This window comes from Aedes albopictus, chromosome 2 (genome assembly GCF_035046485.1).
Source record: "Aedes albopictus strain Foshan chromosome 2, AalbF5, whole genome shotgun sequence".
NCBI classification, from domain to species: domain Eukaryota; kingdom Metazoa; phylum Arthropoda; class Insecta; order Diptera; family Culicidae; genus Aedes; species Aedes albopictus.
In genome coordinates, this window is record NC_085137.1 from 317,013,876 (window position 1) to 317,135,771 (window position 121,896).

The window sequence follows — 121,896 nt, forward strand, 5'->3', positions numbered from 1 at the left end:
CATCGTCCATACCGCGAAAATCGGGAGGCTACGGTGGGCGGGTCACGTCATCTGGATGTCGGATAGCAACCCGACTAAAATGGTTCCGACCGGTACAAGAAGACGTGGAGCGCAGCGAGCTAGGTGGGTCGACCAAGTGGAGGACGATCTGCGGACCCTACGCAGAGTGCGGAACTGGAGACAAACAGCCATGGACCGAGTGGAATGGAGGCGGCTACTATGTACAGCAGAGGCCACCCCGGCCTTAGCCTGACCGGTAAGGTAAGTAACGACCTCTTCCACCAAACACTTGCAGGCGGCGCCCTTGTGGGGTTTGTCGCGCCTGAGCTTGAGGATAACGATCCGTAAGCCTGGCATCGATTCTAATCACCTTCGGCGGGTTTAGTAGGGTCCAAGGGTCCAAGCGAAGTCTATAGGGGTTGGTTTCAATATGTTTTGAGAGGTTTATGGGTGTTTCATAGGGTTTCAGTCAGTGGCGTAGCAAGGGGGGTGCGATGGGTGCGGTCCGCACCGGGCCCCCGAATTCAGGAGGCCTCCAAATCAAGTAAGGTTTCTAACACTAGTTTGGATTAAATTCTTTAAATAGCCAAAATTTCCTATAAGTATAAGTTCAACACTTTGCAGAACTGGTGATAGGTATGTGGGGGCCCCTTCGTGATTATCATGGGGCACATGGATGTCCCCAAAATTACAGGAAAAATGTGTTAGAAATCAAAATTGAATTTTTGCGAAATTAATTACCTATATGGAGGTAAAATTTATGAGCATTGTGAATACGTCCCTGATATCCTGATGACAGGACCAAATATAGTTGTTGACTCAGCTTAAAGTAGCAGCTAAAATTCAGGGGCCGCATTTATAAAAGTTATGATCTAAGCACATGCCAAGTCAAAACCGTAACAACAGTATTTTGTCGTTTTTTTTTGCTTTCGTATAAAAAAAGTGCAATCAACGTATTCTAACAATTTCATCAAGTATTTCTTTCCAAGTATTCCTTGAAGGGTTTCTACGAGAATTCCTTCGGGCAAGGTAAATACTTACATACCTTTCCTTCGGGAATATGTATTACGATTTATCTAGCAGTTACTGCAAAGACTTCTACAAAAAATCCTCTAAGCTTTACTTTAGAACTTTTTCAATGGATTGCTTTAGAAATTCTTCCAAGATTGGTTTTGGAATACTTGAATTGATTCCTCCAGGAACACCACTATGAATTTCTTCAGGATTTTTTTTTTCAAAATGTATCAAGGAATCTTTCAAAAATTCATTCAAGGATTATTTTACCTTACAAATTCTTTCAAGCATTCCTTCAGGAATACCTCTCCGGATCCCTTCATAAAGTCCTTCAAGGATTATGTCATGAAATCCTTCAACGAATCCTTCAGATGAACCTTAAGGAATTTCTCTAAGGATCCTTTTAGAGACTTCTCAAAGAAATAATGTTGCAGTAGTTCGTCATGGAAAATATCTTTGATGAATTTCTGAGATCATGCTTGATCACGTATGGCTCTTCAATGGATCCTTGTGAGATTTTTGAAGGAATTTCGGAGGAATTCCTGAAAGAATTCTTGTAGAAATGCTTGCAGGAATTTTTGGAGGAAATTTTAAAGGAATCCTCGAAGAATCTTCTAGATCAATTCTATGTTTTATGAGGAATTATGTGAAGGATTCCTGGAGAAATTTTGAAAGCGAAGGGAGCTATGGAAGAATCAATTATGAAATACCTAGATTATTTTTCAAAGATATCAATGGCATGAATCCCAAAGAATTCCTCTCAAGTTCGTTGATGCAAATCAAAAAAACAATTTCCGAAAGAATCCCCACAGATTTCAGTAGAAAAATTTCTGCTGGAAGCCTTGGGGTAATTTCTTTAAGACCCCCTAAGGGAATTTGTGCAGGAATCCTTTGGAGATGAATGTACCCTTGTAGGATTATAAGAAAAACTTTGAGAAATCCCTGAAAGAGTCTTTGTAACATAGCTTGAAAAAATTCTTGGAAAAAAGATTAAATATTTATTGGATTTTCTCAAAGGACTCATGACCGAATCGTGAAAGAGGAATTTAAAAAATTGCGTAATCTTTGGACGATTTCATACTGTAATTATTGGATGAATTTCTGAAGAAATCTTTGAATTTCTTGAACAATGCTTCGTAAGAAATACTTGAAAGGACTTGACTTTAAGAAAACCACTTGAGGCATTGCAAAAAGAACTCTTGCAGAAATTTCTAAAAACAAATCTTGTAGGAATTTCTAAAAAAAATCTTGAAGGAATTTGTTAAGAAGTCTTTGAAGTAATTCCTAATAATCGATTAGCACCAAATTAAATATGGGTCATACCACAAGATTCCTAAATAATGGACGCAGTGGTTAAAAGGCTCTACAGATGAGGAAAAAGAAAAAAAAGTAATTCCTTGATAAATCGTAAAACAATCTCTTGGAGTTCCTCGTTTGGAACAAATGCTTGATGGAATCGTTAAATCTCTTGGAGTTCCTCGTTTGGAACAAATGCTTGATGGAATCGTTAAAAAAAATTCCTAAAAGCTTCGTTAAGGAAATCCGGACGAAATTGGTGTTATCGCTAAGTAAATCTTTAATAGTATCAATAGATGGAAACCTTGGAAGAATACCTAAAGAATTCATTGAAAGAATTCCAATAAAATTTCTAGGAGGAATTTCTGTGAGAATTCTTGAAAGAATTCTTACAATTTTTATTAGAATTTTCCTTCGGAAATTTCTTTTGAATCTTTTTCAGTAATTGCTTTGGAAATCCGTGCAGCAATTCGTTAAAGAATACCTTTGAAAATTCATTTGGAAATTTCTTGCGCAGTTATTCTGAAAATTTCCTTCCGAAATTGGTTTAGGAATTCCTTAAGTAATTTTTTTCAGAATTCATTCTTCATTATTTTTAAATAAATTCTTTGGAAATTCTTTTGAAAAATGTCTCAGCTATTGTGTTCGTAATTCTGAGTTTTTTTTTGAAAAACCTTTGGAAGCCCTTTAAGCATTTTTTTAATTCCTATATGACTATTTTTGGGCGGGCCCATATAGCCGAGGCGGTAAACGCACGGGTATTCAGCATGACCATGCTGAGGGTGACGGGTTCGATTCCCGGTCGGTCCAGGATCTTTTCGTAAAAGGAAATTTCCTTGACTTCCTTGGGCATAGAGTATCTTCGTGCCTGCCACACGATATACGCATGCAAAATGGTCATTGGCAGAGGAAGCTCTCAGTTAATAACTGTGGAAGTGCTCATAGAACACTAAGCTGAGAGGCAGGCTTTGTCCCAATGAGGACGTTACGCCAAGAAGAAGAAGAAGAAGATGACTATTTTTGGGATTTTCTTGCACATTTTCTTTTTGAAAACTATTTCGGCAATTTCTTCGAAATTTGGTTTGGTAACTCATTCGGAAATTTCTGGGCAATAATATTCGAAATTGATGTAGGTTTTTATTAAAGAATGTATCTACGGCATTACTTTTCGAAATACTTTGGGCAACAGCTTCAGAAATTTATCAGGCAACCCTTGCAGGATTGCCCTCAGCAACTTCTATGAAAGTTTCACCGGCAGTCCCTTTGCTAATATACCTGACAATTATTTTTGTAATTCATTCAATAGTTCCTTTCAAAATTCATTCGGCAGGTAATCTGAAACTTCTGCAGTCAATTCGTTTGTAAATTGGCTTCTTTAGCGGTGTTGAGATAATTACATATTCTGAATCTGCATGCGAAACTGAGCCGAAATCCAAATTTTCATGAATTTTGGTGCCCGGGAACCTATTTAAAAATCAATTTGAAGTTTGTATGGGAGTGATTTGTCGAATCACCCCTCGTCGCATTTTGTACTGAGTGGAGCTGTCAAACGGTTACCCAGCTGTCAAAAGGTGATTTCAAACAATCTCTTTGAAATTGATTTTAGGTACCAAAATAAAGTTCTAAAAATCTGAAAAAAATCATAGTGGCTCAGAAAAAGGTGCTCTTTCGTATAAAATAAAAAAATCGATACATTTTTCTTAATTTAAAAACCCAATTGTAGCGGTAATTTTAGAAAATGTTTCCGGTAATTCTCAAAAAATTTGAGGTTCTATGAGATACACTTTTGCGAATTAAAAAAAAAACAAGAATTTACAATGGAACGGCTGAAGATTTTTTTCATATAACTTTATTACCGAAAGCCGTAAGCCGAAGAAAATCTCAAAAGAATTATCTAAGAAAAATGTTTGAAGGAATACCAGTAGAATTTCTTTGGGGAACTTCTGTGATAATTGAAAGTGTTTTTACATTTTTTTAAAATTTGAATCTTAGGAGAAATGGCAAGAGAATTTATTGGATGAACTATCAAAGAAACCTTTGCAATAAGTTCTGAAGGAAGTTTGGGAAATTTGAAGAAATATTTAAGAAATCCTTGGGAAAATCCCGTAGGAATTCTTGAAGCGATTCCAGAAGAATTCTCGATGGAAATCCTAAATGAAATCTTACACTTCCATTAATCACTTAAAAGAGGCTTCAAGACCTGAAGAAAGTGGCAACACAGTAATCCTTGGAGAAACTTCTGAAGAAATTATTCGATTTTATCTTATCAAATCAGGTACCTGTTTCTTTATTATTTTCATTCTACTGAAAACAAAGGAATGAAGCGCTTTTTTATTTTTGTTAGAAGTAGGTACGAATGATTACGAAAATTACGTAATCAATCGGTGCGGTAATCGCTTTGTTTTAGAATATTATGATTTTGGGATTGTATGATTACTAAGGCACGTTGGCCCTACTAGGAATCCTTAGATATTGTTTTAAACGAATTTTCGGAAGAATTTCTGGAGGAATCATAAATCTTGAAGAAATTCCTGACTGAGATGCTCGATAGAAACTTAGAATGATTTTTCAAAAGGTTTTGCGAAAGAATTTTTAAGGAGTCTTATCAAAAGTCGCAATAGATATTTTTAGAAGATATCCTAGAGGAACTTGTAATTAGAAGAGGAATTCTAGCGAAAATTCCTGAAGAAATCCTTCGGGAAACTCCTAGAGTAGATGGATATTAAAGAACTCGTTTGCCCGTGTAGCTGCCTGCTTAGAATAGCACTACGGACCACCTGTTCCGAGGGTAAAAGTCCACCGAACAGGTAATCCCAATCCAAGGTGTCAGGCGACCCGTGCTGAGGAATGAATGATTGTGGGGGATTAAAATATGCTCGATCTTGAACGGAGCCCGTAGCGTGGGTAGATCGCCTTTTTGGGTTGCGTTGCGGTGAAAGATCTACTAAACCGAAATCTTGTGTCATCCTATTTTTCAATTTTGGAATATGTGCTCTGGCAATTGAAGGCATTATAGTATTTAGTCCTTGCTACTGAGGTTGTGATGACTTCCAGTCTTTGAATAAAACTAAGTTTACCAACTTTACTTTGCATATAGTTAATAACCTCACCATCTGAGACTAAACTCAATGCAAAGGAAATCAAATTGGGTTAGGGATCCATGTATGTACTAACTCTTCGAAAACTGGAAAGTGCGTACTAGGAACATAATAGAATCCTTATTACTGAACACATGTTCCATTATTGGAATGGTATTGCTGTTAATTATTTAAACTGGCTTTCTCAGTCTGGGGAAATTCAAAACGACTAGTTTTGTATTGCCCTGACGTTTCGGCCTTGTGTATTTGGCCTTTTTCAAGGGTAAACTAAAATAGAGTATACAATTTTGTTGTTATAACATAGAACAGAGAACATAACATAAAACTTTGCCCAGACTGAGAAAGCCAGTTTAAATAATCAACAAATTTCCAATCGAAACTCACATCACATTGCTGTTAACCTTCATCCAGCCAACGTACATTTTCCACCTTCGGAAAAGCACAAAAATGGTCATAACTTTTTTGTTTTTCGATGGATTTTGATGAAATTTTCACAACTTCCCGAAAAACTCTTCTTGTTTATTATGCCGGGGACATGGGTGCCTGGTCCACATGGTTCCGGAGTTATTCCGGATTGTCTTGGGGTACCAAAATTGGCCACATACTTTGCGCAACATATATCTCAAGATTCCGATGAGATAGAAGTATAGTGTCTTCGGCGAATTTGTTCAGCAGGTAAAGAACTAACTGGCAACGGCGACTTTGGTTCGCGATTCGGCCGCTAGGCGGCGCCAGTGGCAAAAATGTTCAAACCCTCATATCTCAGAAACCTGATAAGATAGAATGATGCTGTCTTCGGCAAAAATCTTCAGCAAGCTCCGAACTATCTGATAGTGAAGTCTTTGGTTTGGGATTTATCCGCTAGGTGGCGCATTGTGTCTGAAAAATTCAAACACGTTTATCTCGATACCCTAATGAGGTACAACCATGCCGTTTTCAGCAAAATTGTTCAGCAGGCTAAGAACTATCTGGAAATGGCGTCTTTGGTTCGAAAATCGTCTGCAAGGTGGCGCCAGGGTAAAAAATCGTCAAACTTTTATATCTCAGAATCTTGATAAGATAGAATGATGCCGTCTTCAACAAAGCTCTTCAGTAAACTAAAAACTATCTGATAGTTGAGTCTTTGATTCGTGATTTATTCGCTAGGTTATTCGCTACACCGTCTTTGACACCCTGCAGACACATTTTGTCACCCCACAATATTGCTCCGTTTTTACTTCCGGAAATGCCTCCGGGAATTTCTACAGGAACTCTTACGGGAGTTTTTCCAGGAATTTCTGCGGGAATTTCTCTAGAAATTTCTCTGGAAATGTCCTAGGGAATTCCTTCGGATTTTTTTCCAAGGTTTCCTCTAGGACCCACATCAGGAACTTCTGCGGAGATCCCTTCTGGATTTTCTTAGGTAATTTCCCCAGGAATTCTTTTGGGAATTTATCCAGGAATTCTTTCAAGAATTTCTCCAGGCTGAATTTCTCCAAGATTTTTTTTTTTAAGAGTTCCTCCAGGAATGTCTCCGGGAATTCCCTCGGGAATTTCTTCAGGAAATCCGCCAGGAATTGCTTCGAAAATTTCTTCAAGAAATTGCCCGGGAAATCCTCCAGAAATTCTTCCAGGAATTCCTCCGGGAATTCCCCCAAAAATTCCTCCGGAAATTTCTTCAGGAATATTTCCGGTTTATTTTTTCATAAAAGTCCACCGGGAATTACTCCAGGAAGTCTTCCGTGACTTTTTTTTTTCAGAAAACCCTCTGAGAATTTCTCCAGGAATTCCTCTGGGAATTTCTCTAAGTATTCCTCCATTGTTTTCTCCATGAATTCCGTCGGGAATGTCTCTGGAAATTCTCCCTGGAATTTCTCCAGAAATTCCACTAAAAATTTCTGCAGGAAATCCTTCCAAATTTTTTCCTGGAATTCCACTAGGAATTTTTTTACGATTCTCTCCAGGAATTTCTTCGGGAATTCTTCTATAAAACTCCCTCCGGTTATTCCTTCAGTAATTTCTCCAGGAATTTTTCCGGGATTATCTCCAGGAATTCTTTCGGGTATTTCTCCAGGAATTCTGCCGGGGATTCCCTCTGGAATTCCCTCAGGGGTTTCCTGCAGTGATTCTTCCAGAAATTCTCTTCGGGGAATCCCCCAGGAAGGAGGATTTCCTGAAGAATTTACCAGAGGGATTGCTGGAGAAATTATCGAAGGAATTCCTAGAGACATTTCCTGAGGAATTCCTGGATGAAATCCTCGAGGGTTTCGCAGAGGAATACATGATGAAATTCCCAGAGAATTTCTTGAGCAAATCCTGTAGATTTCCTTTAAAAATTCCCGGAGGAATTCCTGATAGAATTCCTGGAGGATTTTTTGGAAGATTTCCAAAAGAAATTCCCAAAATTACTCCTGGAGCTGAATATTAGTATGGTGAGAAGGACAATTCTCCGTTTCTGCAGGGAAATGGTGCAAAAAGCGTGGGTATTATGATTCCTTGCCTAATTTGATGCTGTTTGAGCAAAACTTTGGGCAACAGTGCAGTGTTGTTGTTTTCTCTATTTATTGCAACATAAACAACATAGTTATCCGAAGCTTTGCCCAAACAGCATCAAATAAGGCAAGAAATCATAATACCAACGCTTTTTGTACCATTTAATTGTAGAAACAGAGAACTGACCTTCTCTCCATACTAAAATTCAGTTCAATACTACAAATTTAGTACTACACCGAACGTGCCCCATTCCGGGAGAAATTCTCGAGGGTTTTGTGAGAAAAAATAAATCACGGAAGACTTCCTGAAGAGATTCCTGGAGAAATTACCTGAGGATTTTCTTGAAAAAAAAACCGACAGTTTTCCTTAGAAAATTCCCGGATATGTTCCTGGATAAACTCCTGGAAAAATTCCCGGAGAAATTCCTAGAGAAATTCTTGGAGAAATTCATATAGAACATCCCGGAAGAATTCCTGAAGAAATTTTCAGAGGAGTTCCCGGAGGCACTCATGGACGAATTCCTGGGAAAATTTCCAGTGAAATTCCCGAAGAAAATCTTGGAAAAAAAAAGATCGGAGGAATTTCTGGAAAAAATCCCAGAAGAATTTCCGCAGAAATTGCCGAAGGAATTCCTGAAGGAGTTCCTGATGGGAGTCCTAGAAGAAATCCTGTGGGAATTTCCGGAGAAATCCCCGGAGGAATTCCTGGAGTATTTCCTAGAGGATTTCCCGGAGGAACTTCTGAAGGATTCACGGCAGATTTCCTGAAGAAATTCCTGAAGGAAATTCTTGAGGAATTCCCAGTAGAATTCTTGGATAAATTCCCGGTGGAACTCCCGGAGAAATTCCTGGGAAATTTCCCGGAAGAGTTCCTGTAGAAATTTCCGGAGACATACCCGGAAGACAAAACAGAGTAAAAGAAGCAATATTGTAGGGCGACAAAATTTGTCTGCAGGGTGTCAAAGACGGTGTTAAAGTATTGCCTCTTGTACCACCGTACTCGACAGTCTACTATCCTGCCAAATGGCTCTTAGCTTGCTGGACAATTATGCTGAAAATGGAATACTTTTTGGTAATTAGGGTGTTCACACAAATATTTTCTTAATACTAGACGGAACCTATCGAATAATATCAGAACCAAGGACACCAGATACGTCTTACTTCCTTTTAACTTTTGGAAAAGTTTGCTGGACGTTTTCCGATTTTTGAGATAAAGAGTTTTTAGCTTGCTGAAGAACTTTGTTGAAGACGGCATCATTCTATCTTATCAGGATTTTGAAATATATAAGTTTGAAGATTTTTGACCATGGCGGCACCTAGCGGACGATTCTCGAACCAAAGACGCCATTGCCAGATAGTTCTTAGCCTGCTGAACAACTTTGCTGAAAACGGCATGCTTGTACCTCATTAGGGTATCGAGATAAACGTGTTTGAATTTTTCAGACACAATGCGCCACCTAGCGGATAAATCCCAAACCAAAGACTTCACTATCAGATAGTTCGGAGCTTGCTGAAGATTTTCGCCGAAGACAGCATCATTCTATCTTATCAGGTTTCTGAGATATGAGGGTTTGAACATTTTTGCCACTGGCGCCGCCTAGCGGCCGAATCGCGAACCAAAGTCGCCGTTGCCAGTTAGTTCTTAACCTGCTGAACAAATTCGCCGAAGACACTATACTTCTATCTCATCGGAATCTTGAGATATATGTTGCGCAAAGTATGTGGCCAATTTTGGTACCCCAAGGCAATCCGGAATAACTCCGGAACCATGTGGACCAGGCACCCATGTCCCCGGCATAATAAACTAGAAGAGTTTTTCGGGAAGTTGTGAAAATTTCATCAAAATCCATCGAAAAACAAAAAAGTTATGACCATTTGTGTGCTTTTCCGAAGGTGGAAAATGTACGTTGGCTGGATGAAGGTTAATGTTAAAACCCGGGTCTTCTTACTGGGGAGAATTCAGCGGTAAACAAGGGTGATGCTAGGTTTCCGATGCATGGCCAATTATCAGTGCTCTTGTTTTATTTCTATAAGAAAGACATTTCTAAGAAAACAAAACAAGAACTGTATAAAAATCGATACTTTATTGCTCTTCAATGGCAATTGAGTAATGCGACATGCACTGATAGACCCGAACAGGAATAAAAAAAGCAACTCGTTGGAAGAAATCCAGAAGGATTTCTGGAATGAATTTCTACCAAACTTCCTCTAAGAATTTTCTTAGAGGAACTTCCGTAGGGATCCTTGAAAGATTTTTTTAAAATTATTATCCAATGACTTCTTTTTTTTTGGAAAAAGCGTTGCAGTAATTATTGGAGGAATTCTTGGAGGAATTTCTACAGGAATCCTTGGAAGAAATTCTTAAGAAATCTTCAAAGGAACACCAAGATGAGTAATGAATGCTTGAGGAAATGCCAAGATAAATTCTTGGATGTATCTATGGAGAATGCTTGACTTCCGTGGAACAATCATTTAAGGGATATTTGGAGGATCTCCTGAAAGAAACCAAGGAGAAATGTTTGAAGAAATTTTAGAAGGACTTCTCTTCCTCTGACGGAATTTCGATGTAATTTCTTGGAAAAATATCTGGTTCCAAAAAAATCATTGGAAAACTTTTATAGTGGTTAAGAATTCTTTGATCTTATAGATGAATCCTCAGAGATATTATTAAATCCCTGATGGACTTCCTGAACAAATGTTTCGAGAAATACTTGATAAAGCCTTTGCATGAATCTTTCAAAGCACTCTAAAGTACTTTTGAAAACATACTCGGAGACAACACTGTAAGAATACCTGATGGAGTGTTTAGCGAAATACTGAATCACTCACGCGCGTTAACCACTTGAAAGATTCTGGAAGCCAAATTATTATTCAGAAAAGTTTATTTTTTTTAAGAAAATGGTAAAGCAATCTTTGAAGGACTTCATAAGGGATTACTTGATGAAATTCCTCAAAAATTCGACATTATTCTTACAAAATAATCTAATGCTCATTGATGGAACTCCGGGATGTATCCTTGCAGAAATCCCCGAAGGAATTCATAAAAGAATATAGAAAATAACTTTTAACCGTTCGTCAGTCAGTTGGCCACCACCGCCAGCATCACGCTAATGCTGAGTTCGAAAGTCGAGATTTTTTTCAACGTTTTGTACAAAATACAAAATACGGCGTGATCATTTGAGGATCATTAGAAGGATAGACTTATCATTGTAAAATATGTACATCTGTAATTTTTATGGGAGCCCACAAATTTGGTTCCGCACCGGGCCCCCAAATTCCTAGCTACGCCACTGTTCAGTGGTGTTTTATGGAGTTTGCGGGAGTTAAAGGCATTTCAATGAATTTCAGGGGGTTTTACGGGGTTTCAATGCCTTTCAGGGGATTTCAGTAGAGTTTAACTAGCCGGATGTTCAATATGCCCTTAACGCCCTCCAACTTTCTCTTTCGTCTCGTCCCCATAAACCATTCTTGTTTAAACGTGAGGTTTGAGTTCCCCAACTGCTCTGAATACATCGATTTTCCATTTAGGTAATGTAGCCTCAATGGAGGTACGAAAATATAATTTTCCTATTTATATTTATTCTACCGAGATGTATAGTGTAGAATTAGTATAAGTTAAAATACACAGTAAAAATTAAAAAAATCTACCGAGATGAAAGTTCCAGTGTAATGATAACATAATGTTATTGATAGAACAATCAAATATTATATATTTCCCATGCCATCAGTTATCTCAACTTATCATCCTGACCTCTGTGTATGTAGGTACAGTACTCCAGAGGAGATAATCAACCACATAGCTCGCATCAGTACACTCAGGCAAATAATCGTGAAAAAAAAATAAAATCGCATTATGAAATTTAGCCTTAACTTAAGCCATAACTTAACACGTGGAAACGGATCAGTTTCAGTGGCCAGCATTCCTAAAACTACATTATGGATCATAAACTAGCACATATGATTTCGTTGATTCACGTTAGGAAACTCAAAATGTACTCTTTTGATCTCAAATGAAACCTTATGAAACGAAACCGTAATATGAATAATTGAAATATTCAGAGCTAGATTATGATTTCATAATGTAGTTTTATGATTTCTTTCTAGAAATTTGTAGAGCTAGACATGAAATTAGATTCTGGCTGAAATGCTGTAATGTACTTGTCATTTGGCCCAGAGCGAATGCCTTCAATAGGTCGGCTCCAGAGGCACGTTCTCCTCCATTTGGGAAATTTGTGCCATTTGTGAAATTTGGGTAGTACGCAGATCGCAAGAAACTTCTTGGCCTATCTCGATGCGTGGGAAATTCAGGCAAGGAATTGCCAAGGACTTGGCAAGAAATGAGAAAACGTTGCTTTATTCCGGATCCTAGTACGGAGCTGAAACGAAACGTCAAATCAAATGGGGCTTGTTGTGTTAAATTTCTTGATCATTCCGGTCACGGAAAAATAATGCACTGAACGAAAATTATTTGAGCGATTCCGTTTGAAGTGCATACTTCGCAATAAACATTAACAAGACACATTCCACACACTTCTACACCGCGATTTTTGAACTTTTGAACAAATGCAGACAATTATTTATAATGTTTTAATACTATCCGAAACTGTATCGAGAAAGTAGCAAATTTCTTGGCGATCAGCCAAAATTTGTTACTTTCGCAATGGTGTCTCGTTACGATGTATTTGTTGATTTCTTTCAAAGTAAAAAAAAAACTATTCTCAATTTGAGAGCATAAATTAAATCTTCCATTCAAATCTGATCGTTTGATATGCTGGTTAGCATGTATTTAATAACATTCGCGCAAAACGTAACGCGTGGAATGTGTCTAAAGAACGTTTGAGGGGATGCAGATGCAAAAGGGGTGTAAGAGACCTTTTTGTCGAATTTGAGATGAGTATACCAAAAAGCTTTTCAGAATCGTTTTGAGATTTTTTTATCTTGTTTAGGAAAACAATAATAAAGCGGAGAATATTGGGTTGATTTTGAAACTCCATACACTTTTTATGGGATGAAAATTTGGTGGGAAAGTTTGAGCCTCATTTACTGAAAAGCGGGTTTTTGTCACTTACACCCCTTTGCTTCCAACTCCCTCATTCATAATTAATAAGACATGAATTAATTCGATCAGATTTATGATAATTTACACAATTATAACGATTTTTCTCGTCGTTTCATAATGTTTACCTTTTGAAATTAGCATGTTCAGTAGTCTGAGTGTAGCATTAAAAATGTGCATTTAATTCTATTATTTAATGCAAGTATGCACGGCGGCGCATTGTTTAAACTGTTCGCCCCTATCGCGTTGCAGCTCAGTTCAAATCATCTTTTGCTCCCAACCAGTCGACAATTAACACGCGCCCATCCGAAATGGCTGATCTACTTCAGGGTCAAAGTGCTGTGATTACCGGTGGTGCTAGAGGAATTGGCTTTGGCATAGCCGAGGAACTGCTCAGAAGTGGAGTTTCGGTTCGGAGAATGAATGGTTTTTAATCGAGGGAATAGTGTGGTTTGAAATATGATTATTTTCCGTAGAAAGTTCTTATTTTGGATCTTGGCGAACATCTGGAAGAGACGAAGAAAATGGATCTGATGACTTTCAATCCGAAAGCGAGAGTATTCTACAGTCAGTGCGATATTACCGACAAGCAACAGCTGGAGAAGGTCCTTCGAAAGGATGCTGTTCAGTGGCTGGGATCGATCGATATTGTTGTGAATTGTGCGGGAGTTATCGATGAGTGTAATCCAGAAAGATGTATTGGAACAAATTTGGTATGACATTTGATCGATTGCACTAGTTTACAAAATAAAATGCGACTCGTGAATTTCTATCAACGATCAAAAATTGGCTCCTGATTTCGGAATCTTTCTCTATTTTTTTTTATAGTGTAACATTTTTTGAGATATTACTGAAAATTAACCCTCTAATACCCAACCCCGCCTCTAGACGGGGTATAGTTTGAGCATTTTTGTAATTTTTGTTTCGTGGAAGATCAATTTTTTTATATTTTTGGCTGAAATTTAGGACTGTTTTGTATATCTCAAAATGGTTTTTGACGTATTTAAAATCGTATTTACATTTTTTAAAAATTATTGAAAAAATTATGTTTTAGTCACCTTTTAGAAGTCATTGTTTATTCAATATAAAAATCGCTACAATTAACATATTTTAATTTTTTCCCAAATCATTCTATCCTAGTTTAATAGTTTAAGGGAATCGAACACACTCTAAAATTATTTTCCTTAAAATTACACGGAAAATAAAATTTAAAAAAAAAATAAAAATAAAATAAAAATATTTCAACAATAATCTTAAAATCTCAAAATGTTTTCATCTCAAAAAATCCGTAGCCCAAATAGGCTACCGCATTACCCCGCTAATATGACACCGACTGTTGTCGAATAACCGGGGTAAACTTTTAATTCGACAAACTGGTCTCCCTACACCACCTTGCTCATTGAAATTTGGCAACTCTATTTTTGTTTTTGTTTTGATTTCCGGATTTGTTATGAAACATAATTTCAACCGATATTGCGGTGGAGCGAATGAAAAGCTCGTTCTCTCTACGATTATTGTCATCCTCAGTTCGTTCCGGTTGGTCTCCAGCAGGTTTGGGTGTCGAATAGCACCAAATCAGAGCTTCCGGAATTACCGGCTGCAAAAGGAGCTGCTGCGGATGCGAGTATAAGCGCAATATAAAACTGTTTTACATTTACAGTGTACATCGCTGTGACATTTGAACACTTTTTATTTGGACAAATGTCGAATAAGCGGGGTACGAATTAAAAAGTGTCGTATTAAAACGTGTCGAACCAGCGGGGTAAGACGGTACCAGGAAAAATATAAAAGTGTGGGGATTTTCAAAAATAAAAAAGATAAAAATCAAAAACTGGAATTCACGAAATCGAGAATTAAAAAGAATCATCTTCCAAAACATGTTAAAATCGATTTTAGATGACGAAAAATGATATTTAGATCAAAATCAAAAATTTGGGTATTAGAGGGTTAATTTTTACACGGTTTTACAAATTTGAACTTCACTAAAATTCAAATATTTTGAGTTGTAATGAACCAATTTTAAATCATTCTGAATTGAAAGCTGACAACACAGCTTTCGATCACATGAATGCAGGTTTTGTATCAGATTGATGAAATTTGTGTTATTGGTGAGCTCATGGCACAATTATCTAAAATTTTAGCAAAATCATCAACATTTCAAAAGGGAGTCACTGCTTTTTCAAACAAAACCTACTTCCACAGCTGCGGAACGCATTTTATTGCTTCCACGCAATCAACCGCCACGATGAGATATTAGTATTAGAGATCAGTATTAGAATCTAAGTAGTGGGAAATATAAAATACATAATGTTGCATATGTTTGAAAGAAGTTGATGTAGAGCATTTCCAGCTCAACGCACGAATCGCGTAGCCTCGACCTTATTCAATTCAAATAAAATTCAAAATTTAAATTAAATAAAATTCAAATAATTTCTGTTAGGTCAAATGTGTTGAAAATTATAAAAAAAAACAAACTAAGTTATCTACAGTAAAGATTTATAGTTACCTGGCAGCTTATTATTTTTTAAATCATTGAAAATTATTACAAAGTTTTCATGTTATAGGGGGATTAGGGGCATAATGCACACCCTAAGCAAATGAGTACGTTAGGCCTGTATAACAGAGAAAAACTTAACATATTATAAGTTGGCTTACAACTTTAACTTGTTTCCTACGTAATTCAATCATTTATAGCTTGTAGAATGTCTTTATTGTGTCGAAATAATGAATTGTAGACCGTGTGTTTTTTAGGGCTGGCAGAAAAGGTACGGGGCGAAACGGACGCCCATCGGGGCATAATGGACACCCCTGTGTATTTTATGCTTATTCTTTGATTACATCGACCAGTTAAGTAATTGGGTTTTTAAATTAACAAAAAATCAATGATTTTCTATTTTTAAACAAAAGAGCACCTTTTTCTGAGCCGCTATGATTTTTTTCAGATTTTTAGAACTTTATTTTGGTATCTAAAATCAATTTCAAAGAGATTTTTTGAAATCACCTTTTGACAGCTGGGCAACTGCTTGACAGCTCCGCTCAGTACAAAATGCAACGAGGGGTGATTCGACAAATCGCTCCCATACAAATTTCAAATTGATTTTTAAATAGGTTCCCGGGTATCAAAATTGATGAAAATTTGGATTTCGGCTCAGTTTGGCATGCAGATTCAGAATATTGAATTATCTCAACACCACTAAAGAAGCCAATTTGCCAATGGAGATCAATACCACAGGTATAATCCAGTAACAAATTTTGAAAACGACGTATAATCAATTGTGTAACATTGATTATACGTCGTTTTCAAAATTTGTTACTGAATCCATCTTAGACGAGTTTACATAACATCAAAGATAATCATAATTTTTAATCGGATTGAATTTTTCCAAACTCTCTTAAACACCTAACAGTATGCAATGGACGTACATCCATTCGTAATTGCCAGTGTTCATTTCGCCCCGAATCGACTACAACATTAAAATTGCTATTTTGAGTAAATTCTGATCAAAAATAAAATACTTCTTCCATTGCTAAATCTGCACATACATGTAGATAGGGTAACAATTCATTTGTTTTTAGGGTGGACACACTCAAACACTCGTAATACCTTATTTGCTGCTCCTTCGAAATTATAAGAATTTCACCATATGAAAAACATTTTTCAATTTCAATGATATTTTGGTTATTTTGAAGGACTATAAGTGAAACTTACGCAAAATAGCACATCTACTTGTTCCTTTACACTTATGCATTCGAAGTTTAACAAAAAAGTCAACGGTTTCGGCAAAAACAGGGATATCCATTACGCCCCGGGTGTCCATTATGCCCCTAATCCCCCTAACTAAAAGATGATGTTACTGTACATTGTTACATATATCAAATGATATAGACAAATATGTTTATAATACATTGCATTCAATATTATGTCTTCATCATCGACTTTTTTCCGAAGCACTCTGCGGGCCACATTCACCAGCTCTGAGGGCCGCATGCGACCCGCGGGCCGCAGTTTGAGCAGCACTGGCCTAGAACATCTTGGATAATTACTTCTCTACAGAACTGTGGTCCATGAAACTGTAGGATGTTACATCGTATTAGTAGTGAAACAAAATCTATTGATTGCGCTTGTAGGGCTTGAGACCTTTACTCGCGGAAGGTCTTGGATGACCTAGAACATCTTTGGAATACAGTGATGTAAACAACAGTTGATTGATTGCGCTTGTAGATTTGAAGACGCTTACTCACGAAAGTGCTTGTATAACCTAAGTTATTGGGCAACCTAGAACTATTTTAAATTAGTTTTTGACAGAACTATACTCTAGGAACCATATTCAGGAAAACCCCATTTAATGACTTTTAGCCCCCATGTTCTACCAAGTGTCAGGCCATTCGGCCGAAGGTCATTAGGCCGAAGGCCATTCGGCCGAAAGACATTAGGCCGAATGGTCATTGGGTCTTATTTTTACGTTTTTACGTTTTACGTATTGTGATGTTCTCATAACCTTTCGTAGAATAACGCAGCAATAACAATTTTAGGTATTAGAGCACATGTTGTTCTTCGCATGGTATTTGTAAGGTATGCCCTTCTGCTCGGGTACACTTCCCCGTAAATTTCCTTTCATTTTTAGGAAGAGTTCCCTTCTGAACACTTAGTGCAAGAGAAAGTTGAAAACCCGTGTGAATTCGCGAATTTGTGTAAAAAAAAAGACCTTAATGCATCTCTTAATCAGTCACATAATTTAGTACTTAAGTCCGTTATGCATTGCACTAAAATGTTGTAGCTTTCACTTGGTGCTAAGAGAACCCAAATCGCTTGACAAACGTTCAGAAATTTATTATGATACAGTTTGTCAAGAAGCTTTCAAAAAGTTGTATTACTCACAATCAGCTGTTTTTCGAAAAAGGGGGTTCTAGGGTTTTGGCACTAGTGTGTTACACCGGTTTTGGGTATGGCTCACTGATAAAACTATTGATCAAGTAGTATGAGTGTTAGAGAGAGAATCTGAAATGTTCATTATTGTATTCTCATCAGCTCACGGTGTGCAAATCACTCACAGAGTATACTCTGTGAGTGATTTGCACACCGTGAGAATTTCTCTGTTTACAGTTTTTTGATGGAAGAGAGAAGGTAACTGTATGCCGTACTCAATCCATCAGTGTCGGTAGCGTCGGTACGCTGGTTTACAGTATACAGTATATATTCCACGTATATGGCACATCTCCATCAGTGTGGGAAAAGATTGGTTTCTAGATGAACATTTGAAAAGGGCCTATCTGCTTTTTGTAAACAAACATGTTTCTGTCTCTGTAGGACCCATCTGCATCCACCCACGCACATCAACACCCTTAACATATAGCTTGAAGAACACTCTTTCTGATAAGGGTGTTGATGTGCGTGGGTGGATGCAGATGGGTCCTACAGATACAGAAACATGTTTGTTTACGCAAAGCAGATATGCCCTTTTAAATGTTCGTCGAGATTTTTGTAGGAGATGTCGACGATCTTCGGGTTGTTGATATCGAACCAGTGTTGGTGGGATATACAATGATCCATAAGGGCAGTTTTCTCTTTTTTCTGTTCGGGTGAGCCACTGCGACCAGTATTTAGATCTTTTATGGCATTACCTTAGTATTTAGTGCATGTCGTACTACTCCATTGTCATTGTGAGGCAATGAAGCATCGATTTCTGTACAGTTCCTGTTTTGTTATCCCAGTGGTGCAAGCAATCGATTGCGATGAAAAGATCCCGTTATCATAGAGATTTAAATCCCAGTGAAAGAGCGCCCCTAATCAAACACAATCTATTTGAATTCTGAGAAAAACAGAACGGGGGTACTGATATTTATCCATGCATCGGAACTCTAGTTCCATCCTTGTCTTGCTTCTAGTTTAGTCCCAGGACAACAAAGAAAAACCCGGGACTTTAGGCTAGTTGCAAAACTCTGTCAAATTAGATAATGTGTTCTACAATAAGAATGCACGTGCGTCCTTGAATTACCAGAACTTAACAATCCTTGATGGTACGTAGTTAGACACGTAAAGCATGTTTGTTTTCCTAACATCAAGTGTAGTCTCGGGTGGGCAAAGTCCGATTCTTTAACTATCAGCAAGGCAGAATAAATGCAATTTTAGAAACTGTGACCAGTAACAAGGACTTTGTACCATGAATCCTTATTACAAAACACATTACCCCAACTTGACAAACCGGATGTCACTAGGGTTCGTAACCGTAACCGTAACACAACACATAAAGGCGATCTATCTACGTTACGGGCTCCGTTAAAGATCGAGCATATTTTAAACCCCCTCAACCATTCATCCATCAGCACGGGTCGCCTGACACCTTGGATTGGGGTTCCCTGTTTAGTGGACTTTTACCCCCGGAACAGGTGGTCCGTAGTGTTATTCTTAGCCAATTGAGACAACCGCTACCGACACTACACAGCTATCTAGGCTGATCGGGAAAAGAAGTCAACATTGATGGTTAACTTCTAAATGAGCCCGTTCAGCCACCAGTTTTCTCTTTTAACTGCTGTATGCTGAGATGCTAAGAAGTGATGTGACTAATGTCCCGAGCAGAAGAAAATAACAAGTGAATAACATATCAAGGTATTTATCTTAAGGACAGACTTGTTAGAATCCCAAAATGGCCGCCACAATGGCCGACTTTGGTACCTAATCACGATTTCGAGGGCACAAATCTCTGCGTAAACAAAACCAGCGCACCTGATCTTCTTATTTTAAGCGTATTACGAGTGAGCAAGAATAGAATAATGAAATGCACTGTTGTGTGAATCTTGTTTCTTGAGATTTGTGCGTTTGAAATTCTGATGCACTGTTGAAGCGGGATTTCAAGACGTTTGTCTTAAAATAATACCATACCTTGATATGCCCTTCATTAGGTGGTAATAAGAGGCAAAATAACAAAGACGAATACCAAAATTTGGTATAAATAACACCTAGAAAATAACAAGTCTTGTTATTTCAATAATAAATACATACCTAAAATTTCAATTGCTGTATTTGTTATTCCAAAGTTTTGAAATAACAAACTCACAACATTTCTTGTTATTAAATATTTCATATCTTCGATGACTTCTACATCAGCAAATCTTGTTCTTCGCTTATTTTCACTGCTAAACTAGCAAATACTACATCAATACCAAACTCTGCTCAAATGGCTCAAATACCTCCAACTGTTATTGCAGCGTACAATAACGCTGCAATAACAATTTTAGGTATTAGAGCACATGTTGCTCTTCGCATGGTATTTGGAAGGTATGCCCTTCTGCTCGGGGTATCTCCCATTTAGCGATGCCCGTTGTGAACAGAGATCAACCCTTTAGCTACCGACTTTTTATATTTTGTAAAAATATAATATCGTCTTAATATCGAGTAAGTTTATGATTTACACAAAAACCAAAATTTTGTAAATTAATTATATAAATTTTAGGCTCTGAAGAAGGCCCGGGTCGAAACGTAGGCGAAAGTAAAAAAGTAGTCGACGCAAAATTTATGACTGAGAAGCCGAAACCCACGTGATTTAAATATTTTAAAATTCGGTTTTTTGCTACCATTACCATTCTTCTACAAGATATCATTCCTAAGTGGAGAATTAACTTAGTGTTAAAATACACTAAATAAAAATAACAAAAAAGAGTCACTATACAGGTCAGGTCTTTTTTTACTCGTTTTTTTTTACGCGGCCGCGTAAATGAAAACTTCATACAAGGGGAAGCGGACCTGGTGTGGCGGTTAGAACACGTGACCACCACGCCGAGAACCTGGGATCGAATCCCACTCCCGACATACTCGCAAAATGTGAGTTCTACCTTCGGAAGGGAAGTAAAAATGTAAGTCCCGAGATAAACTAGGGCTTAAAATCTCGTTAATACAGATAAAAAAAACTTCATACAAAAGAAATTTTCATCGTCTTATTTTTGCATGATTCGTCGAGAAATGGCGAGACTTTTTTACGCGGTTTTTGAAATTTGAACAGAGTTTTTTTTACGCGGTACGGGTACGTATCCCTCGCGTAAAAAACCTAACTGTATATACAGATTTACTAACATTAGTACAGATTGCGTTTTATATGAAATACAGTTTTTTCTTCATTTTCATTTCATTTTGCAGCAGTTGGTGGGGCAATAAGAGCGCAAGTCAATCCAATGCCAAAGATCAAGGAGGGGTAATGGCCGTAATAGTCCGTGCGGACCACATGAACACCATCGGAAGGGTAATGGTATAGGTTGGGGAAAGGTATTGGACTAGACTTGAGACGCAATAATGCAAATACGATAGAAAGTGTGAAATTGGTTTCTGTAGTAAGGTTCATGTTGTATGTTAGGTCCTTGTCAGTTTGTCAGTTAGTTGCCTTAGATTCCCAAACTTAAGTAGCGTTACTGTTCTGCCCCATATCAAATATGTAGTCTCTACTCTATTGAAGTGTTATATTAAGTTGTTATGTTCATTATGTCAGTAATTGCTGGACATAATGTTTTTGCGTCATTTATTGCAGAATATTATTTAAGATAAGTAGTAATTTTCGTCCAAAATGTCCAGACTAATTGGTCTCATTGATAACGCATTAATCATTTACACCTAACAGGATTCACTCCTAGATCCTGGCAATATACGGCTAAATCTTCGAATTGTTCTGTCAGTCCTACTAGTTTTTATTGTAGAAAACATGCACTCCCTCACTTTTCATATAATACCAACATTTAAAAACGTTAAATTATCTTCCTTGTCATATATAAGTAATGTTGTCCAGCTTAGTCAAAGAAGTAGGTAATTAGTTTTCGTCGAGTCGAGACGCATTGACGTCAACAAAGCATTTTAAGTTATTGATCACGCGTTAGCTTCGGAACTAAAGCAAAATTAAGTGTTGCAACTCGCGCCGGGAGTTAGTATGGACTTGAAAATATCAATGCTATTCGGCTGCAAAAATCGACGAGATAAAAAAGTTCCACAAATTTGCAAAAAAAGAGAATTAGAGCTTTTGAAAAGAAGAAAACTACTTGAAAACTAGTTATTCGTTCGTAACGTTAGTTATTCGCGTAACGTTAGTTAAATTTTCATTTACAATGCGAAAAACCGAAGTACAATTTCCCATCCACTTAGTTTTCTGATAAATTCTTGTTTCCCGCCGTATGTTAGTTATTTACCTTTGCACGCTTAGAATTCAGGTTCCATGGAGAGTATTTTACATTTGTTTACTTACATATGTCGATGATACTTCCCCCATAAATTCTGGAGCAACATTTGAAAAGGGCCCAAGAGGTCTTGTGTCTTTTTTCTAAAACGCTCCGTAGGGCATAACAGCAGCCCGCCCACGCAAATGAACACCGTTATCCGAAAGATCGATGTTTGCTCTATCTGATAACGGTCTTAGTTTTTGTAAATAAGCTGAGGGGGGCTCAGGAGCGACGTGTGAAGTCATTGTTTACCAATGCTTGTATGCCCTTTTCAAATGTTGCTCCAGAATTGTGTTTGTTAGCTTCTGGTTGTCTTTCGAAGATCATCCATATGTTAATCTGAAAAAGCTTGTGCTCATGCACCGTTCATGTTCCGCAAGGATCCGAACCATGCAACAAAGAAGAAAAAATTGATTAGTGATTTTTATGTGTATAGTGTTTGTGTTACGATGGAAGGTGATTCACACAAGAACGCTTATCGGATGGCACTTTATCCGATGAAGTCAATCGAAGTATGATTCCCCTTCCTTTGCTTAAATCCGCCACCCAAAGCACGCACCTAGTCGGCCATTGAGGAAGCCGTTGGCTATTAGATCGAATTATCCAGGGACATAAGTGGCTTTGATGGGCACTCCTGTCGCACCCATTAATCTAATGTTGTTATATCAGAAAAAAAATACAATAAAGTAATATATAAATATGTTCTAACAACACTAGCAACAATTGAAACAAGAGGGCCCTCAGAAGACACTCTTCCCTAGACAATATTGATCCCAAGCCCATATATATATATCTGTGTGCTACGTTAGTCAAGGACGAAGTAGTCAGTTTTTGTCGATTTCGTCAAGTATGCGTCTTAAGTCTTAAGTCTTGAGTCTTGATCACCCGTTGGCTTCGAATCTATAAGCAAGCACTATTAAATGCTGCACGTTCGCACTATTGGTTTCGGTTTCTTAGTTATTTCAGATTGATATGGCAAGAAAACATTATTAATCATTCATTAGACATTCAAAAATTATTAGGGTAACTCACAAAACAACTATCACATATAAAAATATTGATATTGAACATTTAGATGAATATTAATCACAAGTAAATACAATGTCAGCACTGTGAATGAGCAATTTGAATACACGAGATACTACTATTTGTTGCATATTTGAATTGATTGTTAAAATTAACCGAATAGTGGAAAGCCCAGACAACAATTCCAAGTCTGCTGACTCCAGAAAGATCCCACGATTCGTCACAAAGCACAAATGTTTTCATTATGATTCACAACGACTCTAGCAAATCTTCCCGACTCAACCGACTGGAATTGTTTTCTGAGTATAGAAACTACTGAGCCCTAGCAGGTCCCTCCTGTTTATCGAGCATTTCTGATAAATCAGCCGTACTCCATCTGTAGCAGCCGGTTCGCAATGAACCGTTGGAGGCGCATTAAAGTGTTAAAGGTGATATTTTCATTACAAGAATTATAATTAACGTCCTTCACTTTAATACCGTCAAACCCTGTGATCTTGGCTAGGGTATATGAAATACAGTTTTTTCTTGCGGATTTTGTGTAAGGTAAATATTTTCAGAAAGAGCCATGCATATTTTTCAAAAAATCATCAGACATCCCTGTTTTTTTTTTACTTTTTTTGCGAGCACAATTTCAAAATCAGCGCATGATTATGTATGATTTTTTTTCGATCGTTATTGATAGAGCTTGATAGAAATTCATAACTTCCGTTCTACTTTGTAAACTTGTGTTATAGTTTCCATAGAGCGTTAAATTTTCCTTAACAAATTGTTTTTTCTACTGTTCCAGACGGCTCTGATAAATTGCTCCATGATAGCACTGGATCTAATGACTAAGGAAAAGCAAGGTCGTGGAGGAACCATCGTAAACATATCGTCGGTGGCCGGTTTACAAGGCGTGCCGTGCTTGGCAGTTTACTGCGCTTCTAAAAGCGGTGTAATCGGATTCACACGCTCTGTCGGGGTAAGTTGGAAGCATCAGGGGTCGTTCCAGTCCGTTGTTGAAATAACTTGTCGCTATTTTAGGTAGAGCCGGTGTTCCAGCTGACAGGAGTCAAAATGGTGGCAATATGTCCGGGGGCCACCGAAACGGGCATGTATCATGATTCGACGGAAATAGAATGCTCTTTCCCCACTCTGAAAACGATCATTGACCAAATGGTACAAACAATGCCTCTTCAAAAGTAGGTATCGATCTAAACTTGCTAATGCTATACAAACTGACAAATGGTCTTTCTCTTCATTTTTTTTTCAGGCCAACGGCCGTAGGGAAAGCCGTAGTTAAAACAATAACCGAAGGAAAAACGGGATCAGTTTGGATTTCAGCGAACGATTTTGTTACCGAAGTGGAACTTGACTCTAATAAATATCTTTGAATGGTGTTATTTTATATTTGAGGCCGTTTGTGTTAACCAAAACAATCTAATTTGTTGTCGACGATTTCCCAGAAAAAGCATAAAATATAATTAAATTATCATTTTAACATTTTTTGAATAAATTTTTTGGTTTAACGTATAACAAATATTCATAGCATGTAATCAAGTACACTCATTGCACAATTATGGGTCACTCAAGGAACAATCATTTCATAATATGAATCGTTTTTCATACAAAAATAACACTTTCATTATTTTTATTTTATATTCTCTTCATGGAAACTCCTTTTTATTGTTTTATATACAAATCTGCTTGTACAATTAACTTTAGGCGGTGAAAATTGCTGAAATGTTGGTGAATAATGAAAACCACAATTATGGGTCAAAATTGGCTGTGTAACAATTATGGGTCAATTTGTTGCCTACGCTCAGCGAAAAAAACTAGCGAAATTCATCGAAATACCTTATGAAAATTTGCTATAACTAATTCTTATGGATGACATAAGAATACCTTATGAAAATTGATCGTGCTTACTATGACAAATTTCATAAGATAGACTTATGAAAAGAACAAGAACATCTTAAAATGATGCAGACTGGATTCGATCCATGAACGTCGGGATCACCGAGCCCGTGTTTTATCCACACGGCTACCGACGCTTGAGAATACCATGTTGCTAAACATGAATAAAAGCCAAGCTGTGAGACGTTTTTATGTCATAGACAGACCTTATGAAATTCATCCGAATCATTATGAATTATTTAAAGGCCATTTCATAAGTTGGGCCTTATGGCCATCTTAAGGTTATTTGGCTGAGTGTATTATGGGTCACTCAAGAGGAATCGGCTCAACAATAATGTTTTGTCGATTTTTTTCACTGATTGATCAGTTATTCTCGATAGATCAACTATAGTAGAATCTAAAACTGGTCTCAAACCTCTTAACGAAGCGTGTTTTCACAATTTGGAATCAATTTTTCAAAATTGGGACAAAATCTCTAACACAACCATTGATAAACGCCTAAAAGTATGCAATGCCCATGTACGCAGAACTGTCAATATTATGCTGCACAAAAAGTGACCCATAATTGTGTGATTTTCGGTGTTCCTTGGCACAATAATGAGTCACTTAAATTTTGCCTGAAATAAGCTTTGATTAGCTGCAGTCGCATGAATTTCTACATTTAGAACGTAAATTATACCTTTGTTCTGGTGATGATAACATTTCGCTCTTGAAAATCACTAAAGCTCGCCTTTACAGAGCTTACGAAAGCAGCGCACGCACTTTCTGATGTTCACAATCGAAGCGTTACTTTGACAGGTGGTTTTACGCCGAGCAAAAAATTACTGAAAATATGTATGTTTTGACGTATAAGCCCGTGTGCGATACGTATAGTGACACAAAACAAATCAACTCATGCACGAAAAACGATAATGGCTACCAAAAGCTTGCAATTAATTAGTATTTATCTATTAAAGTGGAAAGTGACTAATAATTGCGTGTGACCCATAATTGTGCAATGAGTGTATAGCTGATAGCAAGAAATAAAAGAAGAAGTAAGTTTGTAATTAAGTATACAGTCAAGTCTCCTATTAGACGATGCCATCCATTTTACGCCCACCGCAAATTTGCAGCTGTTTTTATCCAATTCGGCTGATTTTTTCAGAGCAGTTAGTGCTTACTAGACTCATCACATATGTACAAAAACTGAACTAATTTGGTTAGAAGACCGTCTGGAAAACGCGGTGAGCGTAAAGTGGGCGGCAGCGTCTAACAGGAGACCCGACTGTACTTATGTGTGGAGTGGACCTGGTGTAATGGTTAAAGCACGTGACTAGCACGCCGAGGACTTGGGATAAAATCCAATTTCCTGCAAATTCACAAAAGGTAAGTAAGTAAGTAAGTAAGTAAGTAAGTAAGTAAGTAAGTAAGTAAGTAAGTAAGTAAGTAAGTAAGTAAGTAAGTAAGTAAGTAAGTAAGTAAGTAAGTAAGTAAGTAAGTAAGTAAGTAAGTAAGTAAGTAAGTAAGTAAGTAAGTAAGTAAGTAAGTAAGTAAGTAAGTAAGTAAGTAAGTAAGTAAGTAAGTAAGTAAGTAAGTAAGTAAGTAAGTAAGTAAGTAAGTAAGTAAGTAAGTAAGTAAGTAAGTAAGTAAGTAAGTAAGTAAGTAAGTAAGTAAGTAAGTAAGTAAGTAAGTAAGTAAGTAAGTAAGTAAGTAAGTAAGTAAGTAAGTAAGTAAGTAAGTAAGTAAGTAAGTAAGTAAGTAAGTAAGTAAGTAAGTAAGTAAGTAAGTAAGTAAGTAAGTAAGTAAGTAAGTAAGTAAGTAAGTAAGTAAGTAAGTAAGTAAGTAAGTAAGTAAGTAAGTAAGTAAGTAAGTAAGTAAGTAAGTAAGTAAGTAAGTAAGTAAGTAAGTAAGTAAGTAAGTAAGTAAGTAAGTAAGTAAGTAAGTAAGTAAGTAAGTAAGTAAGTAAGTAAGTAAGTAAGTAAGTAAGTAAGTAAGTAAGTAAGTAAGTAAGTAAGTAAGTAAGTAAGTAAGTAAGTAAGTAAGTAAGTAAGTAAGTAAGTAAGTAAGTAAGTAAGTAAGTAAGTAAGTAAGTAAGTAAGTAAGTAAGTAAGTAAGTAAGTAAGTAAGTAAGTAAGTAAGTAAGTAAGTAAGTAAGTAAGTAAGTAAGTAAGTAAGTAAGTAAGTAAGTAAGTAAGTAAGTAAGTAAGTAAGTAAGTAAGTAAGTAAGTAAGTAAGTAAGTAAGTAAGTAAGTAAGTAAGTAAGTAAGTAAGTAAGTAAGTAAGTAAGTAAGTAAGTAAGTAAGTAAGTAAGTAAGTAAGTAAGTAAGTAAGTAAGTAAGTAAGTAAGTAAGTAAGTAAGTAAGTAAGTAAGTAAGTAAGTAAGTAAGTAAGTAAGTAAGTAAGTAAGTAAGTAAGTAAGTAAGTAAGTAAGTAAGTAAGTAAGTAAGTAAGTAAGTAAGTAAGTAAGTAAGTAAGTAAGTAAGTAAGTAAGTAAGTAAGTAAGTAAGTAAGTAAGTAAGTAAGTAAGTAAGTAAGTAAGTAAGTAAGTAAGTAAGTAAGTAAGTAAGTAAGTAAGTAAGTAAGTAAGTAAGTAAGTAAGTAAGTAAGTAAGTAAGTAAGTAAGTAAGTAAGTAAGTAAGTAAGTAAGTAAGTAAGTAAGTAAGTAAGTAAGTAAGTAAGTAAGTAAGTAAGTAAGTAAGTAAGTAAGTAAGTAAGTAAGTAAGTAAGTAAGTAAGTAAGTAAGTAAGTAAGTAAGTAAGTAAGTAAGTAAGTAAGTAAGTAAGTAAGTAAGTAAGTAAGTAAGTAAGTAAGTAAGTAAGTAAGTAAGTAAGTAAGTAAGTAAGTAAGTAAGTAAGTAAGTAAGTAAGTAAGTAAGTAAGTAAGTAAGTAAGTAAGTAAGTAAGTAAGTAAGTAAGTAAGTAAGTAAGTAAGTAAGTAAGTAAGTAAGTAAGTAAGTAAGTAAGTAAGTAAGTAAGTAAGTAAGTAAGTAAGTAAGTAAGTAAGTAAGTAAGTAAGTAAGTAAGTAAGTAAGTAAGTAAGTAAGTAAGTAAGTAAGTAAGTAAGTAAGTAAGTAAGTAAGTAAGTAAGTAAGTAAGTAAGTAAGTAAGTAAGTAAGTAAGTAAGTAAGTAAGTAAGTAAGTAAGTAAGTAAGTAAGTAAGTAAGTAAGTAAGTAAGTAAGTAAGTAAGTAAGTAAGTAAGTAAGTAAGTAAGTAAGTAAGTAAGTAAGTAAGTAAGTAAGTAAGTAAGTAAGTAAGTAAGTAAGTAAGTAAGTAAGTAAGTAAGTAAGTAAGTAAGTAAGTAAGTAAGTAAGTAAGTAAAAGTAAGTAAGTAAGTAAGTAAGTAAGTAAGTAAGTAAGTAAGTAAGTAAGTAAGTAAGTAAGTAAGTAAGTAAGTAAGTAAGTAAGTAAGTAAGTAAGTAAGTAAGTAAGTAAGTAAGTAAGTAAGTAAGTAAGTAAGTAAGTAAGTAAGTAAGTAAGTAAGTAAGTAAGTAAGTAAGTAAGTAAGTAAGTAAGTAAGTAAGTAAGTAAGTAAGTAAGTAAGTAAGTAAGTAAGTAAGTAAGTAAGTAAGTAAGTAAGTAAGTAAGTAAGTAAGTAAGTAAGTAAGTAAGTAAGTAAGTAAGTAAGTAAGTAAGTAAGTAAGTAAGTAAGTAAGTAAGTAAGTAAGTAAGTAAGTAAGTAAGTAAGTAAGTAAGTAAGTAAGTAAGTAAGTAAGTAAGTAAGTAAGTAAGTAAGTAAGTAAGTAAGTAAGTAAGTAAGTAAGTAAGTAAGTAAGTAAGTAAGTAAGTAAGTAAGTAAGTAAGTAAGTAAGTAAGTAAGTAAGTAAGTAAGTAAGTAAGTAAGTAAGTAAGTAAGTAAGTAAGTAAGTAAGTAAGTAAGTAAGTAAGTAAGTAAGTAAGTAAGTAAGTAAGTAAGTAAGTAAGTAAGTAAGTAAGTAAGTAAGTAAGTAAGTAAGTAAGTAAGTAAGTAAGTAAGTAAGTAAGTAAGTAAGTAAGTAAGTAAGTAAGTAAGTAAGTAAGTAAGTAAGTAAGTAAGTAAGTAAGTAAGTAAGTAAGTAAGTAAGTAAGTAAGTAAGTAAGTAAGTAAGTAAGTAAGTAAGTAAGTAAGTAAGTAAGTAAGTAAGTAAGTAAGTAAGTAAGTAAGTAAGTAAGTAAGTAAGTAAGTAAGTAAGTAAGTAAGTAAGTAAGTAAGTAAGTAAGTAAGTAAGTAAGTAAGTAAGTAAGTAAGTAAGTAAGTAAGTAAGTAAGTAAGTAAGTAAGTAAGTAAGTAAGTAAGTAAGTAAGTAAGTAAGTAAGTAAGTAAGTAAGTAAGTAAGTAAGTAAGTAAGTAAGTAAGTAAGTAAGTAAGTAAGTAAGTAAGTAAGTAAGTAAGTAAGTAAGTAAGTAAGTAAGTAAGTAAGTAAGTAAGTAAGTAAGTAAGTAAGTAAGTAAGTAAGTAAGTAAGTAAGTAAGTAAGTAAGTAAGTAAGTAAGTAAGTAAGTAAGTAAGTAAGTAAGTAAGTAAGTAAGTAAGTAAGTAAGTAAGTAAGTAAGTAAGTAAGTAAGTAAGTAAGTAAGTAAGTAAGTAAGTAAGTAAGTAAGTAAGTAAGTAAGTAAGTAAGTAAGTAAGTAAGTAAGTAAGTAAGTAAGTAAGTAAGTAAGTAAGTAAGTAAGTAAGTAAGTAAGTAAGTAAGTAAGTAAGTAAGTAAGTAAGTAAGTAAGTAAGTAAGTAAGTAAGTAAGTAAGTAAGTAAGTAAGTAAGTAAGTAAGTAAGTAAGTAAGTAAGTAAGTAAGTAAGTAAGTAAGTAAGTAAGTAAGTAAGTAAGTAAGTAAGTAAGTAAGTAAGTAAGTAAGTAAGTAAGTAAGTAAGTAAGTAAGTAAGTAAGTAAGTAAGTAAGTAAGTAAGTAAGTAAGTAAGTAAGTAAGTAAGTAAGTAAGTAAGTAAGTAAGTAAGTAAGTAAGTAAGTAAGTAAGTAAGTAAGTAAGTAAGTAAGTAAGTAAGTAAGTAAGTAAGTAAGTAAGTAAGTAAGTAAGTAAGTAAGTAAGTAAGTAAGTAAGTAAGTAAGTAAGTAAGTAAGTAAGTAAGTAAGTAAGTAAGTAAGTAAGTAAGTAAGTAAGTAAGTAAGTAAGTAAGTAAGTAAGTAAGTAAGTAAGTAAGTAAGTAAGTAAGTAAGTAAGTAAGTAAGTAAGTAAGTAAGTAAGTAAGTAAGTAAGTAAGTAAGTAAGTAAGTAAGTAAGTAAGTAAGTAAGTAAGTAAGTAAGTAAGTAAGTAAGTAAGTAAGTAAGTAAGTAAGTAAGTAAGTAAGTAAGTAAGTAAGTAAGTAAGTAAGTAAGTAAGTAAGTAAGTAAGTAAGTAAGTAAGTAAGTAAGTAAGTAAGTAAGTAAGTAAGTAAGTAAGTAAGTAAGTAAGTAAGTAATTAATCAATTCAAAATTGCCTCTTTCACTCAAGTTATACCTTTTGAACACGAATAACGTATCAAAACTCTTACAACTTGTGAAATCGGGTGGTAAAAAGCTAAATTATCTTTTGAAATTGACACATTAACGCCTGAAAGTAGGCAATTCCCTATTAAATAAGCGAGTTCAGCCACATAACATTACATTTTAAACAAAATCTAACAGTTTGTCAACTGATTCTTGTCTGGAATAGTTACATTACATCACAATAAAGGTTTAATAAAAATATTACCACATAAACTTCACATTACCAATAGTAATCGATTGTTTAGTACCAACGGTTTAATCTAAGTAAGAAACACATTGAAAAACCTTAAAAAAAGTAATGTGAGACTAACTTTGTCTAAAACCCGAAAAGTCCCCACTTATATCTAGGCATCCATGAATTGAATGAGATAAGAACTTTATGATCATAACGACTTCTAGAAGTTGCTAGAATGGAATTCCAATCTAGTCTCCAACTGATCAATTTCACTAGCTGATCAATTTGACCCCGGTTTACGGTACTGGAGAATTATGATTCTATGGGTGGCAGCTCATCTTCCTCAGCATCCGTCTATAGTTGTTTGCCAGACAATCATGACATTCCATCAACATGTTCGACATCACTGAGAATATTGTAAGGCAATCTCGCTTCTCGTTACATGGCCGTTGGCCTATATTTTGAAGGCATTCTAGGTACAACTTTGTGTATCTCGTTATAGCAGTCCCACGTTTGGCGTCGTACAACAGCTCAGATACAGAGTTAATAATAATAAAAATCACACTCCATTGAAGTCAAGCAAACCGCCATCTCACCTTTAGTGTTAGATCGCCAGTCAAGAGGAAAACAACACTTGCTGTATCATATCAGTAGATACAAACATGACTCTCGAAGGCAAGGCGGCCGTTGTAATTGGTGGTGCCGGTGGAATTGGTATAGAAATTTGTAAAAAAATACTTTCGAGTGGACTTGCTGTAAGTAGATCTACCTATTTGTGTAAGTTTTTTTTTTCAAATTCACAAATATATTTGATCAATTTTCAGAAACTAGCTATTCTGGATGTAAAAGAACTTCCAATTGAAACCATCAGGGATCAAATTGCAGCTTGCAATACAACGGCGCAGATTGTATCGATGAAGTGTGACATCACAAATAAATCGAACCTGGACGATGCGATCCGTGGCCGAGTGCTGGCACAGTTTGGTTACATTGATTTGCTCGTCAATTCGGCCGGTACAGTGGACGAGCGCGATCCGGAAAGGTTGCTTGCGATCAATGTGGTAAGTCGTGAAATATTGATTTAATTATTGTTAACCTTCCGTCAGTCGCGCTGGTGCTGTGTATAACAATCGAGCTTTTTAAAACTGTTGTACAACATACAACAGTGCGACTATATTTCATCGTTAAATGTGGATCTCAAGTTTTGAAAAATGATGAAAAGAAAGGATTGTTTCAGACAGGTGTTGTAAATAGCTCATTGATGGCATTGGAGCTGATGTCTAAGGAATACCCCGGTGGTAGAGGTGGTACGATAGTGAACATATCTTCCATTGCCGGGTTGGAACCAACGCCGTTCCTGTGCGTATACTCGGCTTCCAAGTTTGCCGTGACCGGTTTCACTAGAAGCATATCTGTAAGTAAGTTATCCCATGTAAATGTGATTTGTAGTGTTAAAACACTTTGTTTTACTTTAGAACGATCTGATCTATAATCGAACGGGTGTGAAGTGCATAACCATTTGTCCAGGAATAACGGATACCACTCTGCTATCAAAGTTCTTCGCAGGACAAGATTTACTGTTTCCTTGGATGAGCAGCGTGGCCAGTTCTGTTAAGAATAACTATCCATCACAGAGGTTAGGAAATGCGGTGGATAATAAATACAAAAAATATGTATATTATTTTATTTATATATTCTTCGCAGCCCAAGCGATGTTGGTGATTGTATCGCAAAAGCCGTTTTGGATGGAGAAAATGGATCCGTGTGGATTGTCAATGGGGGCTCGAGCTACAAAATGGAGATTCCGGCAAATCAATTTGTCAAGCAAAGTTCAACCAATTGATCGGAATGTTTTTTTTTTATTTATTCCCTTCGTTTTTCTTCGTATTCACTTAAAATGAGATGATCTTCTCAAGGTGCCGTTATTAGAAATACATTTAAAGTTTAAAAATTAATAAATTTTACCGATATTCCTATCCAACGAAGGAAACCTTTTATTATTCGAGTTTGTAAGGGCTCTCAAACCAACCGTAACTGCGGCTACTACTTGAGCAAACTTTCCAGCGCTATGATTTTGACTTAGCCATCTTTCCCACACCGGTATGATGGATTTAGCACTAAATTGGTGTCGAAAATAACTTCATTTACTTCCGCTGGCTTTTCTTTGTGTTAAACTTTACGTCGGAAGTAGTGGACTGAATTTCAGTGGTCAATTAACGAATGAATAGATTTATTAGCTTCTCCTGATTTATATTACAGATTATACTGACGTCAGCTCTAGGATACTTAATAGCCTACTTGATGTAACATCGCCAGGGTCGCCTACTTGATTAATCTTCTACAATCGTCCTCGATGGAAGCGATAGAAGAATCTCAGCAGCTTGTTGGAAACGTGAAAGCTTGATGAATGGATCACTAAAATACAGTGGTTTTTCGATTTTGTCACGGTTCTATTTAATCACGCTCCATTATATCACACTCGATTTTAGCACGCTATTTTTTTCGATTATATCACGCTATGATAATCGATACAAATATCGCACAGCACATATTCCAAACTATATAGAATACATGAATCGTCATAAGTAAGATATTTTGCACATTAGTATACGATATGGTGCCATTGGTGACAGACCGGACACAGGATTCGATTATCTAGAGTTACATTCCCATGCTTTGCTCTGCATCGAGTACGGTCTGTATGCGTCAATTCCACGCGTTACATTTTCCATCAGGGATCTCCAGTTAGCCTTTGTGAATAAGGTTATCGATCGCCAATTCAGAGACGGCGGGATTGATTCCCATTCCGGTCGGGAGCTTTTCTAGACTTTCCTATGCATAGTGTATAATTGTACTTGCCCCACAATATACAAATTCATACAATGGCAGGTAAAGAAAGCCCTTCAATTGGTAACTGTGGTAGTACTCAAAGAACACTAAGCTGAAGAGAGGCAGCCCTAGTTCCATTGGGAACGTAGAGTCACAAAGAAGAAGTAGATGAAAAAAGCGTTTTCCGTTAGAAACTTACTTTGATTTTTTTTTTGTATTTTAATTATTATTAACGAGCTTTTCAATCCGGGGCTCGTTCATGTCATGCCGAAGACACCAACTCCCTAAGTAATCAGGATCCTGAGATATATGAGATTGAAATTTCGTTAGTGTCACATCTATTGGTCTGTGATTTATGTGATATCTTTAACCACAGACAAACAGACGTAACACTTCGAACATTTTTCGATTCAAATCATAGTCACGGAAATGTATTCGCCCAATGCTAAAATGACTAAGTTTGGCCGACCATCAACTAGGTGGCGGTAGTGAGCAAACGTCAAACTCGAACAAAAACGATGTGAGCGCCACAGGTGGGTAGTTGGCCAACTATTAAATTTTGAAAAAGATCGTTAAATCGAAGTACGATGGGAATTATCAGAGTGTTACGTCTGTTTGTCTGTGCTTTAACCTTCATCCAGCCAACGTACATTTTCCACCTTCGGAAAAGCACAAAAATGGTCATAACTTTTTTGTTTTTCGATGGATTTCGATGAAATTTTCACAACTTCCCGAAAAACTCTTCTAGTTTTTGATGCCGGGGACATGGGTGCCTGGTCCACATGGTTCCGGATTTATTCCGGATTGTTTTGGGGTACCAAAATTGGCCACATACTTTGCGCAAAGTATATCTCAAGATCCCGATGAGATAGAAGTATAGTGTCTTCGGCGAATTTGTTCAGCAGGTTAAGAACTAACTAGCAACGGCGACTTTGGTTCGTAATTCGGCCGCTAGGCGGCGCCAGTGTCAAAAATGTTCAAACCCTCATATCTCAGAAACCTGATAAGATAGAATGATGCTGTCTTCGGCAAAATTCTTCAGCAAGCTCAGAACTATCTGATAGTAAACTCTTTGATTTGGGATTTATCAGCTAGGTGGCGCCTTGTGTCTGAAAAATTCAAACACGTATATCTCGATACCCTAATGAGGTACAAGCATGCCGTTTTCAGCAAAGTTGATCAGCAGGCTAAGAACTATCTGGCAATGACGTCTTTGGTTCGAGAATCGTCCGCTAGGTGGTGCCAGGGTAAAAAATGTTCAAACTTCTATATCTCAGAATCCTGATAAGATATAATGATGCCATCTTCAACAAAGTTCTTCAGCAAGCTAAAAACTGTCTGATAGTTGAGTCTTTGATTTATGATTTATTCGTTAGGTGGCACCGTGTGTATAATATTTAAACACGTGTTTCTCGTTACTGTTATATGCTAAAAACATGGCGTATTCTGTAAAATTGTTCGGCAGGTTGAGAACTGTCCGAGAATGGTGATGCTAGGGGACACTAGCAATCAAAACATTCAAACAATTTTATCTCAAAGATCGGAAAACGTCCAGCAAATTGTTCCGAAAGTTAAGAGGAAGAAAGACGTATCTGGCGTCCTTGGTTCTGATATCATTCGATAGGTTCCGTCTAAAATTAAAAAAATACTTGTATGAACACCCTAATGAACAAGAAATATTCCATTTCCTGCATACTTGCTCAGCAAGCTAAGAACCATTTGGCAGGATAGTAGACGGTCGAGCACGGTGGTACAAGAGGCAATACTCTAACACCGTCTTTGACCCCCTGCAGACAAGTTTTGTCACCCTACAATATTGCTTCTTTTGCTCCGTTTTTTCTTTCGGGAATGTCTCCGGGAATTTCTACAGGAACTCATCCGGGAATTTCTACAGGAACTCATCCGGGAATTTTTCCAGGAATTTCTCCGGGAATTCCTCCAGGAATTCCACTGGGAATTCTCCCAAGAACTTCCTCCAGCAATTTCTTCTGGAAATCTTTCGGGAATTCCTCTAGGACATCCTCCAGAAGTTCCTCCGGAAAATCCTCTAGGAAATCCCCCAGGAATTCCTCCGGGGATTCCTCCGGAAATTTCGCCAGGATTTCCTCTAGGACTCCCATCAGGAGTAGGCAATTTCTGCAGGAATTCTCCGGAGAACTTTTCCAGGAATTCCTCCGGATTTTTTTCCAAGATTTTCTCCGGAAATTTCGCTGAGAATTTCCCCAAGAATTCGTCCATAAGTGCCTCCGGGAATTCCTCCACGAACTCCTCCGGGAATTTTTTTAGGAATTTCTCCAGGATGTTATTTAGGAATTTCTCCAAGAATTTCTCTAGGAATTTTTCCAGGAATATATCCGGGAATTTTCTAAGGAAAACTTTCGGTTTTTTTTTCAAGAAAATTCTTTGGGAATTTCTCCAGGAATCTCTTCCGAAAGTCTTCCGTGATTTCATTTCTCACAAATCCCTCTGAGAATTTCTCCCAGAATTCCTCTAGGACTTCCTTTACAAATACCTCCGGGAAATCATCCTGTAATTCCTCCGGCAATTTCTCCAGCAAATCCTCCAGGAATTCTTTGGGGAATTTCTTCTGCAAATCTTCCCGAAAATCCTCCAGGAATTCCTTCGGGGACTCTTCTGAAATACCTCCGGGAATTTTTAAATAAAATCTTCGGGATTTTCTCAGGAAATCCTCTGGGAATTTCTCAAAGTATTCCACAGAGAATGCATCCAGGATTTCATCCAAGAATTGTTCAGGAAATTTCTCAAGGAATTCCTCCGGTAATTTCTTAAGCAATTCCTCTGGAAAACTCTTCAGGGAATATTCCTTCCTGGTGGATTCCCCGACGGAAATTCCTGGACGAATCTCTGGAGGAATCCCAGGGAGAAATCATGGAGAAATATCCAAAAGAATTCCTGGAAATATTCCCGGAAAGGTCCTTGGGAATCACCGGAGAAATTCGTAGAGGGAGTCGTAAAGAAATTCCTAGTGGAATTCCAGGAAAAATTTTGAAGTATTTTCTGAAGAAATTCCTAGTGGAATTTCTGGAGAAATTCCAGGGAAAATTTCTAGAGACATCCGCGGAGGAATTTCCAGAGAAATTCCCGGCGGAATTCCTGGAGAAAACAGAGAAGGAATTCCTGGAGAAATTCCCAGAGGAATTCCTGGAGAAGTTCTCAGAGCGTTTTCTGAAAAAAGTCACGGAAGACTTCCTGAAGAAAGACTTCCTGGAGAAATTTTCAACGGATTTAAAAAAAAACGGAAGTGTTCCTGAAGAAATTCCCGAAGGAATTTCTGGAAGAATTTTAGGAGGATTTCCCGGACAATTTCTTGAAGAAATTTCCGAAGCAATTCCCGGAAACATTCTCGGAGATATTCCTAGAGGAACTCCTAGAAAAATTCTCGGAGAAATCCAGTCTGGGGAAATTCTTTAAGGAATTTCTGAGGAAAATCCCGAATTCATGGAGTAATTTCCGGAGGAACTAATCGAGGTATTGCTGTGGAAAATCTCGGAGGAAATCCGAAGGAATTCCTGAAAACTCCTGGAGAAATTCCCAGAAGGAGTTCCTGGTGTGGGTTCTAGAGGACATCCTGGAAAATTTTCCAGAAGAATTCTCGGAGAAATTTCCAGAGGAATTCCTAGAGAAATTCCCGGAGAAATTCTTGGAAAAAATCCGGAAGAGTTCTTGTAGAAATTCCCGGAGACATACCCGGAACTAAACGGAGCAATATTGTGGGGTGACAAAATTTGTCTACAGGGGGTCAAAGATGGTGTAGCGAATAACCTAACGAATAAATCACGAATCAAAGACTCAACTACCAGACAGTTTTTAGCTTGCTGAAGAACTTTGTTGAAGACGGCATCATTCTATCTTATCAGGATTCTGAGATATAGAAGTTTGAACATTTTTTACCCTGGCGCCACCTAGCGGACGATTCTCGAACCAAAGACACCATTGCCAGATAGTTCTTAGCATGCTGATCAACTTTGCTGAAAACGGCATGCTTGTACCTCATTAGGGTATCGAGATATACGTGTTTGAATTTTTCAGACACAAGGCGCCACCTAGCGGATAAATCCCAAACCAAAGAGTTTACTATCAGATAGTTCTGAGCTTGCTGAAGAATTTTGCCGAAGACAGCATCATTCTATCTTATCAGGTTTCTGAGATATGAGGGTTTGAACATTTTTGACACTGGCGCCGCCTAGCGGCCGAATTACGAACCAAAGTCGCCGTTGCTAGTTAGTTCTTAACCTGCTGAACAAATTCGCCGAAGACACTATACTTCTATCTCATCGGGATCTTGAGATATACTTTGCGCAAAGTATGTGGCCAATTTTGGTACCCCAAGACAATCCGGAATAACTCCGGAACCATGTGGACCAGGCACCCATGTCCCCGGCATCAAAAACTAGAAGAGTTTTTCGGGAAGTTGTGAAAATTTCATCAAAATCAATCGAAAAACAAAAAAGTTATGACCATTTTTGTGCTTTTCCGAAGGTGGAAAATGTACGTTGGCTGGATGAAGGTTAACAAGCAGATGATGCTGGGAAAATTTTTGACATTTGCATGGATGGCTACTGCGATCAACTCAATAGCTACTTAAGATGAGTCACGTTTTATAGTCCACAAACAACATGTGGATAGCCCAAAAACACCGGGGGATAGTCATGGACGAAATTAGAGCGCTTTGGGCACTTCCAGTCCCAAAGACGAGCGTGCTGGGTGTATTGCGTAACAAGCGCGCTCAGTTTCACAGCTGAAGGTGCATAATACACCAACACCATTACTTCCGAAGCATAAACTCACGCTTCCTGAGTAAGTTGGCAAAGCATTTTGCAGGTTCTTAACGTGGACGATATAGATTCAATTATGACACTGTTGGTCAAATGCCGGCGCACAAGTTCCTAAAAAAAAATCTTGCTGGTGAGTAATGAAAAAAAATCTTGTCAAACACAAATAATAATCTACCCAAAAATTGAAAAAAAAAAAACCAGGGGGCCAGCGAAAGGCAAAATCCCCGTAGCTCACAACAAAAACACGTTCAAAATTGTTTGTGCTGAAAATTCATGCATAACACAATTTCTTACTGATTTATTTGCTATCTTGGCGTTGTCGTGTAATTTCGAACGATTGCACGCTAAAATTTTGATAATCCTTTGCTAGTTTTACACGTTTTACTTAAGTAAAAATTTATGATTATGACTAATTCGCAAATGTCGTGCACATACCAGATCTGTAAGAGTGCCCAAAAGTGTCAATTTCCCAAACATGTCAAATTCATGTGGACTACGGCTCATCTATTCGTGGTTGACGTCCGTGCTGCCCCGCTGAAAAAAAAACCACAAATGTCACACAGATCACAAAGCATATCACATCCAATTAGCGCAAAAATTAACGGCATTCGTTGACGTTAATTTAACGCATTCCGTTGACGTTAACGTTAACTGGTTAGAAAATTAACGCAACGCCGTTGACGTTGATTCGGACGAAAATTAACGTTAACGGCGTTAATCGTTGATTAACGTTAACAACCCTGGTCAGGACCTACGGTTTCACTTGACTTCCGAAGGGATAACTAATATTTTGTAAATTTATCGGATTTTTTAAGTTGATATGCTGTTCAATTAATGCCAACCAGCATATCGAACGATCAGAAATTAAAGACAGAACCTTTAAACTTCGAGACAATTGTACAACAAAGCGTAACGCGACAACATCGCAAAAATGTCAAATTTAGATTTTTCAACCAGAAATTCCCAACCTTCTGGAAACACTTTTGAAAATGTTAAGTACTCGACGATAAATTTAAACAATTACACTAGTTTACAGCATTTTTGAACTCGATAAGCTGATGATCATTTTTGGTGTAGAATCATGCCCTGAGTTCGAAAACGCGAAAAAAAAATACAGTAGAGCGGAAATTTTTTCGACCTTCCATACAAGGTTGATGATTTGAAATCGATTTTTTTTCTATTTTTAAGCAAAGTCGCTCACTTCAAACATCTCATTCTCCGTAATCAATGCTCCGATTGAGCTGAAATTTTTACTGTAACTCGCCTTCATAAGATATGTCAAATAAACGTCGAGAAAGAATTTTTAAGTTGCGTTTTTCTTATTGAAAAAAAAAAAAATACATTTCTTCAAAATTTTTTGGGAATTTTGCTAAAATTTAAGAAGATTGTCCCTAAAATTCGCCATATCTTGAATTTTATCAATCTGACGCAAAACCTATATTCAGATGATCGAATGGTATTGTATTCAGCTTTTAATTTATGGAAAAAGATTTAAAATTGGTTGAACAAAACGTAATATAATTGAATTTTAGTAAATTACATATTTTGAAAAGTTGCAAAACTCGATATCGAGCTAAACCTCAAAAACTGTTCTACTTAAAATTTTTTGAAGGTCGGTTTCGAAATCAGCACCAAATTGTGCTTCAAAAATTTTGGTCGTTGACAGAAGTTCACGACTTTCGTTTTATTTTGTAAACTTGTGTTATCTTTATGTGTATGAAAATCGACAACCTATGGAAGCATGAAGTTCAAAAACTATGGTGTAGAAGTGCAAATAATACCTCCATAATTTGATTTTATTTTCAGAGACACTAAAAACTAATTACATACATACAAGAATATTAGACTTCCATTACCGGGTTTGATATTTTGTTCGTTTTTTTGTTTGATTTTTTTGTGTGCAAGTGTATTTTGATTAATAAACGCCTTCGGAAAAAGATGTTTCAATTATATCACGCTCCATTATATCACACGAAAATTTTTTTCATTCGTGATATAATCGAAAAAGTACTGTAACTAAAACGGCCGCTATGAAATGAACAGATAGCGCCACCGTAGCCTGGTGTGTTTGACGTAACTCGACTGCTGTCACTGTGTTACCGTCCATATACGGTGGCACTTTTGTTTCGATGCGGTGAGTAGCGGAAAAGTCGGCTTCAATGATCCATTGCAAAGCTTGCAATGGTTTGGTCTTCATATCAGCTACACAAAAAAATAAAAATAATTGTTTCCACCGATTCCATGGTAAAATTAAGAAATTCACCAAATATTTTCATCCGAATGCAAAATTCTGTTAATTGTACTAAAATGCTGCGTGCAGTACCGTTGACTGAAAAAATCTTGTTGCTATTTAAATATTGTTTTGGCATTGTTATTTCGACCATGTCGACTCAGCTCTGTTGCGCGTCATACACAGATCAAAAAAAGAGTGTAAATTTCTGTGACATATGATGCACATGATTGGAGCGTGGGATATCACAGAAGTTTACATGACATATCTGTAAAAGTAATAAAATATCATGTAAACTTCCATAATATGTCATGTAATTCAGCATGGCTCAGTGTGTTTACATGACATATAACCAGCGCTGTTATTGGTCATGAACTTCCCATGACGGTGAACAAGTAGCGCGCCGTCCACAAATTACGTAACGCTCTAGAGGGAGGGGGGGGGAGTATGGCCGAGCGTTTCGGCCCATACAAATATTTCGGGTTTTCATACAAAAAAAAAATCGTTACGGTGGGGGTAGGGGGGTCAAAAAATGTCGATTTTAGCGTTACGTAATAAATGGATGTCGCCTAGGCGCTTTCATCGTCACAAAACAAAACGAGCATTCGCGCTCTTCGTCATGTCATTTTGTAATGATCAAACGTCATGACGGAAACTTTCATATTGTTTTGAAATTAAAATTTTCACCTGGTCCAGGCAAATAAAGGCTAGCCGTTGTATTTATTAATTAGAGAGGACATATATTCACAATTTAAAGGATTCAAACAACAACAAAATCCATCGATGTGCTAGTGATTGCTTTGTTTACAACCATGTCACGCTCCGTCATGACCGAAAAATGATCGAATATTGTTAGACTCTCTTGGTCATTGTCTTCCGATTCGATGACATTGAGAGAGGCACTTCTGTAAAATTCGCGTGACGACCCGTTTTGACGCTGACACTTTCCAAGCCTGCATATATCATGTAAACCATAAGGGCATCTCCAGGAGCGTTATAAAATGTATGGGAGTTATAAAATGCATCTAGAACTGCATCTCGGTCATCTTCAGCAGGCGTTTCAAATTTATAAATTCGAACAGTTTTGTTACAAAATTTGAAACTGGCATACGACCCCGTTCTATTTTTGCACAAATTTGAAACAAGATTTTGACGCGTTCTATTTATGTTGTTGCCATGTCAAATCATATGTATGCCCTCTGGGAACATCATTCTACCGAGTCCAATGGGGTTTATGATTTATTAGGTCGTTGACAATTAAATTTACCGATTTCCGTGAGAAATCTGCAGGATTTAGAACTGCTGCTGAAGACGCCCATGTTTGAGTTCTATTTTTGACAGTTACAAATTTTGTAACCGTTTTAAAAATATAACTAGAACTGAAACGCTCCTGGAGATGCCCTAATAACACTAAGTTTGCGTGACTAAACTGAAGTTCACATGACATGTAAATCTCATTATTTTTATCTGTTTAGATAAACATGGTCAAAAATACAATAACTACAAGCTGTGTGTGTGTGTGTGTGTGTGTGTGTGTGTGTGTGTGTGTGTGTGTGTGTGTGTGTGTGTGTGTGTGTGTGTGTGTGTGTGTGTGTGTGTGTGTGTGTGTGTGTGTGTGTGTGTGTGTGTGTGTGTGTGTGTGTGTGTGTGTGTGTGTGTGTGTGTGTGTGTGTGTGTGTGTGTGTGTGTGTGTGTGTGTGTGTGTTCATAAAAACAAACATCGAGCGAAAGTTTTGATCAAGGTTTTAATGCATTTCCTCTAAGAGTTGCGTCTGTTTATCTATGCGACAGGTATTGGGGTTCTGTTATGCCTTCTTACTTTAATTGCCTTACAATGTGGTGCTTGGTTCCAACGTGTTTTGACTTACGATTGACGCTTGCTGCACCGATTTGCTTAATGCATCGCAATCCATCATGGCTGACAGTATCCAGCGCGGTTTTACCAGTAGGTGGCAATGTGTTCATTAAAAAGACATCAGGCAAAACTTTTATTGAATTTCCTCTTAGAGTTACGCTTCTTTGTCTGCGAATTTGAAATAATTTGTAAAATTATCCTTTACCTAGAGATTGTTATAAAACCTAGATTTTTTTAATGAAACTATGTGTACTGGCATTCAAAATGTTTATCACGATTAGATAACATCACGGTAACTCGTTGCTGATGTATCTTACTTAACCCGTTGCAACTTATCCCGGTGTATCCTTTTGGCAATTAAAAGTGGAGGTTAATGCTCTAGCAGTCGCATCTTTAACTACCTGCAACGGTGCCACGCTCACGCTGTGTACCACAAGCGTGTATTTCCACGGTGCGTGTACTCAGTACATGACGTGACCGCTTCTGGGTTAAGGCGAAACTGGAAGCATTTTCTCATATTTTTGGTTTTTGATTTTTTATAAAATAACGAAGCAATATTTGTGTGAAAAATTACCATTAAGTTAAAATTCACAAAAAAAAGAAGCAATATTTTCAAAATCGGTTTTCGTGCACATGTAGAGTATGGATCTAGGTATCTTCTGATTTTTTTTTGTGGTGGAAAAAGTTTTCTATTTTTGCAGAAACCATTTTTTGATGAAATTTTATTCAAAAATGGTTTTTGCGAAAACGAAAAACATTTTCCACCACGAAATAAAATCAGGAGATACCTTGATCCATACTCTACATGTGTACGAAAAGCAATTTTGAAAATTATGCTTCGTTATTTTATATAATAAAAAAAAACCAAAAAGTGAGGAACTTTTAAACGAGAATGGTGCCTGCTGGCTAAGGTTGCTGCCTGTAGAAGGTCATGGGGACGTCGAAGTGTTGGTGTGGGATATGTTTATTTTTGGTACATGGTTCACGCATTGCTGCATGGATGCCATGCGTCAAGTGATAGTAATTTTACTGTGAAGCGCCACAGTTCGCTTGGTTGCATAACTTGTAGGCGTTATATGATAAATTGACACTGAATTGTGATGTGGTGAAAATTGGGAGGAAGAGAAACGACTTTTTCAATCCGTTTCTGGTTCTAGAGATGGCTACGAACATACGAATGTACATGAGATGTATACACTCAGTTGCAAAAAAAAGCCGAGCTGAATTTTTCTTCCAAAATCCGTCATGTTCAATCTGCTGCAACTTTGTCAATTATCAATACTTTTGGCTGAAAATTTTACCACATCATCATCAATATATTGATAATGTATGGACAAAATTTCAAATTGATACAAATGATACATTTTGGGTTATAATAACTTATATGAAAAAATCCATTTTTGGACATACCTTTTTCAAAAATCCGTATTTCAGTCAAAAATTTAAGAAGCTTCATAAAAATTTCACTGCAGCGTCAGTAAATATAGGAAATGTTGTGGTCAAAATTTGAAATGTTTTCATCAAGCGGTTTGGGCCACAGAAATCGTCAAAGTTGAAGTACCACTGTAGGTGCCTACAGTTTTCACTCCATATTAACCACGCTGAAACACCGGTGCAGAAAAAAAGCCGAGGTCAATCCGTTCCATTAATGTTTATATCTAAGTTGTAATAAACAATCCATATTATATGACAAATTTTTATAAATTTTCGTGTGGTTTGCTAGTTGTTTATGACATTCTACACGTAACACATAGTGCGTTACGCGTTACACGTAATGCGTTACAAACATACATATGTTAGTGAACATATACAAGTAGTTTGTATAATTTACAAATTTTGGCAACTGTAAAAAACAATTATAAGTAAACAAGTTGTGGGGTACAATTTAGAACCACAAAGTATGATATAGAAAGGCATGTAACATCACTTGTTTGCTTATGTTAAGGTTTTAACAATAGCCAAAATTTGTAAATTATACAAACTACTTGTATATGTTCACTAACATATGTATGTTTGTAACGCATTACGTGTAACGCGTAACGCACTATGTGTTACGTGTAGAATGTCATAAACAACTAGCAAACCACACGAAAATTTATGAAAATATGTAATATGGATAATATGGATTGTTTATTGAAACTTAGATCTAAACATTAATGGAACGGATTGACCTCGGCTTTTTTTCTGCACCGGTGTTTCAGCGTGGTCAATATGGAGTGAAAATTGTAGACACCCACAGTGGTACTTCAACTTTGACGATTTCTGTGGCCCAAACCGCTTGATGAAAACATTTCAAATTTTGACCACAACATTTCCTATATTTACTGACGCTGCAGTGAAATTTTTATGAAGCTACTTAAAATTTCCACTGAAATACGGATTTTTGTAAAAGGTATGTCCAAAAATGGATTTTTTCATATAAGTTGTTATAACTCAAAATATAAAATTTGTATTAATTTGAAATTTTGTCCATACATTATCAATATATTGACGATGAAGTGGTAAAATTTTCAGCCAAAAATATTGATAATTGCCAAAGTTGCAGCAGATTGAACATGACGCATTTTAGGAGAAAAAATCAGCTCGGCTTTTTTTTTGCTACTGAGTGTACACTAGCTGCCATAAATATGGAGTCGCTTCATCTAGTATTACAATACCCCAATTGAATATTGCAGCACCACCAAAAAGGTTTGCATCACCTGAAAATCGCACCATTCAAGACACTATATCTGGAAATGTATAGCTTCTACCAAGTTGCGGTTTTCGGTAGTATTGCTCGGATAACTTGTAGTATTTAGTAGAGTAAACAGAGCCTTTCCACATGTTTTATCTCATGATCCAGGCCATCTAGAAAGTGAGTGCCTTCAGCAAAGTTGATTGGAGGAGTCATGGCTCGTAAATGTTAAAATGTTTAGTACGCAATTCCGCAACGTGGCGCTAGTGTGTGCATTTGAAGTAGAGCATTTACACATGTTTTATCTCATGATCCAGACCACCTAGAAAGTTCCTGTCTTCAGTACAGTTATGTAGAATACTTATAGCTACATGGTGCTGAACATTTCACTATTTAAGAGTCATGACTCCACTGCACAACTTTTCTGGTCTGGATTATGAGATAAATATGTGAAAATGCTCTATTATAAATGACACTAGTTCCACGTTGCGGTAGAATTGCGTACTAAACAAATCACTTTTTAAGGGTCATGAGTATTCTGAACAACTTTGCTGTTCAACCTGTTTATTTTGTATTAAGTGATTTTTTACGAAACGAGCTCTGGCACATCACGAATCTTTTCGTTGCAGAAAACAACGAATGGCATTTGCAAACACGACTAGCGATTTAGATACAAAGTAGAAGGAAAGGGACGATCCAGGGATTGAACCCAGGCCCTTCTGCATATGAATCAGAAGCGGCAGCCAATAGACCACCAAGTCCGTCTTCTTATTTTTGCTAGCGATTTGATATGATACTATTTCGACTTTTCATTTTAATTTACTAGCTGACCCGGCAAACCTTGTATTGCCCATTTTAATTGTTGCTCTTGTACAGTTTTTCTAATGTTTTTGTTAATTTTCTTAACTTGTTCTACTTGTAAACATAGCCACTCACCATGAGGACAAATTGAACCGTTGAAAAATCTTGTTGATCATTTCATTAATAATTAGTTGTATGGCTCCAAAAAGTATGTAAACTCATTTGTATAAACCTCGGCAGCCCGGCTCCAGAGCCACGTTATCTTCCATTTAGTACATTTGTCTCAGATAAAGAATACTGGTTGGTGGTTTGGTTTTTTTTTTTTTTTTTTTAACAAACAAACATTTATTATTTCTTTTTTTAACATTAATACATTATTCATTGATAATTTAAACGTAACTTCTTTTCCGTAAACATCCTCCACAACCATTGCTTAAACTGTCCTGATATCATCTGAAGTCCTCATGTATTGCGCGGTGCTATGATGTGATTACCACCTTGGATTTCCAGTTTTATAGAGTTGTAGTGACTTTTGTGGGCGCATCAATCAACGGTGCTAAGAGGACGTCAAAGGAATAGAAATCGAAAAACGAAAAAAATACAATTATAAGAAAGTAATTAGTTTTGATTGATGATATCCCTAGTGAGGACTTTTCCTCTTTTAAAGGGATATTGGACGGTTAAGTTACTAACAATACTAGATTTATGATTAATTTACAAAATAAATTGTCGAACATCGGCTTTAACATGACTTTTAACAAGTTGTTTAAACTTCTGGAAGTTCAATTGGTTTTTTATGCTAGGTGGTAATAAGTTATAGCGAGTTTTTCCGTAGTAGTTAAAAGATTTTTTCCCAGTTTCGGTTCTACATCGAGATACAAACAGTTGATCTCTATTACGAGTGTAATGTGGATGATCACGTTGCGACAATACAATGTTATGGTGTGCTTGTTGATTGTGCAAAAGATTATGCATATTGCAGACTGTTTGAATCTCCTTTAAGGCCATAATAGGGAGAATTGAAAGATCAGCTTCTGTATATAACGTTTCTGTTGAAAACAATCTGTCCTTATTGTATACAGCCTTAATGCAGCGATTCTGTATAGATTGAAGTGGTTTCAACTTGTTTTTCGCAGCAGAACCCCAAATAGAGACCATATATTGAAGCTTCGATTGTATAAAAGCGTGGTACATGCTGATGAGCTGTTTCCGAGGAACGAATTTGCATAATTTCCATAGAATACCGCAAAATGAACCTAATTCACTAGAAAGCTTCTCGATATGTGTGTTCCATTTCAGAAAAGGATCAAATATCAGCCCGAGGTATTTAAAGGCGTCTACTTTTTCGATTTTGGTTGAGTTAACAATGAGTTCATCATGATGCTCTGCACTTGATCGTTGAAGTTGGAAAACCATATAGGGTATATGGATCATTCCTTGGCCTAATTTGCAAACCGCCTTGACAATTTTGACCATAACTCATGAATTAATAGCACTAGAAATAATATGTTGACCCTATTACGCACTCTAGGCAATGCATGTTTCACCAATTGGAAGTAAACTAACGTAAATATTCAAGAATTTACTTAACAAAGTTGAAAAGATTCGATGTGATGGTATGCAACGTTGGTCTATGGTACAAAAGTGGGCCTATTAGTGGATACAACGTTGGCCTATTGCTTTCCATGCACTAGAACCACTTATTATCTCATTTTTTCAATATTTCTGCTGAGGCATTATCTCTGTTTGTTCACCAATCATACTTTCAAATTACATTTTCGGAGCCAAATTTTCAAAAAACTATAAATAAATCACTCAAACTAAAGTTCTTTATTTTTAGTAACAAAAACAATGCAACCCGATTATTGTGTTATATTTTTACAGTCACCGCACACAAAATCTATTTTTCTGTTCGTTCTTTCTGGTTCTTACGCAAGCAATGTTGTTGGCGTCACTTTATCGGTGTTTTTGACGTCACTTTACTGATGGGCCAAGATTTGGGTACATAGTGAAAAAAATGTCCTCAATATTCGGCCCACATGTAAATTGTAAAATAGTTATTATTCGTTAAAAACAAACATACAAATTCAAACTAGCATCTTTGACCGTCGCATCAAATGTTCAGTTATTGAAAAGGCAATTCGAAATATTCCAGAATCATTCCATTTATGATCATGTGTATAGACTACCCACTTAGCCGAAGAATCATGGCGTCTACAGAAGCTAAACAAAGTGACATTTTCATACAGTTTTAATACTCCAAAGTGCTAAAATTGAAACGAAATGTTACAGTTGTTTGGCGCAAAGCTTTTCCGATATCCAGTTCGGCATGTTTGTTTGAGTTTTTGGTTAACGTTAAGATAGGCCGAACGAGGGGACTATGCCAACGAAGCATCCCGATACCCTATTTGGTTTTGGTGAGATTAAGTGATAGTAAGTTTTCATCAAAATATTCCTGAAGCAGGCACACATCAGCAGTCATCCAAGCAATCATCTGATCAGGGTTAGAAGCACTGTACGAGAGACACGTGTCATCGGCGAAAAGTCGAGGTTTACCATGAAGCTTCAATCTTGAAATGTCGTTTATGTACAAAAGAAACAGCAATGGCCCCAAATTACTGCCTTGAGGGACTCCCACCGACACAGGTTGCTTGGAGCTAAGCACTCCGTTTATAAAGACCTGTTGACTCCTACCACTCAAATAACTCTTGATCAAATCGTTAGCCTTTCCGCGAATGCCATAGCAATCCAATTTGTGAAGCAAAATTGTGTGGTCTATTGTGTCGAAGGCTTTTTTTAGGTCCAAAAAGATTACTCCCATACTTTTTTTCGTATCCATACAGTCATAGATGCTGTCAACCAACTCAGATGCAGCTATCCAAGTGCTTGAACCAGTTCTAAAGCCAAATTGATGTTTATAAAGAACATCGTTTTGGTTGAGAAAGCCTGTCAATCTGCTAATCAGTAATTTTTCTAGTATTTTACTCATAACCGGCAGTATGGATATGGGCCTATAATTATTCACCTCCATTTTATCCCCAGATTTGAATAATGGAATCACACGAGCATTTTTTAGGCAGTTTGGAAAGCATCCAGAAATTATAATTTCATTAAAAACATCCATTAATAGTGTTGCGAAAAACATATGATGAGTCTTCATAAAAGTGGACGAAATTCCATCTAATCCACAGCTTTTTTTGATATCCAAATCTTTTATTTTTAAAATAACTTCCTGAAGCGTGGCAGGTTGCAAAAAAATCGATTGACTTACAGGATTAAGGGTTCTGAATTTGTTCACATTTCTACTACTTTTGATAGTGGACGCTAGCTGGGGACCTATAGTACTAAAAAACTTATTGAAACTTTCCGCTACTGTTGATGCATCATCTGTTACTTCATTTTCAATACGAAGGGTGATTCTATCTCTACTATGCTTACGTCCCAACAGCTCGTTGATATTTCGCCAAATGGAAGTTTGATTCTTCGTCTCAAACAGTTTTTCATAATAGGTTTTTTTTGCCCAACGTTTTTCTTGAACAACTTTTTTAGAGATGTGATTCAGCAAGCCTTTCAAATGCATGTTGTCCGGATTTCTTCTACTCCTTTTCAAAATGTTATCTTTGATTTGCAGCAACTTCCAAAGATTGAAAGACATCCATGGGCAGTGATTTTTTACTTTCGCATGTACCACGACAGTTCTAGAACACTGACGATGTAAATCTTGGTATGTTTGCAGAACATAGTTTAACTTATCTTCCGCCGAGCTGTCAGGAACAGTTTCCATAGCTAAATTAAACATCTCATTGAGTTTTGAGTGATCCACAATCACTTTTTCAAGTTTGACCTTCTGAACCGGGTTTTTTAAACATATGGATGAGAGCACGAAACAATGATCACTGAAGTCAGTTGGTAGGGTTTCATTAACAACACAACCCAAAAGAGCATCGGAGCAAACAACATGATCCAACACATTTTTGCTTGCAGGCCTTGTTGGAAAGGTATTGGTAATTACAAAATTATAACATTTCAATAGCTGGTTATACGCTTGAACCATAGGGCAGTTCGTACGATTAACAGGAAAGTTTACATCACCGATCAACATGCAATATTTACTGTTTTGCTGATTCGAGAATATATTATCTAAAATTTTCAGAAATTCCGAGTAGATGTATGAAGGAGGTCTATATACAGCATGTATATCAAAAGGTGATGATGATACGTTCAATCGTATATGAATATGATGGAAACCGCGATCATGGACATTAACCATTTCGTCAAACGCTATGGTGTCACGTACATACACAGCTAAACCGCCTCCTTGAACATCATCGCGGCATGAAAAAAGGCCTCTGTATCCATCTAATTGAAAAAGTCCTATGCGATTAGATTTAACCCACGTTTCTCCAATAACCAAAACGTCTACGCTCCCACTGTAAAGTTCCAAAAACTCCTTGATAGCATCAAATTTTTCAGGATCGTTCATTGATCGGATGTTTATCTGCAACACTTTAAGATTGGCACGGCGTTTCGGAACGGTTTGAAGGTTCTTATTTAATAATTGGATATTATCAATATAAAAATTCTCCATTTTTAAAACAATTAATCAATTGGATATCAACTGGAAACATAAAAAAAAATCAATTATCATTTAAACGGATGCTTGAAGGTGTCAACTTTAACGCATGTAGCTCTTGCCTACTGGAAATCTGTATTACCCGATTACTTCCGAACCTTCGTAGCAAAATCTTCCCACCATGTCCCGGCCACACATACTTCACATTTAGGACAGACTTCAAAGAGATAGTTTCACGTAGCAGTTTCCTAGTAGACAAGGTTAGCTCATCGCGTATAGTTATTCTGTTATCTTTGCCACTGAAGGCCTCAGTTAACGCTGCAGCCTTCAATTCACGTTGTCGTTGCAAAAACTCCTTTTTTGCACTGTAATTGGAAAAGGTCACTATTATGGGAGGTATACGCCCTTTAGATTTCTCAAACAATCGCCTTACATGAGTAATAGCGCTTTTGTCGAAATTGCAACCAACGGTAACACTCAATTTCAACACAAGTTCACGAGTATTCTCCTCATTGATCATAGGCAGACCCAACACAACAACATTCTTCGATACTGATGCCAACCTCATCCTATGCAATTCAGATTCCAAATGACCAACCTTTGCTGCAAGCGCAGCCTGTACCTCGCACCGCTTTGAAAGAACAGACTGAGCATCAACGCTCTCATCTCTGAACCCGTCAAAAACAACTTTGAACGCTTGAAAATCTCCCTGAAGAGATTCAAAACGATTTGACATGAATCGTTGTGAACTCTCGACAAGATTCGATTTTTCGAGTAGACCAACAACTTGCATTCGTGTTTGGTCAATAGCAGACTTGAGTTGAATCGCTTCTACTTGTGACTGCTTTATTGATTCCGCCAAACATCGCAGCTGATAAATAATTTCATCATCAGAGCCCCGACCCAAACCGACACGCGAAAATATATCGGCACACTCAACCGAACACACGAAGTCCTTTCTCCTAGCCTTCTTGACTGCATTACCAAACATCTTCCGGCAACGGAAATGTATGGACCTGCAGCAATTCATGCATTCAATCACAAGGCGTGCATCTGTTTCAACCTTCTCGCAATCATAACAAATGATATCGTTCTCTTGATCCGACATTGTAAACAACACAGCAGAACAGTAGTGGTATTGCACAATACCCTCTTATACACCCGAGTTGCGATCTGTATATTGACTACGACAAAAAGCAATGGGTAGCACCAACTATCGTTGTGAACTGATCAAGGTATGCTCTCCTATTGTTTTACGAAATGGGTCTATATGCTTTTGGAAAATTGCTAATAACTCGAAAGATACTTATGCTTTTCATAGACGACGAGGGGAATCTCTGCTGTCGAATATGCGCCATCCAACGCTACACAATTACTTAAAATATTCTATGTTTTCACCGCAAAAACAACGAAGTCTTTACGAGCACCGAAAAAAAGCAGCATATGATAAATCCAGTGATGCCAGAAACTGAACTGAAGTGAACTGAAGTGTTCCTTAGAAAGGATGGTTGCTTTTATCAATGTAACTTAAACGGACAACTCGACTATAGAACTTACAGTTCAACTGCCTCACACAACCACACCAACTACACAACAGCGCCACTCGAAAGAAAAACCTTCGATAAAAAGAAGGAAACATTTTGGTATGTTGTAAATTTTAGCAGTTGGTCCATGTAGAAAATGGAACAGTGTGACTTGAAAGTTATCTGTATGGGAGCCTCCCGTTCCAGAAACCACAGAGGTCTCACACCATGCTAAGAACCTTCCCTGGCCCAAAAATATCTACCTACAAAATTTCACACCGATCGGATAAGTAGTTTCCGAATGCATAAGGGTCAGACAGACAGACAGCTTTTTTAATAAATTCATAGAGAAATTCCCAGAAATATTTCTGGTGTAATTCCATGAAGAATTCTTGGATGAATATCTGGATGAATTACTTTTTCATTTCATTTTCATTTTGCAGCGTTTGGTGGGGCAATAAGAGCGCAAGTCAATCCAAAGCCGAAGATCAAGGAGGGGTAATGGCCGTAATAGTCCGTGCGGACCACATGAACACCATCGGATGGGTAATGGTATGGGTTGGGGAAAGGGGTTGGATTAGACTTGGCACAATAATGCAAATAATACTACGAAATTTTAAAAATTTTGTTGATCATCATTGTTAATTATTATTATATCCAAATAAAAAAATAATGGTAATTATCAAAGACGAAAAGTATGTGATACACTTCTTGATTTAAAATGCAATTAATTCATAGAATAATAAATAAGATCAACTATTCTGAATTAAAAAAGAGAAAATTATATTTTAAATTATATTTCAATACTAAAATTTGAGTTATAGACCATAGAAAAGTTATAGGAATTTTCATTGAAGTTCAATTAAGTATGATGTAATCCTAATCATGTCGTTATCAAAAAGAAGCGTCTAACAAAATTTCTTTTATCTTTCTGTCATGCTTTAATATTACCTAGAGATCAACAAAAATTTGTATATTCGGTCAGATGAGTAATACTCATTGAGTATGATGTTTTTTATGAGTTTTCAGTTCAGCTAGTAAGAAATGATAAATGTTTGTCCAAAGTATCAGATAGAACTCATTGACGTCAATAATGTATTTTAAGAATTGAGTATTGATCACACGTTGGCTTTGTAAAGATATCTACTTTGTCGTTATAAATTAAGTTGTCCATCTTACTAAATAAGTGATCAGTTTTTGTCATGTCAAGCTGCGTTGGTATCAAAAACTTCTTCCTAACATTGAATCTGTGGAATTTAGGAGTAGGCATTGCAACCTCAAGGATTAGGAAAGGTGGGAGATTAACTTTGTATTGAGCTGTGAAAGAGTGTGTTGTTAATTATTTAGTCAACGTAATTTACCTTTGAAAAATGGTACCAATAATGCAGTAAGAATTTTGGACATACAGTGTCAGACAAAGCAAAACTACCGGCAATCCATTTTCATACAAAATGGTAACGATGCTTGATTTTCAGTGAGCAGATTAGGTTAGTTTCTTGTGTTTCTTGTTCTTGTGTCTTCAGTACTAAGAAGCTTAGTTAATAATTATAACAAAGTGGAGGAAAATTTTGTATCGACTTCCTTCCTGCAAATAGAAATAAAATATATCAAAAACAACTAAAAAGGACCCCAGAGCTTCTTTGTCTGATCATGGAAAGTATCGATTCTTGGTGGCACCACGAGTGTGCATCTTTCTCTGTAGAGTAAAGATGCATTTAAGCCCCGAGACCTGACAGCAATCAAGCTGATCACAAGGTTGTGCCTTTGCCCAGGGAATATCTGGATGAATTACTTGAGAAAGAACCTTTAGTGGAATCCCTGATTGTATTCCTGGTAAATTCCTCGAGAAATTATTGGAAAAACCTGGTGAAATTACTGAAGGAATCCCTTGAACCAATTCCTGGAGGAATCCCTGGATTCTTGGAATAATGCGTGTATAAAGTACGGGAGAATGATTTCTTGGATAAATTGCCGTTGTAATTTCTGAACGAATTACTGCTTTAATTTCTTTGAGAATTCCTGAAGGAATATCTGCAGGAGTTCCTGGGGTAACTTCTGGGGTAATTCCTGGTGGAATTCTTAAAGGTATTCCTGGAGGAGTCCCAGAATCCTCGAGAAATCTTTAGAAGAACTCCTGGAGGAATTTCTGGAAGATTTTCATGAAGAATCATTGGAAAACTTTCAGGTGAAATCCCTGGAGAAATCCTTTAAAGAATTTCTGGAGAAATTCCTCGAGGAATCCCTAGTGGAATTTCTACAGGAATTTCATGAGTTATCTCTAGAAGAATACTTGGAGGAATTCCTCGAGGAATCCTTGAGAAATCTCCAGAAGAACTCCTGGAGGAATCCCTGCAGAAATTCCATTAGCAATTTCCAGAGTAATGTCTGGAAGAATTCCAGGAAAAAATCTTAGAAGAACATATGGATGAATTATTGGAGCAATTATCGAAGGAATTCCTGAAGGAATCTCTGGAAGAATCTTTAGAGGAATCCCTGGAGAAAATGCTGGTGGGATTCCTGGAGGGATCCCATGAACCAATTTCTGGTGAAATCTCCAGAGGAATCCTTGGAGCAATACCCGGAGGAGAAATTTCTGGAAAAAACTCCTCAAGGAAACCCTGGAAGAATTCCCGGAAAAACCCTGGAGGAATTACTGAAGAAATTCTTAAAAGAATTTCAAAAAGAAAGCCCTTGAGGATTTTCTGGATCAATTCTTGGGGTGATTCCTGGAGGTATTCTTGGTGGCAATCCTGCAGGAAATGCCTGGATGAAATCCAGAATTCCTGAGGTAAATTCTGCATGAATTCCTGAGTTAATATCTGCAGGAATTTCTGGGGTTATTCCTGGTGGAATTCTTAAAAGCATTCCTGGAGGAGTCCCAGAATTAAATCCAGAAGGAATGGCTGGAAATCCCTGGAGAAATCCGTATAGAAATCCCTGGAGGTATTTCTGAAAGAATTCGTGGAGGAATTCCAAGAGCAATCCTTAGAGGAACTCCTGAAGGAATTCCTGGAGGAGCTTCTGAAGGAATTCCAGTAGACATACCTGAGATAATTTCTAGAGAAATTCCTTGAGCTATCTTCTAAGGATCTCATGGAGTCATCTCTAGAGAAATCCCTAGAGGAATTTCTGGAGGGTTTCCTTGAAGAATCACTGGAGAACTTTCAAGAAGAATCCCTGGAGGAATTCTTTGACAAATCCTTGAAAGAATTCCTGGAGAAGTTCCTTGATTAACCCCTGGTGGAATCTCTAGAGGAATTGCTTAAGGTATATCTAGGGGAATACCTGGATGAATTTTTAGCGAAATCTCTAGCGGACTTTATAGAGGAATTCCTAGATGAATCCCTGTAGGAATTTTTAGACGAATCCCTGAAGGAATTCACAGAGGAATCATGGCACAACTCCCGAAGAAATTTCTGGAGGAATCCCAAGCACAGTGCTTGGAGTCATTTTTAAAATAATCCCGAAAGGTTTTGTACCAGAAGCCTTTACCACTCTTGTATTTCGGTCACGTGAAATAATTGGCCACCTGAAGTTCGTCTGGAGTCCCGTTGCATTCTGGGCTTTTAGCAAATAGTTTGTCTGGAAGAATCCAGAAGTCTGACCTGCAGCACCAGACCATGTATTCTGGCTTGAGTCCAGAGGAGTCCAGCGTTGTCTTCGCCGGACCGTCAAGTTCTACGTGGTGCCAGTTACTGGACACCACTTGACGCTACGACGCTACCACCTATAATACCTGTCACGTCGCATTACCACCCTGTTGTAGAATAGATAGAAATAAAATAGGTAAGTACTAAGCGAATTTAACCACTTTTCAGAACCACCCACATCCGAAAATTTCCCCCACACTTACAACGCCCTGGGACCCGGGAGCATAAGAGTCCTTCTCTGCCCACTCCGAAAGCGTCCGCGGCTCAAACCAGCTGCTTGGGGCCTAGTGAGGTTTCCTTCTGGAGCGTCAAGATTCTCCTGGGGTCAAAAGCGAGTTTCACGTTCCATTTCGTGTGCCTTTAGTTTAAAAAATGAACCACTTTTGAAAGGTTTATTGCACACACGGTGATATTTATGCCGTGATTGCACATAGCTGTCCCGGCAATCGTCGTACTGCCTGCCTACTGTGTTTTTTGATACACAGCTCCTTAGAGAAGTGCCCCGAAAACTCATCTGCATGGGAGCCCCCCGTTCCAGAGACCGGAGAGGTCTCACACCAAGCTAAGAACCTTCCCCGGCCTGAAACATACGCACATACAAAATTTCACACCGATCGGTTCAGTAGTTTCCGAATGCATAGCGGTCAGACAGACAGACAGACAGACAGACAGACAGAAATTCATTTTTATATATATAAGGACTGTATCGGAAATTAACTATAAACGTTCACAATTGCCTGAAAAATAATCTGTTCGAAATAATCATAACTTTATTTTTGGAGATATTATATAAATCTCTTAAATAAAGAATGGCAGTTCTGATTTTAAAAAAATAATCATTTAACTTGGACTTTTATCTCAAAGACCGCGCATATGTTTTTAAAATTTTGGACACCTCCTAAAAATTTAAAATTGCGAAAACTGTGGGAAAATTTTCAATTTTTTCTCTTATTTTTGCGCAAATATATTCTTTTTCAAAATGCTCATGGTATAGGAAAAATATTTTTATCAAGAAAAAATCCCTCCGCAGTTTAGGGCAATTCTTAAAAATGAAAACAAGGCAATTTTTCGAGGAACTCTTTTTTACTGCGTCTTCAAAGAACGATTACGCAAATAAAAAATACATAAAGCTGAAAATTTGCATTTTTTTCGATTGGGTATGTATTTAAATCTATTGAAGAGGTAGTTTTACCAGAGAACGGAATTTTATAACCTCTAAAGATATTTAAAACGGAGCGTCAAAGTTCGACCAAAAAGTAGGTGTTTTTTTGGGATAGACCATATTCTTAATGTTGGAGGTTTTTCTATCCAAAATAAGATTTTTAAAAGTCGGTTTTGAGTGATATGTTATGTGTACATAACTGCTAGTAGTAATCATTATTTTCCAGATTTTTCCCCGTACAAATTTGTTTCGCTATAAATGTTTGAAACGTTAAAAAAAATTAAAAAAAATGCATTGTACAGATTGTTATTTTGTGTGGTATAATCATAAAACCATATTTACAATAATACTAAACATTTTCCAAATTTCTTCAAGCTATTCTAATCTTAACTATATTGCGAAGATTTCATAGAAGAACCGAAACGAAAAGACCAACCATGCGTCGAGATAGAGCATTTTGAATGTTTATAGTTAATTTCCGATACAGTCCTTAGATTAATCATTTTATTCAATTAATTTACTACAAGCAACTACTAACACCACCAATTGGTACATTCATCCTATTGCTTCAATTAATTCTTTGTATGATTAGCATTAGCTATGCTTCGTAGGCAGGTGTTTTTCTTTCGGGGGACAAAGTTCCTCTTCAAAGATTTTTCTTTCATACCTATTAGCATGAAAGCTCACGCATATAGATTGAAAAAGAACAGCCCAATTTGAGTCACATCATCTGAAATTGTTTGCAAATCAAATCCACTAATCTTCCGAGTGCGTCTTCCTATGTTTACAGTTTATTTTCGTAGGTGCCCTTATCTGCATTAGTTATTTATTGTGTAGCAATTCTACATGCTTCATGAGATAACAATGACATTATTGTACCTATGTTACTTTGTTTTGAAATAATTCAACAGATTTCAAGTTTCTCACTATCAGTCAGTACCACACTATTTTTGGAAAAAGAAACATCTTTTAAAAATTCTTTGCCCAAACTTACAAGTAAGATGACCCTTGATGGTAAATCGGCCGTTGTCATTGGAGGAGCCGGCGGAATTGGCGTGGAAATTTGTAAACATTTATTGATGAATGGACTATCTGTAAGTTGATGGAATAGAACATCTACTATGTCGTTTTGCCAAGTAACATCTTTTCATTCCACAGAAATTAGCCATCCTGGACGTGAATGAACTTCCGCATGATACCATAGCCAGCATTAAACGTTGCAACACATCTGCGGACGTTTTGTCGGCAACATGTGACATCGCAAATAAGTCGAACCTAAGCGATGTGCTATGCAATCGGGTGATGAAGAACTTCAGGTATATTGATTTGCTCGTCAACTCGGTAGCAATTCTAGATGAGCGAGATCCAGACCGGATGATTGCAGTCAATTTGGTGAGTATAGGGGTAATTCTCGCTGAGACCGGCCCACTATTTACACCTTGTCTTCAAAAATGTTTCAAGTGCCGATTTTCTGAAAGCCCTCGCCTAAAAAGTAAGAAAAATGCATTTGGTTACTCAAATTGATGGACCCCCCGTTAGTTAGAGCCACAACCATTTTTGCAGACCCCTCGATTTTGGTCAAATGGTGGCTCACTTAAACCGTTATAACTCGAAAGTTTCTCCAACAGCCACCTCAAAACGAATTGTTGTTGAAAAGAGGAAAGATAGAGCTACTATTTACAATAATAAAAAGTTGGGTCGGCCATATTGATTTTGGCCGCCATCTTGGATTTTTATACCAAAACATTTTTTTCACCACGAGGGCAGCCACCGATTTTCAAAATTTTTGCGTAAATTGAAAGCTGGGACATTTATACATAACATATCAAAAATTTAGAGATGTCTTTTTCTTCTTTCAAAAGTTATCTGCCGTTTCGTAAATCATGCCACTTTTGCGAACCCGGCCCGGTGCCGGCCGTTTACATAAATGCAGTGTTATTTCGCAGTGTTTACGAACACGAATTTAAATTCTGATTCCACTAATGGAAAGCTGAAGGTTTAAGCTTTTCAAAACACTAAAAAAGTTATAAAAATAATGCCCGCATCATTGAGAAACAGTCAAAAACGGAAACGAACCTCCGATTTGGCCAAATTTTACGGCACGCGCCTTTGTGTATACATGCAGGCGTAAACTCGGATGCTGTTGCATGTCGTTGCCGGTGCGCAAGGAAATGTATGGAGAAAACGTGGCTTGATTTACAAAACTGCAGATAACTTTTGAAAGAAGAAAAAGACATCTCTAAATTTTTGATATGTTATGTATAAATGTTCCAGCTTTCAATTTATGCAAAAATTTTGAAAATCGGTGGTTGCCCTCATGGTGAAAGAAATGTTTTGGTATAAAAATCCAAGATGGCGGCCAAAATCAATATGGCCGACCCAACTTTTTATTATTGTAAATAGTAGCTCTATCTTTCCTCTTTTCAACAACAATTCGTTTTGAGGTGGTTGTTGGAGAAACTTTCGAGTTATAACGGTTTAAGTGAGCCACCATTTGACCAAAATCGAGGGGTCTGCAAAAATGGTTGTGGCTTTAACTAACGGGGGGTCCATCAATATGAGTAACCAAATGCATTTTTCTTACTTTTTAGGCGAGAGCTTTCAGAAAATCGGCACCTTAAACATTTTTGAAGACAAGGTGTAAATAGTGGGACGGTCTCAGCGAGAATTACCCATAGGGTATTGGTTCCCTTATTAAGCATGTGGCTCCCATTTTCATCCTACGAAAATCAAAGGATTGACGCACCGTTTGTTTTGTTTCTTATTTTTGTATTTTTTGTTAGAAGTGAGCACGCATGAAAACAAAAAGAACGGAATCAATCGGTGCCGCAATCGCTTGTTTTCGAATAGGATGAAATTGGGAGCATGAGATTACTGATGGCACAAAAACCCTAGGAAGATTTTTAAATGAGGTCATTAGGGCATCTCCAGAAATTTAAGGGAGTTTTAAAATGCTTCTAGAACTATACACTGAAAAAAGGAACATGGTAATCGGTACCATTTCATAGAATTAAAATAAAGCATCTTTACTACTTGATTTTGGTAGACCATGTTTTATTTTTGATATTACAATACCATTGTGCGAATTACTATGTTTTTGACAGCAAAATGTAATATGGTATTGGTTACTATTTTTATGGTTATGGAGAAAACGTGGATGCATGGTAACAATAACTATGTAATGGTAATATTGTAAATCTGTTTGGTTTTGTTTATGTTGCAAAAAAATAAAATCAAATTAGAAATATCTGGAGATTTGTGTCTTTTTAGGAATTTTATTTATATGAACAAACAAATTCTTATTAATGTAACACATTAGCTAATGCGAGAGACACAGAGTTTTCATTTCATGCTGCATCCTCGCCCATAAAAATGCAGCTAGTGTTGAAAAATGTGGTTCTGGTGACTGCAACGTTACCCACTGGCAACTTTCGATTAACCGGGAACGCCAACGTCGTACTGTCGCTAATTCTCACGGATTTCATCTCCTCCAGAACTCCGTTGAAGCTGGCCGGAATGCCGTGGGCTCCCTAAAGCTGAAGATCTTGATCCCATACTTCCGTTGCCCAGATTTTCTGCGGCTTGTAATCTGCATATTTTTCCGCCTGTTGAGTGAATTTGTAAATGTATCTTTCTCATTGAAAGAATCGACGATTATCTTACCCACGAACAAAACGATGGATCATTAAATTTCCGTTTACCTATGGTGGATCAGGCAACAATAAGAAAATTTACTTATTTTGTAAAATAAACGATTAACTTACCAATAATTCAATTTTGTTTCAACTGAAACGGGTTGGACAGATTATATTGAGACAAACACGATTGACCGTGATCTCGACCGTGTGAACATCGGACATATTTTAATTATCAAGAAAGTTGCCTGTTCATTAGTCCTGTCCAGCTTTTCAAAAATGTTCTCTGATTCTCAAGTCCACCCCCATATTTTGATTGGCATCCTGAAAGAAGTAACTGGTCAAAATTTTAGCCAAATCCATTGAAATTAAGAAGTGCATCAAATCAATTTTGTGTTTTTCAATTATTTTTGAACTTCAAAAAATCATAACTACACTAAAACATGTCAAAACTTAATTCTTTTGACAGAAATTGAAAGCTATACTTGTTTGCTACAACTTCTCCGAACAACGTGTGCCTATAAAATTGAAGGAAACATGTGTAATTATCACATTTGTAATAAGAAAAATCTTAAAAAGTTGATTTTTTGATGGATTTCGTTCTGGAACACCCTAATATACGTAATAAGTTAGATTTTTCAAAACGGCATCATATTCTCCAATGTTATTTGGTTATTTGCTTCTTTGACACTAATGCTGTAGGAGTTGAGCAAAAATTACTAAAATTCGTGAAAGCCAAATGTGGCCTAAAAACTAGCTTTTCGGGTGCAATCACGCTTTGGCGCGCAAAAAGTGGCATCGCGTCAGCACTGATATGATAGCCAACACCTGTCATCACGCTTGTTTGTTATCACCCGTAGTAGGGGGTAGCCTAGGCAAACTACAAGGAAGCAAAGCTACTACGTTCAGTACAATTTCGCGCCACAACGTGATTGCCTCCAAAAAGCTAGTTTTTAGGCCACATTTGGCTTTCCCGAATTTTAATATTTTTTGCTCAACTCCTACAGCATTAGTGTCAAAGAAGCAAATAACCCAAAAACATGAGAGAATATGATGCCGTTTTAAAGTATCAAACTTATTACGTATATTAGGGTGTAAGGGCCCATATAGCCGAGGCGGTAAACGCGCGGGTATTCAGCATGACCATGCTGAGGGTGACGGGTTCGATTCCCGGTCGGTCCAGGATCTTTTCGTAAAGGAAATTTCCTTGACTTCCTTGGGCATAGAGTATCTTCGTGTCTGCCACACGATATACACAAGCAAAATGGTCATTGGCAGAGGAAGCTCTCAGTTAATAACTGTGGAAGTGCTCATAGAACACTCTGAGAAGCAGGCTTTGTTCCAGTGAGGACGTTACACCAAGAAGAAGAAGAAGGGTGTTCCAGAACGAAATGTATTAAAAAATCAACTTTTTAAGGTTTTTCTGATCACAAATATGATAATTACACATGTTTCCTTCAATTTTATTGGTACACGTTGTTTGGAGAAGTTGTAGCAAACAAGTATAGCTTTCAATTTCTGCCAAAGGAATTAAGTTTTGACATGTTTTAGCGTAGTTATGATTTTTTGAAGTTAAAAAATAGTCGAAAAACACAAAATTGAATTGACGCACCTCTTAATTTCAATGGATTTGGCTGAAATTTTGACCAGTTGCTTCTTTCTGGATGCCAATCAAAATATGGGGGTGGACTTGAGAATCAGAGAACATTTTTGAAATGCTGGACAGGCCTATTGTTCAAGTTAACTATGAAAAAGGCATAGTATACAATGACATAGTAGAATTTGCCACACAGACATAGTAGAATTGAACGGTTTGAATAGTAACGATGACAATTGAGCTGGCTGATAAAAACATAGTAGTCATTCCCAGATGCTGGTGCTTGGTACAATATTCATGGTCATGGTAACTAAAATGTGGCATGGTAAAAACAAAAATGGTTGGATAGTTCGCTTCATATGTGGATGGTCATGGGTTTGATTCCCAGCCCCGGCACTTCCAATTTTTCGTCAGTTGCTTTTCCCCCGAGAGCAACTCGCACTGAGCCTCTTCTGAGCCCTATGGCTCAAACGGACCCGGATACCTGGACATCGGCGAACTGCTACTCATAATGGACCCCCAATCGGACTGGAAAGGAACAACGGCCACCCATCATCATCCTTGTGCTCATCATTCTACTAGGTATAAAGTAGAAAAAGTGAAAGCAGCAGAAAGGCAACCAGTTCGATAAAGTAGAATAGAATCTAGGCGCTGTACAAAATATAAGTGCAGGCGTCAATTGAAATTGCTCACGTAGTGCCCCAGTGGACAATAGAGCTGTAAATTAGGTTAAGTGATTAAGAATAATATGTTATTTTTTTCAGTGTATCTTGGCTACATTCAGCAGGCGTTTCAAATTTACAAATTCGAACAGTTTTGTTTGAAAGTTTGAAACTAGCGTATGACTCCGTCCTATTTTTACACAAATATGAAACTAGATTTGTTTTTAACAGTTTTGAAATCTGCCCCAAAAATAATTCTAAAACTGAAACATTCCAGGAGAAGCCCTAAGGGGCCTAAGGATAGTTATCAGAACAGATTTTTTTTAACTTTATCGACAATAATTTCCACTAATTTTGAAATACACATTTTACACTATCTTGATTACATCAGTTTTTGCTTCAGACCAATAAAAAATAATGTTACCTCTTTTTGTTTTAGTGCAAAGCTGTAATAAGATAATTTTATTTTTGTATTTATAAAACCCAGCAAACACATGATCGTAAATGATGTTGCATAGGATGCAAAAGTGGAGGCGATATACGTACACTTTACACGCTAGTAAATGGGAGCGTGTACGTATATGGCCTCCACTTTAGCATCCTATGTAACATCATATAAGACTTCGTGTTAGCTGGGAAACTAGGATACTATTTACGAAATTATTTCCTTTTTTGAATTAGGGAAGTGGAACCATCTCGGTAGGGCTCCTATTTTGGGCACTTTTCTGCTATAACTCAGCCAATTGACACAAGTTTTGAAACGCGATGAGATACGCATAGTATCAAGCCGTGTTCAAAGATTCAAGTCAATTGCACAGAGAACAGACATCCAAGTCCAATCTGAATTTTGTGTAAGGAATCATTTCTTCGCCAACACAAGTGGCAATAGCGTGGCGCTGCAATCGGTTAATTTCCCATACTAATTTAACTCACCACTTGAAATGTTTCAATTCACCACTGACTGTGGCAATATGATGTTCGGCGGCGTTAGTGTTGTCATTGTGTATTGGTTTGCAACCTTACTCAAGTGAAAATTCAAATCCTTACACAACTTTCTGGATGAAATTTGTTCTAGCCTGGATGTCTGTTCTCTGTGTCAATTGGTTTGGAATTGACTGATTTACAGTGCAAAGTGCCCAGAATACCGACCACTGCCCAAGTGGCTCGCTACCCTATTACTTCGTTTTTCTTTTTCTGTACTATAACACTACTGATAACACTTACTATACAATCCAAGAAGCAGAGTATGTAAAATAAGTGCTACATCAATATAAAAACTATAGGAAATTTGACATTTTGAACAAACTTTCAGACAGGCGTCATAAACAGTTCACTGTTGGCAATGAAGCTGATGTCGAAGGAGCATCCCGGTGGCAGGGGTGGCACGATTGTGAACGTTTCTTCAATTGCAGGGCTGGAACCATCGTGGATGTGCGTATACGCTGCTTCCAAGTTTGGTGTAACGGGGTTTTCGCGAAGCCTAGGTGTACGTTGCATTTGTTAAATTAATTAACATTCAAATGCTGTTTTATTTCATTGAAATTATCCCTCTTGAATAGGACGAGCTAATCTACAACCAAACGGGAGTGAAATGTCTTACCATTTGCCCCGGGAAAACGGATACCGCACTGTTGTCCACGTTTCACGCGAAAGAAAATTTATTGTTTTGTCGGAAGGAATCACAGCCGTCGGATTACCAAACACAAAGGTTAGTAAATGAAGTTTCATTGTGCAAAAAAAAAAAAAAAATCCGCGAGTTAATAAATCTTCTGTGATTTGCAGTCCGAGCGTCGTCGGCGAGTGTCTTGTTAAGGCCATTTTTGACGGAGAAAATGGTTCAGTGTGGATCGCAAATGAAGGCAGAACTTACAAGATGAAACTTCCAGAAAATCAGTTTTTGAACCTAAAGGACTCCAAATAGGTGAAAATGATATAGTTCCGTTGACAAAAGAAATATTTTAACACATTTCTTGTAGTTGTTTGTTGAACTAATTCTTAAATTCAAATGTATCTTCATATTTCATTCATGAAATACATGTATATCTAGGTATTGTGTGTGTATGGGTAGTAGTATGGCACAATATGTATTATCAATTAGTAATGACAATATAATAAATAGTATTTTTCATACACAAGTATGTTGAGGTTATGGCTTTCAGTCTTTTGAGGAATAACTTAAAACAGATTCTTATGTTTTCATCCGACGTTTTTCAAAGCTTGTGTTCAATACAGGTATACCTCGATTGTGGGCATTTCAATTTTCGAAATGTCTATTAAATCGAATTTTACATTAAATAGAAGCCAAATTTTTTATTTGGTTTTTATTTAAATTATATACCAAAATATACCAAAACATATAAAAACTGCATGAACACTGAGTTCGACAAAAGGCATATATTAGTAATTCTCGCTAAATAAAGAATAAACCACTTATCTCGTTAGCTTGCCGCTAGGGGCTGTCCATTAATAACGTAAGGGTTTATAGGGGGAGGGGGGGTTTGAGAGATCTTACGCGCCATACAAAAATATTTGGCTTCCCATACAAAAAATCTTACAAGGGGGGGGGGGGGAGGGGGTGTCGAAAAATCGCAAAAATTCCCTTACGTAATTAATGGACAGCCCCCTAGCTCTGTCTCCAAAATATGAATGGTTGATTCAAAAGCCAATATTTTGAGCAATGGACATACACACTAACGTTATTCGCATAAATGTCTTAAATAACTCCTTTGAAAATGTCTCCGAGAATTTATTTACCCTGGAATTCCTGTACGAACTGCTTCAGAAATTTCTCCAGGAATCCTTTCTGAAATTCCTCAATTCATGACAAGCACTTGATAGAGCGTTGTTACTGGTTGTGCTGTATTTTCCGATTGATCTTTCTGTTCGTGTAGTATAGGTTTGAACCGCTATCTGCTCGGACGTCTTTTGTTGCAATTCTGCGGTGTTAAATACCCAGCAAACACACGATCGTATATGATGTTCCATACAAAATGCTAAAGCGGAGGCGATATACGTACACTCTACACTCGGTTAAATGGGAGCATGCTATGCAACATCATATAAGACTTTGTATTACCTGGATAAAAATAAGTGAACCAAGAATTTTTAAATATTATAACGACGGTCTCCGAAGAAAACTTTTCGATTCAAATCATTATGTTACAGATTATTTCAGATAATCTTCAATAATGTTATGACGAATTTCGCGCCAACTCGACCAGTGGTTGGCAACACCCTCTCAGAATCGAATGAAACTTGGTGGGCATAAAGACTAGGTTTTTATAAGCAACTTTGCATACTTAAATTTTCGAAAATTTTCAAGAGTAACAAATGAAGAGGGCCTAACTTTTTTTCGAAGAATTTTTTAAAATCGATGTAACTAAAAAATGACAAGACCTATAGAAAAGTGTTGTATGGGGGACTTTTAGAGAATTGTCCAAGCTTTCATGAAAAAATATTTAAAAAATTCTAAATACATTTTTACACGCTATAAAATATATTTTTAAAATTAAAAGTCAATTTACAGAAAATGCCCACTTTTTTATGTTTTGAATTTTTTTTCCAAGAAAGTCAATATTGTTGCCTAACTTTCCTCCATACATCATAAGATGGGCACTTTTAAGGAAAAAAAGTTTTTCTAACAAAAACTTTTCAATGTTATTTTTTTAGCGTGTTGCGCATTAACTCGTACAGGATGTATCAAGAATCCTTATACCCATTTAATAACACTCAATGGGCATTACAACTTTGTTTGATTGGGTGCCTTCTTTTTCTTGGCGTTACATCCCAACTGGAATAGAACCTGTTTCTCAGCATGTTTTGATATCTGAATGCTTAAAACAGCATTCTGTTTGCTGAAATTGTATTATTATGTGCCTAGAACCAGTGAACTAACATGATTATTAGAAGCGAATGATAAAGAATCGGTTTTATTTCAAAAAATGGCTAACCACTGATCGATGCAATTTGGAAACTATTACTAAGATTATAAACGAGTTTGTTCCGTATTTTGTAGAAAAAGTTGATAAGCTTATAACTCATGATTTCATTTATAAAGAACAATCCTCATTTTTGCGGGATAAAAAAGAATCTCTTAAACAGGGTGAAGTATTAACAATTTGTGACTTTTCAGAAAATTATTCATTTATCATTCAAAATTCAGCTCAAGGTTACCATTGGAATAATTCTCAAGCTACCATTGACCCCTTTGAAGTGTACTACAGAAAAGAAAATAAGTTGGAAAACTTGAGCTTTATAATAATATCTGAAGTACTTACACACGATACAACAGCAGTTATTTATATCAAAACTGCTGGATTTCATTAAACAATCGATTGATTTCTTAAAAATTACTTTCATGTCAGATGGAGCAGCAGCTCATTATAAGAACAAAAAAAAATTTGCCAGTTTGTGCAGTTTTCGGTCCAAGTATGGATTGGAAGCAGAATGGCACTTCTTCGCAACTTCACATGGCAAAGGTCCATGTGACGCTGTTGGAGGTACTCTCAAGCGAATGGCAAAACGAGCAAGTCTTGCTCGAGATTATGGAAACACAATCACAACTCCTCGAGAACTGTATGACTGGGCAGTTAAACAGCCAGATACACATACACGCAGAAAAATAGCGCTTGTTTAAAACAATAAAACGCATGGTTGATTTTCAAACTGAGAATTTACTTATTCCAAAGTTATATTTAATTGTTTTCATTTAGGGTTTATCGATAAAAACAACCGATTACCATCATTTCATATAATGTCAAAAATTTCATTTGTTTCAACAAAATAAAAACCATAAACATGGTCCGAAACTTGGTCCGAAAGCACTCACACACCTATAAAATGCTTACCCCAACATCGCCACAACGAAGAAGGTGCAGCAAATCCATCACGCCAACTTCCAAGTGCAGCTTTGGTCGTGATGGATAACGCGCAGGTACTCTCGACAGCATCCACAAAAAATTGATCGGCTTCGCCTTTTTTGTCTTTTTTTAGTCGTTCTCCTCCCCATCCGCTCACCGACGGTCTAAAAATAGATTTCCGAGCTGCCGCAGGAGCTGCCGTCACCAACACAATCACATTCCGGCTTTGTTAGTCACAAAAGTGCAGTCGTTTAAAACAATATGTTATTTTATGTTGAAACTACCAAATCTCTGTTTGTTCTGACAAACTGTCAAAAATTTCGTCAAATGAAAACATTTGTATTATCAAACAGTTGCAACAGTTCAGTTTAAACTAGAAATCAGTTTGTCGCTATAGTAAACTGAAAAATCGGTTGATTTGAACTAGAATTTAATTATGTTTACAATTTATTTTTCTGCGTGTATAACAAAATTGAATTTTAGCTTTATTTCAAATTAACAATATGCAAAAATGACGGATGAACTTGAAGAACTATACACATACAGTCACGTAAAAACAATACCTGGTACACAAAAATTTCATTCATTTGTGACAATTTCTGAAAATCAAATTGAAGCGAAGAAGTTTTCGAATTCAAAAGATAATCCAAAAAAGTTTACTTTGTTTCAGATAGACTAAAGATCTAATATTCAAAAAACGTTACAATAGAATGTATAAAAGAAGGATGTATATATTGTAGAAAAGAAAATAATTGAATACACATATACATATGTACATATTTCATCAATACACAAGCGTTTTCATTGATATAAAACCCTAAAAGCAAATTTGTCTTGAGCCCTTTCCAATATCAAGCACGTTTTCAATGTCAAGCACGTTAAGATATTAAAAAAGTAGTTGAGCCCATTAAGTTTTAATGGATTGTCATTAGGATTCTGGATACATTACTGTACGAGTTAATGCACAACACGCAAAAAAAAAATGAAAAAGTTTTTTTTAGGAAATTTTTTTTCCTTAAAAGTGCCCATCTTGTGATGTATGGAGGAAAGTTAGGCAACTATATTGTCTTTCTTGGGAAAAAAAATTCAAAACATAAAAAAGTGGGCTTTTTCTGTAAATTGACTTTTAATTTTGAAAAGATATTTTTTAGCGTGTAAAACATTTTTTTATATTTTTAAATATGTTTTCTTGAAAGCTTGGACAATTCCCTAAAAGTCCCCCTTACATCACTTTTTTGTACAACTTATCATTTTTTGTGAAAAAAAACGACTACACGCTAAAAAAACTAACATGAAAAAGTTTTTGTTAGAAAAACTTTTTTTCCTTAAAAGTGCCCATCTATGGAGGAAAGTTAGGCAACAATATTGACTTTCTTGGAAAAAAATTTCAAAACATAAAAAAGTGGGCATTTTCTGTAAATTGACTTTTAATTTTAAAAATATATTTTTTAGCGTGTAAAAATGTATTTAGAATTTTTAAAATATTTTTTCATGAAAGCTTGAACAATTCTCTAAATGTCACCCATACATCACTTTTTTGTACATCTTATCATATTCGAGTTATTTTTTGTGAAAAAAAAAACGGTTAAAGAACTTTGATTCTTTTTAAATGTTAGTCTAGGTTAATTTTGAAAAAACAAAATACGCAAAGTTGCTTGAAAAGGTAAAGTCTTGAAACCTACAAAATAACATTCTGAGGGGGTGCTGCCAACCCCGAAGACGAGTTGGTGCGAAATTCGTCTATAGCGCTAGTTCGCTGCGCCATTTTTCGCTCTTTGTTAATACAAAGAGCACCTAGAAGCAAGAAGAAGAAGAAGAAGTTCCATGAAGAAATGCCCCTAAAAATGGAATTTCAAATTTTCCCAAAAAAACTTCCCGGTCACTTTTTTTAAATTATTTTTCCGAACGAACACGTCGGAGCTCTGGCGGAATGCAACAGTGAAAGAATTATGTCGATCTGTTGACCCGTTTCCGAGCCTATTCGTGACATACAAACACCATTCCATTTTTATTTATATAGATATATTTATTTACTTATTTATTTGTTTATTAATGTTTATATCTATTTATTGGGCCCATATAGCCGAGGCGGTAAACGCACGGGTATTCAGCATGACCATGCTGAGGGTGACGGGTTCGATTCCCGGTCGGTCCAGGATCTTTTCGTAAAGGAAATTTCCTTGACTTCCTTGGGCATAGAGTATCTTCGTGCCTGCCACACGATATACGCATGCAAAATGGTCATTGGCAGAGAAAGCTCTCAGTTAATAACTGTGGAAGTGCTCATAGAACACTAAGCTGAGAAGCAGGATTTGTCCCAATGAGGACGTTACGCCAAGAAGAAGAAGAAGAAGATCTATTTATATATTTATTAAAGTATTAATTAATGTATTGTTTACTCAATTGCTAGTTGATCGTTTGCATTTAAAAAAATGGTAAGAATTGGAAGAGGAAGTTTGATAAATGATAACACGACAAAATTAACAAACAAAAACGAATAAATAAGTCTTAAAGTTGTTGATCACCTTTAAAAAGAACAATACGTCCAGGACTAATTGCACCCACCATTAGATCAATCAATTTTAGTTGTTGGTCACATAATTCATTATGTAAAAGAATTTAAGAATAACTAAAGCAATCAAATAGAGTCAAAATTAAAGGGTGGCATTTAGGCAGGATAGTTTTAAGTGTAATTCACAGGTTAAATAAAGGTAAGGATACGGACAACATTGGTGCTTTTAATCGTATATCTCAAAAAGCGGGTAAGTTGAGTCAGATTGACAAAAAATATTGATCTACTTTGGAACATTATTAAAATCATAAGGGGGTTAAAAAGGGAGGGTATCAAACTAATAACAAGTTGAATGAGGCGGGAGTCGTGGAAACCAGGCTCAATTTACAAAGGTATTCACTGCTATGGTTAAAATTCGAGGATCTTTACCATAGTTGATGAAGTCTTCTAGCAGTCTGTTATAAGTTTGACGCACCGTATAGATCAACAAATTTGTCACAAGCCACCAGACGGAAATTTTAATGAGCATTGCAAGTTGCTGAGGAGTAAGATGGATCTTATATTTAATGGCGATTCACTGCTTACAGTGGATTGTATACAGATCTAGTGGTTACTTAAGACAGGAGTTCACTTTCTAAATTCAACGGATGAAAAGTATTGTATTACTCAGCATCTTGATCTTGCTGTACGACATGGCAAGTCTTGCACTGGTGGTGGCTTCATATCATATCATTTTATGGCAACTACAATGATACACTAAGCCCAATGAGTCGAGAAAATTTTCCCGACCGGAACGGGAATCGAACTTGCCGTCTCCGGATTGGCTATCCATAGCCTTCACCACTAGACTAACTGGAGACTCAGGCATTCAAGGCTTTTGTCTGGAGAATCTATTGGACATTCCTTTAGGAAATCTACCAATAATGTCTTCAGAAATTCCTCTTAAAAATCCTAAAAAAAATCATTCGGAAATTTGTCCGAGTATTTTGCCAAAAATTTGCTCTAGGATTTCAGAAAAAAAGAGCAGAAATTCCTCCAGGGATTATATAAAAAAAATCGTCAAGACATTATTTCAAAACATTCTTTAGACATTTATACAGATTTTTTTCCAGAGATTCCAGCGATTACTTTAGAAACTATTCCAGAGTTTTTTCAGAAAATGTTTCAAAAGTTTCTTCAAAAATTTGTGCCGAGGTTACTTATTCCAATTATTCCATAGATTATACCAGAAATTCCCACAGCAACAGACCTTCTGCAGAAATTCCTCCAGGGATTTCTTTAGACACTCCTTCAGTGGCGATTTACCCTATTTTTCCGGAACTTTTCTAGATTATTTTTCTGAAAACTCCTTTGGAAATTTGTTCCAATTTATTCCAAAACCTTCTCCGGGGTTTGCTTTATAAACATTCTGCGAAAAAATCACCCTAAGATTTCTTTAGGAATTCCTCCAGGGACTTTTTTTATTTGTAAGATCCATTCTGGAATTTTCTGCAGGAATTCCTAGGGGTTCTTTCACAAATTTTTCGAGGGATTTTTTCAGAAAATTTCCCTTGGCTATTATTATAAATTTGACCAATAATTTCTTCAGAAATATCTCCAGATTTTCGTCCACAGATTGCTTTATGAATTTCTGCAAGGATTGCTTTGAAAATACTTCCACAGATTATTCAATAATTTTTTCATGGACCCTTGCTGAAATGTAGGATTCATTGAAAAAATCTTTCACGAGTTCATGAAAAAGTCCTAAGGAAGATCAGTCAGATTTGTTGTGGGGTTCAAGACAGTTTCGTCTTAATAGTTCTTTCATAAGTGTTCTTCTGCTTCTTCACTTCATAAGCTTCGGCGAAAGATTGATTTGGTTAGCCAAAAACATCACAATTAGCCATTTTACATAACGACAATAATGTTGATGATGATATTGATTTTCACGTGTTAGCATGTGAGTGGATCTAGATGTATTGCCTACTTCGTTCCTTTTTCTTCAGTATATCTGACCAGCTGACCTGTTCAGCTCTATCCTTCACAACAAGATTTTTTTCACAAAATCATCCAGAGATTTTTTTAAGATTTTAGAATGTTTTCCAGAAATTTCTCTAAGAACTCCTTAAGAAACTTGCATGGATGGCTTCCAAAAAGGATGCATGGATTAAATTGAAAAAAAAACCTTCTAGAATTCCTTTCAAAAAATCTAGATTGTTCCAGAAATTCAACTACGAATTTCTTGTGATTTTTTTTTATAGAGATTTCTTCATTAATTTTTCAAAGCATTCATCTAGAAAACCTTCCATTAACTTTCTCAAAAATTCTCCATGAGTTTTTTTAGAAAATGATTCACGGATACAATGAAACAAAAGATTACACTAGTTTACAAAATAAAACGAAAGTCGTGAACTTCTGTCAACGACCAAAATTTTTGAAGCATAATTTAGCGCTGATTTCGAAACCGTACTTCAAAAAATTTAAAGTAGAACAGTTTTTGAGTTTTTGTTCAATATCGAGTTTTACAACTTTTTAAAATATGGAATTTAATAAAATTCAAATATCTTGCGTTTTGCTTAACCAATTTTAAATCTTTTTCCATAAATTTAAAGCTGAATATAATACCATTCGATCATCTGAATGCATGTTTTGCGTCAGATTGATGAAATTCAAGATATTGGCTAGTTTTGGGGACGTTCTCCTTAAATTTTAGCAAAATTTCCAAAAATATGTGAAGAAATGTATTTTTTTCAATAAGAAAAAAAAAACAATTTAAAAATTCCTTCTCAACGTTTATTTGACTTATCATATGTGAGCGAGATACAGTAAAAAAAAGCTAAATCGGAGCATTGAATATGGAGAACGAGATTGTTTTTTACTTATTCGTTTATTTGGAAGGCTCGGGCGCCTCATGGGCATAACTGAGCCGAAATCATTTGTTGTTTTTTTTTACAATATATTTTACATTTTACAATATTTACTGCCTTAATGCTTTGTTAGTTTGGGGAGCCGAAGTACTCGCGGCTGTTTCGAGGTTAGGGATAAATAAAAATAAAATAAAATTGTGAAGGAGGGATTTAGGGTTTAAGACCCCTTTAAGAATTATTTGCTAACTTATACTAAAAACATTGATGGGGCAAAATGTCCTTATCTGAAATGGAACAAAAAAGGAAGGACTTTATCGGAGAACGAGATGTGTGAAGTGATTGACTTTGCTTAAAAATAGAACAAAAATCGGTTTCAAATCATCAACCTTGTATGGAAAGTCGAAAAAAAATTCCGCTCTACTGTAATTTTTTTCCTTCGCGTTTTCGAACTCAGGGCATGATTCTACACCAAAAACGATCATCAGCTTACCGAGTTCAAAAATGCTGTAAACTAGTGTTATTAAGGAAATTTCCAAGATTTCTTCAAATTCTTTCAGATATTCCTTCAAGACATTAATGTTAGGGATTACTCCAGGATTTTATCTCAAGGAACACATCTCAAGAGGTTCTGTTAGGTATTCCACTAGGGGTTTCCAGGTCTTTCTTCAGGTTTTCCTTCTAGAATTTCTTCAGGAAATCCATCAATGGATTCCAAAAAAAAAAAAAATCCTGTTTCTTTTTCAAAAATTATTTTAGGGATTTATTTAGAATTTTGTCCATTTTTTAATTCCTTCTGAAACTTCTTCAGCGATACTATTGGAAATATCTTTAGATACTTTTTCAATATTCCTAGAATTACTTCAGAAATTTCAGCAGAAATTTCTTCAAAAGTTTTTCCATGGATTCTTTCAGTAGTTGTTCCAGCAGTTCGTTAAGTTGTTCATCCATGGGAAAGTACCAGTTAAGGGACGCTGAAATTGGGGAGCCTTGACTAATTTACTCTAATTTTACCATGACAGCACTGGAAATAGTAGTTTACGCAACAAGGTGCAGAATGAAGATTTTTACAGCACGAGTTGTACACTTATCCAACGAGGCTTGCCGAGTTGGATAAGTACGACGAGTGCTGTAAAAATCGAGTTCTACACCGAGATGCGTACAACGTTTTTTTGCAATTTCATAAATTACCACTTGAGGATAGTTTTTAACAAAACTTTTACATCAAACTGCACACTGATGTTCATAGCCATGTTTAAGAAAGTCTGATCATAACAGGTTATACTGTGCAGTTGTCACAATTTTTCAAACCTGCGTCCAGAAAGCATCAAAAAGTTGATCGAAACTAAAAACAGTGCTGTAATGGTTCATTACGCAACGCAAATCAGTGCTGTAATGAACCATTACAGCACTGATAATTTGGTGTGGGAAAGTAGGCCTTTTCTTGTCAGATTTGCGTGAGGTAAAACAGCCTATTACGATGACAAATTGCAAAAAAAATATTACACATCTTGTCAGAAATGTGCCGAAGCATTACAAAGACATTTTCTTGGAATTTGCTACAAATTTTGGAATTCATTCAGCTAAGTACACGCCTAGACAGTATAAGCATACATACATTTATTTGTTCAACATCATTAAGACAAGACATAATCAACAATAGTACGCCACAATACTCGGTTTGTGGCTGCCGCTCTCCATCCTCGGTCGCGCCCAATGCTCGCCAAGTCACGCTCCACCTGGTCCGCCCATCGTGCTCTCTGCGCTCCACGCCTTCTTGTGCCAACCGGATCCGTTGCAAACACCAGCTTTGCAGGGTTGTTGTCCAGCATTCTTGCAACATGCCCTGCCCACCGTATCCTTCCGGCTTTGGCCACCTTCTGGATACTGTGTTCGCCGTAAAGTGCAGCGAGCTCGTGGTTCATCCTTCGCCGCCACACACCGTTCTCCTGCACACCGCCGAAGATCGTTCTTAGCACGCGTCGCTCGAAAACTCCGAGTGCTTGTAGGTCCTCCTCGAGCATGGTCCATGTCTCGTGCCCGTAGAGGATCACCGGTCTTATTAGCGTTTTGTACATGGTGCATTTGGTGCGTGGGTGAATCTTTTTCGACCGCAGTTTCTTCTGGAGCCCGTAGTAGGCCCGACTTCCGCTGATGATGCGCCTCCGAATTTCACGACTCACGTTGTTGTCAGCCGTCAGTAAGGATCCGAGGTAGACGAATTCCTCCACCACCTCGAAAGTATCCCCGTCTATGGTAACATTACTACCCAGACGGATCCGGTCGTGTTCGGTTCCGCCTACCAGCATGTACTTTGTTTTTGAGGCATTCACCACCAGTCCGACCTTTGCTGCTTCGCGTTTCAGGCGGGTATACAGTTCTGCCACCGTTCCAAATGTTCTAGCAATAATATCCATGCCATCCGCAAAACAGACAAATTGGCCGGATTTCGTGAAGATCGTACCCTGGCTGTTGAGCCCGGCTCGTCGCATAACACCTTCCAGGGCGATGTTGAATAGTAGGCAGGAAAGTCCATCACCTTGTCGTAGTCCCCGTCGAGATTCGAATGAACTGGATAGTTCACCCGAAATCCTTACGCTGTTCTGCACACCGTCCATCGTTGCTCTTATCAGTCTGGTAAGCTGTTCTCGTCCATGATTTTCCATAGCTCTGTGCGGTCGATACTGTCGTATGCCGCTTTGAAGTCGATGGACATGTGGTGCTTTGGGACCTGGTATTCATGGCATTTCTGGAGGATTTGCCGTACGGTGAAGATCTGATCCGTTGTCGACCGGCCGTCGATGAAACTGGCTTGGTAACTTCCCACGAACTCATTTACTTGAGGTGACAGATGACGGGAAGATTATCTGGGATAGCACTTTGTAGGCGGCATTCAAAATGGTGATCGCTCGAAAGTTCTCACACATTAACTTGTCGCCTTTCTTGTGGATGGGACAGATTATCCCTTCCTTCCACTCCTCCGGTAGCTGTTCGGTTTCCCAGATCTTGACTACTAACTGGTGCAGACAGATGGCCAACTTTTCCGGGCCCATCTTGATGAGTTCTGCTGCGATACCGTCCTTACCAGCCGCTTTGTTGTTTTTGAGCTGGTAGATGGCATCCTTAACTTCCCTCAGCGTGGGAGTTGGTTCGTTCCCGTCCTCCGCTGCACCAACATAGTCATTTCCTCCGCTGCCTTGGTCTTCCTCCGTACCTACATTCTCTTCGCCATTCAGGTGCTCGTCGAAGTGCAGCTTCCACCTTTCGATCACCTCACGTTTGTCCGTCAGGAGGCTCCCGTCCTTATCCCTGCGGTACATAAATTAACCCTCTAATACTTAAATTTTTGATTTTGATCTAAATAACATTTTTCGACATCTAAAATCGATTTAAACAAGTTTTGGAAGCTGATTTTTTCCTGGAAGCCTATTTGAGGTACGGATTTTTTTAAATGAAAACATTTTGAGATTTTATGATTATTGCAAGGCTGTTACAAAAATGTCGATTTGGAAACCGCAAAATCCGCGCCAAGCCATTTGAAATCCGCGCCGAGGTCATCAAATCCGCGCCAGTAGAAAAAATATGGTTTTGATGACTGAAGCTCATAAAAAGTCAGACTTTTGTTTCACTCCAGATGAAGAGCATTTCTAATGACAAATTTATTTTTAACTTTTATTAATCTATGACTTTAGATGACAACTTACACATCAAACAAGAATTGAAAAATGTTGCAAACAGGCATTTTTAAAATTGGAATAAAAAGTTTTGAATCGATAAGTTTTTGATTGTTGTTCAATCATTGTGTCTGGTATTTTATGAGAATAGATTTTCCTGCTTCCTGATCCTTGAATTACGAAAAAGGAGCAATCTTGGCGAATCTTTTGAAAAAAAAAAATATAACCAACGTTATGATTGAAAACCTGAAATAAAATATGTAAATACCAAAAAATCGTTCGAGAGAATTAAAAGAAAATTTTCAGAAGCTTTTTGAGAATTTCATGGATTACTTTGTACAGAAACTAATTTTATGAAGATACAAATAGAGTTATACTAGTGGAATTCATTGATTAAATCACCAATAAATTTTACTTCTAAGGGAGATATTTATTAAAAGAAAGCACTTCATAAAAAAATGTCTGGCAAATGTTCTGAATATTGCGCAAAATATATGTAAAAATGTATTAATCCAACAGAAATTTATAATTATAGCATCTGGCCACACCATACTCTTGGAAATTCAGTGAAGATTTTAGCAAGAATGTCCTTAAACTTGGGATTCCGAAAGCTTCAACGATTTTTTCAAGTATTCTGAAAAAATATCCTCCAAAAATTCTACCGAGAAACACTTTAATAACTGTTCCCGTAGCTTCCCTTACAACGAGCGCTCCAACTGGATATCAAAAAGAAATTTTATAACTGTAGCTTACGTATTTTTAGAATAATTCTATCAGAATTTCAGCAAAAAAATCGATTCGACATAAATTCCACTAATAATTGATTCAGGAGTTTTTTGAATTCCGTTAAACTCATCCATAATGAATGAAAAAGTCGTGCATGTTAAAAAAATCGTTAGTTTTTCCAAAGCTTTTTCCATGGAATTTTCTAATAATCTATATAAATAAAAATGGAATGGTGTTTGTATGTCACAAATAGGCTCGGGAACGGGTCAACAGATCGACATGATTTTTTCACTGTTGCATTCCGTGTTCGTACGAAAAAATACTTAGAAAAACAGGAAAATCTGGAAATCCATTTTAAGGGGCATTTTTTCATGGAACCGGATGTCAAAAAACAGAGTAGGCAGGCAGGACGACGTTTGCCGGGACTGCTAGTGTAATCATAAAAATCTTCAGGACGTCTTATCTGTATCTTTTTCAGGAATTTCCAGCGGTCGGAATTTTCGCTCATTCTCACGAAAATAGAATTCTCCCTCACGCCAATTTTCAGCGAAAATCTGGCTTGCGAATTCTCCCGCATAAAGAGCAGAGCGAAAACATTTTTTCACTCACTCCCAAAGGTGCGAGAATTTCGTTTGCCCTTTGTCGGCCGATTATGTTGTCTTTCCTTGGCTCGTATGATGCCGACGATGATTGGTTTTATGCATTATATTTTCTACACCCTCTGTGTGGTTGGCGTGGTGGTGTGGATAGAGTGCGCGTGTCGCGTATGTTTTTAGTAATGTTCCAGGTTCGAATCCCGTCGCGGGCACAATTTTTGTTAAACTGCTTTGAAAAGATTTTCGTGAAAATTGGATGAGAGAAAATTTAACAGAACGAAAAGAAATTATCTGCAGGTTGAAGCGATTTTCAGTTATCATGAATCGGTACTCTCGCAAGAAGTGCTGGAGGGGAAAAGTGTTCCTCAAGCAAAGTAGTGAAAATAAGCTCTACCGCCGTCGTGAGAATAGCCATATTTCGTATCGCTGAAACGAAAATTACGAACCCTGGGAATTTCTGATTTTCCACGGCATACTGTCTCAGAAAATCAATCAGATTGATTTCTCACGACATATGCAGTCTACAAAACCAATGATTATCTTAACGAAAATCTATTAAGGCCGATGCAAATATTATTTTTCTTTTATGTCCGAGACCTCTCATCGGGTACGATGGGGGGGACAAAAATAAATAAGAAACAAACAAAAAAACTATTGAAAAATTAAAATTTTTACCAACTATTGAAAAAATATTTTTCAACTATTGAAAAACAGTTGCTTGTAAACATTTTTACTATTGAAAATGAAGTCAATGGACGCCATGGTTTTTTTGCCCCTTCAATATTTTTGGATTTTTGAAGGGGGGGGGGGGTTGACATAAAACAAATTAAATATTTGCAGCGGCCTAAATGTGATTACAAAATTCAACCAAATGTTTCTCCAAAATTTCCGGTAGGCGTCTTTTTACAAATTCCATAAAAAAAACAGCTTTCAGTATCACCAATAAAGCCCAGCCCCGTAACTCTAATTTGAAAACGTTCATTATTTTTTACTGATTGTGTTGAGCCTCATGTCTAAATATTTAATGTAAGTGCATTGGAAAACGATTTCCGCAAAATCCGCGCCGAAATGAGCAAAACCGCACGAAACGCAAAAACCGCGAAAAACGCAAAATCCGCGCCACGTGTAACAGCCCTGTTATTGTTGAAATATTTTAATTTTGTTTTTCATAGAAAATTTTATTTTCCGTGTAATTTAAAGGAACATAATTTTAGTGTATTCGATTTCCTTAAACTATAAAACTTGGATAGAATGATTTGGGAAAATTTTAAAATATGTTAATTGTAGCGATTCAATACAAAATAAACAATGACTTCTAGAAGGTGACTTAAACATCAATTTTTCAATGATTTAAAAAAAATGTAAATACGCTTTAAAATACACCAAAAATCGTTTTGAGATATACAAAACAGTCCTAAATATCAGCCAAAAATATAAAAAAAATGGATTTTTCACGAAACAAAAATTACAAAAATGCTCAAACTATAGGGGAGACTGGGGAGACTTGATCCCTTTTTCTTAATTTGCCTGTAACTTCAAAAAAAAAAAAACACAAAACTTTATCGCTTTTTCGTACAAAATGGAGGGTAAATATCTATTGCAAGTTTATACACAACAGAAGGACTTTAAATTATTGTTAAAGTTTTCAAAACTGTGTTGTTATGGAGGCATGTCTTATGATGTATTTTTCATTGATCCCCTTTTGAGCACATGGTTAATTTAAAGGGAAAATAACTCCAGAATCTTCCTATTCATTTTCATTTCAAGTTTTCTTGTATTTTTGATGAATATGGTGAATTTGAAATTATAAAATTTCCTTGAATTGTTAAGGTTATGCTGTATTTTGAAAATTGGGAGACTTGATCCCTCTTTTTATGGTGTGTAATAAAATAATAATTATCTGACACATTACACACCATTATCTGACTGATTAGGGGCTGTCCATAAACCACGTGGTCATGAGGGGGGGGGGGGGGACCACGCGGGGGGGTTGAGAAGTCCCAAAAAAATGACCACGTGGTTTATGGACAGCCCCTTATCATTGAGTATACTAGAATTCCGAGTAAATAGAGGCTCCAAATAGAATTTTATTTTTCACGTGTATAATGTGTGTGTAATCCTCGAGGGATCAAGTCTCCCCATGTCACTGTGGTATAACCTTACTTGAGTAAATGGTAGAAAGCGGACGTGTCAAATTTTGCTGTTCAGATTTCAATCTTTCCACCATCAAAAAAATATGTGAATTCGAATGTATTTGCAATTTCCGCGTTCAGTAATAATTAACGATAAGTAGAAATAGGAGAAGAAGGGAAGATCCGTGTGCCGTGTACGTCCTGAAGGTGAAGCGGTTCAACAAGGGAAAGCTGATGGGCAATGAATAGCTCAAGTTGACTGTGATGGAGTGTGTCTAGCGGGTGAACGTCGACGGCTAATCCTGGCACTGAACATTGGCCGGGGCATTGGTCCCGACACAATTCATCCCGGCGATTGAAGAAGCGAGCTGTTCCAAACGTGATGCAATAGGAAGGTAAAACCACGGAATTCGTACTGGATCTGGACGTCGTTGCTTTCGGGTGAAAATTCCTGCCGAACCGTTTGCGGGCATACCAAGGAAGAAGGTTCATGGTGCTATTGTCTCGACATCCACCGTAGATGATGTAGCATGTAGCTGTTTCGTAATTGGTGAGATTGTTCCTTTTGTATCTACCTACCTAATGTCGAATTCGTTTAATTGCACCGCCTGCACCGCTTTGCCACCGGGTGTAGCAAACTTGCACTGAAACCGTTCGTTTATTCGCAGGTACTGTTCTGTTTTGACATCCGATTGGCACCGGTGCAAGAAAATGCTACACCCAGTTTGAGCGCGGTGTAGCAGGTACAAAGCTAGTTTTACCAATACATGTATATCGCTGAACATGTATCGTAGTTTTGTTTTGGTAGGAATGATGATTTTCTTTTCGGCATTAGGTAAACAGTTTTCTTGGATATTCGTTTATTTTGAGAAGTATTAATTTCCAAAGAGCAAATCTGTTCGTTTAAAAATTATTTAAACTTGATCGATGATTATCAAGATGATTTACACGTCTTTTAACTTCTGCGGAATTTTCAAAATTTACCAGTATCATGAAATTTTAAAGAGTTGATTCAACGTATATTTTTCCCATCTCTTTTTTTTTTGATTATCGCAAATATGTGGATTACTTTTAATGATTTTAATCATTGGAATTTTCTGTCGCATGGTGATCTATGGTATATGAAAAATTACGTAATAAAGTTTTGATAAGCCCAGAATAGAATACAAATCTATTAATTTAAATTGGACTGAAATATTACTGAAGTATCATTTTGAAGGTAAAAACAGTTTAAAAAACCATACATTCTATTTTTTTCTTACAACAAATATTGAATGTTTGAATTACATTGAAAGTCAAACAAATGTCACTAAAGGATGGTTAAAGCGTTTTTAATATAAGTTGCGTTTCAATAACGTTATGTTTTAAAAAGCATTTATTTATTTAATTTTTTACGTTGTAGCTTAACGTTTTCTATTGAACTGCCTTTAACATTTTTGTGTTAAATTTGTGCACGTAGATTACAATTGTATGTTAGCATCCTTTTTTATTGGGCAACGGAAATTATTAAATTCTAATAAGTTGCTTATAATTGAAAAATTATGATATTACAAGAATTTGAAGAAGATAAATAATGTATTAGTGTTAAAACATTGCATAACAATTTTCAAGTAACATTTATCATTACAAGTTTATCGTGTACAAATGGATTACTGAAAACTTTTAAAATTGTTAAATTGTATATAGAAAGTAAAAAATAAATAAAAATAATTTTATTCATCACGGAAATCATGAAAACATTGATTATGTTCATTTTTGATATCCTTTATTGTTTTCATTGACGCTCTCACACGCTCTTACTGATACCATCATAAGCTGTCAACAAATTGCACCGAAACCGTTCGTTTTTCCGGTGTCAATTGCTACACCGGTGCAGTGCACCGTCGGGAATAAACGAATTCGACATAAGTAATCCATCAAACTGAAGCATCTCAAATTAATGTTTGAGCTACTTCAGATGATGTAATAATCGTAGCAATATTGCAAAATATCAGCGAAAAGATGCTGAATACAAGAGCTTGCTTGAAGGCATCCATAAGGAAAGGTTGAAACATACTGTTAACGCTATTGAAATACGACTGTATGGTTGACTCTCTCGATTAACGGCTACGCAGTCTTGGGATTTAAAAAACGAGTTGTTTTATTCACCCGACGTTTCGACACGGGGATAGTGTCTTCCTCAGGGGGAAAATAATTATTATCGTTTTTTGTCAATTGTTTTGTCCAAAAACCAAAAACGACACAAAAAGGGACAGTTACAGTTGACTGTCCCTTTTTGTGTCGTTTTTGGTACATGACTTCGGAATCACTTTCAGTTTAACGGGTTTTTGGCAATGGTCTATTCCCGTGTCAAAACGTCGGGTGAATAAAACAACTCGTTTTTTAAATCCCAAGACTGCGTAGCCGTTAATCGAGAGAGAACATACTGTTAACATTATTCTAAGATACAGCATGCTCGAGTACATTTATTTATTCATTTGCCATGTGTATATGTATTTATGGGAGGTGGGTAATTGGGAGGGTATTAAACATATTGTTGGGTGGAGGCGGGAGTAGTAGTTACCAGGCCCAAATCACGGAGATATCCTCCACAGGCATCACAATTATTGATTGCGGTGGTTGTGGTTAGATCAGCACGCTAACGCCGCTTAGCACTAAAGTGCATAATTTCCAGACTACACCAAAAATGTGTAACCCTTGCACATTTACAAAATCAGCTCCAGTGTCCGCAAAATCGTTAAATTCGCAAAAAATTTTGTACGCCAATCTAGATAGGTTTACTAGTGACCTTGGAAAACAAAAAAAAATCAACATTTCGCATCTAGACGAGTATACGAGCTGTTTTTTGAGAATGTGTAACTGTCACTCATTTTTGTGTGGTCTGGAAATTATGCACTTATGAGTATGTCTTACACATTTTAGTGCTGAGCAGTTTTAGCGTGAGCTCCAGCAACCTGCAATAGTCTATTTTACGAAACGACAACAGTGTTGATATTGATATTAACACTCACGGGCTTGGGCGTAACCTCCTGTCAAATTTTCATTCATGAAATGAGCGATCAGCTGATCCGAAACGTCTCGTAAAATGGCTCATATGGGTCATTCCACGCCAAGTGACCGACCGCTTGCAATCGACCATCACGGATTTGAACAAAATTTGGCTGAAACATTTGTTTAGATGGAAAAAGAAAAAATCCAAATTTTGGTGCCGATCGGATCACCCCTCGGCCCGTGGCAGCACCTCTCGTTTTGGCCGATATGAAAATTATCCTCTCTTTCTTTTATTTTTATCATTGAAACGATTGCACCTACACATTTTCGACCTTCGGCTTTTTTAAAGGAAATCGTTCAGGGAATCCAGAAAAAATATTATTTTTTTGATACAGTGTTGCCAGATATCATATTTTTCAATTTTAAAACTAAAAATCGATTTTTCTCAAAATACGTATATTTTGATTTTAAAAATTTTGATTCCATCGTGTTTATCAGACGTTTTTCGATCGAAAAAGCTTAACTCTCCAAGGTCATTTGCGTCGTTCCTGAGATATAGTGTTTTTAAGAAAAAATATCCATTTTTTTCATATAAAGTATCATATAAAATCAAGTGCAGTTTATAAATTTCGTAAAAAAACATTGTTCGATGCCATATAATCACGTTTTGTGCTGATTTGAACAATATCGAGTATAAAAAGGATTAAAAAAATTGTGACAGTGTTGCCAGTTTACCTTTTTTATTATACCATGAAACCTAACCTTCAAGTGTTTGACAATGCACAGCTTATTCTGAAAAGCTTGTCAAGTCCCAGGCAAATTTTCTGGCGCATTTAACGCCTCTATCGACAGCCACTCCAAGATGTGTACGGTCGGCTATGCTATGCTATGCTAACAACCTTACTTGAGTAAATACGTTTGATAGTATTTTATTTACACTATGTGCTGTGAAATTTTGACAGGATTTAGTTCAATTTTGACAAAGTTATTGAGTTTTTTCGGAATCACCTAAAAGATTTCTGAAGGACTGAAAACAAACCTTCAGCCATTAAAAAATAATGCAATGCACAATCAAAATCAATTGTAACCAAAACATTGTCGTCTGTCAAGATGTAGTTTTGGAAAAAATATGCTAGAAGAAAATTGGTTTTGATTTCGGGAAAATATGGGGGGAACAAGTCTCCCCAGGGATTAAGTCTCCTCAGTCTCCCCATAAAGGCGGGGTTGGGTATTAGAGGGTCGAGTAATGAAAATGCTGTCCTTCTCAATCAACCCCCTACAACCTACAGAGTAGCTCTGCCGCTAAACATGCACTAAGCATACAAGATCTCAATATGTCACCAAACTGTGCTTAAAGTATTAATTACAAGCAGATCGCACGCATCAGTTGATACACATTTTGCTACATCATTCAAGTTACTTCGTTTCCAATACGCGCCAGTTGGAAGCGCGCTATCAAAGCGACACAATGTCTTTGAAAGACAAATCTGCAGTGGTTCTTGGTGGCTTAGGTGGAATCGGGTTCGAGATAGGTAAACATCTGCTCCGTAATGGAATATCGGTAAGACTTGGAAATCCCTTATGCATATTCAGGTATATCCGTTGATATAATCAGAACCCTTTATCACCCGGTAGAAACTGTTTCTGCTTGATATCGTCCAAAACTTCGATGCTGAAAAACGTGCTGAGCTCCAAAGCTGCAACGTGGAAGGTGTGATCTTTTACAAACAATGCGATATTGCCAAGAAAGATCAAATGGAAAAACTACTTCGTTCTGATGTCGTTCAGAAGCTGCATTTCATTGACATTTTCGTGAATGCAGCTGGAATCATCAACGAACAAAATCCTGAGCTGGTTGTGGCGGTTAATTTGGTAAAAACAGAACATTTTCAATTATGATAAAAAAATACTGTAAAATTGTTTTTTTTTTATAGACCGGAGTTATCAACAGTTCTCTTATAGCGTTGGACATAATGTCTCTGGAGAACGCAGGTCTCGGAGGATACATCGTCAACCTTGCCTCTACCGCAGGTCTGGAACCGTTCCCGTACTGTTCTGTATACACTTCCACGAAACATGCGATAGTTGGATTCACAAGAAGTTTAGGGGTATTAACACAACAATTTCTTATATTTCTGGTGGAATGTTGCATAAATTGCCCTACGTTACAGATCGATACCGTACTTGTAAAAACGGGAGTAAAGTTCATCACAATTTGCCCGGGTGCAACGGAAACTGCCCTTTTTCGACAGAATAATATGGGAAGCGTTTTCCTTCTACCGTGGATGGAAGATCCGGGGAAGCAGATGATGAGACAAATTCCAGTGCAAAGGTAATTGAATCGTTAGTGCTTCATAAGTCAGTACATTACTCCAATCGAAAAATAAAAATCATCTTTCCAGCCCAAGCACTGTCGGGGAGTGTGTCATCCGAGCTCTTGTCGAAGGTGAAACAGGATCCGTATGGATCTGTGCTGCCGGAAAGATTCAATGTGCAACACTGCCACTCAGTTGGAACGAGTGGAACAGCTCCCATGACGGCTGATTTGTTTTGTGTGAAATTATGTAAATCATTCAATTAAGTATGAACAACTCGTGAAAAAAGTATACATATATATATATATATTAATTACTACACTAAATTCTACATTACTGTAATAGTTATTTATGTGACGAGTTTCAAAAAGTTGATTTTTTCAGCACGAGTGCTGAAAAAATTGAGTTTTGCAACGAGTTCCATACAAAATTTTATGCAATGATTTTTTCATAATGCAACTCATTTGAGTTGCATAATGTTCATAATGCAACTCAAATGAGTTGCATAATGAACATTATGCAACTATTTTTCATTATGCAACTCATTTCAGTTGCATAATGTACTGGTCCGGAAAAATAGATCATTATAATACTGAAATGAGTGATATAAAATTGAAATTATGATACTGAATTGCATAAAAGATTTTTTTTCAACAATCTCTTTTTGTATCACAATTATTATTATTATTACTTTATTATAGAGATTTTCAGCCCTAGATTTGTATCACAATGAATAATTACAATCCTCGACATTTAAACTAAGTGTTTTGCGTAGGGGGTGGGGGTAAGACGGACATGTTTAGGAAACACTCTGTTTTGACAGTGTAAACCAGGGGTTCCCAACCTTTTTAAGGTGGCGACCCCCTTAAGAATTGTCAAAACATCTGCGGCCCAATGAAAATTTTTAGAAAAAAATATGAATTAAATGAACGAAACTGAGTTTTTTGGGTACTGTGACGTAGCCGGAAATTTACTGTGGGAGGGATTTTCGATGATACTTTTTTTTATTCGACACTCACATTTCGTAAAAATCATGTCATGAATATTCGATTTGAGCAGTGCTGAAAATTTCATTTCGTCATATCTAAATTCAACCACCTACAGCTCATTTTAGAAGCTGAACCTGAGAATATCTATATATTTTGGCCGTCTTAGTTTTGTTCTGTTAGTTTTCTTCCAAGGAAGGTTTAAGAGGCAAAAAAACATGGAAAAAGTTTTTTAAAATTGGGTTTCGTGCATTTTGAACGGGGACTTGAACTTGGCTCTAGTCTTGGCTAGAAACTTGAAACGTTAAAAAAACGCAGTAGGCAAGACAAAGTTTGCCGGGGACAGCTAGTGGTATATGAAAAACTTGTGCGGCTAGACCAGTTCTGCAAGAAAGTCACGGAAAACCCGATATTTTTCGAATATTTGACGTAAATGTCACGGGCTACTTTTGAAAAATGCCAAATGATATTCACCGTGAATATCATTGGGATTTTTCGAAGGTAGTCCGTGACATTTACCTTAAATATTAGGAAAGTAGTGGTTTTTCCGTGACTTTTTAGCAGAACTGGCCTAGCCGCACAAGTTTTTCATATACCATATTCTCAGATTCAGCTTCTAAAATGAGCTGTAGGTGGTTGAATTTAGATATGACGAAATGCACTGGATTTGAGTCGTAACTGAAAAATAGCGGCGCAGCCGAAAAATTTTTTTCTGAAGGCTTTTTATACTGAAAATTTATTTCTCAAATTGCGGCTGGCGGTATACAAAATTGAAAATTGGTATAATTTGCACAAAAAAGAATAAAAATTTAACAATTTTTTTTCGGTAACATCGCGGCCCCCCTAGACTGGCATCACGGCCCCCCAGGGGGCCGCGGACCACCGGTTGGGAACTCGTGGTGTAAACAATGCGATAATGAAAGTTTCATCGCCATACTATTTACTTCAACTAAGGTACTTTACAGTCTGCAAGTCGGTTTTGCAATAAAATTTGATTTTCCATTACTTTTGAGATAAAAGTGATCTCTAAATGTATGTTTTTCAACAGTGTGGGTAAGACGGACCATTAGGGTGGGTAAAATAGACACGTTTGGAAAATTAGCTAATGAGCCATTAATTGTGCTAAATGATGTTTACGGCCGTTTATATTTGGTAGATCAATCATAGTAGAATCTAAATTTGGCCGGATCAATCATAGTAGAATCTAAATCTCTTAGCGAAACGTGTTTTTGCAAATTAAAATCTATTTTGTAAATTGGAAAACTCCATATACTGATAATCGCCTAACAGTATGCAATGCTCTGGTAATTCTACGAATTTCAAACTGGTTCAACATCAACAATTCTAATATAATGAATTTTTGAACAAGAAATCAATATGAAATGCTTTACACGGCTTCCACAATCATTTCTGTACTCCATAGATTTCAATCTGTGAACAATGTGTGGGTTTTAATGCATTTTTTTTCTTCTAAACCATAGGGGAAAAATCTGATCAACAAACACCCTAACAGGAAGGTTAGGGTAGTGTGGGGTTTAGGCCGTCATCTACAACAAAAGTAAAAGTCAGGACTACTCTATCCTCGACCCACTAAAACACATTCCTATGGTCGCCAAACCCTTCGTCTCTCCGGAACCACCAAGAAGGTATTGCTTCAGAGAGGGGCTAGTGCACATCGCACCCTCAAGGTTAGCTGCGTAGCCTGCAGCAACGAACATCGATGACTCGCTTTGGAGTGTCCATCGCGGTAGCATGCTGGCACTTAGCCAGTTTCCCGAGTGGTCCTCGCCACTCCCTTTGTCCTCGGAAGGCGGGCAGGGTCAACCCCGCCTGCGCCCAACTGCTTTGCAGACATCAAGAACTGATGCCCACGTGCAACCCGATCTGACCTGCTGAAGGCAAGGGTATCACTACCCTTCAGGCCCTATCAGCTGCACCAGAAGGTTGCTGACAGCAGGGTCTCCATCTGCCCCGACCCTTGCCGGGGACCCCTTTCCAACCGCGGGATCGGATCCAACCCAGTAGACCGACGCCACGACAGCACCGATACCGGGACTTCCTCTCCGCGGCCACTTAATCGCTGTAAGGGTCGATCTCGACCGCAGGGCACCGGTATGACCTACGAAGCCGACTCCGAACCCCTGGACCACCTCTTGTACTGCATCTGGACTAGCCATTCTCCGAGTTCACACGCCACCTCCTCTGTAGCTCCCAGACGATATGGGTGATAGTCGTTGAAACGGCGTTCCAGCCAAACTCATCCCTACACATCCTCTGGACCAAGTTGTCCGGGTTTGTGTCCTCCCCGCATGTGGCAAGCATGCGATCACGCATTGTGCGAAAACCAGTAATGACGCAGAGAGCGTCGTGTGACACGGTACGGTACGCGCTCGCAACCCTCAGGCACATAAGCCTGTAAGTACTTTGTAGAGAACTTTGTCGAGGGAGTGGGCAAGCCTCGGCTAGTCCTGGTAATTCGAATGGATAATGCGCACAAAACCGAATTCCAAATACGTTACATCGTTTTTATTGGCACCTTCTTACATAACATGAACCCCTATTGGGCTGACTCCTATCCACAGGCATTGTGCATGCACATCGCTTAATTCTAATGTCTATTTCGTACTCACGGACCCCCTCTAGACGGTGTCACTGTCCTGCAACCCTCGAGTCTGCACATCACCGTGCCAAGTGGCGCACCTTGTCGCGTCGATCCACGGGGCCTCCACCGTCAACGGATGGTTGCCTCCGACGAGTGTTCTCGCCAGCGTTGTTCACTCTGATGCAGCCTCACGCCAAATCTCTCCGGTGCGCCGTGCTGGGCAAATCGTTGGTTCACCAGATGACTGGCTTGTCGCCTGGCCTTGCGGTTGCTGCTGTACCGCGAACTTGCTTCCTACGCTGCTTCAAACCCGAATCCGATTCGGTCCCCGACTGATCAATGTTTCGTCACGTTTTCACCGCTGCACTTTTGTTCGTCACGTTCCTAGCTGCGCCTCCTCCGACAGCGTGACAAGTGCGCTCGGTTGCTCGGTCGTTCTGCACCCGATCGTGTCGTGCAACAGTCAGTGCTGCAACAAAAAAAACCCCAGTGTGGGGTTTTTGTGTGTGCGTGATCCTATTCACACCCTCGACTCCGACGGCTGCTTCGCCGACCTGGTGAGGTTTCTCACGTGCTTCCAATGATTCCTCGACGAACGGTTTTGGTCGTCTCCTACTATCGCTATTGTGTCGGGGATCGCACTTGCGAGCTGGCCGGAGCACCAAGGATGTTGTCTACCGCTCCACCGTTTAGTTTGGGATGGGATAACGTTGCTTTTCCACTTGGCTGCGCAGATTGATTCCTTGCCGAGATGCTTCGGGACTCGATGCTGTGTGTAACGCTGACTTCCCGATAATCGAACCGTATGCGATTCCGGCAGGATGACACTCTTAAGGTACGTTCCCAATCCGGCCAACTGACAACGATCAAATTAGGGTGCGGTTCACCGACAAACAACACTGTTCTCTCCGGCTCAACTCTTGGCTTCTGACACGCGCGACCGATCAGTAGGGACCGCTAGAGCCGAGGACTACTTTCCCTCACCGTGCCCGATCGTGCTTGTCGCGGCGTCGATGTGATCGTGCTGGTGTGCCCGTTGTCGTGTGTCTCATCTGCTCGCACGTTCGATTGTATGTTTGCGATCATGTCACACTTGCTTTCTTCTCACGATGCCTCAACCTCGTCTGTCGCCCAGGTATATGTGTTGGTATATGGTGGTTCGACTGTGGTGTGTTGCATTGCTAACCCTCGGTTGCGTTGCAGATTCCTCGCAGGGGTGTTCGACAAGCGATTCGCGAAGCACATTACATATAAGGATTTGTTCCTAGCATGGTTTTTTGTTTACACTTAATTTAGCCTAACTGTATCTTTTGCCTAACGGAATAATGTAACGTAACACAACTTTACCAAAGCGGCAGAGTTTTTCATGAGCGATGAATAATGCGCTCATGAAAAACTCTTCAACTTCCTTTAGGAAGTCGGTCAGAGTCGGATCCTGCCCTCAAAACCCTAGAGTCGAGCTCTAGATTTGATTCTTAATATCTATTGCGATGCATTACCTAACAAATCCACCACAAATCCACAAACGAAAACTACCAGCGAGTCCTGGAAAATTTGGCAGTCTACCAGCTAAATTCTGGCAAATTGACTCTGACTGATCCTGCTTCTCTCAACTATTTACCGCTCTGGCAAACATTCAACTTAATCCTACTTAGTTACTTTGCTAAACTAAGTGGATTAAACATAAAACGAGAAGCTATATGCAAGTGGAATAATTTGGTTGGCTGTATCTGGTTGTCTGGCCTAGGGACAAGAGGCATTTGCTCCCCTAGAATCGCCATGAGCCCATGTAAGGAGCTTTACCGCGCCCCCGGTCGCGTTACTTTCAGGTGGAATTTCATGACGACCCCCTAAAGACAACTGATACGGATCGGTTTTGTAGTTGCTATATTGGAATGCTGACGATGTCGTTTCGTCATTTGGTCGTCTTGTCGTTTCGATGCACTTCCGCCGGAGTCTCCCCCTGACGCATCCGAGTTCCAAACTCCCTCGTTTGAAGTGGGCGGTTTAACCGTAGTGTGGCCAGCAAAAAAAACACCTGTAGAAGGCCGGCAGGGTACCCGGGTACCCACGAAATGGAAATGATCATATCTCAGCGATTTTTCCACCGATTTTAAAAGTTTTTGCCTCATTCAACTCAGAAACTCATTATCTATCGAGATCGTATTTGGTTGGACCGGTCCGATCACCATGGGTACCGGAAAATCCGGATTTACGGATCCATGTTTTTATACTTACCTTACCGGTCAGGCTAAGGCCGGGGTGGCCTCTGCTGTACATAGTAGCCGCCTCCATTCCACTCGGTCCATGGCTGTTTGTCTCCAGTTCCGCACTCTGCGTAGGGTCCGCAGATCGTCCTCTACTTGGTCGACCCACCTAGCTCGCTGCGCTCCACGTCTTCTTGTACCGGTCGGATGACTCTCGAGAACCATTTTAGTCGGGTTGCTATCCGACATCCTGATGACGTGACCCGCCCACCGTAGCCTCCCGATTTTCGCGGTATGGACGATGGTTGGTTCTCCCAGCAGCTTATGCAGCTCGTGGTTCATTCGCCTTCTCCACGTCCCGTCTTCCATCTGCACTCCGCCGTAGATGGTACGCAACACCTTCCGTTCGAAAACTCCAAGGGCGCGTTGGTCCTCTGCACGTAGGGTCCATGTTTCGTGCCCATAGAGGACGACCGGTCTAATCAACGTTTTGTAGATGGTTAACTTCGTGTTACGGCGAACTTTATTCGATCGTAGAGTTCTGCGGAGTCCAAAGTAGGCACGATTTCCTGCCACAATGCGCCTCTGAATTTCTCTGCTGGTGTCGTTGTCGTCGGTCACCAGTGAGCCCAAGTACACGAATTCTTCAACCGCCTCGATTTCATCACCGTCGATATGAATTCGGGGTGGCGGGCGCGGTGATTCCTCCCTGGAGCCCTTTGCCATCATGTACTTTGTCTTCGACACATTAATGACTAATCCGATTCGCCTGGCTTCACTCTTTAGTCGGATGTACGTTTCCGCCATCGTCTCAAATTTACGAGCAATAATATCAATATCATCGGCGAAACCAAGCAGCTGAACGGACTTCGTGAAAATCGTCCCACTCGTGTTTATCCCCGCTCTTCGTATTACACCCTCCAAAGCAATGTTGAACAGCAAGCACGAAAGACCATCACCTTGCCGTAACCCTCTGCGAGATTCGAAGGGACTCGAGAGTGTCCCTGATACTCGAACTACGCACATCACTCGATCCATCGTCGCCTTGATCAACCGTATCAGTTTATCCGGGAATCCGTATTCGTGCATAATCTGCCATAGCTGTTCTCGATCGATTGTATCATACGCCGATTTGAAATCGATGAACAAGTGATGTGTGGGCACGTTGTATTCGCGGCATTTCTGCAACACCTGGCGGATGGCGAACATCTGGTCCGTTGTAGCGCGTTCACCCATAAATCCAGCCTGATATTGCCCCACGAACTCTCTTGCAATCGGTGATAGACGGCGGCATAAAATTTGAGAGAGTATCTTGTAGGCAGCGCTCAGTAGTGTGATCGCGCGGTAGTTCCCGCAATCCAACTTGTCGCCCTTTTTGTAGATGGGACAAACGATACCTTCCATCCATTCCTCCGGTAATACTTCCTCCTCCCAAATCTTGGTAATGACCCAGTGTAGTGCTCTCACCAGTGCTTCTCCACCGTATTTTAGAAGCTCGCTTGGTAGTTGATCTGCTCCAGCGGCTTTGTTGTTTTTCAACCGGCCAACCTCCTCCTCAATCTCTTGAAGGTCAGGGGCCGGAAGTCTTTCGTCCTGTGCACATACTCCTAGATCTGTTACCACGCCACCTTCGGTACTTGCAACGTCGCCATTGAGGTGCTCATCGTAATGCTGCCGCCACCTCTCGACCACCTCACGCTCGCTCGTGAGAATATTCCCGTGATTATCTCGGCACATGTCGGCTTGTGGCACAAAGCCTCTGCGCGAGCGGTTCAGCTTCTCGTAGAACTTTCGTGTGTCCTTAGCGCGGTACAGCTCTTCCATCGCTTCGCGATCTCGTTCTTCCTGCTGGCGCTTCTTCATCCGGAAGACTGAGTTCTGCCTGTTCCGCGCCTGTTTGTAACGTGCCTCATTCGCTCTCGTACGGTGTTGCAGCATTCTCGCCCATGCTGCATTCTTCTCGTTTTTCAACTGTTCACATTCGCCGTCGTACCAGTCGTTTCTGTGATTCGGAGTCGCGAAGCCTAGTGCTGTAGCCGAGGTACTACCTATGGCGGATCGGATGTCCCTCCAGCCATCTTCAAGTGTAGCTGCGCCAAGCTGCTCTTCCGTTGGTAGGGCCACTGCTAACTGCTGCGCGTAGTCTTGAGCCACTTCTACGTTACGAAGTTGCTCGATGTTGAGCCGCGGCGTTCGACTTCGACGCGTGGTGATAACTGTCGAAAGTTTTGAGCGCATGCATACAGCGACTAAGTAGTGATCCGAATCTATATTCGCACTGCGGTATGTGCGGACGTTGGTTATATCTGAGAAGAATTTACCGTCGATTAGAACGTGGTCGATTTGGTTTTCTGTTTGATGGTCGGGTGATCTCCAGGTGGCTTTGTGGATATCTTTGCGGGGGAAGAAGGTGCTTCGGACTACCATTCCACGGGAGGCTGCAAAGTTTACGCATCGCTGGCCGTTATCATTCGATACGGCGTGCAGGCTGTTTCGCCCGATTACCGGTCTGTACATTTCCTCCCTTCCTACCTGCGCGTTCATGTCGCCGACAACGATTTTCACGTCACGCGGCGAGCAACCATCGTATGTTTGCTCTAACTGCGCGTAGAACGCTTCTTTCTCGTCATCGGGTCTCCCTTCGTGTGGGCAGTGGACGTTAATGATGCTGTAGTTGAAGAAACGGCCCTTAACTCTCAACATGCACATCCTTGCGTTGATCGGCTGCCACCCGATCACACGTTGTCGCATCTTGCCCAACACTATAAATCCTGTTCCCAGTTCATTGGTGGTGCCACAGCTTTGGTAGAAGGTAGCCGCTCGATGCCCGCTTTTCCACACTTTCTGTCCAGTCCAACAAAGTTCCTGCAACGCCACGATGTCGAAGTTGCGGGGATGTAGTTCGTCGTAGATTATCCTGTCACATCCTGCGAAACCTAGTGACTTGCAATTCCATGTTCCAAGTTTCCAATCGTAGTCCTTATTTCGTCGCGTGGGTCTTTGCCGATTGTATCGAGTCGTATTTTCTCCTATGTTATTCGCAATGGGGATTTTTACGGGTGGCTTATTGGGCCTACGCCAACACTCCTGTCTCGCCGGAGGGCCATCGTGCCAGTTCTGTTTAACGTCCCAACCAACACTGGGACGACCACGCTGATGGGGCTACCACCTTGGATCTAGCTGGGCGTGGTGCAGCGTTTCTTACTCAGCCGCTGGATGCCAGAACAGACGCTGTTTGAGCCGCACCTCCTTGGTGAACAGACACTCGGATCGTACCTCCTCAATCTAGCTGAAGTCAGAAGGACAACAGTGCCCAGGCTGCACTACCAGCTAAGCACACAACTCTTAGCTGGCGGTCTTTGTCATCCATGTTTTTATACAATACAATATACGGGATTTTCGGTAGGTTAGTAGCAATTTCGGTACCAAGCATCGTAATATTGCTTTGGCATATTGTATCTGACTGGCCTGGAATCATAAAACGTGTTGACTTTGAAACTGTGATTTCGGAACACGCTTCTCGTGGGGCCATGGTTGACCATAAACACTTTAAGATATCCTAGCCTTAACAATGTGGGTTTCAATATGGTATAAGGACATGCTCCCAAAAATATGGATTTTCCGAAAACCACGGTGATTAGATCGGTCTAACCAAATATTTTCCCGATAGATGATGAGTTTCTGAGTTGAATGAGCTAAAAATTTCCAAAATCTATGAAAAATTGACGGAGATATGATTATTTCAATTACGTGGGTACCTGGGTACCCTGCCGGCCTTCCACGTAATAAAAAAATGCAGGAGCCCTTCCCCCTGCCCCTCCTCACTTTAAAATTCGGACAACCCCATTAATAGATGTATATTCACGAGTTCTAAGATCTAACAGAGTTCCAACATCCTAGTCTCAACAACCATTAAAATATCGAGATTTGAAATTGAAAAAGGTACCCGGGTACCCTGCTGGCCACATAAGTGTTAATTGGGTGCATCTAAGTGTTGCAATTCGGTCTTTGAAGTCTTCGCTTTGGTTTTCCGGTTCTGATCTGCCTTGCACGTGATAAGCGGCTTTGTTTGTCCTTTGTTGTTGTCTGGATTCAGTTTCTGGAGTTTCTACGTCTTTCTTGCGGTGACGAAATGCCTCCCCGGAAACCGGTATTGTCTCCTTTCTTTTCTCTACCCTTAGCACTGCACAGTCGATACTCCCTTGCACCGAATAGTGGCCGTAAGCTGCGACCGCCGCCGACCCGGCTTGTTGGGCCCTCGACCCGAGGCCTCAGCTCCTCCTATTCAGAAGACGATCTGTCGTACTAAGTAAAGCGTTGTCTACCGCTCTCTTAAGATTCACAAGACGGGGTTTTCCTGATTCAAGAATGGCGTGCAGTTCATTCCCTGGCGCGATAGGAAGGTTTGATCCGCTGTTTCTGCCTACGTTTGCTGTTCTGGTCCAACAGTGCATGTCCTTCGGGTGTCTGGCATCTGGAGCCTCCTTACTCACAATTGCTTTCAGGGTCCCAGTCTCCCTTGCCTGACGTAGGCTGCTGAATCAGTGTCTTTCGAATTTTGATGCTCGGAGTGTTCCTCAATGTCGTTTGAGTTCGAGACTTCCTTACCGGAGGTCGGCGTTGTCGATGTCTTGGAAGATTCCGTTGAACGTTTTTCAAAATCTCGCGTAGGAGAACGATGGTCCACAACCTGAGGTTGCCTTCATAGCTAGGTCTGGTCTAGGTGGAGAGGTAGTTTATACAAGTTTTTGCTCATCACACCTGACTTTTGCCATTTGTTCCGTTGGCGACGGATTTCTGGAGCATTGCTCATTGTTGACAGGCTCTGCCTGTGGACATAGCTGTATTTCTTAATCCGTTTTTATGTCTTTTGCGTGATACTGGCCCCTTTTTCCGGTAATCACATCTTCCAATTCATAGATATTTTTTCCTAGTACCTTTCTGATGACAGCTGGAGCAAATTTAGGGTTCAACTTTCGGTTGATGTGATCAGCCTTTGACGAAATCTCAAATTTGCGGCGCCAGACTACGTCTCCTTCTTTGAAGTTGACTGTTCGCTTCCGCAGATCATACCGCTGCTTAGACTTTTCTTGGTTGTCTTCGATACGCTTTACGATGAACTCCTGGATTCTTCTGATTCCGGACAGCCTCCGATCTTGCACTTTTTTCACGTCTCCTACTACGTTTAAATCTTGCAATTGATACAGGTCGGTATGCAGCACCAAATCTCGGCCGAAGTTCGCGAGGTGAGGACTCACTCCTGTCGATTCATGCTTCGCGCTGTTGATGGCTGCTAGGATGGATGGGATGTTTTCATCCCAGTTACGATGGTCATCGTCGATCAACGCTCTTATGCAGGTGATTAGGACTCTATTTACTCGCTCCGCGTTGTTGACCATTGGGCAATAGAATGAGGTCTTCATGTGGCGTATGTTGTGGCGTGTCAGCATCGATCGGAAAACTACTGACTGGAACTGTTTACCATTGTCCGAAAGGATAATGCGTGGATAGGAGTACTTTAAAAATACCTCGTTTTCCAGGAATTCCACGGTTCTGGTAGCGTCCGCGGTGCGCATCGCACGCACAACCACGTATTTCGTAACCCAATCTACCACCACCAACATCACCGTGTTTCCTTGTTTCGATCGAGTAAACGGACCAACGAAGTCTATGGAGATCAGCTCCCATGGAAGTTTCGCCGGTTTTCTCGCTCCCATTTGTGGCATCAGCGTGGAACTTGGAGTCTTACTGGCCTTGCAAGTGTCGCAATTTCTCACGTAGTGGTGAATGTCCTCCTGCATTTTTGGCCAGTAGAAGTTCGCTTTTATTTTCTGTAGCGTCTTGTATTTCCCGAGATGCGCCGCCGATGGAGCGTCGTGATATCGTTGCATTATCTCCTTGCGCTGTTCTTGTGGTACTACCTTTTTCCATCGGTGAATGAGTGAACCCATTTCGTCCTTGATGCGACAGTTTTTATAAAGCTCGTTATTTACCACTCGAAATTCCGGGAAGGAATCCGGCTTCTTTTTCACCCGTTCTGTCATTTCCTTGAACCACGCATCCGTTGTATCCCCCAGCGAGAACGTTGCCGTGTGCACAATCCTCGAGAGCGCATCTCAAAATCGAAGGCATTTAACCGCAGCAACCAGCGACTCATGAGAGCTGTCGGGTTTTTGAGAGATTTTAGATAGCTCAACGCCGCGTGATCGCAGTAGACCGTAAACCTCACCCCTTCTACATATCCTCGGAATTTCTCAATCGCTCTTATAACTGCGAGGCATTCCCTCTCGGTTACTGAATACTTCCGCTCCGATGACGACAATTTCTGTGAGAAATAGCAAACCGGATGCTCCGCCCCTTCTACCTCTTGGGTTAACACTGCTCCGATGGCCACGTCGCTCGCGTCACACGCTATGCTGAACTGTTTAGTGTAGTCCGGTGTAATGAGAACCGGTGCCGAAACTAACATCGATTTTAACTTCAGAAACGCTTCCTCTGCTTGCCTCGTCCAGCGGAATCTGGTTTTAGTTTTTGTGAGTTCTGTGAGCGGAGCTGCAATGTCTGCAAAGTCAGATATGAAGCGTCGGTACCAATTACAAACTCCTATGAAGCGTTGCACGTCCTTTCGACATTCTGGCACCGGGAAATTTACGATGCACTCCACCTTTTCTCTATCAACTTGCCATCCTTTCTCGTTCAGCACGTAGCCAAGATACTTGATTTCCTTTCTACAGAATTTTGACTTTTCAGCCGAAATCGTGAGATTCGCAGCCCGTAGTCTGCGAGCTACTTCCTCTAGTACCTTCAGGTGCTCTTCGAACGTCCGAGAACAGATTACAATGTCATCGAGATAGTGAAATACAAAGGGCTCCATGTCGGCGAACAGGTGTGTCATCACCCTGGCAAGTGCCTGACTTGCGGTGCATAATCCAAACGGCACGACTTTAAATTGGAAATGCCCTCGTGATGGCACTGTGAACGCTGTTAGAGGTCTCGATGATGGGTGCAACGGTAACTGCCAAAATGCGTCCTTCAGGTCAATGGTTGATATGTAGGCACAGCCACCCAAATTTCCAATGATTGACGAGATTTGTGGAATTGGGTAGCCTTCGTTAACGCTGACAGAGTTCAAATGTCGTGCGTCCAAACAAACGCGGTATTGGCCCGTTTTCTTCTTTACCGCGACTAGGGGATTATTCCAAGGTGAGAACACGGCCTCCTCAATCACGTCCAATGCGATCATTCTATCTGTTTCCTTGTAGACTTCTTGCAGTACGTATTGTGACATCGGGTAGTATCTTTGTTTTTTCGGAATCGCGTTTCCAACATCGATCCGGTGCTCGTAAATATTTGTTCTGCCCAACGTGCCATTGCTTGCTTTTGGAAACCGTGCTACTACTTCGTTCAGCAACCTTTGCTCTTCCGGCGACAGCTCTTTCATTGGTTCCAACGCTGACTCCTGCTCTTCCTCTTCGTTTGTTGTTGCTTGCATCGAACAGCAGATCGGCTTAACACCGAACTTGTTCCAGAAGTCCATGCCCAGTATAACACAATCCGGGATCGAAGGAACTAACAAAGTTGGCAATGTTTCGTGCCTGTTATTGTACGCTATTGGTAACCTGACGTAGTTGCTGATATCGTGTCGCGTTCCATCTGCTGTCTTAATGCCGCCTTTCACCGGTTCCTTGCGTAGTCCTAGCTCCTCTATCATCTTCGTGCTGTTTCCACCTAGCAAGGAGCAGTTTGCGCCGCTGTCCAGAAGAGCGGTGAGTTCGCGTCCGAGCACGTTGATGACTGCGTGTGGCCTGTTGTCAACTCCGGGGTTTATGATGACTGTGTCTAGATTTAATGTGTCGGGTACTTCTGAGGGTTCCATTGATTGATGCGGAGAAGTCATTCCCTCGGGTGCTGATTCCCCGCTTGCAGGTTTCCCGCGTCTGTTCTACATGTGAAGCAGCTACGCAGGGAAAACCCTTTTCTGCCACAGCGATAACAAAACAATATGGCTTGTGGCTTCGGACAATCCATAAATCGATGTCCCTCCTCGTCGCAATTCCAACAGATCATAACCGGACGGGCGATGTTGCTGGCTTGGTTCTGTAAGCCGCTCTGGAACGTGGAAGGGAAACTTTGATTTGAAGCGGGCCGTTGTTGGTGCCATCCTGGTGGATGTTGCTCTGACTGCCATACATGCTGTGGCTGCTGGTTGTAGGAATTGGATAAGAGTACCGGCGCCGGTTGCGGAGCTTGTACCGACTGCGGTCGTGATCTCTCTTGGTTCCATACCTCGTGTTGTCTTCCCGATTGCCACCTTTGATGTGATTGATTTGTTTGGGCCTGGGAGTGTTGTTGAAGTGGTGCTGTTTGTTGCGATAAGGATGCGCGAGCTTGGCTTTGAGACAAGAAACCCTGTTTTGATTGCTTCCGTTCAAACTGCCCCTTCAATGCGTTCACCTGTTGCTGTAGCTGTTCCATCTTGTTCTGCCATTCTCCTTCGTCTTCCTCGAACTCTTCCAAGACTCCCGTGTTGTGTGCGTCTTCCTTTCGACCCGCCATCTCCACTGTGTTCACCCTTGGATACCTGGACGGTTGAGTTGGCTGAAATGGTTTCGACGCACTTGCCGGAGTGGCAAAACTCGGTTCAAGCAGAGCGTTGTGTGGTACCGGAATTCTGCGCTGCCTGCTAAGCAACATTCTCGTTTCGTCATAGCTTGTACAAACCTCGACCATTTCTCTCAGATCAGCTGGGCGTACCGCTGTAACTATTGCTGCATAATCCGCATTCATGTTTTTCTTGACTATGAAAAACTTTTCCTCTTCCGTCATCGGTGGCGAAATGAAACGAAAGAGTGCTGCAATATCCCGGTAGTATTTGGCGAACGATTCACTTTGTCCCTGAAACCGAAAGCTGGCTTCTAATCGGAGTATTTGGGCATAACCACTAGGAAGAAACTCTCTTCTGATCTCTGACTTGAACGCTTGCCACGAGTACAATGATCTTTGCGACATGGCCCGAGCGTACCAGTCCAAGGCGTCATCCTGCAGAAGATGTTTGATTGAAGACAGCAGCGTTGCATCATTCATTCCCTCTGATTTGGCGAACGTTTCCACCCGATCTAAGAAGATGTTCAGCGAAGTTGTGTCCTTCTCTCCTCGGAATTTGAACGGCCAATTGTGAACTGCTTTTAACATTCGCCGATCATCCACACGTTCTGAGGCTACTGGTGGTCGATGCACTGTCAGTTCTCTGCGTGTAAGGCGTTCTAGCAGATCTGCGTATAGGCTGGCGTTGTTGGTAATGATGTTTCTAAACACCATTTCATTGTTGTCAACGTCCGATGGGGTGTCGTTATAGTCAAACTGCGCTCCTCCTGGTTGTAGGGAGACTGCTCTTCCCCTTCCTCTAACATTGCTGTTGAAACGTAGCTCTTGCGGATTCCTCAGTGTCAGTCCTCTTGCGCGACCGCCTCCCAATGGCGAACTTGTCGCTGTGAGATGAGGTTCGTAGTCTTCCCTGATGCTGCTGTTGTGTAGAGCTTGGTTGATGTCCCCTGCAGCTTGTGTGTTCCCTAGAAGTGGACCACTTTCGATGTGTGCAGCCTCGTCAATCCGTGCGGACCTGTGTGGTGAGCGCGCACCGAAATTGTGGTTGTCCTCCGGAGGATTGCTTCGATGTCGTTGCTGAGAGTCTGCAGCAAATCCAGCGGCTCCCGACCGTGCGTAGACTTCACTGATGTTGACCTGTGATGTCTTCTCTCTAGAATGCGGTGAACCGGTGGTGTTGTTAACTATGTCTGTTGCTTCTCTTGGCGGAACTATACTGTTCACTGCGCTTTCACTGCGATTACCACGTCGTCCGATCCTTGCTAATGCACTGTCTGCTTCACTGATTAACACCTTCACAAGTGAACATAATGTTTCTTTGACACTAATAAAGGGCGCGAGAGGTTGGATGATTTCCAACCTACGGTCGTAGTGAATAAGACGCGAACGTAACTGGCTTATGGCTACCGGGTCTTTTATCTGGATAGCCTCGTCTACCAATTTGCGTAACTCCCCAATGCTTGCTTGACAGGTCTCGATATTTGATGTTGAACACATTACATGTTCCGAGTTTTGATGAACTGTTTGTAGTGCATCTTCTTGAGCCGTGAGTTCTTTCAACTTTAGAACCTTGTTTCTGTGTGTCATAGGCCCGAGATTGACAACAAAGCGAAGGGCAAGTTCGTAGTCAATCTCTTCATTGCTCAATTGCGTCAAATCCATCTTAACTAGCTTTCCAAACCTTGATCCAAACCAACTATAAAGCTCAAAATAGACGTGAGCAAAATTATCCACAAATCTCTTAAATTAGCCGCTAATAATCTTACTGGTAATGTGTGGGGTATTCAGTTGGGCGCCAGTGTAGAGAACTTTGTCGAGGGAGTGGGCAAGCCTCGGCTAGTCCTGGTAATTCGAATGGATAATGCGCACAAAACCGAATTCCAAATACGTTACATCGTTTTTATTGACACCTTCTTACATAACATGAACCCCTATTGGGCTGACTCCTATCCACAGGCATTGTGCATGCACATCGCTTAATTCTAATGTCTATTTCGTACTCACGGACCCCCTCTAGACGGTGTCACTGTCCTGCAACCCTCGAGTCTGCACATCACCGTGCCAAGTGGCGCACCTTGTCGCGTCGATCCACGGGGCCTCCACCGTCAACGGATGGTTGCCTCCGACGAGTGTTCTCGCCAGCGTTGTTCACTCTGATGCAGCCTCACGCCAAATCTCTCCGGTGCGCCGTGCTGGGCAAATCGTTGGTTCACCAGATGACTGGCTTGTCGCCTGGCCTTGCGGTTGCTGCTGTACCGCGAACTTGCTTCCTACGCTGCTTCAAACCCGAATCCGATTCGGTCCCCGACTGATCAATGTTTCGTCACGTTTTCACCGCTGCACTTTTGTTCGTCACGTTCCTAGCTGCGCCTCCTCCGACAGCGTGACAAGTGCGCTCGGTTGCTCGGTCGTTCTGCACCCGATCGTGTCGTGCAACAGTCAGTGCTGCAATAAAAAAAACCCCAGTGTGGGGTTTTTGTGTGTGCGTGATCCTATTCACACCCTCGACTCCGACGGCTGCTTCGCCGACCTGGTGAGGTTTCTCACGTGCTTCCAATGATTCCTCGACGAACGGTTTTGGTCGTCTCCTACTATCGCTATTGTGTCGGGGATCGCACTTGCGAGCTGGCCGGAGCACCAAGGATGTTGTCTACCGCTCCACCGTTTAGTTTGGGATGGGATAACGTTGCTTTTCCACTTGGCTGCGCAGATTGATTCCTTGCCGAGATGCTTCGGGACTCGATGCTGTGTGTAACGCTGACTTCCCGATAATCGAACCGTATGCGATTCCGGCAGGATGACACTCTTAAGGTACGTTCCCAATCCGGCCAACTGACAACGATCAAATTAGGGTGCGGTTCACCGACAAACAACACTGTTCTCTCCGGCTCAACTCTTGGCTTCTGACACGCGCGACCGATCAGTAGGGACCGCTAGAGCCGAGGACTACTTTCCCTCACCGTGCCCGATCGTGCTTGTCGCGGCGTCGATGTGATCGTGCTGGTGTGCCCGTTGTCGTGTGTCTCATCTGCTCGCACGTTCGATTGTATGTTTGCGATCATGTCACACTTGCTTTCTTCTCACGATGCCTCAACCTCGTCTGTCGCCCAGGTATATGTGTTGGTATATGGTGGTTCGACTGTGGTGTGTTGCATTGCTAACCCTCGGTTGCGTTGCAGATTCCTCGCAGGGGTGTTCGACAAGCGATTCGCGAAGCACATTACATATAAGGATTTGTTCCTAGCATGGTTTTTTGTTTACACTTAATTTAGCCTAACTGTATCTTTTGCCTAACGGAATAATGTAACGTAACAACTTTCCAGCTTCCGTCGGTAGCATTTAGTACTTTGCGCGGTGCCCCACGCCGGGCCGCCATACCTAAGTATGGACGTAGCAACACTAGCCAGAAGCTTGCGCTTACTGGCGTACACCGCAGAGCTATTGGACATCATCCGGGACAGTGCCGCAATAGCTGTGGAGGCTCTTTTACAGGCATAATCGACGTGGCTGCCGAAGGTAAGCTTATCGTCGATCATCACGCCCAAGTGTTTGACGGAGCGCTTTGATAGGATAGTGCACTCTCCAACACTGATCTCCGTCTGCTGCTCCGACTTCAGGTTGTTAACAACCGTCACCTCTGTCTTGCGCTCCAGTTTCCTGGACCGCATCCACACCTCCACAACCTTGATTGAATGGTTGGTAGTCAACTTTACCTCCTCAATCGATTCACCGTAGACTTCGAGCGTAATGTCGTCGGCAAATCCAACAATCACCACTCCCACTGGGTACTCTAACCTCAACACCTCGTCGTACATGACATTCCATAACACCGGATCCAAGATGGAACCTTGTGGGACTCCTGAGGTTATGTGAAAGCACTTCCGACCCACCTCCGTGTCGTAGACTAGTACACAATTCTGAAAGTACCTTCCGAGAATCTTGTACAGGTATACCTGTACAAGATTCTCGGAAGGTACTTTCAGAATCGGTATCCCCAGACGCAAGAGCGCATCGGCAATAGCAGACCAGCTGGCGCTATTAAACGCATTTCTTACACCCAGAATCACTACCGCGCAAAAGCGAATTCCTCTCCTCTTAGGCTCGAGTGCTTTCTCGGCGGTTTTTAAAACCGACAAGATAGCGTCTACGGTGGACCTCCCCTTCCGGAAGCCGTACTGGTTACTCGAAAGACCATTTTCGCCCTCGGTGAACCTCAACATTCTATTGAGGATGATCTTTTCGAGCACCTTCCCCGCCGTGTCAATCAAGCATATTGGTCTATATGCCGACGGGTCTCCGGGTGGTTTCCCCGCCTTTGGCAATAGTACCAGGCTCTGTCTCTTCCAAGCTTCTGGGAAAACTCCCTCGTCCAGGCATTTCTGCATATCAGACCTGAACATCTCGGGAGCCTCTGCAATAGATACTTTTAAGGCCAGGTTCGGAACTCCGTCCGGACCTGGGGCCTTACCTACGCTAAGGGACTTAGCTATAGACTGTTTCAGAAATTATAAATACACTAACGATTGACTGTCATTTTAATTTTAGAGTGATATGCAGGAAAGTTCCTAATAGGTCATATAGTAAACACTCTAAGGATACAAGTAATACCAACTTTGTAACCATTTCGTGCAAAAGATAGAAAATCAAGATCTGTGAACCAAAGGTTAAAAATTAGAAGTTGCACAAAACGGTCATGAGATATAAGACAGTGGAAGATAAAAAATCTCATAAATGAAACATTTCTTTAACAAACAATATGGAAATTACTGTATCGATAAGAAAAGATGTTTCTCTATTAGCCAAAGTTATTTTGGCCGTGAAAAAATTCAAGAACCATCATTAAAAGCCTTCATAATGCAAGAAAAAAGTAGCAAAATTTTGAACACCACTAGCTGAAACAAACGTAAACCAAACTAATACCTCAACAACTGTTTATTACATTCGCTTTGATAGTATGACAAGCATTGCCACCTGAAGAATAGAATGACCTGAAAAAAAAAACTTAGTTATAATAAAATGTGTTCATAAACGCTAAGAAATTATATTGAAGTCCTTACGTTGCTTAGAAAAACTTTGAAAAAATAAGAAAGTTGATCTCATCAAAATTCTATGGAAATGACCTTATGATTTTTTCCCAGGTTTAGATGACTGCATTTCTTAGACAAGCTATTGAGGTAGCGAATGTGATAAAGAGTAAGATAATTTTTGGAATTAAGTAAGAAATAATGTTGAAAACACCTTTGTGCAAATTTAATTTTCAAGCATGAAGTAAATAATTGAAGAACTCGATTGTTTTTCAAAATATCATGATAGTTTACATGGAACGTAAAAATGTGGGATGCAATATACTGTATTCTGAAAACAATTGGTTAAAATTATCAAAACACATCTTTTTATTAGAAAAACAAAGTGTATTTATAATTTCTGAAACAGTCTATATCCCTGCAAGTTTCACATCGGTGACCCTCTCCTCATCGCCAGCCCCAGTCCCCGGCTGTCCTACGAAAGGAGGCCAAGGACTAGGATCATGACGCGGAAAAAGTCCTCCAATGATCCCCTCCAACATCTCTGGAGATTACTCTGTAGGAGCCATCACACCTCTCGTCTTGGCCATAACGATCCTGTAGGCGTCACCCCACGGGTTCGTATTGGCACTCTGACAGTGACCCTCAAAGCAGGCCTTTTTGCTTGCTCTTATCTCGGTCTTAAGTGCGGCTTTTGCAGCGGCGAACACCACCCGCCGTTCGTTTCGCTCTTCCTCTGATCGTGCTCGCTGCATCCGCCGTCTAGCCCGTAGGCAGGCGCGGTGCAGGTCTGCAATCGCGTCGGTCCACCAGTAAGCCGGTGGACTCCCATTTCTAGGGTGGACTCGCCTAGGCATGCAAAATTGCATATCAACTTCCTACCTGCAAAAAGAAATCAAATATATTTATCATATATAGTATCAGACAATAAAATGCACCAAAGCCGTTTTCCCATACAAAATAACATACAGTTTAAAATAACTGCGAACTTTTGTAGCAATAGTTATCACCGAACTTTTTCAATAGTTTTTGAGAATAGAAATGTTTTGTAGTTAGTCTCAGAAAAATGAAAACAATCGGTTGAAAGATAACTGAGATATGGCAATCTAAAATTGACTACCCAAGTAACCACGGTGCTGAAGCCTTATTGCATGCAGATATACGGTGTATTTAGTGCAATCATTACTTTACATGCAAACTTAAGGTTGATTTAAAGTGGAAGTGGGCAATTATACAATCAAATTAAGATTATACTGGTATAATCTTGAAGCAGTCGCATAATTGCCCATTTTAACTTTAAATCAACTTTAAGTTTGCATGTAAAGTAATGATTGCTCTAACTACACCGGATATCTGCATGCAATAGGGCTTCAGCATCGTGGTTACTTGGGTAGTCAATTTTAGATTGCCATATCTCAGTTATCTTTCAACCGATTGTTTTCATTTTTCTGAGACGAACTACAAAACATTTCTATTCTCAAAAACTATTGAAAAAGTTCGGTGATAACTATTGCTACAAAAGTTCGCAGTTATTTTAAACTGTATGTTATTTTGTATGGGAAAACGGCTTTGGTGCATTTTATTGTCTGATACTATATATGATAAATATATTTGATTTCTTTTTGCAGGTAGGAAGTTGATATGCAATTTTTCCTTCTATTTTTTGAAATTATTATTAATCAAGCTTCAAATATTGAATACACAAGAACAAGAATCACAAGAAGAACAAGCATAAACGGTTCACTTTAAATCAAGCACCATATCGTCAAACATGTTCATTTTATGCGAAAATACGCAAAGGTAAATAACCTAACCATTTAATTAACCATTTAATCAATAACAGATTTTTTCACAGCTCAATACGCAAAATCAATCTCCCACCTTTCCTCATTCTTAAGGTTACGCAAAACTTTAACGCCGCGCGCATGTATAAAGAGGTTGCAATGCCTACTCTCAAATTCAACGGTGTATTATGGACGATGTGAGTTCTTGGACTTGCATTATTGGAGACTTGGCTTGGCCCGATGACCCCCTTGCGCATCAATAAAACAAAATAACAGGACTGCCAGGATGGCCTCCATGGTCAAATGGTAGCGCGCGTGGAACAGTTCCACCAAAGGAAGGTGGATCCATAGGTTGATCCCTAGGATGGATAGTTGGATCAACAGGCGTCATGGGGAAGTAACATTTCACCTGACTCGGGTCCTTTCAGGCCATGGCTGCTTCCGACAGTATCTACAACGTATCGGTCGTGCGGTTTCTGCCGAATGTCCGGTTTGTGCTAGTTTAGAGGAAACGGCAGAACACGCTTTGTTCGTGTGGCCGCGTTTTCTCACAATGCGTGGCCGCATGCTTTCAACATGCGAGGAGGACACAACTCCGGACTTGTCCAGAGGATGTGTGGGGATGAGTTTGACTGGGATGCCGGCTGTTTCAACGGCTATCACCCACATCGACTTGGAGCTACAGAGGAGGTGGCGAGTGGACTCGGAGAATGGCTATACATAATGATGATAATAGTTGGTAAATATCGATTTGAAATGATGTGTTGATTGCGAGAAAACGCTGCTGCTCTTTTCAATTTAGATACACAATATTTCTGAAACTACATCAGTTAGAATTTCTAAATTTTGAATTTCTCTTATTTTCTTATTTGTAGACAATTTTAAAGCAAGAATTGGAGAAGGCCATTATTTGTTACTTTTGTCCGCCTGATACCCTATAGAGCACTTGTTCCATACTAATATAAATATTAACTAGCAATCCCTTCATGTGTATGATTTCACGCTGAATTTAACAAGGTTTTTATTCTCTGTGTCAAAAAATACTCATACATACATCAAACTAGGGTAGCGAACCACTTGGGCAGCGGCCGGTATTTTGGGCACTCTTCGCCATAACTCAGTCAATTCCAAACCAATTGAATTGAAATTTTGTATAGGACTAGAGACTATACGTATCTCATCGCGTTCCAAAAATTGTGTCAATTGGTCAAAAGTGCCCAAAACAGGACCCCTGCCGAGATGGTTCCACTCGGTTCCATCAACAACCCATGATCAAAATTCCTTGACCTCAAAAATGTTGCATTTTTTTAAATCATCTGACCGAGCAATGTATACTCGAACTACTGAATGACATAAAATTGAGTTTCATTAACATATGGGTATGGAACGGTAAAAGCTGGGTATTGCGTGATTCAGAATTCAGATATTATTGAGACCATTAGCTTTTGCCCAGCAACTTCTATCCCTACCTCCATGTGGTACTGGTTGGAAATTGCAAGAAACGATGGTAGTACAGCACCATGGAAGCTAATTTAATGGGGCACATTCGGTGTAGGTAGTACTAAATTAGCAGTAATGAGCTGAATTTTAGTATGGTGAGAAGGTCAGTTCTCTGTTTCTGCAATGAAATGGTGCAAAAAGCGTGGGTATTATGATTCTTTGCCTTATTTGACGCTGTTTGAGCAAATCTCTGGATAACTATGTTGTTTATGTTGCAAGAAATGAAGAAAACAATAACACTGTTGCCCAAAGTTTTGCTCAAACAGCATCAAATTAGGCAAAGAATCATAATACCCAAGCTTTTTGCACCATTTCATTGCAGATACAGAGAACTGACCTTCTCACCATACTAAAATTCAGCTCACTACTACAAATCTAGTACTTCACCGATCTGTCCTATTCTGAACTGATAATGTTTGTTTTATTTTTGGGATTTCCCGATTGTGCCATTGATTCTGGCTAAAAGGAACCAAATATAATCCAGTTATTCATACAATTCTTTACTACCCTGATAGACGCCTTTCGCATTTCGTTCTAACAACATGAAGGCTCTAGTGTTTTCTCTCCTGATGATTATATTAGTAGATGGCGATAGAAAATTTTTCATACCGAATTTGAAGGTACGTAAGTTCTTAAAAAAATGAAGACAAAAGTCAGTTTACTCAACAAACAAGAACATTTTCAGACAAACTGGCACATGGCGGTGGAGTTCTGCATCACGATGGACATGAGATTGGCATCGATCGAAAATCAGACGAAAAGCGACGCAGTTAAAAAGTATGTGCTCGAATCGGATAAATTCGCGAATGTGAGTCGGTTGTGGATCGGTGCCAGCGACCTGGCTGCAGAGGGTAATTTCACGTGGGTTCATAATGGGAATTCTCTGACGTATACACGTTGGAATGAACGAGAACCAAACAATGATAAGCGCAAGGAACACTGCGTGGAACTAACTCACCACACTGGCTCTTGGTTTTGGAATGATATGAACTGTGAATACGAAACGTACTTTATCTGTGAAGAAAACGATCGAATGTGTTGATGTAAATAAATTTAAAATGGATAAAGGACATTTGTAATCTATGACTCACTGATATCAGGATACCGTAATCCGGGGTATCATTGATCAGCGGGGTAACATTGATCGGCTTGACCCACCTCATGAAATGTTCAAACAAGCATTTTACATTGAATAAGTTTCTACTATGGAATGGTATATCGTAATCTTCTATCATTTAGCTACTAAATGACATGCAATTTATGAAAATTGAATTTTATAAACATTGAATTAAATCGATTTTTCCATAACTGTGTTTCGTAACGCAATGAGATACATTGTCAAACATTCATGCTTGGCGTGAATACTAGATACAATATGAGGTTCGAAATCACTGTATTACTTCAATATGATATCCTAGAGTTGGATTTAATAAACGAAACTTTCATGAAAATGCTATTTTTCAGTAAAATATAGGATTTATTAAAAGTCGGCTATCAATCCCTTAAGCCTTTGCCTACCTTTAGGCGTTATAAGTGGTTTAGAGGATTTTAATCCTAAAATAACTAAAAAGTACATTATTTGTAAGAATTTGGACAACATATTCGAAATCAGTGACCCCGAATTCAGTAAGTAAGGGTATTTTCAACACAAATGAACATTGATCACTGACATGATCAATGTTACCCCAAATCAACACAATCAAAAATTAGATTAAAACGCCTATTTAAACATGTTTTAAACTTTTACAATACTTTTTCGAGCAGCTTACACATACTCAGAGGGCCAGTACTTCTTTTAAAAATATAAAACATGTAACGTTTGCTTTAACAAGAGAATTATTCAAGAAAGATAGAAAATTCTGATCAATGTTACCCCGGATTACGGTACATACAAATTCTTCAAAGGAGGGGAGCGGGTAATACAGTAAAAGATTTCAAATGCAAATGTATTCAACTAGACAATGCTGAGGGTGACAGGGTTTTGATGTTAGTTCGAGTCAAAATCTGTTCAAAATGGCACATCTGAACAATTTCCACGAAATTGGACTTTACTCAGAAACGAAAAAAAAACCTTATTGAAAATTTCACAGAATATAGCTTATGAAATTCCCTTCCATTTTTTTTTTTGAGATTTTACTCGGATTTTGAAAATAGGTTTTCCAACCGATTTTCCTCGACAGTGGAAAAATTGTGGAAAACAGTTTTCATCTTGTGTTTTTTTTTCGATTGCGGAGAAAAATTCGCTTGTGATTTCACAAAAAAAAACGAAATGTCTAGGATGCTTTAAAGTAGGTAGGTGGTGTTTGTGGATTTTTTTATTTTCCTCTGGGGTTTTCTGGAAAATTGAGCGATGCTGATTTTCTTCAATTTAGTTTTTGTTTATATACAGGGGCAAGCCTCGTTGGGAGATTAAACTGAATACGTTTATGAGAGGATCGTAGTAGTCAGTGCGCGCGGACGGTAGTTCAAATTTTTCTGTCACGATTTTTCTTCGTTCTCGTGAATTATTTATTTGTTCAGCAAAATCTCATTCCGGCTAGGAAATCGTCTGTCACTTTTTCCTCGATGATACGTGGTGTTCCGTTTGGCCGATATATTTGCAAAACGGCTGGAAGTGCTTTGCCCCCGGTTTTTTTTTTCAAGATTTCTGATTAGCGTTGCTGCAAAGAAAGTGTTGGAATTCCTCTCATGTGATTTATGGGGCCTCCACGTGCTAATCGATTCGGCTGGCTAAAGTGTTTCGAACTCGTTAGGCTGGCGAAAGAGTGCACATGCTACTGTGAATATTTTTGTATTGATGATTTTAGAAGAAAGAGTGTGTAACCAGTGGTGTGTTGAAGTGTCCAAGATTTGTGAGATTATCGTGATTTTGTTTATCGTTGTGTTCAAATCTTGTACCAAGGAAGTCCTTAAATGTCTGAACTTGCACACTACCCAACACCCACTGTGATGTAACGCAGCTAGGAGTTCCGCTACTCACCACCAGGCATCGCAGAAGGACATGTTGGGCGGCCATTGTGGGTGGTGTAAAGGGGCCATGATGGGGCGAAATTAGATTGGAGGAGAAATTTCAACGGTCGAAGGAGCGCGCAAAAACCGCCATCGCTTAACTGGCAATTAGCTTGCAACTTTTGAAAGCGAAGGACGTGTTAGCTATCCACGAAATACCAAGTCACCTTGGATATTCTAAAATTCACTGTGAAAGTGAGGTTCATTAAAAAGCCAGTAAAACGGAAGTGCACAATACGGAAAGCATCCAGGTAACTTCGTGATTATTCTGTGCTCAGACCACCTACCATTCTAACCGCCTGCATCATCCATATAACCCAGGACCCCTGTGCTATAGTTTTAAATAGCCTGTGCAGCTAGTACTTACCTGGCCGGAGAACTGCCGAAAGTACGCCTTAACGCCGTTAGAACCATCCCTGGTCCGGAGATTGGCCCAACCGTCAAGAACGCCACTCCGTCGACTGAATAGACCATCGTTGGCCATTCAGACGCCACACAATAGAGGCGCGGCCATTTTGGAAGCGTGTCCTGGAGTTCACGCGCTCAACCAACCGTCGCGACTCGGTCTGCACCGAACGGCCGCCCAACTCAACGCAACGGAAGACGACAAGCAGCGGAGGACACCACGGGAGAGACGGAAGAGCAGGTGTAGTAGCGGAACCAGAAGAAGGGGCCCCGCCAAAAGTGAAGAAGAAGCAAGAAAGAGGTAGGAGATAGATAGTAAGAAAGTGGGAAGAAAGTAGTCAATAAAGGTACCTAGTTTGTGTAGAAAGCGAAATAAAGTGGGTTTGTGTTCAATCGAAGTGTTTAAGTGTTTCCTTGGCCGCGATAGTCAAGCGCGTACGCCGACCCTGAGGCAGTTGAAGGAGGGGGGTCTCACCAGTGCTGGGCAGGGATCGCCCACTAGTTACACTTGGCGCCCAACTGAAATTTGCGTAGACTATCAGAGCCCGGGTACACTTGAATAGTGATTGCGTGTCTTTGCGGAAGTCTCTGGGAAAACTTCCAGACTTCGCGGACGAACTTGACCAAAGCACACAAAACAGGTAACCGATTGATGAATGGGAGTCAATATAATCGATTCTTAAAGAGGGGTCTTGGATGTGAGTGAACGGTCTGACTAGCTACCAACATTTGAGCAAAACTTAATAAAAGCATACGAACGAAGTCGGAGAGTTTTCGCGGTGAATTCCGGAATCTCGAACAGTGTTGTGTGGTACTCAGACTGTGAAATAAAACACCAAACAAAATCGAAACGTTTATTTGGAATAAGCGAGCTAAAACTAGGATTTTTTTTTAATATTATTTGCTTCAATAGGGAGCGTGAACAAATTTTAGGTTTTCAAATTTTTTTACAGCTTTCAAGCTAACGGAAGCGTTTTCTAATTAGGATTTTCAAATTTGGTTCAGTGGAGACCCCACTTGAACACCGTTTTAGTTTCTTTTCAATTTTATTCTGATTTTCTTAGTTGAATGGCACAGGAGATGGCTATGCCCCAGTTCGTGGCGTGGTACCACGCGATGAATCCTGGGCATCTCACCCTCGATGAGCTGGAGCACGAGATGAAAATCAGGGACATTCCTCTGGACGTCTCTCGTAGCGCAGCTGAGCGGACACTGCGTAGCCATCTGAAAGAGGAGAAAGGCAAGTCTGAGATTAGAAAGCGGTTTGTGAGTGATTCTGTAGTTGCTGAATTAGAGGTTTGTGACGATAAGCTAAATGGGATTAAAAACCACCTGGACAAGCGAGTGTCTAAAAAGGCACCAGACCAGCTGTTCAAAACCAGGTTAATTCACATTCTCTTCCGAATGCAGACGTTGAAAGACCACGCAGAGAAGGAAGAGGATTTGAACAGCCTTGCAGTGATTGCTGGTGAGTGTGTGAAACTGCTCAATGTGTACTATTCCGCCACCTCTCACCTCTCAGAAGTGCGAGATGCGGAACTGGCGATAATAAACGAGAGTTTGAACCACATTAGGCGTGAGCATGAGTTAGGTGAGGGCAATGTAGGAGAAAATGACGCGAATGGTAGGACAGATGAAAGATCGACTGACGAAAGCGTGGTCGAGCCCAACGGTAGGAATGTGGATACAGATAGGGAGAATACAGGTGGTCAACCCGAGAAAACGACAGAGAGTGAGAAAGAGGGATTAGCAGCTGAGATCCGACAATTGACGACGGTAGTGACTCAACTACTGCAACGCATCACAGTTCTTGAGGCTGGTCAACCCGTTGCTCAGTCTCAGAATTTACATGCAGGTACCGCTAACAGCACTCAGATTGAGAGACACATAGTAGAGGAGAAAGATGTAGAAGTAGGGCAGGAAAAGTCAATAGATTTCTTAGGCTGGTTGAAGCAGAGAAATGAATCGATAGAAACGTTGAAAAATTCAAATGAAACGAAGAGCGTAGATGACAAACTGAATGAGAGGAGAGAAAGTAACAGGTCATTGAAGAGTGGGAGCAAGTTTCCCATTCATAAGTGGTCTGTAAGATATGACGGAATGGATAACGGTAGGAGGTTGAATGAATTCTTGAAGGAGGTGGAATTCAACGCTCGCTCGGAAGGATTTTCTGAAGCGGAGCTGTTGCAGGGTGCTCACCATCTATTTACGCAGAAGGCGAGATCCTGGTTTATGGAGGTTAGTGGAGAGATAGGGTCGTGGAACGAGCTAGTTAATGAGTTGAAGAAGGAGTTCTTACCGGTCGACATTGACTATGTCTATGAACGGCAGGCGAATAGCCGGAAGCAGGGTCCCAGAGAGAAGTTCCAGGACTTTTACTTGGACATGGTCCGGATCTTCCGCAGCATGTCGAGCCCTTGGGACGAAAAGCGAAAGTTTGACGTCCTTTTCCGGAACACGCGTGAAGACTGTAGGATCGCAATGCTGGCAGCCAATGTGAACACGATACCTAAAATGAAAGATTTTGGTAAGCGTTTTGATTCCATAAATTGGCAAATGTACCAACGGAAAGAAAATAGGTTTTCGCGAAGAGAGGTAGTTCAAATCGACGAGATTAGAGGTCAGCAGCGGGTTAGAGATAGTCAGGACAGGCACAAGAACCAAAACCAAGATAGGGAGGATTGGAAGAGTAGGAAGCAGTTTCACCCAGACTCTCAGCAGTTCCCGAAACGTCCGTGGAAGCAACAGCAACCCAATAGCCAGAAATCCGATGAAAAGCAGAGAGAGCATGAGAAACCTAAACCAAAGCCTGACAATGCACAACGGCAAAACAACTCAGCTCCTGGAACCAGTGGAACAAACACGCTTCAGAGAATCGTGAATGCGTATGTTCCTCCCGGGAAGAATGTTTGTTTAAATTGCCATGAAAGTGGGCATAGCTTTGAGGACTGCAACAAGCTGGACTCAGAGCGTAAATTGTTTTGTTTCCGTTGTGGGTTCCCAGGTTTCAAAACTAAAAACTGTCCATATTGCCAGTCAAAAAACTTGCCCAAGACTGCCTAGAGAGGCAAGACAGTCTTGCAATGATCTCCACAAGACCTCACACAGAGCCGGCAGTTCCAGACTCTCTCGAACAGCTGGGTTACTCACGAGTGAGTGGAGATACTGCTGATGAGGCCGAGCTAGCAACCATCCTCGTGACTCTCAGCGATGACCCCAGACCATTCGTGAGAGTGGAAATGCTGGGGATCCCAATAATTGGACTGCTAGACAGTGGAGCAGCTAAAACAGTTTTAGGCATAGGCTGTAAGAAACTAATTAACGCCTTGAAATTAAAATTGAGACCCACGAGAATTGACTTGAAAACCGCTGGAGGGCAAAGTTTAGAGGTTTCTGGGACAACTGACGTTCCAATAACGTTTAACGTAGAGACTAAACTCTTACCAGTTCTGGTCGCTCCAAACTTGAGTCGTCGCTGCATTCTCGGCTACGATTTCTGGCAGGCTTTCGGGATCCGTCCTACGGTATCTCAACATATCGATGCGATCGACGAAGCTGAAAGAGAGCCATTAGAAAAGATGAGTGAGTTGAGCGAGGATCAAAAAAGGCAGCTGGAAGAAGTAAAAAGTTTGTTTCTCCCAGCGAGTCCAGGCCATCTGGGCAAAACAGTTCTCATTGAGCACCACATCGAGCTGAAGGACGAGTTTATGAAGGCCGATCCTGTTCGAAAGAACCCGTACCCGTGGAGTCCTGAGATCCAGAAAAAGATCCACCGTGCATTGGATAATATGATCAGGGACGGAGTGGTCGAGCCTTCGAACTCGGATTGGGCTTTACCTGTCGTACCCGTTAAAAAGCGCGATAGCGATGATGTGCGGCTGTGTCTCGATGCTCGAAAGCTGAATGAGCGAACAAAGAGAGATGCATATCCTCTCCCACATCAAAATCGCATCCTCAGCCAACTTGGTCCATTCAGGTTCTTAACAACCATTGACCTTTCGCAGGCTTTTCTGCAAATACCTTTGAACCGCGCTTCGAGAAGATTTACTGCTTTCTCGGTTCCGGGGAAAGGTCTTTTCCAGTTTACTAGGTTGCCTTTCGGACTAGTAAATAGCCCGGCAACACTTAGTAAACTCATGGACAGGGTCTTAGGACATGGCGAACTTGAGCCCGCTATATTCGTGTACCTCGACGATATAGTTGTGGCGAGCCACACTTTTGAGGAACATGTCGCGAAGTTGAGGGAATTAGCGCGAAGATTGAAAGAGGCAAACCTCTTCATCAATCTGGAGAAATCAAAATTCTGCTGTCACGAATTGCCTTATCTGGGATATATCCTTTCAGAAAAAGGATTACGGCCTAACCCGGATCGAGTCCAAGCGATCCTGGGCTTTGAGGCACCCAAATCGATAAGGTCTTTGAGAAGATTCCTCGGTATGGTGAACTATTACCGCAGGTTTATCGCCAAATTCAGTGAACTCACTGCACCTTTGACGGATCTGTTGAAAAACAAACCCAAGAAAGTGCGGTGGAATGAGGCAGCAGAAAACGCGTTCATAGCCATCAAAGAAAAGTTAATTACTGCCCCCGTGATGGCTAACCCTGACTTCAGTGTACCGTTCTGCGTGCAGACGGACGCCAGCGATACAGCACTCGCAGGTGTGCTCACTCAGGTCCACAATGGCGTGGAAAGAGTGATTGCGTACCACTCGGAGAAGCTGAAAGGTGCCGAACTTAATTACCATGCGGCGGAGAAGGAAGGTTTGGCAGCCCTCCGCTGCATCGAAAAATTTCGATGTTATATCGAAGGCACACGCTTCACTCTCGTCACGGATTCATCGGCACTCTCATTTATCATAAGAGCCAAGTGGAGATCGTCATCTCGCTTGAGCCGATGGAGCATCACCCTCCAACATTTCGATATGGAGATAAAACACCGTAAAGGGAAGGAAAATATCGTCCCCGATGCTTTGTCCCGTTCTATTGAAGCGCTGGATGTAGTAGAGTCGGACAAATGGTACCGTAATTTGTTTGAATCGGTTGACAACGATCCCGAAAAGTATATCGACTTCCGGATTCAGGACGGAAAACTGTTCAAATTTGTAGCCGCACAGTCAGATGTGTTGGACTACAGATTTGAATGGAAAGAGTGTGTACCAGAGTCCGAACGCCAGCGCATCATTAGACTGGAACACGACGAGATGATGCATATCGGATTCGAAAAGTGCATCGAAAAGGTCAAGCGTCGGTACTATTGGCCCAGAATGAGTGCTGATGTTAAAAAGCACATTGCAAAGTGTGAGACTTGCAAAGAAAGCAAGCACTCCACCATATCCACTGCGCCGGACATGGGAAACCAACGGATAGCCAACAGACCATTCCAGATTGTGTGCATGGACTATATCCAATCACTTCCTCGAAGCAAGCAGGGCAATGCCCACTTATTAGTCGTCTTAGACATCTTTTCTAAGTACTGCCTGCTTGCTCCGGTGAAGAAGATTGCGTCTGGAAACCTGTGCACAATCCTGGAAGAAAGGTGGTTCCGTAAGTTGTCCGTCCCGCAGTATGTCATAACTGATAATGCGACGACCTTCCTGTCAAAAGAATTTCAGGATTTGTTGAAGAGGTACGAAATTCAACACTGGGCTAATGCACGACACAGAAGCCAAGCCAATCCCACAGAGCGATTGAACAGGACCATAAATTCGATGATTCGAACGTACGTCCGCACTGATCAAAAGCTCTGGGATACTAAAATTTCAGAAATCGAATTCGTCCTCAACAACACAGTACATGGGTCAACAAAGTTCTCACCTCATAGAATTACTTCGGGCACGAGATGGTCACCCGTGGTTCGGACCATCGCAGAGAGGCAGAGAGTGAGCTCTCAGAGGATGATCGAGCTGAGAAGCTGAAGGGTATCAGCAAGAAGAACTGCGACCTCGTCAAAGAAAACCTGAAAAGAGCATATGAGAACACCAAAACCCAATACAACCTACGTCACAAACGCTACTCACCTACATTTACTGTCGGACAGCGAGTTTTCAAGCGTAGTTTCGCTCTGTCCGAAGCTGGTAAAAACTTCAACGCGAAGTTAGGCCCACAGTATAAGCCGTGCGTCATCGTCGCTAGGAAGGGTAATAGTTCCTACGAGGTGGCCGACATGAACGGTAGGTCGCTGGGAGTGTTCTCCGCAGCGGATCTAAAAGCCTGAAAGGAGAAATTTTATGAATCATACGTGATATCATAAACCTACTAGCCTGATTCTTGAGTGAGGGAAGGTCAATTGAGAGGAAAGTGACTGATCCGTGAAAACTCCATTTGGATCAGTCTACTTGAATCCTATTGCGTAATTTCCGCATCGAGGATGGAATCAGGACTAGAATAGGGGATAGGTGCCTGCAGTAAACCTCCCTGAAGAAAATGCATTCAACAAAAAAAAAATCATGTTTTAATGTGTTATGTTTAATTGTTTTATAAAATTTTGTTTCGTATGTCCAATCACTTTTTGCAAATTTATAGTTCTCCGTTTCGCACGTTATGCAGTTTTCTGACTTGCATGCAATATCGTCATTCATCATTTGAAATTGCATGTAGATCAGTCTACAATGCAGTGTGTAATAGGGTGTGAGGGTGTGAGTGTGCATTGATTTATGAATGGCCTAATCATAATCAAGACCGAATCCACACGTGCAATATCCTTGTTATAGCACTTAGTTTTAGTCGGTTTGATGTACATAGTACATGTCACTTATACATTTTATTCATTATCACCACCATTTGGTACTTACCTTTTCAACATTCATGCAATTTTCATGGTTGATGAACTTCTAGCTAAGATCAGCAAAAAAAAAGGAGATTTTGAGAAATAAGCTATCAAAATGATCAACTGGCCAAATTGTTTTCTTCGACGCGTCATCAAAATGATAATAAATTCTCAAAATGCACCAAATTTTAACCGATTTTAGCCACAAATTCATCAAACTAATCCGCACCATACCACGTTTCACCATATTGTAAACACAATAGATTTGACAGTTTGGTTATTCATAGTCATTCGTACGCACACACTGATAAGACCGATAATGTCATCAAAGCCACACACTGAACGAAAACCCCCGCCGAACGGAAAATGATTCTTCATTCAATGCGATACAGATCCGCAGAATCTCAATTTCGAATGATTTCACAGCAGAATGATTTTACTGCCTTCTACTGAATAAAAATCATCCTATTATAAAACAAAAATAGACGCAAACATAAATGATTTTTCGCTTGACGTTTGTTGTGAATGATTATCATCACCAAATCATCAGATAGCATATTCCACTGTGTTCCATACCGAAAATCATTCGACCATTGAACGAAAATCCCCACCGTCCAACGATTGAATCCTCATTCGAGCGTATGCTCAAGAGCTTATTCCCAAAACTGAATGACAATCCCGACCGAATAATTTTCTAAACAACAATGGCGGATTTTTATTCACTCTTTATATTCTATTATTTTGTATGTTGTCTGCCTTTCAGTCAAATATGAAAAGATGGAATTAACATATGAGCATTATGCTAAATCAAGCTGAACATACTTTATCAAAGCCGCGTTCCGAAAATCATTTAGTTTTAGTTTGATTTTCATTTAGCTGTTGCAGCGCCATGCCAGTTAAAAATTTCAAAGTTGAAGTGCCGCAGGAAAGGTGTCGCGTAAAAGTGTTTGACTTCGGTGAAGTGTGAAAAAAGTGAATGTAAGATTAAAGTGAAATGTGATTTCTGTATACGAAAATTCTAAATAAAGTTTAATTCATACAATGAAAATGTGTTATACTTTTTTTTTCAAAACATCTAATATTACAACCATTCTACTAGTTTGCTTGGAATTGACTTCAATTGAAATCAGTTTCGTTCAAACTAGTTGTGATGGTTGTAATATTAGCTGTTTTGCAAAGTATTAGAAAAAATGAAATACATACAACAACGTCTATATGAGCAACATCAGATTTTGCAAACAATTTCATTCATAAAACGACCGGTGGACTGTATGGGTTTTGAATGATAATCATCCGCACCTGGATTTGTTTTGATTCTGAATTGTATGATTATAATGGTTACTTTAAAGGATTTTTATACCGTGTGTTTTGATTCTGTCAGATAAGCATTTGAATGACAAACTTCCAAAAATCATCTGATTTTAGGCATGGGGCTCGGATGAGGCAATTTTCATTCAATTTCTGGCGGGGATTTTTGTTCAGTGCAGTTGATTTCACTGATGGGCTCTGACTCCGACATAGTGAAACGAAACGTTAGTGAAATATTTCATACCGTACTCTAGAGTAAATTTGTAAATGTTGTAAATATTATTCCGGAATTCTTTTTTTTAATACCATGGTAGATTTAAGCTTTGCATGATCATTAAAAATGATAAATGCATGTTTTAAAATGTTATTTTAATTCTTTTAATTTGTTATTATAGAATGTTCGTATATATTTTAATTCGTATTGCTTCAATGTTGGTCCAAATTTTATGTACAGTTTAATGGGTTCGCTGGAGACCGGAATCGTAAGATGTTGATGGTCAGTAGGAGGCCAAAGCCTCGAAACAGAGTGGAGTTGGAATACCAACGATGAAAACTTATGACCCCGACCCAAAATATGGCTGATACTAATAAAACGCTACTTTTTCCCTAGCTTACAACTTTGATTCGTTATTTTTGAGTCGGTTTGAGATTTTCAGGAGTCAATTAGTGTTAAAAAAAGAGTGTGTGAGTAAGTTTTGTTCTGTTTGTGAAGACCCTGGTTCAGAGGTACGCGTCACAAAGTTGTTGTTCTTGTGTATGAAAACAAAAAAAAATCGGCTCCACCGAATTTTTTTAACCCGAGCGGGGGGAGAGTGTAACCAGTGGTGTGTTGAAGTGTCCAAGATTTGTGAGATTATCGTGATTTTGTTTATCGTTGTGTTCAAATCTTGTACCAAGGAAGTCCTTAAATGTCTGAACTTGCACACTACCCAACACCCACTGTGATGTAACGCAGCTAGGAGTTCCGCTACTCACCACCAGGCATCGCAGAAGGACATGTTGGGCGGCCATTGTGGGTGGTGTAAAGGGGCCATGATGGGGCGAAATTAGATTGGAGGAGAAATTTCAACGGTCGAAGGAGCGCGCAAAAACCGCCATCGCTTAACTGGCAATTAGCTTGCAACTTTTGAAAGCGAAGGACGTGTTAGCTATCCACGAAATACCAAGTCACCTTGGATATTCTAAAATTCACTGTGAAAGTGAGGTTCATTAAAAAGCCAGTAAAACGGAAGTGCACAATACGGAAAGCATCCAGGTAACTTCGTGATTATTCTGTGCTCAGACCACCTACCATTCTAACCGCCTGCATCATCCATATAACCCAGGACCCCTGTGCTATAGTTTTAAATAGCCTGTGCAGCTAGTACTTACCTGGCCGGAGAACTGCCGAAAGTACGCCTTAACGCCGTTAGAACCATCCCTGGTCCGGAGATTGGCCCAACCGTCAAGAACGCCACTCCGTCGACTGAATAGACCATCGTTGGCCATTCAGACGCCACACAATAGAGGCGCGGCCATTTTGGAAGCGTGTCCTGGAGTTCACGCGCTCAACCAACCGTCGCGACTCGGTCTGCACCGAACGGCCGCCCAACTCAACGCAACGGAAGACGACAAGCAGCGGAGGACACCACGGGAGAGACGGAAGAGCAGGTGTAGTAGCGGAACCAGAAGAAGGGGCCCCGCCAAAAGTGAAGAAGAAGCAAGAAAGAGGTAGGAGATAGATAGTAAGAAAGTGGGAAGAAAGTAGTCAATAAAGGTACCTAGTTTGTGTAGAAAGCGAAATAAAGTGGGTTTGTGTTCAATCGAAGTGTTTAAGTGTTTCCTTGGCCGCGATAGTCAAGCGCGTACGCCGACCCTGAGGCAGTTGAAGGAGGGGGGTCTCACCAGTGCTGGGCAGGGATCGCCCACTAGTTACAAGTGTTTGCTGCAATTGTTATTCTGCTAGTGATTAATGTTTGTTTTTCAACAATTGGGCGGCGTTCAAAGTTGGAAACAGTATCGCGGAATCAGATAAATCGGTTTATGGAGTGAGTGTGATGAGAAACGGGTGGAAAAGGAAGAAACAGAAGTAGCTATACCAGTGGCCTTCGTCGTTGATTGAAACTTTAAGCAAGCATAAACCGTTCCCGTATGTTTCTGGTCAGAGATGGTTCTAATCACAGTGGTATTGGAATCCTTAATAACGGAGACCTGGTGAGAATGTTCCTATTTATTGTTGCATATATTTATCTAATAATAACCATTTAGCATGTATGCGTGAAGGGTGTGGGATCAGAACTTCTTCTCGTTTCAGAGAGCGAGTAATGGCGCTTAAGCCTAAGCTTTCGAGCTAGGTCATGAGGAATAAATGCCTATGTCCCATCCCAGGAGAAAGAGCTTCGACGGAGTGACATTAGCCTT

The 121,896-nt window shown here is 39.2% G+C and overlaps 4 protein-coding genes across 4 annotated transcripts; 3 read left to right on the top strand and 1 right to left on the bottom strand.

Moving 5' to 3' along the window:
* The first annotated feature begins 13,151 nt into the window (after positions 1-13,151).
* On the top strand, positions 13,152-32,524 carry LOC109412559 (uncharacterized). Its single transcript, XM_062854722.1, has 10 exons — positions 13,152-13,345; positions 13,412-13,648; positions 23,944-24,117; positions 24,180-24,337; positions 24,409-24,466; positions 31,275-31,421; positions 31,491-31,727; positions 31,904-32,080; positions 32,142-32,302; positions 32,371-32,524. Exons 1-10 carry the CDS (start codon positions 13,247-13,249, stop codon positions 32,507-32,509), a joined length of 1,587 nt encoding a protein of 528 aa, XP_062710706.1. The 5' UTR covers positions 13,152-13,246; the 3' UTR covers positions 32,510-32,524.
* Positions 32,525-57,280: 24,756 nt separating this feature from the next.
* On the top strand, positions 57,281-64,949 carry LOC109412548 (alcohol dehydrogenase 1-like). Its single transcript, XM_029878723.2, has 5 exons — positions 57,281-57,853; positions 57,918-58,151; positions 63,966-64,139; positions 64,213-64,361; positions 64,436-64,949. The coding sequence occupies exons 1-5, from the start codon at positions 57,641-57,643 to the stop codon at positions 64,572-64,574; spliced, it is 909 nt and encodes a 302-aa protein (XP_029734583.2). The 5' UTR covers positions 57,281-57,640; the 3' UTR covers positions 64,575-64,949.
* Positions 64,950-84,150: 19,201 nt separating this feature from the next.
* On the top strand, positions 84,151-85,597 carry LOC115257986 (alcohol dehydrogenase 1-like). Its single transcript, XM_029857967.2, has 5 exons — positions 84,151-84,547; positions 84,622-84,858; positions 84,921-85,094; positions 85,158-85,318; positions 85,389-85,597. Exons 1-5 carry the CDS (start codon positions 84,455-84,457, stop codon positions 85,528-85,530), a joined length of 807 nt encoding a protein of 268 aa, XP_029713827.2. The 5' UTR covers positions 84,151-84,454; the 3' UTR covers positions 85,531-85,597.
* Positions 85,598-112,465: 26,868 nt separating this feature from the next.
* On the bottom strand, positions 112,466-118,417 carry LOC134287175 (uncharacterized). The gene is made up of 5 exons (XM_062848835.1): positions 118,382-118,417; positions 117,440-117,632; positions 114,867-114,977; positions 113,722-113,931; positions 112,466-112,646 (listed from the first exon to the last, which is right to left on the bottom strand). Exons 3-5 carry the CDS (start codon positions 114,956-114,958, stop codon positions 112,469-112,471), a joined length of 480 nt encoding a protein of 159 aa, XP_062704819.1. The 5' UTR covers positions 114,959-114,977; positions 117,440-117,632; positions 118,382-118,417; the 3' UTR covers positions 112,466-112,468.
* Positions 118,418-121,896: the final 3,479 nt, after the last annotated feature.

What these genes read in the sequence shown, in the direction of transcription:
- LOC109412559 (XM_062854722.1), top strand. Translation starts at nt 13,247, where the DNA reads ATGGCTGATCTACTTCAGGGTCAAAGTGCTGTGATTACCGGTGGTGCT. An exon ending in TACTTTCGAGTGGACTTGCT is followed by an intron (nt 31,422 to 31,490) that starts GTAAGTAGATCT and finishes ATCAATTTTCAG; the next exon opens with AAACTAGCTATTCTGGATGT. An exon ending in AATAACTATCCATCACAGAG is followed by an intron (nt 32,303 to 32,370) that starts GTTAGGAAATGC and finishes TATTCTTCGCAG; the next exon opens with CCCAAGCGATGTTGGTGATT.
- LOC109412548 (XM_029878723.2), top strand. Translation starts at nt 57,641, where the DNA reads ATGTTACTTTGTTTTGAAATAATTCAACAGATTTCAAGTTTCTCACTA. An exon ending in GGATGATTGCAGTCAATTTG is followed by an intron (nt 58,152 to 63,965) that starts GTGAGTATAGGG and finishes ACAAACTTTCAG; the next exon opens with ACAGGCGTCATAAACAGTTC. An exon ending in TCGGATTACCAAACACAAAG is followed by an intron (nt 64,362 to 64,435) that starts GTTAGTAAATGA and finishes TGTGATTTGCAG; the next exon opens with TCCGAGCGTCGTCGGCGAGT.
- LOC115257986 (XM_029857967.2), top strand. Translation starts at nt 84,455, where the DNA reads ATGTCTTTGAAAGACAAATCTGCAGTGGTTCTTGGTGGCTTAGGTGGA. An exon ending in TGCTCCGTAATGGAATATCG is followed by an intron (nt 84,548 to 84,621) that starts GTAAGACTTGGA and finishes ATCACCCGGTAG; the next exon opens with AAACTGTTTCTGCTTGATAT. An exon ending in TGGTTGTGGCGGTTAATTTG is followed by an intron (nt 84,859 to 84,920) that starts GTAAAAACAGAA and finishes TTTTTTTTATAG; the next exon opens with ACCGGAGTTATCAACAGTTC.
- LOC134287175 (XM_062848835.1), bottom strand. Translation starts at nt 114,958, where the DNA reads ATGTTGAGATACCGTAGGACGGATCCCGAAAGCCTGCCAGAAATCGTA. An exon ending in GTTTGGAGCGACCAGAACTG is followed by an intron (nt 113,932 to 114,866) that starts GTAAGAGTTTAG and finishes CTTTCATTTTAG; the next exon opens with GTATCGTGTTCACATTGGCT. An exon ending in GACATAGTCAATGTCGACCG is followed by an intron (nt 112,647 to 113,721) that starts GTAAGAACTCCT and finishes CTCCTCTTTCAG; the next exon opens with ATGGCTACGCAGTGTCCGCT.